Source organism: Silurus meridionalis, chromosome 27 (assembly GCF_014805685.1).
Source record: "Silurus meridionalis isolate SWU-2019-XX chromosome 27, ASM1480568v1, whole genome shotgun sequence".
Lineage (NCBI taxonomy): Eukaryota > Metazoa > Chordata > Actinopteri > Siluriformes > Siluridae > Silurus > Silurus meridionalis.
Genome location: NC_060910.1, coordinates 10855327 through 10970608, shown reverse-complemented (window position 1 = coordinate 10970608; position 115282 = coordinate 10855327). Strand labels below are relative to the sequence as shown.

The following is a 115282-nucleotide window of genomic DNA, read 5'->3' as shown; positions in this document are numbered from 1 at the left end:
ATCATCTGGAGCAGTTCAGAATCAATATTTGTCTAATAACATGACAAAAACATTAAAATGTAAATAAAATACAATCTACTTACCAGAGATGCAGAATCATAATTTGCACGGTTTCTTAGAGGCTGTAAGCCAGTGGTACCGCTCGTATTCACTGGTCTGGAAGCTTCGAGCAAACCTAGCTTTGGGGTTGGCCGACCTCCTCACAATGTCTATTCTTTAAAATGTATTCTTATGTATTTCCGAGACCAAATAAATTTCTCTTCCTCCATAGGCATAAAAAAAAGTCTAACTCGGATGCATTAATGTGTGCAGCACGCTACAGATGTGTTTTGCCAGTTGAACTTGGCTGTATCAGTTTCTCTCTGACCAGCCAATCAGAGGACAGAAAAATGCTGACGCTATTCTGGGCCAGCTAGATGGCCCTGTGAGGCGAATATGAAATCGGATTAGTTAAAGAAACAGATTTATTGATAATATTCTCTATGGTAAAAAGGCCAGCAATACAGACTTTGAAGGCCCTGTGCAGATTAGATTGACATGGCAGCACATAGAGGCTGAAATATGATTGGAAAAAAATCTAACATACATGTACTGGAAGCAGTGCAGCTACGAAATGAAGAGAATAAACTGTTGGGAATAAATTAATACAATTTCATGGAACATATATTAGAATTTAGGTTGTAAATGTATGTCAGTGCTTCTTATAGTGTTTAGGCTTTGCTGGCCCTGACCGCCCGCCACTGACTTATTATTTTGAAATATTATTTAATTATTCTGTTATAATGTGATAATAAATAAATGTAATGTGATTGAGGGTTTGTTAAAGTTCAGTGGACGGGGAAACTATTACTTCATGGTTTAGGTGTAATTTGGCCACATCGGGGCGCTGGCGTACAGGATATAACCAAACTCCATGAAAATATCATAAACCGAAAAATACAGAGTAACCTCAGCTATGACTAGTGAATTCCCTAGTATAAGTTTCATTCTGTTTTTTAGTTTGAGTGACACAGTATGATACTTTTGTGGTAATAATAATATTTGTATATAATCATAACTTTACATACCACCTGTGGACACCTCACCATACAATTCGTATATATGCTTTTTGACCACCCTATTCCAAATTTAGTTCCTATAATAACCTCCACTCTACTGGGAAAATGTTCCACTAGATTTTGGAATGTAGTTGTGGAGATTTGTGCGTATTCCGCCACAAGGGTGTTAGTAAAATCATGTACTGATATAGGGTGAGGAGGCCTGGGGTGCAGTCAGCATTCCAATTCATCCAAAGGGTGTTCAGCAGGGTTAAGATCAGAGCTCTATAGCAGGCCACTCAAGATCCATTTCAAACCGTGTAAAACAAATCTTGTGAAAGTACGCTTTATGCACAAGGGCACGAGCATGCTGGAGCAGATTTGGGTTTTCTAGGAGAGGTAAAGGTAAAATTTAATGCTTCCTCATTGGAAGACATTAAAAACCAAATGCATGACCACAACTTTGTGGTTGGGGAATAATTTAGGGAAGACCCATTTGCATAATATGTGCATAACTTGTATATGTTTGAAATCTTTTCTCTCAATTTTAAGACAATTGATCACTATACATTATTGTATAGGAAAACATAAGGAGGGATACAATGACTTGATGTCTATAATAAGCTTTTTATTGGAACAGGATGAAATCTCATACAATGTAGTGTCAGGAATTAATGCAGAGTTAGAAAACCCTTAGGGCTTAGCCGTTTAGCACAGGGTTTCATAACAGGGTTGAAACAATTACAAATGCATATAGAACAACATTTATGCTTCAAAAATTGTTCCTTAGTGGTTTTAAGAGTACATTCTTATTACACTTAGTTACACCCACTATTTTAACCCCTAAAGACATTATTACCATAATTTCCGGACTATAAAGCGCACCCATATATAAGCCCCCACTGAATTTTACAAATATTTGTATTTTTACCATAAATAAGCCGCACCTGTCTATAAGCCGTCTACACTAATGAACTTTACACAGGCTTTAACGAAAGACACATTACACACGGTGTAACGGGTGAAATATGTTGCGCTTCCTTTAGGAGCAAAGCGGTATTTTGGGAATAGGCTGGCACTGCATTTTTCTGCTATCACTGCATGTGTGGAGACCGAGGATTATGTCCTTATTATTTTCTGATGCTGATTTCTAAGTTTCTTTGACTAACCCGTAACGCTGTTGCCAAGAAAAATAAAAAAGCACGAGTTTTGTAAACCTGTCTGTGCTTATATGATTTCTGTTGTAACGAGTTAGCGAGCTCTCCCTTCACCCAGACTCAACACGTTACAACGGCTTGTATCTAAACAGTAGCCTACCAAGAAAGTCATTGTTCACTGTCTTCCTCCTTCCTTTCACAACTATTTCTCTCGGGAGTTTATCTTTTGGCATCGTCGTGCGTTTAAAAAAAAAAAAAAAATATATTTTTCTCCCGAAGCCGTGCAGCTGAGAACACAGGTGAGGTGCGTTTTTTTTGTTTCCGTTCGGAAATTTCATTGGTCTAATGTTATGGGGTTCAGTTTTTTGGCTTGAAGTTTGTGAAACCAGGAAAAACCCAGGGAAAATTAATAAATTAGCCGATTCATTGTTAAGCCACGGGGTTCAAAACGTGGGAAAAAGTAGCGGCTTATAGTCCGAAAAATACTGTACATCCAAGGTTTCAGCAAAGTGACTTTAAATAGCCACTAGAGGGCATTAAACGGAGCAAAATCACCTGATATAACTGTACAGTCTGGGCTAGAAAAAATTACCCTTAAATTTCTTAACTTTAAAATTTTTGGTTTAGCAACAGTAATACTGCTATACAAGCTGCATATTAGTATTGTCCATTGAGAATATATAATAAAATGGTTGCTGAAATGTGAGGGGTGTGCATAAAATATAAATAATATATATTTTTTTTATTAGATGAAGGTTTAACACTGCTTGGCCATTTATACCAGTTAGCCCTGGCCCTTTTATACTGTGTAGGATGGTACACCTGTCCTTCAGCCTGATCTGAGGAATGTGCCAGAGGCAGATGCTGTGTCAGAATGCTTTGAGGATGACGGGGAGATGTCTTAGGAGTCCTTAACTATTCTTTCAGATGTCTTTGTTTCCAATATCTTGTTTTATTAAAATGTCTCTTTGTAGGCCCACAGTGAGGGAAATGGAATAAGGATCAGCAAAAAGACAGGTGGCCATCCAAACATTTAACACACATGGACAATGTGAATCGACGTTTTTGTCATTTCATACTGTGTTTTTCTAGGCATTTAATAACACAGTTAAGTGTTTAGAGACTGTAAATGCTTTGAATTCATCAATCATGCTACCTTATCACATAATTCTTAACTTGTGCCCTCTATCACACCTTTTTGAGTAATACTTTAACCCCATGCGGACAGCCACTTAATCAAAGAGGTCACAAGCCCTAGCGTGGGAGACCTGCAACCTTTTAGCTAATGGTTGATCACTATTTAGTACATTTCAGGCCCTGTGAAATGTGTGTGTAAGTGAAAATTTGTAAGCGCAGGTAAACCTTGCAGAAATGAATGTAGTCATATTGTAGCACCTGGTCCTGAGAATTTTCACAGAAAGTCGCTTCATCTGTGCGTCATCAATCGAATATGGACCATGTAGTGTACCACATGACCTGAGAACTCTAAATAAATCATTTATACAAAGTTTTGTTTTTGCATAATGCAGAAAAAGTATTTCTTTATTTAATGAGTCAGCTAATGCTTATATTATATAATACTTATTATTTTGCCAAATTGTTCTTTCAAACATGAAGAATCATTCAGCACTAATTTACTACTAGAAAAAAAAAAAAATCAATTTATAATGAATAAAGGCATCTGCGAGCAGATGTGAATTCGTACTTCTGTCCATCTGCCACCACCAGGTTTTATTTGGCATGACACGGCTTTGAATATTTATTTTAGCAGCATTTAACTATATTTGAATATCATTTTTTTAAGAATATATTCCTAATCAACAAAATTATTAACATCTTGGAAGTTTGAGATAAATATGCTTAGTAGTTTGAACATAATCCACAATTAAGGAAATACACAATATGGTCAATAGTTTGTGGAAACCTAACCATAAGATCTTCTGGGAAGATTTTCCACTAGAGTTTGGAGGATGCTTGTGGAGATTTGTGCTCAATCATGTAGGGTGAGGAGGTCTAGGGTGCAGTCAGCGTTCCAATTCATCCCAAAGGTGTTCAGAAGCCTCTATAGCAGGCCATATAAGATCTTTCACTCCAACCCACGTGAACAACCTCTTCATGAGGGTCGCTTTGTGAAAATGGCTGGAACAGATTTGGGTCTCCTATTTTAAGTGAAGGGAATTCTTAATGCTACTACATCCAAAGACACCATCTACAATTGTGGGCCTCTAATTATGTGGTAACAGATAGAGTTGGAAACATCAGGTGCCCCAATACCTTTGGCCATACGGTGTACAATTAATGTTTTAGTGGAACATAATTCTAAGTGATTTAAATTATAATCAGTATATGGCTTGCATTTTTCTCTCTTCTTCTCAGAACATTAAGCAGGAATTATTCAGATGTTAATGGCAGAGGGATCACCTTACATTAACTCAAGCACAAATTTTAACCTCCCCAAGTGTTCTAAAGTCTCTAAAGTATTGTAGAAGCATATACTCTATGATTTCTTGGTTGAAGAATTTTCCATCTTGGATGTAATGCAGGCGACAGAGACTTCAAAAATAAAACAGGTGGATTAGTGATTAAGGTTCTGCGCACATAACTGGATGTTTGTAAGTCTAGATTTCAGGACTGCTAAAGGGACCCCAGGCTAAGCAGCCTGTTACCTGGCTTTTTGATGTCTAGACTAGACTTATGATTTCACAACTCTTAATTCTCTCTAAATAGCTGTTCCTAAAACAAAGCCTTCATTTAATGTGATTGTGGAACCTTCAAACGTTGCTCAAAAAGGACAACCAAAAAAAAGATTGCCTGGTCGGCCATATATTCTTTTTAAGATATCACTGCTGTAGGGAAACTATAGTTGAAATTTACTGGTTGAGACACTGGCTGTCTTTAAACTACACCAAGCACTTGAATTAGCACTCTGTTAATTGAAGATTCAAAAGTTGATTGTCATATTGTACAGGAAACATTTGTTGCACCATACAAGCAAACTCTTACTCCATGGACCCTTTAGCAGCCCATGGCATAAATGATAAGGAAAAATCACAACACATAAATTACAAATTTACAAAGTTACAATAGTGAAAATGCAAGAGAAAAGTGTTTGCATGTATAACAGTGTGAAAGCGCTATAGAATAAAATAAACCTGAAGAGGAATAAGAGGAATAATACTGTAATGTAACGTTATTATTTGCTCATAATTACTGGACTGTTACTGACAATTGTCTTTTCTGTTTGGCTTATTTTTTCCTGATCGCCAGGTAAATGATATATGGCACAGCCAAGACTCTAAAGCACAATGGCACTTATATTTATCAGATTCATGACCCACATCTCCTTATAGCCTGCTGAGGCGCATTGCATCTCTTTATCTCACATTGGCTTATCAGAATCAGAATCAGGTTTATTGGCCAAGTGTGTTGACACACAAGGAATTTGGTTCCTGCTGTAAGTGACTCTCAAAAGTACAGACTTAAATAAATCTATACATTCAGCTTGGACCATACAAGATAAAACAGGCAAGACAAGACAAAAACAGACTATACAAGACAATAAAGACAATATAGACAGTATTAAATAGGGATACAGATTATCTGACAGATCAGTGATGTACATAAAGTGTGAGAGTGCATGGTAGTGCAAATAACAGTATTGTGCGTCAATTACGATAAAGAGTTACTTTAGAACTTTGAACAATATACTGCAGCCATAGTGTGTGATATATATATGGATAATGTGACTGAGGGTTCTGATAGTGCAGTACTTATAGATATGATATGAAGCAGCGAATATATTTATGGTGAGTTGTTAATGAGGGTGATTGCCTTGGGAAAGAAACTGTTCCTGTGTCTGGCAGTTTTGGTGAACAAAGTTCTGTAGCGCCTGCCAGAAGGGATGAGATAAAAGATGTTGTGTCCAGGGTGCGAAGGGTCAGTAGGTTTTTTCCTGCCTGGTTTCTGGTTCTTGTATGGTACAAGTCCTGGAGAGTGGGCAGAGGAGCACCAATGATTTTTTCTGCTGTTTTAAATGTTTTCTGCAGTCTGTTCCTGTCCTGTTTTGTTGTTGCTCCAAACCAGATGGTGATTAATGAGCACAGGACAGATTCAATGAATGCAGTGTAGAACCGCTCCTGTGACAGACCGTACTTCCTTAATTGGCGTAGAAAGTACATCCTCTGCTGGGCCTTTTTAAGAATAGAGTTGGTCATGCCCAGAAACTTGAAGTTCTCCACAGATGACACAGGGCTGTTGGATATCATAAGGGGATTAGTGTTGAAGGGTGTTTCCTAAAGTCCACTATCATCTCCACAGTTTTGAGTGTGTTTAGCTCTGGGTTGTTCTGACCGCACCATAGCACCAGCTTCTTTACCTCCTGCTCATATGCAGACTTGTCGCCATCTTGGATGAGTCCGATGAACGTGGTGTCATCTGCAAATTTCAGGAGTTTAACAGTTGGGCCACTTGATGTGCAGTCGTTCGTATAGAGGGAGAATAGTAGTGGGGAGAGGACACATCCTGAGGAGCACCAGTGCTGACTGTCCGAATACTGAAGGTAATACCTCCCAGTCTCACCTGTTGTTTCCTGCCTGTCAGGAAGCTGGTGATCCACTGACAGATGGCAGGGGTTTAGTGAGGTTTAGGAGTTTGGAGTGGAGAATTCCTGCAAGTATTATAAAGAACATGCACAAAATGTGTTATCATAATGAGTGCCTCACTGAATAAGTCAGCTATTTAAACCTTTTTGTCAGCAATTGGACTGGTTACACAGTGTCCATGAACATTACTTAGATTCTCAAGCTCACAATGCAGATTAATGCATCTTTATTATACCCAGGTAAGTATGCGATTGGAAGTCATTTATGTTGTACTTTGTTTAATTGTTTAAAACTTATAATTGGATGTTACCTTAAATTACATTCATTACTCGTCTCAATCCATTACACCACCCATATTACAGTGAGGAAAATAAGTATTTGAACTATTAAATAAATAGTTAAAAAAATCATACATTGTGATTTCTGGATTTTTTTTTTTTTAGATTATGTCTCTCACAGTGGACATGCACCTACGATGACAATTTCAGACCCCTCCATGATTTCTAAATGGGAGAACTTGCAAAATAGCAGGGTGTTCAAATACTTATTTTCCTCACTGTATATTATATTTATATTCAATCATATTATAGTGTTTACATGCTGTTTTTGCACCTCTCGACTGCTGCTACTGCTGTTTTTCGCACGGCATTGTGTTTATGTTGACAAATACGCTCTTGTTTAAAGTTCTCTTTTGCACATTACTGTATAATCATAATATACAATAGGTTTACTAGTCGGCGCTATTTTGTATTCTGAATTTTGTGTATCTGTCCCACATTGTCTTGTGGTGTCTGTCTGCACTGTTTGCACTCAGTTGCACACAATCCACTATATGTGGCAAGGACACTCACTTTTATTCGTTTACTTTGTGTTCTGTTATGTAGCTCTATGTTGTGTAATGTAACTCTTATGTTGTTTAATGTAACACCAGGATTCTGGAGGAACGTTGTCTCATTTTACTGTGTACTGCGTCAGCTTTATATAGTAGAAATGACAATAAAAGCTTCTTGACTTGATTTGATTTGGAGATCTTGTGTCTCATGCCACTACAAAGTATTTGGTAGAGAACATCAAGTCCTTAAAAACAGTAGTGCCTGGCATTCCTTGTTTCAGTCTCTGACAATGTCCCAAAGCCCAAACCAATATCTAAGATATAAAAGGAAATGATTGCAAAATGCTAACTTTTATCTATTCTATTCCCTCTCTTAAAATAATCTTTTACACTATCTTTCTCAGAATCTCTAATAAATGTCTGTGCATCTAAAAAGAGACATATAGACTCTTATAATAACTGGTGCATCTTAGGCATGTAATGTATTGCAAGTCAGGATAATGTTACTATACGAAATAATTATTCAGGGACCCTACGTTAGTAAATGTGCATCCAAAGTACTTGAATGTAAATTACAACCTTTCATGTCTATATGTGTTTCAGTTAAGGCTATTGTTTGCAGATCTGCATGGCCACTTTCTAATAGTGAAATGGCTTGTCGTGCTATGTAGACCTTGAAAATGCAATTAGATATGGTTGGTCTGATATTAGAGCTACACCTCAAAGAAAATAACCCAGTAGAGAGATATAAGGTTAGGGTTTTTCTATTAAGTACAGAGAGACTGTTCCGTTTTTAAAAAGGAGCTGAGTTTAAGATGAAACACTAGACTAAAGTAGTCTTGGATCAAACGTGCCATGTCAGAATGGACGATGAATGAAAGTCGCAATCCAAATCCACACCCAGAAACTCCACATAAAAGCTCCAGCAGCAAGCCTTTTCAGATTGCTGTTAGGTGATCGAAAGGACAGGGACACATTTAGGGTCATGACAAACTTCATAACATATCCAGAGAATATTAAACAAAACTTATAGCGTTGATCCTGCCCTCTACTGAAGATGAGAATCATTCAAATGCTTTAACTCACCTTTGCTGAAACATTGTTACTACTCTTTGCTGAGATGAGAATCCTTCAAGCGCTTATACAGAACTCTACTGAGGATGAAAATCACTTAATCTCACCACAGATCACATGACCTGCGATCAAGTAACTCTGTTTGTAAATTCTGTCAGTGATGGTCATTCAATGATAGACATGATGGTTGGTGCTTTGTAAAAGTCTAAATGTGTCTTTAAAAGGCTGTCATATCATATCATCATTGAAGGCAGCTCCTATCCTTCATGTTGCAAATTTTTCTTTCACCCAATGGATTAACCATCTTTTCTGTAGACAAGGACCTAAACACAAACAGCTGGTCATTTCCATATTGTGCTTGAGAGTCTGGTCCCAAAGCTGGCCTACAAACACTGCCCAGGCACGACATTATGACATTATAACTGGTGAGTGAATAACACTGATTATCTCTTTATCATGGCACCTGTTAGTGTGTGGGATACAATAGGCAGCAGGTGAACATTTTATGCTTAATGTTGATGTATAAGAAACAGTAAAAATGGCCAAGTGTAAGAATTTGAGTGAGTATAACGAGGGCCAAATTGTGATGGCTAGACGACTGGGTCAGAGCATCTCCAAAACTGCAGTGGTCAGTATCTATCAAAAGTGGTCCAAGGAAGGAACAGTGGTGAACCAGCGACGGGGTCATGGGCAGCCGAGGATCATTGATGCACGTGGGGAGCACAGTCTGGCCCGTTTGGTCCGATCCAACAGCAAAAGGTGGACCAGCACAATATTAGGCAGGTGGTCATAATGTTATACCTGACTGGTGGTCATAATGTTTTATCTGAATTGTGGCCATATGCCTGGTCAGTTTTTTACTCCTCAATAGCTGATAGACTGATATTTTTATCCATATGTTCCAATGTCAATTAACTTTAGCAGTACTGGGTTAAGCCACAGTGTACCAGTTGTTCTCGAGTTCCCGCTGTGTGCTTGGCATTTAATTCGCCAACTAGTTTGCAATTTGTTAACTAGAAACGGATGCAGTATGTGTAAAACACACTGCTTTCAAAAACCTCAATGCCACTCTTCAGAATTTTAGAATTCTTTTGAATTTTTTGACTGCATTGTACTTAAGATCGTTAAAGGTCAGTATGTGGTTTATTTCGACTTGACTGGCAACCACAAATGTGTTAAAGTGTGATGATTCAGCTCAGTTCAAAGGCCAGGTCTAAACTGAACAATACCTAAAATGTCCACCTTGATTAAGTCACTGTGACTAATAGATGTACAAGACATTAATGTTTAACAGTGTCTGGAATCTTGCTTCGGACAAAGAGTTTTTGATGTTTGAGTAAAGAAGAAGAAAATCTTATTGCATGATTTAGTGCAACCTTTATATTTAAATACGAGATGAATAACTGCATAGAATTTTGCATTTTTTTTTTTTTACTAAAAGCAACCTACAATTCAGGATAAAAAATTCATTCATTGCCTCGTTTTCCATCTATTTATTTGACCAATTTAGCAGAATTCGCACTTCCCACAGTTTTTTTTACTTAATATTAAGGTAAAAGTGAAAAAAAATGAAAGGGGGTTGGTTCCCCACTGGGATCTGTGAAGTAAATCTAGGCTTTGAAAATCTCAGTCCAATTCAGTTGAATTCTGTTCAATCCATTCTAATTTCTAAATATCTAATTATTTGTCTGGACACTAATCTTTTTAAACCAAACCTCAATCACTCAAACATTAGAAAGAATATACATAATGTCACCTCATGTGTTCTACTGGTGAAATATAAAGTTATTTCGCTTTATATGTTACTTGTACAGTTTATTAGTGCTTACAGATAACATCAAATTAATTTTTTTGGATACAAAGGATTGTGGAGGGTTTAAAAAATTGTCTGAAATTGTCTTTATATATACAGTACTATGCATACATATATAACTGTTATTGTAAAACAGGAATACTGTAAACCCGTGTACATATATACTGACAGAAAATCATTTAATTTAATTGTGTGCACTGTATGGGCAAAAATATTGGGACACCTGAGTTTTCCAGCCATATTTGGTTCCTCCCAAACTGTTACCACGTAGTTGGAGGAAGACAATTTTAGAGGATGTCTTTACATTACATTTTCTTTTCACTTGAACTAGTAGACACAAACCTGTTTTAGCATTAAATTCCCTGGTGCACAAAGCCAGCTCCATGAAGATACGCTTCACATGGGTTGGAGTGGAAGGATCTTGAGTTTCCTAACTTTACATCAGTACCAGACTTGTATGTACTTAAACACAAATCTCCACATGCACACTTCAAAATCTAGTGGAACATCTTCCTAAAAGAGTGGAACTTATTTTAACAGCGATGAGAAGATCCAAAAGCACACGGTCATCTGTTCACAAACTTTTATCGCTTATCTCCGAAAGGGGTCGCTGTGTCTCATGCATAAACATGAACTGCATTTCACTGTTTGAAGGATTGTGCACTGTGCAGAATACATTAAAACAGCAACCTTGTGACAAATACAGAATTAATGTACAGAACTAATGATATCAATTTATGTAATAATATAATTTTGTGTACATAACTAATTTACTGAGATCAAATACAGAGCTGGATGAACATACTATAAATAGATTAGGTACTAATATATAAGCTAAAATAATATAATAACACACAGCTCATGTACAGAGCTAATGTGGAGGCATGTTGTTTACTTAGTAAGTGAATAGTAAACAATCAGTGATAAACAAACAATGATATGAATAATATGTCAGTGTGAGAATTCTGTGTGGTTCATACAGGTGAATGCACCTTTTCTTTTTTCTTTCCCACTGAACACGAGCCTGGTGTTCAGGATCATCACTCTTCAGGTGAACCCGCTTCGTCAAAAGTTTTTTTTTTTTTTTTTATGACGTCTCACTTCTGGCGTGACGTTTTCGGATGAGTGAGTGACGCTTCAAATATGAGCTGCCGAGGCTTCTTGCGCTCGAGCGAAACCCTGCGCGTTCACATGTCGACCCAAAGCTCTGCACAGGGAACAAACTACGAAAAATAACACGGAAGGTAATAATTATTTATTTATTTATATTATTATTATTATTATTATTATTATTATTATTATTATTATTTTACTTAACGTAGCTGTTGATTCTCCCTCTTCCCTTCTTCACCTCCCTCCCGTTTGTTGTTATCCTCTGTGAACTTTCTTTTCTCCCCGGAATTATACCCTCATATAAAAACCCGTGCGTGTGTTATGTTTGGTTTTCGAGTGATTTCAATCTTAAAGTTATTAAAACATACACATACTATTTTCAATCTATGTAACAATATTAATGACCTGTTTGTTGTAGCAGTGTCTGGAGAGGAACAGCTGGAGTGATTCTTAATTATCGTCCAGTTTCAGAAATGAGCAGCGCAAAGAGCAAGTAAGTGAACGCTGCATTCATTGTGCTGTGTTCAAGAAACGTTGTACTCTGTTCAAGAAACGTTGTAATCTCAGGTTACTGCAGAAGCTTCAGGCCCTTAATGAATACATTCAGTGTTTCATTTTATAAATGAAACCCTAATATGTTGCATGTATACAGGGAGAGAGAAAGAGAGAGAGAGAGAGAGAGAGAGAGAGAGAGAGAGAGAAAACAGACACATAAAGATCGAAGTCCTTTATCAAGTAAATGAACTTGTATTTATGCAGGTCATTCAGTTAGGTGCACAGCAGTGAGTGAACGAACACCTCGATTTCTAAGGAAGAAGTGCACATAAACAAATGTTTAAGCGTTGTGTAAGAGTTCATTCTGTGTTTCTTCACATCAGCACATGTGTAATATTCCAAGTCTTTGGAAAACTCTACAATGTAGGATGACGTACGTGTTGCCTAAGCATGTACTTTCTCACGATTTGATTTTAAGACTTCTAAACATCGTCCAAAAGAAGTTGAGAAATGCATTTCTTGTCCCTTTAAAACAAAGTTCCACATGCTGAAGATGGCCTAAGAATTACTTCACTAGCTTTTATGCAACACTGATTTTAAAGAGCCTAGTACACTAAAGAATGAATGTGAAATCTTTTAAGGGTGACTTCCTTTATTTTTTGCAACAGCCACAAATTTTGCATTAACACTTCACTCCTGAAATGGGCTGATTAAACCTTTTTCAATGGATCTTTCAATGGTGCGAACAGTAAAAAAGCTCAGTTTTGCATTTACAGCTGAACTTTAATGATCCGGAAGATTGAATTTGTTACTGTAGCAGGAAAGTCGAATTAATCCAAGAGCAGAGGTTTACTGAAACAAACGCAGAACTAGAACAGAGACACCTATAAAGAGAGAAAGAGCTCTGTCTATAACAGCGAGTACTCAGGAGTGCAATAACCGTGACGCTTTTGTGCATTCACAATGTGCAATGTAATGTAGATTTTAATCTATGACCGATGACGTTCTTGTTTTTGAAATGGTATGGTTGCGTTTCAGAGATAGGAGCGCAAAGGTTAACGTGAGGCTACATGCCGTATTCAGCAGGATTATGGAATACTGTTATTAGGCATCAGCGTACATGTTGGAGCACATTTGCAGTGGGAAATTTGCTGCTGGCTGTCCTGCAGAATGCTTGTTTTTTCTGGGTTTGTTCCATAGGTGGCAATGGAGATTTGGGGGAGGCAGAATGCTAGAAAGGGCCAGTACAAACATCTGATTATTTATAGCACAGTGGAGGTCTAATCAATACCCATGAACCTTCGTACTAGTGCTTGTATGAATGGACATGGGAAAAGAAACTGTGTAAGAGTCTTTTTTAAAGAATAGAGGAGTATTTGTGATCATGATCATTTTTTGTTTTACGTGATCTAACGTGTCCTTGGTGGTGTTATCTGTGTTTCCTGTGTAGAGCATTATAGATGTATCAGGTGGTTACCTCTAGCTGTTGCTCCCTTCTGATTGGGTAACACTTTGATACGCTATAAGCCTATATATAAGGAGCACTTTATTCTATGTCCTCGTCTTTATTTTGTTTAGTTTCGAAACCGAAGTTTTAAATGTCAAAGAGTCATGTTTTAACCGTATGTTCGGATTCAACGGATAAGTCATAAACGTTTCGAATCAGCCTCACTTTCTAATAATAGTGATAAAATAGTGAGATAATAAGAAAGTACTCACAATGCCTAAATTACCAACCAACAATATTCAATCGCTCCATCTTTTCACGTCATAAGTTTAATATATTGATGTATCTCTATAGTCGAAATCAGTTGAGATGAAAAACATGGCGTTAACTGATTCCATCTGTAAATATCTGATACGTCTTATTTCATCAAAGCAAACCTGTGCAGTATGAAACGGACAAAAGTGTTCATTAATGACGTTTTTGCATTTAACACGTGCATTTGAAGAAATTCAATGGAAAATTGTGTCGTTTTGTGGAAACAGCGATTTTGGAAGATTTTCTGTTTATATGTAAACAGATATTCCATAGTAATAGCCTTTCTCTGCCATTTCGCTGACTCAGGAGAAGTGTGCATGCATGCGGCTTACTCATGCTTTTTTCCCCTCTATCTCACTCTCTCTCTCTCTCTCTCTCTCTCTCTCTCTCTCTCTCTCTCTCTCTCTCTCTCTCTCTCTCTCTCTCTCTCTCACTGTGTCTTGTCCTCTACCTTCTTTTCTTGCATGAACAGTGCTTACAGAAGTATGAGGGAAAGAATGCGGGTCCAGACTGACATTCCTCGCTCGAACAACTACATACAGATTCAGGAATTTGAATGTAGTTACTGAATAATGCTGTTCAGGATGAGCTGTGGGTTTCAGGGGTTAAGTGTTATATAACATTATGAAAGTTAATATGTATTTTATTAACTGAATTAAAATTGCATAATGGAAGTAATGCTTGGATTAGAAGAGACTTTGCACTGTAACATACTTTTTATGAGCTGTAAAATCCAATATTATTGCAGCTTTATAAAAAAAAAGAATCAAAAGATCCTAATTGTTTTCTCTGTTGGTATTATAATTGTGAGTTACAATTTTAGGACTATCAATGCTTTTGGTCACTTGGAATATAAAGTGCCATCTCTCAGGGAGGAAACAGTGATCTGATGATCTTGTTGATAAAAAAAATTTGTTTTGCAATCTTTGGGTAAACGAATTCTTGAGTTTGGCTCGATTGCATTGCAAGATAAGACATGTGGGTCCCCGGGGCCCAAGCACCGCTATCAGATCGATCAGATCCCATCCTTCCTGACTATGGTGATTATTTTCATTTGTACATACGCTGTTGCAAAACATGCGATTTTTTTGTGGGTTTTCTTTTTTTTTTTTCTCTAGCATGTTTTGCTTATGAAGAAGAAAAAGAACCTGTGACTCAAATGCTTACCAGGCCCATACTGACTATTACACTATACGGCTATACGTTTTCAAAACACATGGCATCATAAAATGTTTTCCTAGAATTTTGTTAGTAAGTAAACCTATTGTCTAGGTTTCTTGGTATTGCCGCTGTTTTTTATACCCCTCACTAGTTACCCTGTTGTCTGATTGGATAATGATTTATTTTTTATCTCCTTTGAAGTTCTTGAATAAAGGTACTTATGGTACAAGCTTATTTCATGGATATATCAATATTATATCTATGTATCTAGCCTCAACCTTTTGTGATGACATCCAGTGTTACAATATCCAGTGATATTAAACCTGCATTTGAGAAATTATGAAGGCAGGAAGTGTGAGCATCATTCCTGCGCCCGTGGGCTGGTCTATCCATGACACGACAAGACAACAGCTATCGTTTGATAGAACTTTAAAACCAGTGTTGCAAAGAGGTTGGTTTAAGCCTCTATGGAGTGCATCAACATTCACTTATCTATGAATTATCCTTATTATATCATGGTTATTTGGCACTATTGTTAAAGACTTAACTTAAATATAATTTAAATTACATTGCATACATTTGCTCCAGCCCATTTACCCAAATTGATAGATTCACTTTACAATCAGAATTGAGCATGTAATAATGTTAAATGGCTTACAATTAAACAAATGTTATATACAATTAAAAAGAGCTTGATACTTTTGTCATTATATCTGTTAAACCATTCAGTTTTGAAGCTTTTAGTTTTAAAAAATTTACTATAAATCTTTTTTTTTCTAGCATGATTTAATTATGTAAAAGAGCCTGTAATTGGAATGTTAACTGGGCCTTTGCTGACTCTAACACTCTAATGAGATTTCACAACACATGACATCATAAAATGAATTCCTAGAATTTCGTTAGAAGGTAAACCTATTGTCTAGGATTCTTGGTATTGTCAGTACTTTTATTCCAGTCACCTTGTTGTTACTCACAGTTTAATTGGATAATAATTGATTTAATTTTTTATAAGTTCTTGGGAAACTTTACTTTTGGCACATGCTTGTTACATAATTGCATCAATTCTACGTATCTATGTATGGAGATGCAACCATTTGTGAAGCCATTCAGTGTTGATATACAGTGATATTAAAGCTGCATTTCAGAATTCTGACTTCATACGTTTTTTAATGCACCAAGAAACCAGCAAAAATGAAAGCAAAATGTCTCACAAAATAATTCCAGTTATATAAAAGCATTATGTATTATATAGGTGCATTCTTTACTTTTGTAACTACATCTTTTCAAATGGTACTACTAAGATTTACTGTAAACGTAAACAGGGTTTGGCTAAACAGACGTGGGATTTCATAATACACAGAATAAAAATGTGTAGTATAGTAAAACTAAAACTTTTTATTAAAAAAAAGAATTTTGTTGAAAGATTTGGAAACCATCAAAGGCGGCAAGTGGAAATATATTGTGTAAGTTCACAGTAGCAACTGCTGCAAGAGACACTATAACCAAAAATAACATTTGTGTTGCAACACCCATTATCTGGTTCTCCAAAATGATCTGTAAAAGTGACACTGAAACGCATCTACCCATCTGTACGTCATGAAATATTGTTGGGAATGCCAAAACTATTCTGTTTTATTTAACACTGTATACAGGTCATGACTGTGTTTTGTGGTCTTTGGACTCCTTTTATCTTACACTGTAAGAAAGTTTCACAATTTCACGTGTCATATCCTACAAGGAAGCAGTCAACAGTTGGGTTTTAGTTGTGAAGCGTGAACGGCTTGGTGAAATCCAATGCATGGACATTTATATGCAGATTGAACAGTTAAGCTTAAATAAAGGATCTGTGAATGGCCTCATAAGCACTTCTCAGAAAATGGGTTGAGGACAGGAACATGTTGAGTGAACACCCTTAGAGTAGTTTAAACAAACCAGGGGATTAAGTTTGGAGTTGTTCACGGTATACTGAAATTTTGTGAAGATTCTCAGTCATCCAGGTGCGGGTAACTAAGTACTGAATTACGTCAATCTGTGTTTATCTGTTTAGATTGAAACTAGCTGCTTCTTCAGTCTTATACTGAAATTCATCAGCTATCAGTAAGAGTCCAGTTACGCCAGTCTCTACAGACAAGCACATCTTTTTCATTAATGTGATATTTATTTTAAATCTGCAGTTTTATACTTTTAACTTCAGTCAAAGTAATAGGAAGGATATGTTGTTACATGCATCTGGAACATGTGTGAGTCAAAAGTAAACAAATATCCATTCTGAATGATCTAAAGTCTGAATTTTTGATTCTGATTTATTTTCTACCAAAGCCCAGCTCTGTAATAGCTGTAATGCAAATGATGGATTTATATGACTTGTTTCTATTTTTTCCTATAGCACTTCTTATAGGAACATTTTATTTCAGAACATTAATTGGAACTACAGTTTGTGCCAAGGCATGATGTGTTGTATAAAAATAAATTCACACTGCGGTTATAGTAAATTAATCAACACCTACCTTTTTTTTAGTAACACAGACACAATAGGGTTTTGTTCTTCGCTCAATCCTCCTTCATTTGAATTGAATGAGATATTATTTAGTAAATAATATATATTACATGTCTGCTGTATGTATTATAAGAAGCCTAGAAACAGGATATGACTTTACTTTAGAGCTCTATATTATACCCCCAAAACAAGCTCACCTAATCCTCAATAGAGCAGATGATTGCACTCCAGCCATGCGCCGGCCCACTTGTCTGTTGACTCGGTGTGTATTTGTAGGTGTGCTTATTTGGGTCAAAGGAAGTCTCCACTCTTTTTGCAACATGTAAGTCTAAGCTTGCTTACATGCTTAGTGTGTTTTCGGACCACGTGGAACCTTGTGGCTCATCAAAGTCAATTAGCATCTAACAGGGACACTTGGCCTGCCCCCATCGACTGGATTACCCTCCCATGACCTACCAGCACATTCCCCCTACCTAACTCCCCTTCATCTAGATCCATGTTTGAAGCTAGATAGTAAGTGATAACTGCTAATGTTGGAACATGGCTGGCCTTAGCAGTAACATGTTGCAGGTAAACCAGCCGAGGGGCTACGGCTCCATGCTGTCCTTAGAAGAAAAATGTGAGCAATCTTTTTTCCTCTTCTACTATTACAGGATGGAGGACGAGGCCGTCCTGGACCGAGGGGCGTCCTTTCTCAAACATATGTGCGATGAGGAGGAAGTTGAAGGTAAGCTAACATGCTAACATGATTTTTTTTTTTTTTTGTAAAATGGAGAGAGACAGAAGGAAAGAGATTAATGCACTCGTTTGTACCAGATCGTCTCAACTAATGTTGACATATATCACATATTTGTAACCTTTAGAATTCTTAAATGCAAAACAATAGAATGCAAATCAAACGTACTTGCTCATTGGCACTGTTTTTAGTTTTAAGCATTCATGGTTTTGTGTTTGTAATGTAGACTGATAGCAAAAACCCTGAATCTTAGCTTTGAAAAAATAACCTCTAAAGCTGTATAAAGAATGGACCTAAAATAATGTTAGTGAAATTGAAAAAGGCAGTAAGAACGTTTTGGACTTCTCTCTTTTTGTTGCCATGTTATAGTGTTAAATAAGTTTTGGAGATTTATATGTGTACTAATAGGGAATCTGAAATGTATTAAAATACATTTAATGTGGGTTTAGCAAAGTTTACATTCCATTCAGACATGTTTAGTATTCAGCAATTTGGGGTGAGGGATATATCCCAGGTGTTGCTTGGTTTACATGGTAGTTACTGGAATTAAAATTTAGGAAGTAACAGCAAGAAGAAATTACAATATTTAATTATAAGTTCAATTGATTTTTTTAAAAACTTGTTGAACCATGGACATTTTTAATGTGGTTTTAGATTAGATATACTGTATATGGGAAGTTACGTTAGGACTAGTTAGGACGTTAAAATTCTGATCGGACGATTGTGAGCCCTTGAGCAAGGCCCTTAAACCCCCAACTGCTAAACTGTATGAAAGAGATAAGCGTTGCATTGGATGAGGACGTCTGGAAAACGGCGTAAACGTAAATGATAAATGTCTGATTCATCCTTGTTTAATGTGTGTGTTGGCATGCCAGAGATAGAAAGATGTGTGTAGGTGTGTGTTTGTGTGTGCGTGTGTGTGTGTGTGTGTGTGTGTGTGTGTGTGTGTGTGTGTGTGTCCTTGCATTTATTTGCATATAAGTTGTGGTAACACCCAAAGATACAGCAAAACTTGTACTCTGTCCAATTGTCGCCTTCTTACTAACAAGCTGTTAGCTAACTCTGAAAGCAGAGAATCTTTGTATTTACTATATTTCTTACAAATTATTTGAGTTATACATTATGCTGTAAACTAGAGACCTGCACTCCCACAGGAGTACTGCGGGACCCCACGCAAACCTGTGCGGCGCGGGACAAGATTTGACGGGTGAACGCGGGTGCTGGCTGTAAAATACTCGCGTGTGCATGTTGCGGGAGAATAAAATTCGCAAAATGGTCTTAAAAATATTAATTTTAATAAATTACTAAAAACAAATAAACTCTAATGTATTGACCGCACAAAAGCAACAATGGCAACTAAACTAAAATAAAACGATTTGCAGGCACGAGGTCGGATGCAAACTCTCGCATGGTTGATGCGCGGTAACTACTACAGCACACTGAGGCACAATGTCTGACGTGCAAGACAGAGATGAATCGCTGAGTGCTACAGATATTACTTCATTACAAAAGAAAGGAACGTACAACACAACAAAACCTTGGCCTGTTTTTTTACACAAAAAGTCAAACTTAGATTAAACGAGACGTGATTGTTAATTTTTCCGTTACTTTTTCTATATACTATATTTAGAAGCGCAGCAATTGAAACTAAAAAGCAGTGTAGTGGGAAGAAGCAGTCAGCGTGCCGGTCTCTACAATGATGATGATGTTTCTTAAGCATGCTAATTAATGGCTCTATATTCAAATGTAATAAAGCAAAAAGGTAATGCATAATGTGAACTAAAAAGAAGAGTTTTTACCAAACTCCATGCCATAACTTTAAGGTAGCTAATAGGTTTGGTAGCTGTTAGCTGTCAGCAATCGCATTCTATGGAAATGTCACTCACAGGCATATCTGCTGATGTTTACACGGCATTATCAGACACCGAGGCTACACTGCATGTCAAGTCAGTCTTGATAGCGAAATTTAATTTTACATGGGGGGGAGGATATAAAACTGATGACCTTCTGTTAGAAAGAAAACATTTTGCTTAAGGTTGTCTCGACATTTCAGATCAAACTTATTTTCTTTCAAACACAAACCAGGTTCTTAAGGACATTATTATTTGAGTACAGAATGGGGAAATAAACTGAGATTAGAATGTATATCCAGTCTTCACCATGCTTACATTTTAACGGCTGTGAGATTTCCTTTCACCTCGGAATGAACTCTCAGACAATCCCTCCCTGCTTCCTTTTGCCAGAGGACACTAAGTGTTCCCAGGTTGGGAAACTAAATCATTTTTTGGTGGACACTTCCTATACCACTTAGCTCTCGAGTAGACTGCAGTGCGAGTTCATGTGTTATACAGTCGTGCTAAAAGAATGCGTTACATTAAGCACAATATCAGAGCAAAGAAAAGAAAATACATATTCTCATTCATAAGAATTTGCATTCACAACAAAAAGTACAAATGTTTAGAGACATGGTCTCTTCTTTGTGCTTTTTTATGACCTCAGAAATATGCACCGTCTGTGTGATCTGTGCATGCTCTTCTGAGGCATGTGGATTGGTTGCGCTAAATTCTGTCTGGGTGCGAAAGTTTGCACATGGTGGTTCAGTGATGATTCAGTGAACCGGCTTCCCACCCGTTTCTTTTTAACTATGTCATCACTATGTAATTTTTAAACCTAAAAAAAGGTCATATTGAACTGGTAGTCTAAAACTCCTGTTCTTGGACGACAGAAAGGAATTCACTGATCTCTTCTGTTGACGTCATGCATCTGCTTTAAAGTTTGATGTCTTGTGCGTTTTAAGATGCGTGTTCGTTGACCATTGTTTTTAAAGGCGGTTATTTTCAATTTGGTTCGGTTTACTAGATTTGTAATTACAATGTAGCGCTCTTAACAATGGGCGTTGCCACATAGAAGTTTTGCTGATATCTGCATAAAGATATATATTTAAATACGAGTAAATATACCCTTTCTGGCAGCCCAAGCCTTTGGCATTTCCACCTGCAGAACTGCTGCTTAGTGGATGTTTTTTTATTTGCTGCACCATTCTGTGTAAACTATATGCATTTAAAGGTGCTCCTAGTAAAGTGTCCACGAAGTGTATATGTTGGGATATTTAAATGATATACAGTATATATAAAAAAGAATCAATAGGAATAATGAGGAAAAGGGAATTGATTGGTAAAAGAAAATTAATCCAGTTAACTATTGGTGATTGTTTTAGATGTACTCCTGGCACTATTAGAAGGTTTATTTTGACATATATTATCCTTATATATCCTGATATATAAATATTATATCATCGAATCAGTATTAGCATGCTAGAAACGTTTGCCCGTATTGTTCTTGTGGAACTCCATGTCCTAGCAGCTCTGTTCTTTCGGGAAACAAGAGGTGCTGAGCTCTGGAAGCCCACAGCATTTGGCCAGACTCAGGCTATTAAGTTCCTCTCGCTGACAGTCCTATGTGCGTGTGTGCCACTTTAATTCACACTACTTTAAATGGCTTTGCCCAAAAGGACAGGAAGTCCAGTACAAAGCCTTCGTCCACCCTCCCTGTTTCTTCCGTTACCTTTTTTTCACATTCACTCCCTTTTCCTTATTATACTCACCCGCCATCAATGTGATTTTTCCCCCTCCTCCGTTCCTAATGCTTAATCTTTTCTTTTTTTTTTTTTCACTATCTTTCTTATTCAATGTCTGGCACCTTTACATTTCTACTCAAATCATTTTGCAGATTGGCCATCAAGCATCCAACTAACAGTGGATGCGTTCCTCTTGTTTTTTTATTCCAAATTCATTTAAGCTCCGAACGTAAATGCTTGAATGCATCATTCGGTAAAACTCAAAAACGTTAAACAGAAATATACATGCAGAAAGTACTTCGCTTTCCATAACAATATTCTCATTGGAGGCAAAAGCAAGCGCTAAATGAACTTTTGCTTAATGACAAAAGTAGCAAAGTCGTTTAAAAAAAAACGAAGGACACGTTGATCATTCATTTGCTGACCCTGATTTTGTCATTCTGGTAAATTATTTTGCATTGCTAATTGTTCAGATGAGAATTTCTTTCCCAGCCCAGTTAATATTAGTTATCTAATGAGCAATTTATCAAATCTAATGGATAATCAGTGCCTCAGATCTAATCATTTACCTGTCATAAGTTGAGCAAGACATCCAGTGCTGTTAAGAATGCTTTTGTGATATCTTTACAGAATTTTCCATGAGGTTATTAGACTGTGCCGAATGTCTTTCATTTGCATTGAAATTACATTTTAAAATGTGTAGGTAATTGTCCTCCTGGCTGTTTTTTGAGGGATTTTTTAACATAGTGGTAGGAGTTTATTTTACAACATGGTTAGCATCTAATATTTAATAGGTAAGTGAAGGGTAATAAAAAGGCATTTCTGTTAGTTATGTATGTATAATGGACTTTAGTACATCGTAACAAAGGCTTGTACAGCTCTAATTGTTGGCGCAATTCAGGAAGAACACTGAATTTTACAGGTTAACATATATCATATAATAAGTGGGACTTGGTTGAATATTTTGCATGTTAAACATGAAAATACTTATCAACAAAAGTCAAAACTATCTGAAAAAAACCCAGAATTTTGTAATAATTAATAAGTAAATACATTATATGAACAAAAGTAGGATTTGTATGTGCTTTTTGAACATTTTGTTGAGGTCAGATTTCTATAGCAGGCCACTTAATTTTTTCCTCCCTAACCCATGCAAGATATATCTTCAGAAATCTGGCATTGTGCTCAAGGGCTTTGTCATGCTGGGACAGGTTTGCGTCTCCTAGTTCAAGTAAAGGAAAACTTTAACGCTACTACTTAAAAAGACATCCAATAAAACTGTGTGCGTCCAACTTAGCAGTAACATAACAGTTTAACAGTAACAGTTTGCAAAATCAGGTATACCAATAGTTTCTTCTATATACTGCATGTACATATCTGAATAAAAAGTGTAATAATCTTCGTACAATTATATTGTGTAATTATATTAAAATGAAGCAATGAGTGATTGTCACGTTTAAACGTCTTGTTTCTTTTATTTAAAATAGTTATACATTTTTAACTAGCACTAGTATTACTTGAAAACAAAATTACATCTTTACCTAATCAAATCATTGCATTTTATCTCCAAGTACACATACATGCAAATGTTCTCGATAGTTACTTTTCAATATGAAGCTAAAAATAATTGCTATGTAAGTCTATGGCTTACATTTATTTCTATCATCAACATTTCAAAAAATAATAATCATACGGCCTGACAGAAGTATCAATTTACTTTGAATTTTTGTATGCCTTCAAAGCCCAACATTGAAAAGCAGTGACGCAATAAAACCACTTCTCTTTGCATGACTTACAGTTGTGTTCAAAATTATTCAACCCCCAATGCTGTAAATGGTTTTAGGGAATTTAGTGTACATTTGTAATTGTATTCAGAATGAAATCCTACAAGGACTTCTTAAAGAACCATAAACAACTAAAATGACATCAATTAGTTTTGTAATACAGTAGTAAATGTTTCTTTTGTGAATTCTTCATTGACATAATTATTCAACCCCTTAAAGACTACCACTCTGAAGAACAGAGGTTCAATGAAGTGTTTTCAATCAGGTATTGAAAACACCTGTGGATATCAGGGAGCAGCAATAAAGCCTAATAAGCACCAATTAGGCAGCTTTAAAATGACTGTGATACTCAGCTCCTTCTAGACATTTACTGGTGTGGTTACAAACATGGTGAGGTCAAGAGAACAGGTGATTACTCTTCACAGGAAGGGCAATGGCTATAAGAAGATTGCAAAGATGTTAAACATACCAAGAGACACCATAGGAAGCATCATTCGCAAATTCAAGGCAAAGGGCACTGTTGAAACGCTACCTGGTCGTGGCAGAAAGAAGATGCTGACTTCGACTGCTGTGCGCTACCTGAAGCGTAGAGTGGAGAAAAGTCCCCGTGTGACTGCTGAGGAACTGAGAAAAGATTTGTCAGATGTGGGTACTGAAGTTTCTGCTCAGACAATACGGCGCACCCTGCGTAATGAAGGCCTCCATGCCAGAACTCCCAGGCGCACCCCCTTGCTGTCCCCAAAGAATAAGAAGAGTCGACTGCAGTATGCCAAAAGTCATGTGGACAAACCACAGAAGTTTTGGGATAGTGTTCTGTGGACTGATGAAACAAAATTAGAACTGTTTGGGCCCATGGATCAACGCTATGTTTGGAGGAGGAAGAACAAGGCCTATGAAGAAAAGAACACCTTGCCTACTGTGAAGCATGGCGGAAGCTTCAGCTTCAGCGTGTGCAAGGTACCATGAATTTTCTTCAGTACCAGGAGATATTGGATGACAATGTGATGCAGTCCGTCACAAACCTGAGGCTTGGAAGACGTTGGACCTTTCAACAGGACAATGATCCCAAGCATACCTCCAAGTCCACTAGAGCATGGTTGCAGATTAAAGGCTGGAACATTTTGAAGTGGCCATCGCAGTCACCAGACTTAAATCCGATTGAGAACCTCTGGTGGGACTTAAAGAAAGCAGTTGCAGTGCGCAAGCCTAAGAATGTGACTGAACTGGAGGCTTTTGCCCATGATGAATGGGCGAAGATACCCGTAGATCGCTGCAAGACACTTGTGTCAAGCTATGCTTCACGTTTAAAAGCTGTTTTAACTGTAAAAGGATGTTGTACTAAGTACTAAGATTGAATGTCACTTGGGGGTTGAATAAAACTGATAATGATGTGAGCTCAGAAAAGACATTTGTGGTTATTTCATTATAAATGTTATGTTATATTTGTCTGACCTACACGTGCCTCTTTGATTTAATTGTAAGCAGGATGACTGAATGATCATAATCAATGTCAAACCGACCAAAACAATCAATTTCAGTGGGGGTTGAATAATTTTGAACACAACTGTATCAGTTATGGTTTCACATACTGTACTGTATTGTGTAAATCTGTAGTGAATGTGAAAACTACCTGGCAAAATTCAACAGTTCGTGTTAATTGCGTAACATATTTGCGCTACCAAGTAATACCGAGCTGATTCGGCAAATACAGGCATATTTGATTGAGGACCTAAGTACAAAAAAAGGTATTGATGCTTGTAAATGTAGAAAGATATTTGATATGCTATTGATGCAGGCACAATTTCTTTGCAGCATGTAATACATGCTTTTTCATATCAGTTAAACATTTTGAACAAAATATTACTTATAAGGATTATGTAGCTAATAATTCTGAATGCTGGTAATGTTTAACACAAATGCTCCCTTAACTAACATTATTAATACTAGAAGTTTAAAATAATCATTCAAATACACTGAACATGCATCAACCACTATATTATGCCATTCAGGATTGGGCCAAAATAAACAAATGCCCTAATCAATAGTATTTGGACAGCTGACTTTTCCAGCAACACGTATTTCTTTCCCAACTGGCTACCACAAAGTTGGAGGCACACAATTGTGCACACAATATAGATTCCATTCACTTGAACTAAGAGACCAAAACCTGTTCAAGCATGACAATGGCCCTGTATGCAAAGCTAGCTCTATGAAGATATGGATTACATGGTTAGAATGGAAGATATTCAATGGCCTTCTATAGATATCTGACCTCAACCCAATCCAAACACAAATTTCTACAACTACACTCTAAAATCTAGTTAACATCTTCCCAGTAGAGTGAATAGAAAATGAGCTCTGAATGTGGAAGAATAGCAGCAGAGCAAATGAGGACCAAATGTGGAATTGGATGTTCAAAAAGCATATACAAATATTATAGTCATGTGTCCACAAACTTTTGTCCATATTGTGTCCTACATTAAAGTTAATGTACATCAACTGTAGTGTAACTTTGTGTTGTTACATTATTAACAATGTTAATAACTGGGAAGACTTCATTCTTGTATAATTACTTTGAGTTTCATACTATTGTAAATTTTGCACTTTGATTTCAGTTCAGTGTTTCTTATGTCCGTTTTACTTTGGAACATGTTTCAATTGGAATTTTCATTTCCAAGGACCAATAAATCTTATCTTATCGAAATGTTATCTTCCGCTTTTTGTTAGAGTGAGTAATTCATAAATGAGGCTGAAGGTTCAATTAGTTCAAGTCAGTTGATCAGCAGCATTTAGTGACTTAAAGTCAGATTTACACTTGCTAATGGCTTTGGACCTTTATATGGTCATCATCTGATAAACATTGATTTCATTGAAACAAACATCAAGTTTCTTTTTTACTTGTTTCATTTGTTAACAATATGAAAGTGTAAATTAATGGTTTGTTTTTAGCAAAAAGCATTGCTTCAAATCTTTCTTTATTATATATTCATTTCTTCATCCCTAAATGATGGTACAAACTGCTCAGTAAACACTAATAAAGCTTTGACTCACAAGCTTTATTTCTCATTTTGGCCTGGTTTATTTACACTCTGGCATTAAATGATTACTGTATTACACGACAAAACACATGACAATGCACTGCAGCTACTTTATATAATATAGAAGTAAGTTTTGATTTAGATTTTGTTGATTAGTTGATTTGGAACAGAAAAACAAACAAGAAATTTGTTCTGTCACTGAAGATAAAGTCTTAGTTTAGCATAGCCTGGGGAATAATATTTGCTTATGTGCGTAATAAATGTATCCAGAGTTTGGAGGCCGATATGATAAATAATCTGTTGCGTGCGTGATGACAAGAAATCTCCTGAAGGAGTATGTTTATACAAAAAAGAATCAGTGCGTTCTGGCTTTCCTAAGGTCAAATTGTCATCTCATCATCTTGTCCTGATCCGTCAGTCTCAAGTGTGTCCTAAGTGCGTGACCTAAATGATGGACCTAAAACATGCCTCGATGAGAATACCCTAAACACTGAAAGTTCATTACCTTCTAAACCTGGTTTTCGCTCTGCAGACAAAATGTTTGCTTAGACGTTCGGACGAAGGCACTTATTTAGCGAGGAGCAGTTCATTTTTCTTTTCCAGGATGTTTCTCGAATGACGAAAGCCATTTCCTGTATACATTAGGTGAAGGAAGTAGTTGGCATTTATTTACATCCTCGCTTTGGTCAGAACACCAAATGGCTCTCTGAGCGGACCACGAGGAAACGTTTGACACCCAGCTGCTGACACCAAGGACTCATACGTCACTTCCTGTTTTAGAGTTGGTTATGTTAGTTATAATAGGCTGTTAAGACTATTTTAAAATTATACAGTGTTAGATTGTGTTTGATGCTGGGGAGCTGTGCACATCATTGGGGAGCATTTTATATTTGAAATTTTCAATATGTGGTGGGATTTTTTCAACTCAGAGCCCTTAGTATTAGAAATGTTCATTCTGGCTTTTTATCCTATTTGGATTCGAACGAAGCATTAGTTTTTCCTCCCAAAAATACTTTCTTTACAGGAGACTTTTAGATTACACGGATTATATTTCAGTCCTTGCGATCCCAATTGCATGATTTCTACCACTTGCTTACATGTATAGTTGTCAAGTTTATTTCTATAGCGCTTTTCACAACACACATTGTCTCAAAGCAGCTTTACAGTTGTGTATTTTATATCAACGATACAGCAAACAAATAAGTGTGAAAAATGTAATAGCTGAATATAAGATATGTATATATAACCTCTGTTTAAAGTTGTACTGCTTGGGCAAATAGTACATTTTGTGCATGGGTAGAGTAAATGTATGTGAAATTGTATTATACATTTTTTTTATAAAATTCTTATGTTCCCGTTTTATTTAAATTTAGCTCCAATTTTTGTCTTACTGGAAGGTGGAAGCTCAGTGGTTAAGGCATTGGACTCTGGAACAGAAGGTCACGGGCGCCTGCAAAATACCATAAATATAAATGTCTGTTGTCCTCGCTTTTATCTGTCACAGGCCACCACACCATCTACATTGGCGTGCATGTACCTAAGAGCTACAGACGACGGAGACGCCATCGTCGGCGCACCAGCCACAAGGAGAGGAAGGAAAAGGTGCTGGAGCACACAGAGGAGATGAGCAGCAGCATCCTCAAACCTGTCGGTAAGTACTGCTCACATTAGCACTTTTCAAGTACACACAACACACACACTCACACTCACACATGCACAGTCTCATACCACAATAAATCACCCATCACGTTAAATCCCGTAGTCATTTGAAAGAGAAAACATTTGTGATTCTTCTGTCACATTATTCCCCATTTTCGATACAATTCTAATATGAAAAAACTCTAATATCAACAATTAAAAAAAATAAAAAATCTTCACGGGAACTCGAAAAATCTCTCGACAAGCTTAAAACTGACACATAGTCCTTTTTATTGCAGGTACATTTGGTCACTATAACAAGATATATGCCTATATAAGTGTGCGCACACAAACACACACTCACACACACACACACACCCTATGACACAAATCATCTTCAAATTGCACAGTAAGCACTGTCAGCTCACATGAGTGCTCAGGACTCCGAGAGTTAAGTGGTCTCTCCTTTAAAACACACACACACACACACACACACACACACACACACACACACACACACACACACACACACACACACACACACAAAGCACTCAGTAGGAGCTGTCAGCTCACATCAGGACAGACTTCTCTTACACTGAAGAGATCTCCTGCTTTTAAACACACACACGCACACGCACACGCACGCACACACACGCACAGAACCAAAGGACATTGCAGACTGTTGTTCTGAGCTAATATCCAGTCTGTGTATGAATGTGTTTGGACAAACAGAAATGAAGGCTCATTCTAACTAGGCTCTAATTGCCTGATGTCACACATGGTACACGGTAATGATGACTCTGGGGGATAAGCGATCAGGATGAGAGAATAGTTGAGAGGGGAAGAGAGAAAGAGAATAAACATAATAGAAATAGAGGAAGAAAGAGTATCGTTCAAATAGCTGAAAGTTACCATCAGTCTAATAACGGACAATTAATAAAACGTATGTTCTGTTACACAATGTCATGCTTATTTATCTAAGGGACTTGCTTGAGATACAGTGCTACTCAGGGTCAGAAGTGTAAAGAGTCAAAAATCACTGCACAATATTCTCCATTACATGTTAAAAGTCTCCGATTCCAATTTGTCTTGAGTAAAAGTCATAAAGTATATGATTTGAACAGTCCTTGTCGATTTTACTCATATTGAACATAGGCTTGAATATGTGCTGTACTTCAACACCAAGACACATGTTAGTGAATAGCAAAAAACCTGTGGATTCGTGAGGCTTTATTTCTTACAGGGCGGAAAAGATTCCTCGAGTAACTTAAGTAATTCGAATACAAAAAAATCCAAAGGCCAAAGAAAATTTCCAAAGTTTGGGATCATTTCAAACTAAAACATAAAGAAAACACCATACAACTGTTTTATTTTCTCTTGTATATTTAGTATTGCGCTTTAATAAATGATCGATGGAATAATCCATAGCTGCAGCCATACAAATACTAATTGTACACCTCAACACTGCATTAACCAAGACAAGTCAAAAATAAGTCAGTCCAAATAAAAAAGACAAAGCAATGAGGCAATCTTTCAAAAAAGCTATGTTCAATTAACAAATAAAACTACAGTATCATGTCACAAAAAACATTAGTATTTAATGGACAAATTAAATGGCGATATAATAAATACATAAAATAAATGAAGGCTGCCATGCAAAATGTAATGGGTAACGGCCATTGTCAATTCAAATATAGTGGAGTAAAAAGTACATATTTTGAATCATAAATATAGTTTTCCCACAACACAGCCAACAGTAGTTCTGCATAAAAAAACACAAAAAAAAATATCCTGATTTAGCATTCAGCATTAGCATTCATTGAATGTCATTTATTTCATTTATTTAATAAAAAACAATACAATGCAAATATTTATTTTTATTAAGAAATAAATTCATATTGAAAGAAAATGCAATACAATATTTTATCCTTTAAGAAAAACACTTTTAAAAACATCATTAAATATTTAATACAATTACAAATTTAAGGTCAAACGCTTTCTCATTTTTCTTTTACTATTTATTAAATTAGAAAGATAAAAACAAAAAAACTTTGACATATAATCATTTTAATAAATGCAAAATTATAACAGATACATAGAAAAAAAATTCATATTGTTCATATTGTTAAATTGCCCAAAAAAAAAAAAAAAATCAAAACCTCCACAAATATAAATATGTTATAAATAATAGCACAATATCTGCAATAGTATAGGATAATATAAGAACATAGTTAAAAAAAAAGGTGACATTGCGCAGTCACAAAATGCATATTCGATCAAGTTATCAGCCAGATACGTGCTTGTATGTTTCTGAGTTCAGCAGAACTCAAAGGGTTTCCATGTGAGTGATTTTTGCTAAGAAACCGATATTTTTACGAGAGAAAAGATCAGCGCACACAGAGCAGGACACAATGCACTGGATTCCTTCCACTGAAGCCTCTGTGCTCTTCAGCCTCTGTGTACACAGTTAATCTTTTGTCTTTAGATGGATTGCTTCCTGATTGTTATCTCTGATGTTGATGCTTGTTTGTGGATTATCCATCATTCCCTATTAAAAGCCACGACAAAAGAAGTAGTAAATCTACCGAAAATGGAAATAGTTTATGCTGATGCTGCCTTAAAAAGAACTGTAGGGTATAGGAGAGTTGAAAAGATGTTTGTGTTTCAAGCTCATGCCAGACCCCAGGAGAAATGTAACTACAGGTTTTTTTGTTTATTTTTATAATTAGTTAGTTAGTTCGTTAGTTAGGAATTTAGGTGTGATGTTTTATCCTGTATGTATTGTTATCACATAGCTACATTGCTAGTTCACTACTGTTAGGCTAACCTGCATTTGTCACAAGCAGATATTTCAACTTTTTCCTTTCTTCAACTTTACATCTATGATTTTGAAATGTGTATAAGCTCTGCATACACATTAAATGAACCAAAGACAAGCTTCCATTTGGGTGGTCCTGAGTCTAATGTTCTTAGGTCATGGGGGAAAACCTCTTACCTTCATTCCTTTTCTTACCTTTACATAAAAGGCTTCTATTGTAACCGAGTCCGGGTAGAGGATTAAAATGTATCCTATAACATTAGCAGGTATCATTGAAAGCTGCTCATTGTGTGGTTACAAAAAAGCTCTGGATTCGAATAGATGTGAATAAGATTCATGTGGAATTTTTTTTCTACTTATTTTAGCTTTATCACAGAATAGCATTGTTGGTTCTTAAATAGTTCATGAGCATGCCAAAATCACATTGACATGGCCATTTTAAAATAAACCATGTCTGCTCTAGGAATGAAGCTCAGGGGAAACATTCTACCCAGAAGGCACCATCATCTATGCCTGCCACGTTCATTACATATGCTCCCAATCAGACTTATAAGTAAATAGTCCTTATCAGGATTATCTAATGGAATAATGATGATTTATATTTCTCAAATATTTATATTTTATAAAATATATTTCTATTTTGATATACAGTTCCTGTCAAAAGTTTGAAAACACTGTCTTTTAGCGTTTTTGAGAAACATGCATGTTCCCTTGTGTATATGCAACAATCTAAAGGCAAAAACACGCAAGGATTGGATAGTGAATGCCGGGAACGTTCTGTGTGCAGAATGATGAGTCTAAATTTGACATTTTAACAGAAGAACTTACGTAAGAGAACAGGAGAGAAGATGTTAGCAGACTGCCTCACAATTACAGTTAAACATGGAAGTGGAAGCTTAATGGTTTAGGGTTGTTTTGGAGCAGGGAAGGTTGTAGGCTTTTTTTGGGGTGAAAGAAATACCAAACCAACATGGCTATTATTCTATACTTCAACACCATGCAATTCCAACAAGAAGACAGTGACCCAAAGCAAATTCTGTAAAGATTATTTGGAGAGCAATCAGTTGGCTGGAGCGTTATTCATCATGTAATAGCCTGCACAGGTGCCGCACCTAAATCCTATTGAACTGCTCTGAGATGAGCTGTATCTTGAGGTTCCAAATAGTAATGGCATGGCAAGATGTTTGGAGAAATGAACTGTCCAGATGCCATACATGGGTAAAGATGTTATTCATGCTAAGTGACAAACTTTCAGTGCTTTAACCTATATTTTCTCTCACTGTTTATTTTTCATTGAAAATAAAGTTCAACATCTGTACATTTCTTTATTAGTTTGGACAAAATAAATGTTTATATTGTTAAGTTGCATAGTTTGTTGCATATAATCTAAAGGAACATGCATGTGTCTCTTAAAAACTATAAAAGACTATGTGTTTACATTTACATTTCAGTTTGCTTTTGAATAGAACCAAACAGCTTGACTTCATAGTTTTTGCTATAATTCATTGTTCATTGATATTCCTGATTAGAACCACAGGACTATTTGGACAGACCTAATCTAACCTAATTGATTAGACATCAAAACCAGGAGATTTACTGTGTGAGGATATAATTCTTAGCTAGTGAGATTTTAGCCATTTCTAGGTAGATGGACTGATTTTTGTCTCCTTGGTTAACAAAACAGTATATATTTTGCCCACACCATTTTTTAAAATCTTGGCTTTGACATAGCCAAAGCAATTTGATTCTTCTTGGTGAGGAACCACAGTCTTCTTCTTCATCTTTCAGCTGCTTCCATTAGGAAAATCCCACAGTGATTTTTTCCAAAAAAGTTAATGGTTCTATGTAGTAATGACTAAATGGCATTTCATGCATTTGAAATGTTGAGTTGGATTTAATGTTACAGAACGGACACAAGATGAGACATTTCCTGTACAACTTACATTATAACAGCTTCAAGCAGCTGTTCACTCTTTTCTCTTTTTTCCAAGTTACGAAGGAAAAAGAAAATAATAATAAAAAACAGCTTGTGTTACAGAGGATTATGAATTAGCTCATGTTTCATCTCCGTTCTAAAAACTTTCAAAGCTTTATTGTGAAAAAAGGTGTTCTTATGCTGTATTGTAAAAAAGTACAAACATAACATGGATATGCTTTAAATAGGGCAACTTACACAATACCAAACAAAATAACAACAAACTAGTAAAAATAGATGATCTAAGTTGTGATATTGTATTTATAGTGCTGGTGCACAGTGTAGTTTGAGGCTGTTATTTCATTGCATTTAAGCATAATTATGGCTCTGTGCTTGTAACATTAATCTAAATTAACCATTAACAAGCATCCCTCAATAATCACAGGATGAAGTCCGACACCGACGAGGCTCTGGTTTATATGTGAATAAAGATTAACCAGGCAGTGTGATGTACAACTGTGTATTATCACAGAATGTTTTGAAAGATATTTAGACAATTTAACATTATAACACTGGGCAATAAACCTCTGCTTTACTGCAACATTGCTCAAGACTCTCATGAACTAAATCCAGCTACAGAATGGAGTGACAGCCGAGATCCCTGTGAGAGCTGATAACAACATTAGGGAAACCCGAAAAAAAGAAGAAAAAAAACAAACAAAACAGAATGACAAAAGTGGTGTGGTTTTCATTTGCTTTAGTCATTTTGTTGCTTTTCCGCTTTGATCCATTGAACAGAAAATGTAATAGTTATTACCATAATAGCTGCTGGATCACGTTGCCTCGTATGTTCCCAAGTTGTTTTTGTTCCACAAGGTTTGTCATGTTTAAAGTGTGTCACTGGCATTCAGCCCCGTGTTAATCCTCTTTAATGCAGTCCCTCCAGTCTAACCACAGGTTGTAATTAGTTAATCTCACCTTCTTTCCTGCTCCAAAGTGTCTCGCTAGATATGACTGAATGATTCATTAGCTCATACCCTAGCTATATTTGGAAGTACAGTATTTACTCTTTATTGAAAATGGTTCAGAACAATAAGATTAACCAGGTCCGGAGTGTCATTTAGTCACAGCCTCTACTAAACCATATGCTTTTGGAACCCAACCTTTTACTAGGGTGGTGTCTGATAGCTAATAGTTTGTGCCTATTAGTAATATTAAACCTACTTTAATATTCTTTTATTTAAAAGAGAATTTAGATAAAAGATCAACATTTCTAGAGCTGTTGATTGTACTTGCTGCACAGGCTGCACACAAAACATTTTTGTATTTATTAACAAATGGCACTCTTAGTCGAAGCTGTGTATAGTTCAGAGGTGGCAAAAGTACACTCAATCGTCACTTAAGTTGGAATACTGACTATAATTTAGTTTTTTTCAAGATAAAGTAAAGAGGTTTGGGTTCTGACATGTACTTCAATAAGAAATAGCCATTACTACTACCTGTTTTAGTGTCACGCTGGAAACTGAACCTCACATTATATTAATATAAGAGCTATTAATCGAAGAAAATATTTAATCATGATTAATCGCACGTTTGTCATGAGTTAACTCACGGTTAATTTACTTAATCGCACGTTCTGTTCTAAATGTACCTTAAAGTAATCCTTTTCTAGTTTTTAATACTCTAATCAACATGAACAAATATTTAGGCAAGTATTCAGGTTGTTTTTTTTTATGTGTCTGTGAAGAGACGGCAGCGAGCACCCTCTGTTTTTTTTCTGTCCGATCTAAAAAGACAGAGTAATTTAAGTTTGTTTCGGTGTTATGAGGAAAGAAATGCCACAAAATGCACCGGCGTGTTTTTGACCCCAGAGGGTTAATTGTGTGCATAATGGCGGATTTTGGTGCCGATTTGTGATTTGCCGCATCAGTAAAAAACAAATGTTTACTGACAAAAATCTTTTTCGGTGGAGTTTATTTATTCTTTTATATCTGCGTCAAAAAAAAAAAGACTTTTAAAAGGTTTTAATTTCGCCTTTTTATTTTTATATTTTTAATGGAATTGGTTAAAAAATGGTTAAAGAAATGTGCGCTACATAAATCGAGCGTTAATAAAATGAATGGCGTTAAAATTACTTTACGTTAACACGTTCATTTTGACACCCCTAGTTAATAAATTAATACAAAACGAATATCACATTTTGTTACCTAATGAATATGAACATTCACCATATAGAACACAAGCAGAGAAAATACAATGATGATCAGGTGATCAGGATTGTCTCTGTTCTCAGTCACTGACTCCCTCTGTGTCATTTACGGTAGCCCCAGACGTCTTGTATCCTTCTGTCTTGCTTATTGTTATCTTTGTAAACTAGTCTACGTCTGTGATGTGTGTTCGCCAGGAAATGATACACCAGCGGTAGATTATAAAGCCACACAATAACAGGAGATAGGCTGAAAATGGTGCGCAGTGAGAAGAAAAAATATTGACATTTCACCAAATATATTAAAACTCAAGTCTGGTTTGAAAATGTAAAAGTAGAAATTACAGATATTTGTGTAAAAATGTAATAAATGGAAGTATTTCATTACTTCCGACCTCTGGTATAGTTACATTTGTATTTAGGGAACAATTCATATTATGGGACATCTAAAGATTTTCCATCAGTTAATGCAGACAGTTTAAACGATGTCATTTCACTTGTTATAATCGAATGAATACTTTTATTTTGTCTAAATGTATAGGTTTGAGTTGGCTCCCTTTTTTTTCCCAAAAATAATCTTGACAGAATAGTAATATAAAATGACACAAACATAAAAGAAAAAAATCTTCTTGATGGTACTATCACTGGCCTAGAATGAGGTGTTTTTTTAAGAAAGACTCCAAAGCACTTCTGAATAAAGGGTGGATGCTAAATGTCAGGCTTATCCACAGTGATGAGTCAGTGTGAGTGCAGGTTTTCATTCCAATCAAACCTCACCTTATTGCACTTGTTTAATCAGTTAGTCTTGCTAACAATTGACTATAAGGTGCGGCCTTTGCTTGTTTGAAACGAAAAACTGCACCCACACTTTCCTTTCCTGGATAAAATACTGCAAACGATCCCCTGCCATGAAAGTAATATTCAAATCAAATCAACTTTTATAGCACTTTTAATAATGGATATAGTAACCAAGCAACTTTACAGAAATAATTAGATAAAAATATATACATTTTAAAATTATATAACTTTACCAAAATATCAAATAATAAACACATAACAATGTCGCAACAATGTAATACACATTTAAAATCCAAACATTAGTGTTTATTGGGAAATCTTTTCCATAAATACCAAATTTATCTTTATGAAAATACTGTTATATAACAAGCAACACAAACAATTATGTATAACAATGTGCACTGATATGAGGTGGGTTTTAATGATTTACCCAGTTATTTGATTACAATTTGATTCATCATTCTTTAACATTATTGTTTATTATCTTGCTAGTTTAAAGGTATGGTATATGATACAGGAATGCTGAGTGTGGTTATGTGGAGTGCCTTTGGTGTATTATTTTCATCACCTCGGCTCCATGCAATGTTTGTTTTACCGCTGAAGATGAATTTAGGTTCTTGTCCTATAGTGAAAGGCTGTTCAAAATGAAGTGGCCAAAATCACTATTAATAAGAGGAATATATTTGGATACGCCAAAAAAGTCTTGGGGGGTAAATATATGAATGACCTATCAACATATTTTGGTCCATTAGTAGAGTAAGGCCCCACATTATCACCATAGCATATGGTGAGTTTTATTGCACTAGTTTATGCAGACTTTGAGAATCTACCATTGTTAGTAAGCAATAAGCAGTAGCCGGGTGGGCATGAGCTGAAAGAACAAACACCAGTCTCAATGCAGTACCATTGTGCTGCAAACAAAAGACAAGAGCCACTGATCGTAGGCATGTGACACCTCAAATGCATTTTCTGTTCTTTCCCTGTTCCATCTTACTCGATGACAGATCTAAGAGTAAAAATAACAGGGTTGTTGGTGGAAAATTATCTGGATATATTATATAATAGTCTGATTTTAAAGGCATTATATATTAATTATACTGTAGAGTCTGGTGGAATAAAAGTGCTGAAATATCTCTCTCTCTCTTTCTCTCTCTCTCTCTCTCTCTCTCTCTCTCTCTCTCTCTCTCTCTCTCTCTCTCTCTCTCTATATATATATATATATATATATACATACAGTATCTCATAAAAGTGAGTACACACCACACATTTCAGCAACCATTTTATTATGTTCTCAAGGGATCAGACTACAGAAATAAAACTTGGATATATTTTAGAGTGGTCAGTGTGCTGATTGTATAGCAGTACAGTTTTACTGTCCTTTAAAAATAACTCAACATACAGCCATTAGTGTCTAAATATCTGGCAACAAAAGTGAACATGTCCAAAGTGACAATATTTTGTGTGAGCACCACTTGTTATCTCGCACTACCTTATTCCTCCCGGGCATGGAATTCACCAGTGCTGCACAGGTTGTTGCTGGGATCCTCTTCCACTCCTCCATAATGAGATCACAGAGCTGCTGGATATTAGATACATGATGCTTCTCCACCTTCCGCTTGTGATTATGCCCCACAGGTGCTCAATAGGGGTCCGGTCTGGAGACATTCTTGGCCACTCTATCACCTTCACCTTCGGCTTTCTCAGCAAGGCAGAGGTCATCTAAGCAGTGTGTTTGGGGTTGTTTTCATGTTGGAAAACTAGAGTTCGGTCCAGTTTCTGAAGGGAGGGAATCATGTTCTGCTTCAGAATGTCACAGAACTTGTTGGAATCTATGTTTTTCTCAAGAACTGCAGCTCTCCAGTACCAGCAGCACTCATGCAGCCCCAGACCATGATGCGACCACCACCATGCTTGACCAGCTTATCCTCACCAGGGCGTCACCACACATGCTGGGCACCATCTGAACCAATCAAGTTTATTTTAGTCTCATCAGACCACAGGGAATGGTTCAAGTAATTCATGCTGCTTGACTGGTTGTCTTCAGCAATCTGTTTATAGGCTTTCTTGTAAGCCAGCTTCAAAAGAGGCTTTCTTCTGGAATGATGGCCATGCAAACCGACTTGTTGCAGTGTGTGGCATATGGTCTGAACACTGACAAGCAGTCAATTTCATTTCTATAGTATTGTCCCTTGACTTACAACAGTGTAACAATGTTTTAGTCAGGTATTAGTAATAATTTTTTTTTATAACAATTTTTTGTCACAGTTCTACAATCTGTGCCCATGTGCCATTACTGTTTTCTTTTTTTCTTTCCTTTTTTGTTATTTCTACTTTGTCACAAGAAAAACTGTGAATGCGGACCACAGAATTGAATCCGGAACTGAATTGTAAAGTCGTCTTTGTGTCATGATATGTAGCTAATCGGATGCTTCCAGGCAGAGTGTGTTGCCAGGACAAGATACAATGCCAGTGTCCTTGTCCTATTTACTTCCAGCAGGAGATGTACAGTGTTTTAACAGACAACTGGAACAGGGCTTTCAACAGGGAGATTATTTGAAAACACCTAGACTTCCTGTTATCTTTTATTTGCAGCGCCTGCCTGTTTATTTATGTCAGGTTTGTCTATGGTTAGTCCACATCAGGATTATAATTGTTTCTCTCAATGGTGAATTAGGCACATAATTACATAAAAAGACTAATAATCAACAGATTAAAATGTTCTAGTACTAATCAAAGAGAAAAAGGTTGAATCACTGATATGGCTTTGATATCAATTCCATTGTAATAGTAAGAAGTGTGAATAGTTTTTTAAAGACCTTTCAGTTTTTAGTTCCTAAGTAACACAACAAGCTGCATTTCTGGGTTATATTACATGTGGGGGAAAAAAGAGAATTTAGCGAAGGCATGAGTGTGTATTGCTAAAATACTTTAAGTAGTAATAGGAAACAACTGGTTTATGGGTGTTTCACAACATTATATGTAACTTTAGACAAATGAAAAAGACATGAGTACATAGAATCCATAATTGTTATATGAAGTGTGGATTGAAGATAGGGGCCAGTACACCATGTTCATACTAACACATTATCACTCACATCAAAACCTATAATCTGGCTTTCACCACTTTTGTCATAATTCTAATCTAATAGTGATGACGTGCTGCATTTATCAGCCCTGCAGTAACGTTTGGGAACTCAGATATAAGCATGTTACATTTCCTGAATAATCCATTCTTAGTATTAAATCGGTGCACATTATACAAAGGTTTCACTTTGAATCATGTAAAAATTAAGATCTGACATGTCCATGTAAATATCAGTGGATATTTCCTGCCATTTTTACCTGCTGTTGCAGTACCTGAAGAATGCAGCCACATTTACTGTATAGGTGATATTGTATGGAAGGTTTAGTGAGATCAAGACTGTCCAACTGGAGTGGCAGCTCCACTAAGCCCTACTTTGGGCTGTGGGCATTCTCTCCCTCCCCTTGTTTTTCCCATGAGCCCTTGGTTTCACGGACAAAGTCCTCTTTGTGCAGGCCTGTGGCTCTTGGCGACAAAGCCTGCAGCATTGAAATGCATTTGAACGATGCGATTTTCATTCCCATCTCTTGCTTAGTCTCCCATATTGAACTACTCACTCGTCTCTGTTTTGCTCCCTCCCTTCAACCCATCTCTATTGGAGGCTTGCTTAGCAACTTCTGTCCAAAGGCTCAGTCCATGGCATCCATAGTGATATAGTCTGTATGCAGCTCAGGGAAACAGTGTTTGGGGACTTGGTAGTGGAACAACTAAGTGACCTAAATGAGTCTTGTTGTAACAGACTCTGGCTTCTGCTCGGTTGTTGTGCTCAGGAAATCAATGAGTCTCAATGTGAGATGCTTCGAAAAATGCTTATATTGATTTCTGGAAAAGGATAAAACGTTCTTTTGAGCGCTTTTAGCCCAGCTTCAGCTTTCGCATTGCAGTCAGTCTATGAAGTAAAGATTGTATTACATTACAAACCCATAAATGATCAAAAGCTGAATAACTCATGTTTTAATTTGTCCTGTGATTCATTTGTCCAAAAACGATTTCTTAAAAGTAGTCTGATAAGGACCAGCAAACTAATGTGGATGGTTTTAGCATTAGCATGCAACTATATGACCAAGATTCTCTTGTATCTAATTGTATCTGTATGCTTGTATCACATGACTGAACATGTCACATCAGCACCAGGGGATGCAGATAAAGTGGAGAGATAAGGGGTGTGACAAAATTTGTCGAGTGGGAAGCAAATGATTTGACACACATTACTGCAGTTCATGCAGTACATCATAGTGTTCACATTGAAGTGTTCATAGATGAGCTGAACAAAAATCCTTGAATAAAAAAAAAAAATAGACATAGATTTAATTTCATTTCATTAACGGGATTTGACCGAAAAAGATCAGGTATTTTATCAGGTGATCTTACACTTTTGATCTTGTCATTTGATCCCACTTGATCTTGATCTTTTTTTTATATGTACCACAGTTTACTACCATGTGCCTGGGAATCACATAGGGGATAAAACAGAGATAGAAATGCTAGTGTCTTTGTTTGTTGAATGAGCGTCCTACCTAATTCGCTCACGCTTGCATGAAAGTAAAAACCTCCTGTTTGCAAAACTTTTTGGTCACATCCCTTGTGGGATCTTCCAGTTTCAGTAAGATGCCCTGTGAACCTTCTGGCAAGCATTATAAAAACACTAACAAAGAAACACCATAATGCATGTCCTATTTACATGTTCAATTCTATTTGAAAAGAACACTTTATCTGTTCAGCCTGGATAATGTATTCATTCTGGGTCACATCCCTAGTTCAAGTGTACCACAAAAAAACTTTCTTAATCCTATTGTATGAAGTGTTTGAAGTCTTAAATATGGCTCATATTAGAGTTAACAAAAACATTTGGAAATATGACTGAATGCATTAAAATTTGGGTAATTTGATGCCATTTTTAACATGAAGCTTACTTTTTGTCAGTGTTGGCTTATCTGGCTGTGAAAAATAACCTAATTGTTGTCTTTATAATTATTCCCATTTCTTCCTCTTGCTCTTGCTTTCACTTTTTTTTTCTTTGTCACTGTATTGAATGTTGTGATACATTTTTAGTGGGCACTGATGCCTGATTAATATTCAAATTAGAAGACAAAAGTGAATGAAAGCAAAGCCTTTCTGTACAGACTGAACCTTTCTGGAAACATTTCCTAATTGTTGATGAGGAGCTGAGGGGAGGGTGCCAGAACTTTGGGCCAATGCGAAAGGGGGTACTGATGGAGCAGCAGAGGGGTGGGCTATTGCAGTCAGGAGACGAGGGACCCCGATTTTGAACTACCCAGGTGTCAGTGCACTACAGAGGACTGAAGACAGCAAACAAGACAGAAGACTCTAATGAAGGTCCAGGTGCACTTTGCTTAGGGATTGGAGGATTGATAGTTGAACCTCCATCCCTCTTTAACCGATCTTCAGATCAGCCCAAGCTGTCACTTGTAGGAAAAAACTTTTTTCCAGGGTTTTGAGAGATGGAGACTACTGAGAATGAGCCGGAGAACACATCGGACAATAATAACGTGGAGAAAAGCGAGGTAGAGGAGGAAAAGAAAATGCTTGATCAGAATGGTAGTGCAGAGCAGAATGTGTCTGAAGTGAAGATTCCTCTTCCACCTGAGAAGGAGGTGGTTAAAGTCCAGCCCGATGGTTTAGTGGCTAAAGGTGAGCCACGGGGCCATGGACATCCTTATCAACCTCTGATCAAAAGTATTTTCTCCCTCACAGTTTCTCCAGCAGCCGAACGAATTCGCTTCATGCTGGGTGAGGACGATGATGGGCCAGCACCTCCGCAGCTTTTCACCGAGCTGGATGAACTCCTCTCTGAGGATGGCCAGGAGATGGAATGGAAGGAAACAGCCAGGTAGGAGTCTCTAAACAGCATAAAAGATTGGAACGATAGAAATGAAGGGAAGTAATACAATTCTTAACAACACTGTGTTAAAGAATGAAACATTTCTCATAAATCATAGACTTTTTTTTTTATCACTGTAACTTTTGTGAAGATATTGAGGTTTTAAATGGATATTTTTTATTAGTAATGTCAGCGTTTGCCATATAAGCATTAAGAATTTGGTTAGAGAAAAAAAAAACAAGGGTATCATTTACTCATGGATTACTCATGAAACAACACAGATTAAATATTCCCCTTGAAGCTTTTTTAAACTTTCTATTCCGGGAGTTTTGTGTAGAAATATTTGTGAAATTTCAAGGTTTTAAACAGATATAATTATATATTAGCAATAGCAGATTTTAGCAGAAAACTACCGGTAATTACCCATTACAAAATGATGGATGGACAGTGTACAGCGTCACATTTAAAGCTTTAAACTCATGAATAAAACTTTTTTTGTCTGTGGCATGTTGCCAGTACCAGTTTGGTGCCAATATGCTAAGTTGTACCACTCAGGCTGACCAACACATTTTGGCTTTGTTGTTTTTAAGAACAGTTTTTTTTTTTTATGCTAGTTGACTACATCTTAAATGCATTAATCATTATACTTGCACAAAAGGAGCAGCAGTTCCCACATATTTCTTCTTGACATAGTATATAGTCCTATACACAGGTCTTTGGTCTCAGATGAAAGAGAAGTCTCATAGCACACACATCAATTATGGAGTCATGTTGTCCTCTTAGATGTGCCTCGCATGTTCCAGTGGGTATTTCTTTTTTGAGTACTCACGGTGCTTTGCAACTCAACAGCTCCTGTAGGATACAAAGTCCTGGATCACTACGAGATTATTTCCCTTAAATTGTTTTCCAAAAAAATGCAATTTTTTTCTTAGCTAATCCTTATCTTTCAAAAAGCTGGGACGGATGAATGTTAGAGCTACAATTCTTGATGATGTTGACATTTGAAGATTTTTGGTTTGCATATTTATTCTAATGATAACATGTATTCATAGTAGTAAATTGTGTAATTAAAGAGGCCACCCAATATTATGGAAGCAAATAAAAATATAATATCATTATACAGAGTTTGGTATTAAACATACCTGTAAACCTGCTCATTTCTGCAATTAAAACAGCCTGCCTATTATGTGGCAGGAGCACAAAGCATACAATTATTCATATACAGATGAAGAGCTGTAGTTAATATTCACATCAGAATGGAGGATGGGCTGGTTTGAGTATTTTGAAAAACTGCTGATCTCTTGTGATTTTTACCTTCTAAAGTTGATAAAGTTGATACATAGTGGTCTGAAAACGCACAAAAAACATTACTGAGCAGTAATTTGATTATTAAAAAAAACAGGTCGGAGTAGAAGCAGGATTGGCTTGAATTTAATAGAAAGACTTAAGTAACTTATATAACCACTCTTTACAAATGTGGTGAACAGAAAAGCATCTCAGTCTTGCCACAAAAGAGAATCTGAGATTCTAATTCTCCTGGTCTTTAATTGTGCATTTTCAGTAAACATGTTTAATTAATACATGATATGTTTGGGAAAATAATTTTTTTAACTGCCACACATGAGCGGGAGACAATAGATAAAAATATTTAAAAAAATGTTTTGTGTGTGTAGTAAGCAGTGTTTACGATTGCATATAAGCAAGATACTGTTTATACTGTGAGATTCAAGCCATTCTTGCAAAACACATAATAAGCTACAAGGCTTGATCTTACTTGAAGACGCTAATTCTGTTTTGTATCTTTGGTTGCCAGGTTGATATTTAACAAATATTTACCTGAATGTTGGATATCCACAATGACATGTGTTGAGCCACAACAGCTTTAATGTCATTGCCCAAAATGAGCTAAAGTGAGAATTTGTATTTGTATATGCTTATTGATTTTATATGTATATATATATATATATATATATATATATATATATATATATATATATATATATATATATATATATATATATATATATATAAGCTTTTCATGGCAAGAGTAATTTAGATTCAAGGGTTGTTCTTTTAAATACATGACTAATTATACACTAGCAAAAGTACAAATGCTTGCTTTTCAACTCAGCTTCAGCTGTCAGACATCAGATCTGCACAAGATGTAGAGTTATTGAGGAGGTAGGAGTTGGAAAGTGGGGGATATATTTCAGTGTTTGATTTCCATGTGTGAATGCATCTTTTATTATTTCTCTGTTCTTGAATATTTTCAGGTGGATCAAGTTTGAGGAAAAGGTTGAAAAGGGTGGCGAGCGCTGGAGCAAACCTCATGTGGCGACGCTCTCCTTGCACAGTCTGTTTGAGCTCAGGACGTGTATAGAGAAAGGCACCATCATGCTGGATCTGGAAGCTTCCACTCTGCCTCAGGTTGTGGGTGGGTAAAGCATTTTTATCCAATTCATTTATCAGGAATCAGAAGGTCTATGGGACATATATATTGGCTTCGAAATGAGTCAATTGTGAAGTATAACCATATAAGATGGCATTCTGGTTCTTTTTTCTCTCGTCCAGTTCCCATCTAACCAGTTAGGCACACCAGCTACCAACCATGGAGTGAGAACACTATGATGTGCTTCTTCACTTTTTCTAAAAAGTTTTAAGTGAGGTCCAATGGCACTCCACAGACCAATGCCTCATATTGGGCTTTGGCAAGAGATCTATTTTGGATAGAAGCCAAATTTTGAGTAGAAGCCCTGTATTAGGATGAAACCCCTAGGTGGTATGGGGCCCCATGTCAAGCAGAATTCTCTGGCTTTGCAAAGCCTTATTTTGGCAGAAGCCCCTTGTTGGGCCGAATCTCTTGGTTGGAAAAGGCCCCTGCTGGCCTAAATCTTCTGTTTGGGGATTGTGCAAAGCTCATGTAGGACAGAACCCTTTGCTTAAAAAGAAGTACCATCTTTGCAGAATCCCCTGCCTGACAAAGTTTGTAAATCTGTTTATGAAATCATGAATCTTTTAATTATTTTTTATTAATTTCAGTAGTGGCTTTATGTAGATAACAGACTCAGTCCTTTAATTAATTTGTGTTTAAACATTTTAGTTTATTGACCCTATTAGCCATAACGCACATTTTAACGCATTTATTTTAATTTTTAACTTTGTAAAAATGCAACATTTTTATGTAATGTAAAAAGACAATATGCTGTATATATTTCACACTATAAATTCACACTACGCACAATACTTACTTCTTAGTTCCTTGTAAAAGCTGCCTAGATCCAGTCTAAAGCATGCCTGTGGTCCATTTCATTTGTGCAAGACACAATTTTTTTAGGATTTTTAAAAGTGTAACACTGTTCAGATTACCTATTTATAAACTCTGAATATGAATTGAATAAGGCAAGCTGTATCAACTTTCTCGGTTTCCTTTGTAGAGATGATTACAGACAATCAGATCGATTCTGGCCTTCTGAAGCCAGACCTGAAGGATAAAGTCACCTATACCCTGCTAAGGAAACATCGTCACCAAACCAAGAAATCCAACCTGCGCTCCCTGGCCGACATTGGCAAGACGGTCTCCAGTGCAAGTAGGATGTTTTCCAACATGGATAATGGTAATACAGGTGCCAGTTTGGTGCAGAACCTTTTTTTTTTTTTTTTTTTTAAACTACATTTTTTTGTTTCTCTTTCTTCCTTTTTTATAAGCTGATTTTCCTTCAAAAACAATTATAAAACAATTTGATAAACAAGAAAAAACAAATTTTTCCTATGTGAAGCACAAGCTTTATTATCCTTAATATACTAATCACCATAAATTAAACAATCATTTATGTTTTCAATGAATCATGCTAATGTAATTTAATACGAGCAAAATACATTTTGGCAGAATTGATTTGACTACTCAGTTAAATGATGTCTTTAGTACATTATAGAAACAAATCACACTGTCCTATTTTAATATTGTTTAAAGGAATACTCTACTCTTGAAATCTCTATCCGCTGCCTGTTCTGTATAAATAAAAATGGAAAAAAGGAAACGTATTTACTTGAAATTAGGAAATAGAATGATTAAATATTGTTCCACTGTTGAAACCTTGGCTAAGAACAATTTTACAAGTTTACAAATTATAAATTATGTATTTTTACTCAAAGAATTTTACTGTAAGTTTATGACAGCTGTATTACTTAATAGAATTGAGCTGTCCCTAGTTATCCATTAAAGGTGGCTTTTTTATTTTAATGAAAAAATCCCCAGTGGAACTATCGTTCAATATACACTAAACACTATACATGCGGCTGATGGATATTAGACTAAATAAGTCTGGAGTATACCTTTAATGAAATTCTCTCTGTGTGTGCATCAATGTTTTACATGCTGCGAGCAGTAAGACGGTTTATAATGTTGTTGAGAATGTAGCTTGTTACGTATGGGTTAATCTCAATCATTTATTACCTTTAGATTAGTAATATTAATCACAAGGCAATGGCCTGGTCAAAGTTCTTGTACCTATAAAGCATTTTTCTTAGTGCTGTATAAAACTTTATGATTTAAAATAGCAGTACATATGAGTACTTATGAGGTGCATATGGTATATATTGCTGTCTGTCTTAAAAGGGTCTCATACAGATTAGTATATACAGATAAAAGGAAATTAATAGTTTAGGACCACTTTTCAATTTAAAGCTGACCTTTTAATACTTTTAGCTTATGATGGTGTTATGGATTTTGTTGGATTAACCTGACCCTAGCTACTGTAAATTTAATGGTAAAAATTTTTTATGAAAAAATCATATGCACTAGAACTCAGCTCAGCTTAGTGGCTATGGGAGGTTTTGGAATAAAATGTAAGTAACCAGCTAGATGCCACATCTTCAAAACACCAACCCAGGGTGTATATATATATAAATACAGTACAGACCAAAAGTTTGGACACACCTGCTCATTCAAAGAGTTTTCTTTATTTTCATGACTATGAAAATTGTAGATTCTCACTGAAGGCATCAAAACAATGAATTAACACATGTGGAATTATATACATAACAAAAAAGTGAACTGAAAATATGTCATATTGTATGTTCTTCAAAGTAGGCATCAAGAGAATGCCAAGAGTGTGCAAAGCAGTAATCTAAGCAAAAGGTGGCTACTTTGAAGAACCTACAATATGACATATTTTCAGTTGTTTCACGCTTTTTTGTTATGTATATAATTCCATATATAATTCCACATGTGTTAATTCATAGTTTTGATGCCTTCAGTGTGACTCTACAATTTTTATAGTCATGAAAATAAAGAAAACTCTCTGAATGAGAAGGTGTGTCCAAACATTTGGTCTGTACTGTATATATATATATTAGGAAGAGTTCATTGCTGTAATACAGTTCTAAAGATGTTGGCTTGTGGTGGCATCGCCTTCCTAAGACACTTCTAATTTGCTTATATATTGTAACATTGCTCTCAAACACTTTTCTCAGTACTGAAAGCTTATATAATGACTAGCCCAATAAACAAGCTCCTTTCTCAACATCTGACAAAATGCATCTCAACTTTAGTCAACTTTTCCCCCCAAACTTGACTCTTAACACCCCTGCTTTGGCTTTTTCACAATGCCATTCTTCACTTTCTCCCTGTTCCCTGCTGCTAAAAAGCTCGTAGTTCATTTGAGAGCCCGGTGCCTTGTCTAACAGTTTATGCCTCTGAGGAAGATCTGAGAGCCCCGGGAAGTCCGAACACCGGGTGGCCTCGTAAGTGTAGTGACTGCTCTAGAATTCCCCATTAAACTACATGTCATTTACCTTTGCATGGTTTGGTTTATTACACTGTGGTGTGATCTGAGTGTTTAATAACTCATCTATTTGTCTACTAAATGTCCTGATTTGTGTTTGTGCAATTTGCATCCAGCCACTCAACCCCATTGTTGGCGGTACAGTTTCCTGCCAAGTTGTCATAAAATGAGGCTTTGTTGTCAGTGGACATCATGATTATCTTCTCCAATAATCAGTTGTATAACAGTAGGTCATATTGCAGTTTGTTCTTTGATCTTTAGACCAGTCATTCAATAACAGAATTATTCCATCGCGCCATCCTATTATGTACATAGATGTCAATCAGCGATTATCAGCAATACTGCATTGGCAAAGTAAAGTACAAAGAGCTGACTTTGTACTGAATAAATGCGTACTGAATAAATTTCTTTTTTTTTATTATCCAGGGTCTAAGGCCAGGGTTTGTTTTGTCTGCATCAAACTGACACCCATGCCATTGTTGTGTTACTTATTTATATATTTATTTATTATTAGTCACTGTAAAATGTATAATTATTCTCACAGTGGTATCAGAACTACTGTATTTTTCCCCTGATTTTTTTGTTCCCTCAGCATAGCAGACTAGTCTTGGGTTCATATAGCTTAATGGTCCGTCTCACGAGTAAGTATTCCCAATCTTCAAAACACTGAATTAAGTCCAAGAAGTGAAAAGTGAGAAGTGTCACGTATTGAGTCAAGGGTGTGGAACAGTGTGTCATTTCTCACTAAGTAAAGTAACGCATGTACTTGCACACCTGTATTCACCTTTAAAGAAGGCACTTTGGCCCTTTGGAGTTGCATGGTTCAGCTTGTGAGGTATTCATGGTTCCTCATAGCATGCCTTTGCTCTCAAGCTTGTGATTTTGCTTTCTGGTTTTCTCTTTAGCTATTCATGCAGAATGGAAATGGTCCATTCTGTTCTGTTTGTTCTGAACTCGCCGTCTCGTTGATTTGCTCCCAGTTCATATTGATTGTGTGAGCTGAGATGACTGAGCTAACCATATCTGGGCTGAACATTTTTTCTCAGGTAGTCCTGCCACTGCACATCGAAATCTGAAGTCAAGCAGCATGAATGATATATCTGATAAACCAGAAAAGGATCAGGTATTTGCTTTTTTAAATAATCTCCTGTCCACATATTCCTATGTTGCAATTAATAATTAAAACGAATGCCACATTAGCAGAGTTATGACGAACGAACTCGTTGGTAAATAGCAAATCCAAAATACACCGTATAGGGCTGCAAAATCCTCAGATCATGTGTTTTAATAGATTCCAGGAAACATTTTGTAAAAAATGGTACATTACATTTCAATCCATTAGTGTAGCAGACAATGTGTAGGCGATATTTAGTGCCAAATTTCGCACAGGATGCCAGTATTGTCAATCAGTCCATAAAAATCGTATTGTGAAAATGTTTTGTGCATATACTGGACACAGACTGGTTATTTCCACAACAAAGCAACACAAGTAACAGTTAATATCCATTGTAATCTGCTTATTACCTTCTGTGCACTCATAGTTGTATAGTAATTATTGCTCTTTGATCATTCTTTGATCCATTTACATTGAAAAATAATATGTTAGCTATTATAATATGTATGCAGTTCTAGCACCAATAATCATGTTTCCTATTTTCAAAATGGTATTTGTCCATGTTTTAGGTACTCAAAACATTGACATTTTTCCTTCTGTTGTTTAAACGGCACTGTAAGCTCTGTTAGTGTGATGGTGATATTCTGAATGTGATTTTTAAAGCACACTGATATCACCATTTATGTGTATGAAAAGTATTTTCTTGCAGATGTGGATATGGCCTTTGTGAGATGTGCATGGATAGTTTTTCATACATGGATACTTTATGTTTAATATAATTATGTGTAGAGGAATTTAATCTTACTGTCAGTCTGGTTAGTGCTGTTTATAAATACACTATTTGCACTCCCATTCAGAGCTGTTAAGCTTTTTATCTTGACAAAGTATCTGTAATTTAATGCTCTTCAGTTTCTGTAATGTCATTGGTTACAACCCCCTTTAAATGTTGAACGTGATCTATGGTCCAGTATGCGCTTTGTTTCAGTAAAGTGAACAGTAAATCTCACTGTCTTGTATAAGATGTCGCTTTACCGTTGCGACGCTTCTGCTGCCCCATGGTACAAAAAGCAGATTAGTGACTTTCTTAGATAGACAGAAAAGTTGTTTTGTGCTTTGCATAATGTTTTTTTTTATTGAACTGTCTAGGGTCAGTGAATGACGAAGCAGACATTTAATTTCAATCTAGATTTATGGTTTTATACGTATTAATACAGTCATTAATACTCCATGGAAAATGAATGACTGTTATTAATATGGAGTGGTAATAAGAGACCAATGTATGACAGTTATGTAACCGAAGAGAAAGTGTTAAAGAAAGGTTTTTTTTTTTTAATCACGCTGTTTTATGCAAAATTAACAGCTCACAGAAATGTCGAGAGCAGTGATGACCTTGGAGCTAGAAATGAGAGATAAGCTGTCTGAAAGCACATTGTGTTACAGGAGTGGACAGGGTTAGAGCTGTGGGGTGATAATTATCTTTAGTCCGTCAATTTTAAGCTCTGGCACTACTTCAGTGGCAAAAGGAATGAGCTTTGAAGTTGTCCTCCAGTACGGCAGCAGTAGTGGGAGCAAGACATTATAAGAATGGCATCATTTCCTTTAATTGTTGACGTTACCAATGGTTTTTGCGGGAAAAAGAAATGGTATGCAGCACTAGGGATAGGCACTTGCTAAACAGCAGCCTTATTTGGACAAATGGAGACTTGTTGCCATTCCCTGGAATACATCTGCCAGAATGAATGTCTTGCTTTGGCATATAAAACAATAGAGTGCACACTTACGCAGTCTTCTTTTTTTGTATTTGTCAGCTCCATTAAATTGCTACAATATATGTCCTTTCAGCTGAAGAACAAGTTTATGAAGAAATTGCCCAGGGATGCCGAAGCCTCAAATGTGCTAGTGGGTGAAGTGGACTTCCTAGATGCACCATTTGTGGCCTTTGTGAGGTTACAGCAGGCTGTCATGCTGGGAGCACTAACAGAAGTGCCAGTTCCAACCAGGTATGACCTAACCCATACTTTATAATTCTGAGGTCACTAAACATTTTGCTATCTAAAAACCCTTGGCTGCTCATGAAGACAAAACTTAAATAAGCTCAAGTGTCAGGCCATGAACAATCTGATTAGCTGCATAACAATTAGAATGAAGAAAACCTTGCTGGTCGCCATGAGCAGCAAATTTTTTTATTCATTTCAATAGTTTCACCTCAGCTTCCATTTCAAATGATTGTCATATGTACACTAAAAAGGTGCATTTTTCCATACAGGTTCCTGTTTATTCTTTTAGGCCCCAAAGGCAAAGCCAAGTCATATCATGAAATTGGTAGAGCCATCGCCACCCTTATGTCTGACGAGGTATGAGAAATAAGTAATGTTCCACTGTATATGCTGTATTTATTTTGTTTTCATTTTTATATGAATCCTGACCAACATGTTCACAATGAAGGTTTTCCATGATATTGCGTACAAAGCCAAGGACAGACAAGATCTGCTTGCTGGTATCGATGAGTTCTTGGATGAGGTCATAGTTCTGCCTCCAGGTGAATGGGATCCTGCTATCAGAATAGAACCTCCAAAGTCTCTCCCATCTTCAGACAAAAGGTTGGGATTCCTTTAAGATCTGTGTGGCATCTGCTCGCACACACACACACACACCACACACACCAAACACACACACACACACACACACACACACACACACACACACACGTGTATATATGTATATATGTACATTTCTAATATTCTAATTAACATAGGCAGGGACAAATATGGATGCTTAATGGAAATGTATGTTTACTATTAGCAAAACCTAACTCAACATAGAGCATGAATACTAAATATTCTTGTAAATTTTTTAAAGTAATTATGGCATTTCAAATCATGTAAACCAAAAAAATTAACTATGCTATGTTTCTACACGTTTCGCTTAAAAAGCCGGATGTGTACATTGGCAGAGTTTATATATATATTTATATATATATATATATATATATATATATATATATATATATATATATATATATATATATATATATATATATACATACATACACACACCCACACATACACGTGCATATTAAGAAATTAATATGTCTGTATATGTAAATATATATATATATATAAAAACTTTCAAACAGTGGCATTGACTGAATGCCATTTCAAATGATTATTTAAAAAGGTTTTGGCAGGCTTTGAGCTTGTTAATAGTTCCAAACATGAACAATAGTTGTTGCATTGATGAGTAGGTTATTTATATATAGAAGAGTGCAGATTTGCAAAAAACATATCTGTATACAGTTATTAATCAAATAAATTCTTCTCATCCAACACATTTATTCACTGGAAAAAAATTGCAAATGGTATGAAACAAAATGTATAAAACATCCAGAGTGATCTCATTTATACAGCTGAGCAGTTGAGGGTTAAGGCCTTGCGCAACAGGGGCAGCTTGGTGATGCTTGGATTTTAAACTCATGACCTTACAATAAGTTCTTAACCTCTGAGCTATAATTTTCCAAAGAAAGTTTTTCTTTAGTGTTTCTTTTTTTCCTGTCATGCTCAAGCTGAGTCAAATAACTTTTTTGGTTTATTTGTTATTTAGCTTTTTTTTTGTTTCATACTGGTTGGTTTCATTTATTGCTCAGGAAGAAGATGATGGAAAAGGGACAGAAAATAAAAAAATCTTTGTTAGACGTATCTATAAAGCACAAAGATCTAACTCAAGGACAGAGCTAAATAAATAATTAAAAAAAATATATATTGATTATAATATCATTTGCATTAACATATACTATAAAATGTGTACTGTACTGCATTCAAATTTACTGATTAATTGATTTATTGACTGATTGATTTGGTTGTTGGTTGAATATCCAGAACACAGGGATGAACACATTGCAGCATTGTCCTGCAGTTAATTCAGATTCAAAATCAAACTGTTCATATGGAATTGGACGGAGAAAAAAAACCAAATTGTTGTTTTGTTAGATGCAAAATTCTCTTAAAGCATTAAAGTGGAACACTGTCTACCCTCACTGTCCTATTCATTAATCTCCTGTCACTGTTTAATCAGGAAGAACATGTACGCCGGAGGGGACAATGCACAGATGAATGGAGGCATGCCTCATGACGGAGGTCATAGTGGTGGAGGGCACACCATTGGTGACGAGCTAAAAAAGACAGGCCGGTGAGTTATTAAGTGCCTCTAGTTTTGGAGTGTTCCTTTCTTTAAAATGATGTCCCCCTCAGGTCAGCAGTTCTAAAAATAGCAGCTCAAAAGGAAAATGCTAACTTCTTTTGAGGTTAAGAGATGTGAAGAACAGGAAGACTCCATGCTGATTCTTCATGCACACGTTAAAGGAGCTAAGCTGAAATGGTTATTGAATAATACTGTGGATTTTATTGTAAAAGACATTTTAATTTAACATTCTTGTCTTTATTGATACAAAATAATAACACACTGTTAAAAACGTACATAATATTTATGGGAAAACGCTACTCATATTGAGATCCAGTTACACATTTCTATAAATCGCCTTTCCTTCCTTTTTAGCTTGCTTAAATTACTTGCATGAGGTTGCCAGATCTTTTCCAGAATGGAAAAAAGACACTTTTAAGAAACACAGAGACAACAGCACCGACAATGTGCACTGAAGAAGCAGATTAAGTTTTCAATTGTTTTTATTTGTTTGCAATATGATGTAATATACAAGGAAGCTACTTAAAAAAGAAATATAAGGAGAAAGATTTACTTTATATACTGCAGGTATGCAGTATCTTCAATTAAAATGCTTTCCTTTTTTGTGTGAACCCTCAGTAATCAATTCAAAGTGCCACAATTTTGGACTAAATTTTGGACTAAATTTTGGACTGCTTTTAAAGGTATTCATTTGTCGGTCACAAGTATTTTGTTCATATCGTATTAAAGAAGTCTTTATTTCAGAGGGTCAGAGTTGTCAATAAATGTCCTATATTACAGCAGTGGAGATGCATGTGCAGGTACTGATTTTGAATATACAAACATAAAGCACAAACGCAGTAAACAAAACTCAAAATAACTAAAAACAGGAACAAAAAATAAATGTAACTGAATGTGAGTGATAAAAACAATGTGGCTAGAAAAAAGGAGATGTAGTGAAATGCAATGTGATGTGATGCAAATGTAAAAGAGTGCAATGAAAAGGGAGGCTATATAAAAACACTCGCTACTGGTGAATGAGAATAAGGCACAAAATCCAACAGAGAATTAGTGCAGTTGTTTTTGTAGGAGATTAGCTCATTGTCAAAATTCTATAACAAATGAAACACCCTAGATTTCCACCAAACACCTTATGTACACTATATGGACAAAAGTATTGGGAGAAATGATTTTTCGGCTATATGTTTCTTCCCCAAACTGGTTCAACAAAGTTGAAGGCACACACTTGTACAGGTTGTATTTGAACATCCCAAACCTGTCTCAACATCGCAATACCCCTGTGTGCAAAGCCAGCTCAATGAACTTGTGGTTAACATGAGTTGGCCTTCTATGGAGCAACCTTTGCTATGAGTTGGAATGCTGAGTGCACCCCAAGCCTCCTCACCTTACATCAGTACACCTGACTTTACTAAAACCCCTGTGATTGAGTGAGCACAAATCTCCACAACCACATGGCAAAAGAGGGGTTATTATATTGGCAAATGGGAACTCAATGTGGATTGGAATGTTTAAAAAGCACATACAAATCTTATTCTCAGGTATCCTCAAACTTTGGTTTTGTGGTTACGCCTGAGGACTTAATGGTTATGTGGGCGATTTTTTTTCTATTAACTCTTCACTAACCATGCAATTATGCCACTCAGCTCTGAATATTGCCCTGTGGTTATATTTTTCTCTCGGTTACAAGTGTAACACTGTCTAATTTTTATATTCAATTTATTGTCTTTGGGCTGCGTGTTTTTAGAGTTTTGATTAAACTGCAAATTAATTGTGTTACTGTTTCATATTCTTTTCCTTCAGTTTTTGCGGAGGCCTTGTACTTGATGTTAAAAGAAAAGCCCCATTCTTTGGCAGCGATTTCTATGATGCGCTGCACATCCAGTCGCTGTCTACCATCCTGTTCATCTATTTAGGAACAGTTACTAATGCTATCACATTCGGAGGCCTTCTGGGAGATGCCACAGAAAATATGCAGGTAAAACAATTACTGCTTTTGTTTTTTTTGTACTATTTATTATGATACTTTCTCATTCTAGTTATATAGTCCAGTAGTATCTGAAAAGGGCCAGTTTGAGTGCACCATCCATACAGCAGCTGCACCTGATTCCACCTGTTTAATTACTTGATCTTGTTTTTTAATAGACTTTCAGGTGTGGCCTCTGCCTTGTTTATATGAAAACCTGGATAAGAGTGATATAGACTGTGGTGTCATCAGAGTGTAACAGAATATATTAAAACACTATAATGATATATGAGCAGTATTATACAAATGTAAGCCTTTTATAGTTTTAGATTAGGGGTTACAATTTATGATCCTGCCTGTGTATTCAATCTAAATGAGATGAAATGATCAAAACTAAACTTTAACGAGCAACCGCCAGCAAAGACATTCACCACTGGTAAATGTAACAGGCCTGCATTCGTCACTCTTTGGACCACACATTTTACACCCACACATACCAGATAACACCACACATAATGACCTCATGTCAGGACAGATTCTCACTAGTCTCACTGTTGCTGTTTTTTAACCCTGACAAGCACACACACACCTACACACAGCAGCATTCCTCACTGGGTCATGGTGAGCTGGTGTGCAATGGAAATTAGCTTAGCCTCTGATACCTGGCTTTTGCATGTGTAACCCTCACCTCACTGACTCTGTGCAGGGAGTTCTGGAGAGTTTTCTTGGCACAGCAATATCCGGTGCTGTCTTCTGCCTTTTAGCTGGACAACCCCTTACCATCCTCAGCAGTACAGGGCCCGTACTCGTGTTTGAGAGACTCCTCTTCAACTTCAGCAGGTTTTTAATCTTCTTTAATACACACATGGCAGTACACACACACACACACACACACACACACACACACACACACACACACACACACACACACACACACACACATATATATATATATATATATATATATATATATATATATACATACACACACACACACACACACACACACTACTCGAAGGTTATTTGTAATTTGTATTAAAAAGCATTTAATAATAAAAAATTAACCGTAATAAAAAAAAAAAAACGTAATACACCACTTACTAGTTTTATATTTTGAAAGTAATATCTCTCTCTCTCTCTCTCTCTCTCTCTCTCTCTCTCTCTCTCTCTTTCTTTATATATATATATATATATATATATATATATATATATATATATATATATATATATATATATATATAGGTATATATAGGAAATAACAAGAGAAAATGTTTTGTATTTAAAATTTAATTTAATATATTTTTCAGAACAGTATTATTGATGAATTCATATTTTAAATATGAATCCTGATATTTAGCATTATTTCTGATGAATTAATTTTTAGAACATAAAAGAACAGTATTTCTAATGAATTTATGTCACACAGGATGTTTTAAAAGTAAAAATATTACATGCATTTTGTTTTAGAAATAAAATTACACATGGGCTTTCACTTCACTATTCAGCTTTAAGAATTGTATTTTGCGACTATTACAATTAGATTTTTTTTGCTACTGCATTTTTTTAATGTGGTAAAATAGATAAATAAGATAAAATAGCATATGCCCTAGGCTAAGTGTACAGGTAGTGGATAGGGAGTGAATACCTAAAAACATTCTGCATGAAGACCAATTGGCCTAATGGAATATAAAGGTGTTTAGCTGAGGGATAGAAATAACATACATTCACAAGTTTACTCTAAATTATATTGTATATAAATGCATTACAATGTCATTGTGATATCCATATTTGCAGCTAAAATTGTATGTCTCAAATGATTTGATTTTATTCACAGACAGTTAAATACATCAATTCGCCCCGCTGATTATGGTGGTTAAAGAAAATGTTGTAATATATTCACATGCAGAATATATATATACAGTATCTCACAAAAGTTAGTACACCCCTCACATTTCAGCAACCATTTTATTATATTTCTTCAAGGACAATACTAAAGAAAAGAAACTTGGATATATTTTAGAGTGGTCAATGTGCAGATTGTATATGAGTACAGATTTACTGTCCTCTGAAAAATAACTCAACATACAGCCATTGTTCTAAAAATAACTGGCAACAAAAGTGAGTACACCCTTAGTGAATGTGTCAAAACTGTGTCCAAAGTGTCAATATTTTGTGTAAGCACCATTGTTATCTAGCACTGCTTTAATCCTCCTGAACATGGAATTCACAAGAGCTGCACAGGTTGTTGCTGGGATCCTCTTCGACTCCTCCATATTGACATCACAGAGCTGCTGGAGGTTAGACACATGGTACTTCTCCACCTTCTGCTTGAGGATGTTCCACAGGTGCTCAATAGGGTTCAGGTCTGGGGACATTCTTTGCCATTCCAACACCTTCAGCTTCCTCAGCAAGGCAGTTGTCATCTTGGCGGTGTGTTGGAGGTTGTTATTATGTTGGAAAACTGCAGTTCTAAAGAGAAACTTCTGCAACCTCTAAAGCAATGCTGCAGCAGTCATGCGTCTGTTTTTTGAAGCCAGTTTCTGCACAGCACGAGGACTCAACTTGTTTGATCGACTATTGCGAGGCCTTTTTCGAGTGGAACCCATCTTGGAAAACCTCCATGATGAACAGGACATATGGCCTGGTTACATGACATACAGCTGGTATCAATTTGGGTTGGCAGCTATTTTGACAATAAATGGCTGTGTGCTAAGTTATTTTCAGAGGACAGTAAATTTGTACTGCTATACATGCTGCACATTAACTACTCTAAAATATATCCAAGTTTCATTTCTATAGTATTGTCCCAAAGAAATACTACAATGGTTGCTTAAATGTGTATATTGTACTCTATATATGTTTTATAAGCTTCTATTAAATACTATTAAATTATGTTGTTATACATTGTCATTTTTCTTTAAGTCACATAAACAACACTGTTTAACGTTATGCACGATCTGATGTTGCAGAGATAACAATTTTGATTACCTGGAGTTCCGCTTGTGGATTGGTCTGTGGTCAGCCTTCTTCCTCCTGGTGTTGGTAGCCACAGACGCCAGTTTCCTGGTACAATACTTCACACGCTTCACAGAAGAGGGCTTTTCCTCGCTCATCAGCTTCATCTTCATCTACGATGCCATCAAGAAGATGCTGAAGCTTGCCCACTATTACCCCATCAACTCTGACTACAAAGTCGACCATGTCATGCAGTATGATTGCATGTGTATGGCACCCACTATAGGTAGGAATTAGTACTTCTAGATTAAATGTTATCCAAAAGCAGGGCTATTTCGAATGACTGATTGCGAGAATAACTGCTGTGTCATTCTAGCATTCAGTTCTTGTCTGTCTTGTGCATACTGCTCACTACTGGTGTTATAGGAATTCATTGACGAATTCATTGACCGTATGATGTTGTGATATAAAATGGTATGATGACAATGCAACATCATTATAATGCTAGAATTAGCCATAAGAGTACCAGAGCGCTCCAGCTGGTGGAAGGTTTATTTCAAAGACAAATGACAACTTCAAGTATAAGCACAGGAATTATAGTACAAATAAATCTTTGCAAAAGGGTAATCTATTCAAACTAAGCAGAGGTTTACCCGAAGTTACCCGATGCACCATATGAGCAAAACGTCCATAGACATTGTGAAGAAGAAATTTGTGGAATCTCCGACATGTTCCATGATACATGAGGAATGGATGGGGATAAGGAGAAGTACAGTGTGTCATCAGTGTTGCAGTGAAATGTGATATTAGTAATACGATCACGGGCCTCAAGTAACTTCGAATACAGAGAGAACATAGAGAGTACTTGTCCCAGATGGAATCCAGTAGTGAGGTTATGAAACTGTACCCCTATGAGCCAAAAGAGCATAGGTGAGGCCATGCACTAATGTCAGGTATAGAGGCCTGGGGTGCAGTCATGTTCCAATTCATTGGGACTCTATGCAAACCACTTGAGTTCTTCCAATCCAAGCTTAGCAAACCATGTTTTTATGAAGTGACCCTTAGTTCCGGAAAAGGAAAATTATAATGCTACAGCATACAAAGACTTTCTGTACCTTTGTCTGCTTCTAACTGCTTCTAGCTTCTAACGTCTAACACCTGTTTGGGAAAGGCCCTTTTATGGGTATGACGCTCAGGTGTCCAAATACTTTTGTTCTCATATATATACAGTATATATATTTATATGTGGTAGGATCTATCCACTAGTTATGATGAGAGCTAGATTATAAAATAGAGTCCAATCCCACATTTCTAAGGAAAATAAAAGGCTACAGACTAATTTAAAAAAGACAATGCATGGCAATTAGACTGATGGGTATTATGTAGTTGACAGGTATAAGGTTTCTGAGAAGTGCACATTCCTGGGTCTTGAATAGAAATGGAAGGAAGGGAAGAGATCTTTAGACAGTAACATTCAGCCATTTGAGTCTGGCTTTCTTGAACAGATGTATGAATTGAAGATGGAACCAGAAAACTGGAAGTATATAGATCATATAACAGTCACGTTTGCCCAGAGATTCATGTATGAGTTGTAAAATAAAAATCTTCATTTGTAGGTTAATAGACTCCAGTAAGTGTTTGTTAGTTTTTGTTTTTATAATTCTGTTCTGACTTGCTATTGCCAGTCTACACATGATGCAATTAGCGATAGAGGCTGAGAAATTAAGCTTAAATGTTTGTTCCATTTTAAATATTTAGAATCCTTTATGTAGCACTACATGCTACTCTATTTAAAAATCTCTCACACGTCGGTGGGTTGCTATGGGGTTAGCGTACCTATCTGCCACCTACAAGGTTCTTCCTATGAGTTGTATCCTCCCTCCCCCTCAGCCCATTGCAAATGCTATGGGAGAAACAACAACATGGTGGAAATTAGCTGAGACTACTAATAAAAGATTAATCCTGGGGGAGGGGTGGCAAGCATTTTCCTGGGTGCACAATGCAATGGCTCAGATGTACTGTGATGCTCATCCCCAGCTTGATATAGTACAGTTGTAGTGACAGTCATTGCATTTGTGATATTCTTCATACATACTAAAACCAACCAGCAATAAGTTATTGTGTCATGGGTAAAGATTGGCCTCTGTTAATTTCACTCAATATAAATGGTCTCATTTACACCACGTTGTTGTCTAAACCTTTACAGAAAATACATCAGGAACTCCTGTGATGGGATATATTCTACAGCCTAACAATACCTGAAGAGTCCCTTTAAAATCGTCAGTTTGTTCTTTTGTATGGATCAATAATTTATTAGTCGTTTTAATGTTTTATTTCTTATAGTAAACACCTCAGACGTGTTACCAGATACAGCAGAAGAGACCTCTGAGTGGTTCCACAACTACACTGATCTAGTAAGTTGACCAATTTCCAAACATCAGCTTCATTTCTGTGAAGGGGAATAGTTCCCTAAGGATTTGTTGGCTTCCTTTTGATAGTCTGAACAATCTGTGCCTTTTTGAGGAAGACTAATGCACGGCCACGACCTTTTTATCTCACTGAAATCACACACCGCTGTTTCAATATTGCCCCGCATTCAACTGAAATTTGATTCCTTATTGTCGCTCCCTTCTTAGCCATAATTAACTACCACTGTCACATTATCTCTTAGTAATAATGATGAAAATGGCCACAATGGGTTCTTTTGAGCCTGTGCTCTGAGTCAGAGGTCACTGAAACATAATGACCGAACGTAGTCCCTGGCATCATTTTGAAATCTCATTGTTGAGCTCATTTCTTTGTTGACTAGGCGACAAATGTGTTCCTACGGCTATGAAATCAGAATGCATTTTGTATTCAGATTTAATTATATTATACCACTTTGAAATGTTCCAAACACCCACAAGTAACAGCACTTCATTAAAATCAAAGATTTGAACTCCAACAGGTTCCATTCCAAACAAAACCACACAACAATGGAGTTTGCTACTGTGGATTCTTGTAGTCCAAGAAAACCGCATGTAACTAAAGCTTCTTTTTTCTTTCCAAAGCCCTTAAATGCTACTTGGTCCTCTTTGACAAAGAAGGAATGCCTGAAGTATGGTGGAGAGTTGGTGGGAAATGCCTGCGAGTATGTGCCTGACATAACCCTCATGTCCTTCATCCTGTTTTTTGGCACCTACACCTGCTCTATGTGTCTGAAGAAGTTTAAGACCAGTCCCTTTTTTCCCACCACGGTACGCAACCATCTTTTTGTTTCTCCCTCTTCAACCTAGAGCAGTTCAGTTGCTGTTTACGGTGTAACAATGAATGTTTTGTTGACTTAGTATATTGCTATACAGTTACAGTTGTATAATATAGACAGTATTCATGTGGTGGAAATCCTGTAGGCCAGTAGAGGTAGCTTAAGTGATATATTTTGTTCTATATGTTCTAATATTACTCTTAATGTAAAACTACCTGAAAATACTGTACATTTAGTGTAAATATTAATCTTTCTCAATTATTTTGATGCACATATTTTTTAGGAACAATCATTATGATATGAACCAAGTTGATTCTTTTTTTTTTCCAGGTGAGGAAACTGATCAGTGACTTCGCCATCATCTTGGCCATTCTGATTTTCTGCTGTGTGGATGCTTTGGTGGGAGTTGACACACCAAAGCTAATTGTGCCAAGCGAATTTAAGGTGAGTCTTTGTCTCAGGTATTTGCCAAAAATGCATATTGCTTAATGGTCATAAAAAGAATATCCTAACACCTTTCTACCACTAAACAACCACTGAAGCTGAAGAAACTCAAGGAAAAGGTGTCGTAATGTGGTCTAAATGTCCCTGATGTTATAATAGATTAACATGTATTACAATTAATATAAACATGTGATTTACATCTCTACTATCAGCGCTGATTGTAAAAACAAATCTGACCAATCAGAATTGAGCATTAGTTCTCATTTGTACAGTAATTACGTTTTTGTTGTAATCCAAAAATAAATGCACAGTACGACTACAAATAAGTCCAACATACAACCGCCAATCAGCTTTCTGTTATTGGTGCAAATCTTTGTTGGATTGTGGCACAGCTATTGGGAAATGCAAGTTTAATAATACTTTAATAATAAAAAAAAATAATGAATTTAGGGCTTGTTGAAGGCCAGTTGCTAACAACGAATTTGTGTGTTTTTGTCGTGATATAGGTCTTAAATTTCATTCTTAAATTTCATTATTTTTTTGTTTTTTAAGTAAGCAATCCAGAGCAGGGGTCTCCAAACCGTAATACACCACTTACTAGTTTTATATTTTGAAAGTAATCTCTCTCTCTCTCTCTCTCTCTCTCTCTCTTTATATATATATATATATATATATATATATATATATATATATATATATATATATATATATAAAATCAAATAATTTATATAATTTATTTTGTTCAGAGCTGTGTGGTAACATGATGCCTGATTAATGCTAGACAGATCTCCTCTTTCCTGTTGTGATACTATGGTGAAAATAAATGGAAAATCCAGCAGTGAGGATATGTGATCTCTGCAACCATTCACCTAGGAGTGCAGCAGTTTTAAACAAAAAAAAAACATATCAGTTGCCTATTATAGTTGGGTCTCATTTTGGTAAGTGGTACAGAAAAAGTAAAACTCTACCAGTTGTTTCATTCGTACAACTGGATGGAATGACAAAATGTTCCTTGACCTTAATCTTAGTCATGGCTACCTCTCTGATCCTCCCAAACTTTTTCATTCCTCAGCCAACAAGCCCTCATCGTGGCTGGTTTGTGGCACCGTTTGGAGGCAACCCCTGGTGGGTTTACCTGGCATCAGCCCTGCCTGCCCTGCTGGTCACCATTCTGCTATTTATGGACCAGCAGATCACAGCTGTCATCATCAACCGGAAGGAGCATAAGCTGAAGGTATCACATGCCGAGAAATGGATTAGCACGCTCGCTTTGAGCACGCCGGGAGCTCAGGAAAGACCTTCAGCACAGCTAAGATTGCACTCTGTGCCAGTTCTGCTATTTATCTCTTGTGAACATAGTGCTATTTTTTTTGGCTATGGTATTATTTTTAGAAAGTAAATAAAGAAGTAAAAGAAAACGTCCTTAGAGCAAGGCAGGTTAGTCGATTAAGTTGATTGCATGAAAAAATGGGCCCATTTATTCACTGCTTTTAAATTTAGAACAAAGGACCACATTTTCTATTGCATGTTACCTTCATTTATGATATGACACCCAAAAAAAATTTCTCCATTTACAGCAGCTTTTGCTCTCAGGGTGAATAGCTTATGAAGAGCCCAACAAGGAAGCGATTGTGAGGTGGTTAAAAACAATCCACCCATTTACCTTTGGTCAACATAACATGAACTGTGTTCTCTGTGCAATATGAAAGCTAAGGAAGTGGTTTATTGTTGTTTTCAGATTGTGGAGGATGTGAATCAGGTTGCAAAAGTGTAGGATTGAGTGTGGATTACCATCCAGGCTTTGAATTCATTTTTATGAAACCTGTAATTGCATCAGGACCTCTTTTCACAAATGAACGATGGCATGCTTACCTGTGTATGATACTGCAGGGCATTCACAAGCAGTAATCCTCATGACATCGCTATATGTAACCTTGTTTCTCTATTGTAGAAAGGTGCAGGCTACCATTTGGACCTGTTCTGGGTGGGTGTATTGATTGTGCTGTGCTCCTTCATGGGTCTGCCTTGGTATGTGGCCGCTACCGTCATCTCTATTGCCCACATAGACAGTCTTAAGATGGAGACGGAGACCGCAGCCCCGGGGGAGCAACCCAAATTTTTGGGGGTCAGGTATGTTCCAACGACTAAATTGTTGAAGTAAGATTGTGGTATATCTGTTTATTTCAGATTGCACTATGGTTGGAAAATTCAATATACAGTGGTCCCCCAGAACTTGCGGGGGTTACGTTCTAAGACGAGTTCTTAAAATCCGCTAATTTTTTACGCACCCCTGCACCCCCTATGGTACCTTAGTGAATTCATCTAGACATTATGTCACTTTAATACAATAATGTGTTTTTAAAAGAAATGATGAAATTTGTTAGTAAAAACAGTTATTCCCAATGTTCCTGAACATTCAGTCCCGGATTCCTGAAAATGTTAAAATAATCCGCAACTTGCTGTTCCAAGGTTCCAAATGAGAACCATGTAAATTTTCAGAGCTGTGAGTTCCGAACAGCAAATTATCAGGGGTTGACTGTACAGGGTTATTCAAAAATAATGAAACGATTTCATTACGCAATATTATATTAGTAAAGTAATACAAAGAAAAAATCCAGCCAAGTCACACGTATTATACTCACAATCAACTTAGATAACTGCTCTTTCAAAGTCACTGACTCATTCCATGACGATGCTTGAGAACTGAAGCAATGCGTCATGATATCGGTTCATTTTTTTAAATAACCCTGTATATTTTATACAGGACAAATTGTACAATCAGCGCCTGCTCTCTGTGGGCAAGCAAAGCTGTGGTTGTTTACCATGAGGTTAATGGTAAAGTACATGTGGAGATAACAACAGGGTGATTTAGTTTGCCACAACACTCTGGAGTTAAGCTCAGTGGGACACTTGTTTTGACAGACCTGCTTATTTGGTTAAACTTCAGGGAGGCTGTATTGTTGCAGCTGCAAGCTGCACAATCAAAAAGTGTTTGTTAAAAACCCATAAGAAGCTCAAGTATCGGAAATGCAATAATAAATTAAACACCATTTTACTGTTTATATTGTTGCAGTGGAGATGAAGCGTGTTTTTATATTCGTAAGAGCATAAAGTTGAGTTGTGTGATTCATTTGCAGGGAGCAGAGAGTAACTGGGGTGTGTGTGTTCCTTCTCACTGGAGTCTCTGTCTTCATGTCTCCCATACTTAAGGTAATCCTTCTTCTGTCACAAGAGCTGTTAATACATTTTGTTTGCACATTATATGAACAAATGTTTGTTTTTCTAAACATTCCATTCCATATTTAGTCCCTATTTGCTCTTATAATAACCCCCACTCTTCTGGAAAGATGTTCCACTAGATTTCGGAATGTAGTTGGGGAGGCCTGGGGGGCAGTCAGTGTTCCAATTCATACAAAATAAAGGTTTCAGTGGGGGTCAGAGATCTATAGCAGGCCACTCAAAGCATTATTCCACATGCTGGAACAGGTTGGGTCTCCTAGCTTAAGCAAAGGAAAAATGTAATGCTTGATTTAATTTGTGGTAAGAGTTTTGGGAAGAACCAAATATGGCTGGAAAAAGTCAGGTGTTCCAATACTTTTGCCCATATAGTATATATTGTATTCATATTGTAGACCCTCTGAATAAGAAGGTGAACTTTAATAGTCGTCATTACTTGACCATATGTTATTGGTTCCTGCTCTATGCTATGCATATAGAAGTTAGTAAAATGTCTAGTGATTTTATTACTAGTGAGTTGATTTTAGTCTAGTGAGTTGATTTTAAATCCTTACTAGATCAGATCAGTCTATGTTGCACATCATGCATGTGTATAACAATTTCTAGGGCAATTGTTTTAGTTCACTAAACTGTATTGCTAGGTTCCTTTGCTCAGACGAATTGCCCAAACATTACCAGTGTCAGACAAATACAGTCGTGAAAAAATTAGAGATTCAAGTAATATAACTAAATTACAACTACAGATAATAGTTTTTAAAACTTTCTGTAAAATGTACTTAAAAAAAATTCTGGTGAGGACATCCCCACATGTATTCCTACTTAAAATGGCTAAAATTACACACAGGTGAATTACATCAGGTGCACATGATTAGAACATCGTTACTCGTTAGCTTTTTGAAGGGGTCTTGCCCTTCAAAAACCTCAGACATTTAGTTTGGTGTGTTCCTGATTGTTTGAGTGAGAGTGAACACCATGGGGAGATCGAAAGAGCTGTTTGAGGCCTTCAGAAAGAAGATTGTAGAAGCTTATAAGTCTGGTAAGGGATTTAAAATCTCAAAAGAATTTGACTTCGCAAACAGACCGCAAAATGCTAAAAGTAATCACCAAAAACCCTCAAATGTCATCTGGGGTCCTACAGCAGGCTCTTGCTACTGTTGATGTGAAAGTGCATGCCTCTACAAATAGAAAGAGACTACACAAGTTTATTAATGGGAGTTGAGCAAGGAGGAAACCTTTTCTCTCTAAGAAAAACATGAAGACTAGACTGAAGTTTGGCAGAGAGAACGTATACAAAGTCCAGGACTTCTGGAATAATGTTCTTTGGACACATGAGTCTAAAATCTAATTATTTGGACACTGGAACAGAGGACATGTTGGTGTGAACCAAATACCATATTCTAGAAAAAGAACCTCATATCAACTGTGAAACATGGAGGGAAAAGTGTCCTGATTTGGGGATGCTTTACTGCAGCAGGACCTAGCCAGCTTACCGTCACAGAATCCACCATGAATTCTACCGTGCATCAGAGGGTGCTTGAGAAACATGTGAGATCTGTAAAAAAAAAAAAATGAAAGCAAAAGTGGACCTGGACCCTGCAACATGACAATGACCAAAAACATACCAGTAAAACCAACAAGGACTGGCTGAAAACTAAGAAATGGAGAGTCTTGGAATGGCAGAGTCAAAGCCCAGATCTGGAGAAGTGGGGCAAACCTTTCTCAGACCAATCTCAGAGACTGGTAGATGGCTACAAGAAGCATCTCACTGAAGATCTTTTAGCCAAAGGGCTGTTAGGCAGTAGAGAGTCCTAAATTTTTCCTCAGTCAGAATACGCATTTTTGTAGATATCTATTGTTGTTTACCTGCAATTGAATCACTTTCTTTTTTCCAGAAAAAACTAAAAACAAGATTAGACATCAATATCAAAATCAAAGAGCTTTATTGCCAAGTATGGTTGCCCTGACAGAAGCACCCAGTTTTACATTTATGTGAATATTTCTTAATAAAGAACTGAATATATAATTAAATATTTCATTTTTTTTTAGTAGACAGAAGCACCCAGTTTTACATTTATGTGAATATTTCTTAATAAAGAACTGAATATATAATTAAATATTTCATTTTTTTTTACTTGGTTTTGTCATAAAACAAATCAGATATTCGACATTAGTACAAAGTTTAAGGCAAATTGGTGTCAATGTCTGATTAATTAACTTTTGGGCATCACATTTCTGTTTTGCCACATTTCAAGTCTATTACCTGGTTAAACACAGTAAAGATGCATGTGACTTACTGAAGATGACACTGAACATATATATACCTGCTATGTCAAACCAGAATATATAGTGGGAAAGGATTTAGATCTTTGGCTCAGTTTTCACTATTTAGCTTAAGTGTTATAATAATCTTAGTGTGGTATTAGAATCTGAACTCAAGACCCCCAATCAACCTTTGATTGCTGTAAATTCTGGACCAACAATTTCTCAAAGTATAAACAGTCATAATAGTCTGGGAATACCTGTAAAAATTAATTTTTTTTCCCTTTACTAATTACTCTTTTTCTGCAGTTTATCCCCATGCCAGTCCTCTATGGAGTCTTCCTCTATATGGGTGTGGCTTCACTCAATGGAGTACAGGTAAATGCAGCCTCCACCTTCCTGGTGTTTTCTACAATCTCTTTTTTACGTTTTCTTGAATGCATTATTTTCTTGCTCATTTAGTTCATGGACCGCCTGAAGCTGCTTTTGATGCCTGCCAAGCACCAGCCAGACCTGATCTATCTGCGGCATGTGCCACTGCGCAAAGTTCACCTCTTCACCTTTATCCAGCTGCTGTGCCTGGCTCTGCTTTGGATTCTCAAGTCCACCGTGGCTGCCATCATCTTCCCTGTCATGGTGAGCACGTGGTCGTTTTAGAATGGCACAAAACGTTAGAGGCGATTTTCAATGCAAATTAAGCCAAGTAGTAGAATATAAAAGAGAAGGAACCAAGTACCAACAATACTGCAGACAGAGGTTCACTTGTGTTTGGGAAGGTGACCCAAATCTACCATCAATTTCTTAGTGAAAAAATTCTGCCAAGTCATTTGCAACAGATCGTTTTGCAAAAGCTAATCAATATGCAGTCTTACAGGCATGTGCAAATGTGATAGTCTCGTATGCTCTGTTACTGCTGTGTGTCCTTCCATTCTTATTTTCAACGATGACTGTTAGAAAAATCTATTAGTGGTAAAGCAGTGTACGTGGTTTATCTCAAAAATGTAATCTTAGTGCACTCACTAACTACTCTATAGTCCTGTGGCACTAATTTAAATGCCACTGAATACGCTTTATTCGGCATATGTAAATACGGTGCTTGAGAATAACCTCATGTCATTGCATATGGACACTTCATTAAAGTAACTTATTATGGACTATTTGACTTCCTGGCCACAAATGTATATACAGTCTCTCTGGCTTTTGAGAGCATTTAGTAATGTGTACACTAGTATTGTGGAATGCTTGGTTAAATCTTGTGGGTAGATTTATCAGAACCCTTCATTTCTACCTGTGTGTTGAAGCTGAGGTTTGGCCTGCAAACTAAGGGCATTTGTTGCCAGCTGGATAAACAAGACTAGCTTGAAGTGTACTGGGTGTGGAACCTAATTCTCTGTTGGAAACTGCACCTAAAAATAGCCGCAAAGCACAATTAGGGACAAGAAAAAAAAAAGTGCTTAATATGATTATATTTTTGTCATTACACAAAGAGAGGACAGTGAAGGAGGACAAAAAGACCCAGAAGATCTTGATTTGTCAGGTTTTTAAATTTACAATTAGACACTAGACACATATCAACTGGCTGTAGCTCCTGGACTACAATTTAGACAAGAAATAAAAACATGTTTGACAAGGTAAAAGACCGCCTACATGGGGAACGCCTGATGCAGAGTTATTATGACAGTGATTACTGACACTGTAGCACTGTTTTCACATCTTGTGGTTCAGGGGCATACACACCAACATATTCAATTCAATTTATTATATTCATATAGTAATTTTAAGAATGGACTGATTGGTATGGAGATTGGTATAATGATACTGAAGCCCAAAATCTTTTTGCCTCTGCCAGGAGGTGAAGAACTGGCCTTAGATGAACCGTTTAACATGATAAATCCTTGAGCCCATTAGCCTTCTCCTACTTTGTCAGAGCATAATCACACTCTAACTCATTAATCACACTCAGTTGGTGATAACTCTAATGTTGATGACCACCTTTTTTCCAACAGTGATTATTATGTCAGGGTTTGACATTTAACCCTGAATTGGTTCTGTAATTTAAATGATCTCTTAAATTCTGTAATAAACGTATGTAAAAGAAAAGAAGAGCACTATGCTATCTGCACAGTGCACATGGCCATGTCGATTTGATGTCACTCCAAAAAATGAGGAAGGAACTGGCAGTCAAGGAGACTTTTTCAAGTTGACAAGCTGACGATTTGCAGTCTAATAACACCTAAAACAAAACATAAACCACACAGCGGGAAGTCCACATGCACAAACCTAAGAATACCCAAAAGCTTATACTTCTCTGCATGGTGAAGTGCACTAAGAGGCCACGTCTTACTTCTATATCATGTTCATTAAGTGCAACCGCTCCAGAAAAAGACATAGTCCAGTTACTACCTGATAATATACAACAAAATAATGCACCATTTGAAATAATGTAGTGTAAAAAACAGAAAATGATACACTATTCTGATTCAAGCCATTCATTCTAGAGTTGAGTGTACGCACTGAAAGCAGTAATGCATGTCTGCTTTTTTTCACTGTGATTGCACAGATCTTAGCTTTAGTGGCTGTGAGGAAGGGTATGGACTACTTCTTCTCTCAGCATGAACTTAGCTTCCTGGATGATGTCATCCCAGAGAAGGACAAAAAGAAGAAGGAAGATGAGAAGAAAAAGAAGAAGAAGGCAAGAGACAGCATAGACAGTGATGTGGATGAGGTAATATTATTACTTAATTAACAGTATTGTATTTTGATACATACCTTATTGTATTCTCTGTATCAATAGACTAGTGACTAGTTAAAGAGTTTGTGCAATACATGACATATATACAGTATTTTAGAACGGTAAGTACACCCCTCACATTTCAGCAACCATTTGATCATATCTTCTCGATAATATAGAAATGAAACTTGGATATATTTTAAAGTAGTCAATGTGCAGCTTGTATAGCAATATGGATTTACTGTCCTTTGAAAATAATCAACATACAGCCAATATTCAAAAGTGTTTTGTGTGAGCACCATTGGTATCTTGCACTGCCTTAATCCTCCTGGGCATGGAATTCACCATTTGCACAGGTTGTTGCTAGGAACCTCTTCCACTCATCCATAATGACATCACGGAGCTGATGGATGTTAGACACATGATGCTTCTCCACCTTAAACAGGGTTCAGGTCTGGAGACACACTTGGCTACTCCATTCATTTCAGTTTCAGCTTCCTCAGCAAGGCAGTTGTCATCTTGGTGGTTTGTTTGGGGTTGTTTTCATGTTGGAAAACTGCAGTTCTGCCCAGTTTCTGAAGTGAGTGCATTATGTTCTGCTTCAGAATGTCACAGTACATGTGGGAATCCATGTTTCCCTCAATGAACCACAACTTCCCAGTACCAGCAGCACTCATTCAGCACCACACCATGATGCTACCATCACTATGCATGACTTTAGGCAAGAAACAATTTTCTTGGTACTCCTCAACTGGGCTTTGCCACACATGCTGAACACTGACAAGCGGATCTTCCGCTTCTGCAACCTCTGAAGCAATGCTGCAGCACTCATGCTTCTGTTTTTTAAAGCCAGCTTCTGCACCTGATGCACAGCACGAGGACTCAACTTTTTGATAGACCCCTGCGAGGCCTGATCGGAGTGGAACCTGTTTTGGAAAACGTCTGTATGACCCTGGCCACTGTACTGTAACTCAGTTTCAGGGTTTTAATGAACTGTTTATGGCCTAGGCAATCTTTGTGAAAAGCAACAATTCTAATTCTCAAATCCTCAGAGAGTCTTTGCCACGAGATGCCATGTTGAACATTTATTGGTCAGAATGAGAGAATTAAACTAAAAGCACCAAATTTTAACTGCTCTAATACAAGAGACACAAATTTGTATGGTTCTGTCAAGCAGACAAAAACATGAACATAATTTATAAGACATGTGGCCTTGCATGGTTACATGATGTATAGGTGTTATTAGTTATAGTGCACTTACTTTTGTTGCCAGTTGACTACTCTACTAAAAACGTTGAATAGTTGATATGGTAATTTGAGGTGTTCAGAGTGTCGGAAAAACGTACCCAATACAAAAGCCTTTGCATTTTCTCAGGAACAAGCTACATTTTCCTTTTTATGTAAATGGATTTTTATAGCAGCCAGAAAGAGTAGTAGTAACAGGAACTATCACTGGTCATTCCAGAACATTAAATACAATGTAATTGTAAAAATATTGTGCATCATTAATAAATAATGAAATAAAATTGCTGTATTATAAAAGGAATAAAATACTTTGGGACATGTAACATTTCACATCATTTAATTGTTAATTATTTTCCCAGAATGTTGTGATCCCATCGTATTTTATTCCTAACTCCACGTGTGTTAAAGGCATTCTTGGTACACAATATATTGCCAAAAGTATTCGCTCACCCATCCAAATCATTGAATTCAGTTGTTCCAACCACCATGGTTACAGATGTATAAAATCAAGCACCTGGACATGCAGATCGTTTCTTCAAACATTTTTGAAAGAATGGGTCGCTCTCAGGAGCTCAGTGAATTCCAGCGTGGTACCGTGACAGGATTCCACCTGTGCAACAAGTCCAGTCATGAAATCTCTTTGCTACTAAATATTCCACAGTCAACTGTTAGTGGTATTATAATAAAGTGGAAGCGATTCGGAACGACAGCAACTCAGCCAAGAAGTGTTAGTCCGCGTAAAATCACAGAGCGGGTTAGTGGATTCTGAGGCATAGTGCACAGAGGTCGCCAAATTTCTGCAGAGTCAATAACTACAGACCTCCAAACTTCATGTGGCCTTTAGATTAGCTCAAGAACAGTGCGTAGAGAGCTTCATGGAGTGGATTTCCATGGTCGAGCATCTGCATCCAATCCTTATAATCACCAAGTGCAATGCAAAGTACCTGATGCAGGGGTTGTTTTTCAGGAGTTGGGCTTCGGCCCCTTAGTTCCAGTGCAAGGAACTCTTAATGTTTCAGCATACCAAGACATTTTGGACAGTTTCATGCTCCCAAATTTGTGGAAACAGTTTGGGGACGGCCCAGTCCTTTACCAACATGACTTCGCACCAGTGCACAAAGCAAGATCCATAAACACATGGATGAGTGAGTTTGATGTGAAAGAACTTAACTGGCCTGCACTGGCCTGAGTCCTGACCGCCGAAGACACCTTATGGATGAATTACAGCGGAGACTGCGGTCTCGTCCAACATCAGTGTCTGACCTCGCTTCTGGAAGAATAATCAACAATTCCCATCAACACACTCTTAAACCTTGTGGAAAGCCTTCCCAGAAGAGTTAAAGTTGTTATAGCTGCAGAGGGTGGACCCGCATCATATTAAACATTATGCAAATGAACTTGAGTAACATTTGATTTTTAATCAATTAAGTCTAGATGAGCGAATACTTTTGGCAATAAAGTGTATATCCCCTACCCTAAATTCTTAGTGAACCCCTTCCCCTTCCTACAGTCTGATTACCCATTCAGCGAGACCGTGCCCAGCATCAAAATCCCCATGGATATGATGGAGCAGGAGCCTTTTTTAGGGGATAAGGCCTCTGAGAGTGAGTAAAAGCAGAGCTTCTCAGCTAAGCTACAGCCTTTTTAACGTTCATGCTTTCCCATGCCTTCTTATGATTTCAGTGCATGCTGTTACTAACATCTTGTCTCTTACCAGCAATAATCCCTATAATCATTTTCTCATCATAACTCGAATCTCTTGCTTGATTTTGATCCCCATTCTCTTTTGAGTTACTGATCCTCACTCTTATGATCTTTCTTTCAAAAATCGAAACATTTCTCATGTTTTTGTGCCTGAATGATCAGGATTTGTCGGTGGAATGTTGGTGAGAGAAGGTCTCATGCAATATTCTGCTTGTGTTTCCATATGCATGTAAATGGTTCGAAGTTTATATGCATGCATGAACTTCTAGAACAATTGTTTCATTGATTTGATATTTCTTGTTTAGGTGCAACTAACCACTGATGCTTTGTTCATGCTTGGGATCAGTTACGTCTAATCTGCTGAAGTGATATTGCTACATGTTATCTCTGTGTCATGTTTACACTATGGTAAATGTGTGTTTGTAACCCTGCCCTTTTTTTTCCCTCCAGGAGAAAAGCCATTTCTTGACCGATACACGTCATGTTAATAGAAAGCGCTACTATGAGGACAGTCCCATATCAAGGTGAGTCAGAATGAGAGTGGAACATCTGTGTCTATGTGTAGGGGAAGATCGATTTGAATATGGTCAATTGAAATTTGTGGGTGTGGGTCTTGGTGAGTGGTGTGTGTAGACATGGGGGAGGGGGTACTTATCACATGGTTCTAGCGGTAGTCAGCCATGCATATCCAGTGGGCTTCCGGATAGACAAAGGTTGTAGGTGGGGAGCAGATGATCCTGAGCAGGCGTTAACGTACGCACCAAGTAAACACAGACCTCGATGTTCAAGGCCGGAGTTTATGACCATAGGCTTTTGCACAGAAATAAATGAGTAAAACGTGAAGGAAAATTATAATGTGAGTTGCTGATTCACTTGGATTTCTTTATTAACATTGTATTCATTTGTGATTTATTTCCAGTCCAGAGAACATACCACTAAACGTGCCTCAAATTAGAATAGACTACGGTTCAGACAATGAAGATAGTGACTACTTCTGGAGGAGTCGAGGGTCCGAGGCATAATTTTAGCTCCACTCTAAAATTATGAAATTTTAAATCTACTCGGATGGAAATCCGTCAAATCAAGGGAAGGAACTTCTGCTTGCCTGCCTGGACTCTCAACATCTGGACTCTCACCTTCATGGGTGCCATTTTTAAACCTTCATTTTGTTTCACACGATAAAGCTCATTCATTATTGCTTACTTCTTTGAAGAACACTGGCTGACATAATAATTCCTACTACTATGCAATTCATATGCAATTCATTCTTGTGTTGATCAACTGAAAATGCTGTACCTGGTTTGGAGAGAAACACTTGGAGAGAAAACACTCCTCCATTTCTAGGGGTGGGAAACTTTTTTTTTCTTTTGTATAAGGAATTACCATTTTCCTGTAGCAGGAAAATTAATATTTTGATTTTCTCTCTTTTTTATTATTTTGTAGCTCTACCTCTGTAGACAGAAGGAAATGTGTAAGAAAAAAGAAATACTGAAAAAAAGACAGTGTTGATTTTTTTTATTCATTCAGCATGAGTTGTATTGTTAATATCCTGCCTATTGTACCTTCTGAACACAAATTCGAACAGAATAATTGAAGAGTTACACCGTATTACTAGAATGGAGAAGAGTAATACCCACATGAAGTTTTAATCTTTAATCGTATTGATTTCTGCTTAGCCGTATGATCTTCCAGTATTATGAAATACTTTGTTTCCCCTTTAAGAGTAATGTATAATACAGGTTTATCTCAGATCTGAGCTAATCAATTCATAACCAAATATCATTCTAAATTTCATGCTTATTCATACATTGCACTATGGTTGTATTTACTCATGCACCACATCTGGTTATTACAGCTATTCATGTCTTCCTACTTTTCAACCTTTTCTCTGACTTTCTAAAGTGACCTAAAGAAAAATGCACAAACAGGTATTTCTGTAAAGGTCATATATATGATGCGCTATAAACACGTTCATGTCGTCCCATAATGTAAAGCAATAGAATTCATAGTCACATTTTTGAATACCTCATGCATTATGAATTGTTAACTAGGTGCACAGAGAGTGGAGCTGACACAAAGCAGTTTTTTTGACACCGATTCTGAATAACAGCTTATCAATACACATCTGATATTGATTTCTTTAGAAACGACCAAGCTTAAAGTAATACATAGCTAAAAGCACAACTTACACAAAAATCTTTGACACAATGGTTTCTTACAGTGCAATCATAACATATAAAATGAATTCAAAATAATAAAATCAGGCCTGTAGTATGTAAACAAATTAAAAAAATCTTTTTCCCCCTTTGCTAATGATGTATATAATGCCTGTAATGCTCTGAGCAGTATACAGTATTTCTGCATTACAGCCACATCCATAAACAATAATAACATTTCAGAAGCAATTCTGACAATAGTGTGTATTGGATATAAATGCATTAAAATATGTCACGAATGTATGCATAGTTTAATTATATACAAGACCTTTACAGAAACTGGTGTCAACTTTACCTTCTGTGAAGCCTGTATTCCTAAATTTCAAAATGATTGCTCGTTGTGCACTATTTTATATATAATGCCAGTAGTGGTTGGGTCACATTAGTCATTTCATAAATGCAGAAGAACATTCATAGTGTATCTTTTCATTTTCCAAGTGTGTGCTATGCTGAGCAGCAGTTTGAAAAATATTTAATTGGCTGGCTTTGTTAGCTTTCACCCTCCTTGATGGGAATCAGTATGGGAAAGCAGACTTTCTGGTGGCTGGTAATTGGTTAAGCCACTGATTAGGATGTTTGTATACTACTATGACTAATCAAGTAAAACAAAGTGACAACTCTACTATTGTAAACCCAAATTTTCCTTGTTTGTGTCAGTATGCAAGTTGGAAAAGGTTTATGCCCAGGGTGTTCACATTATGATCACAAATATGTTATACCTACTTCAGAAAAGATTTGCCATTGTCTTGTCCTAAAACTATCCTATAAAAATATTTAAATGTATAAATAATACTAAATTACAGTTCAAAGAATAAATGGAACATACATTTGTTATGAATACAGGCTGCATAGAAAGTGTAATCAAGCCTCTTGACTGAATTTTATATCGCTTTCTACATTATTCACTTTTTTGTAGTCAGTATCAGTTGTAGAGCTGGAATTTCTAAAATGTGATTGCCACATTTGATTATGTCTGTATCGAGAAAAAATTTCACTGTATGTGTATGTGTGAAAGTGTGTGCGCGCATGTGTGTGTGGGTTTAATTCTCCAGCCTTGTCCATGTGTCCTCTACATTCCGTGTATTTTTTTTAAAGTCTTTTTTCACAAAACAAAAAACCAACAAAAAAATAAAACAATAATTCTCGGTAAATGATGTCATACCGAATCACCAAGTTTTAACAATGTACTGTATATCAATGCATTTTTAACTTATATTTTTGGGGGGTTGTGTAATGAAACAGTGCTCGGTAAATTCCGCATATTTAGAACGAATCTTTATGAATAGAGGCTTGTTTTCAAACTACAGTAACATTTTAATTTTTTGATAACATTTTAGAGCGCACAGCTGAAGTGATCATTTTAGAATGTATATTTTTGAAAGAAATGAATATTATAATAAACTGATTTTAATAAACAGTCCTGGCATTTTATTTATTTATTCGTACCTTTCTGTGTTTAACTTGTTCTGTATGTTCACATTATACAAAAGGTTATAAATACTTACACCATATATCTTTTCCACTAGTGATATTAAAACCATGAACATTAGCTGATAACGATACCATGTTTTTTTTCAGTCATAAAAAAAGAAAAATTCTTGCACATGTACCTACTGTATAACCAGTGACAGTTTTAACATGCTAATGTCATTTCCAGGATATTGTAGATGTTTTAAATTGCATATATATTATATTGTCAATACAGATATACAATGAACAAGAATTGTTACCAAGGCACTTTTACAAAATTAAGAATTATAAGCTATGACCTTTGAACCTCAGGTTCATAGCCTTTATGTGTTACTGTATTATTTCCATTACTTTATTATCCATTATCAAAGTAGAGTGTTCCAAAGGAATGATTGTTACATTTTGATTTAAAAAAAAAAAAGCTTTGTTGCAAGCATCAGTGGTACTATTCATCACAGGAATAGAATTGAAGCATGGATCATGATCCTTTTTTATTTCATGTTCATTTATTATGGACATAATCAGGATTTGTAACCAGCATATATACTGAATGGCAAAAAAACATTCATTTATTTAGCACTTCTGTTAAAACTACTGTTATTAGCCAGTAGTTTCGAGTGTGGCATGATTGTTAGTGACTGACAGACTGGACTGTGTGTTTCTTTATCTGATGATCTGTGATTTTCACACACAGAATAGGGCAATAAAGAAACACACAGTCCAGTCTGTCAGTCACTAACAATCATGCCACACTCGAAACTACTGGCTAATAACATGGATAACATGTTATATAATTAGATAATATATTTATATGTTAAATAATTAGATCATTGCAGAACTGTAGGTGAACAGTATGTGTAGGTGTATAACTGAGGCTAATGAAGTGCTAAATAAATGAATGTTTTTTTGCCATTCAGTATATATGCTGGTTACAAATCCTGATTATGTCCATAATAAATGAACATGAAATAAAAAAGGATCATGATCCATGCTTCAATTCTATTCCTGTGATGAATAGTACCACTGATGCTTGCAACAAAGCTTTTTTTTTTTTTTTAAATCAAAATGTAACAATCATTCCTTTGGAACACTCTACTTTGATAATGGATAAAAAAGCCGCGTATATATACACCATGTTGTATATATATATATATATATATATATTCAACGTTTGTAATGTTTCAGGTCACACCATTCATTTAGTAGTAGTAGTAGTAGTAGTAGAAGTAGTAGTAGTAGTAGTTGTAGGAGTAGTAATAGTAGTAGTAGTAGTAACAACCACAATAACAACAATATTAATGTAATAACGTTTTTATTTAAACTTGACACTTGTCATTTCGTTTCTAAAACCGTTGCCTTTAGTTTTCAAAATAGTAAAAGGGCGCCATCTAGTCTTTAACTATCAGTCTTGCACAAACTCAACATCTTGCTTTATTAAAATGCATTATAAACATCATTGGCAAAGGAGGAAAAAAATGGAAATGGGAAGATCTTTTTTTTTTGTTTACATACTACAGGCCTGATTTTATTATATTATACCGCTTCGAGTTTTACGAAGCAGTATTGTTCTAGAAACAAATTTACTTTAAATATACATTTTATAGAATCTAAACAACCATATTTTATATTGTTCAAATATTGCACACAGATTAAAGCAGCAACCTTTAATTATTTACACATTTTAATATTTGGTCTAATCTTTCCCAGAAAACTGCAAACTACAAAAGAGAATCATTCCAACCATTACTGTACATATTATGACACAAAATGGGATTGAAAATATGGCAAGGAAACAGTTGCACTGTATTTATGATTAAAAATTAAATGCTTATTAAAATATAATGAGTGTAATAAACATACTTTATAATATAATATTGTAACACATGAAGCACACAGAATTGTTAATGTGGATCAGAACTCCACACTGCTTCCCTAGTTTGTCTTTTTAGAAAAGTTCATCCCTCCAGACTGAGTGCATAAACTTCCCTAACATGCCATTCTGTTGTTTATATTAATTTCATGAATGTAATTGTAAAAAAAAAAAAAAAATTTTTTTTGGACAATTTCATTTTGCCTAATTGTTATTAAAAAAGTAACATTGTTAATATTGTTATAATTTTGAAACAAGTCTTAAATGTATGTGTAAACTATTCTATTAAGCTTTATTTGTTTAGCTTTATAATGTTTAAGTTCACCTATTCAACCAACATTCTGATGTGCATCTGTTTGTGTGTGTGTGTGTGTGTGTGTGTGTGTGTGTGTGTGTGTGTTGGGGGTCTAATAATAGAACAGTGTTCGCACTTACGTCATAAACCTTGTGGGGACAGGAGGAAAACAAATGCCGTATAATTAAACGTTTTCTATTCAGAATATGCAATCGATTAAGCTCAGGATCTGTCATGGAAACCCTGCAGTAAGCGCTAAAGCTGCACTGCCGTGTTCGTACTTAATGACCGCTTCTGTCATGTTAAAGGCAAACAGAAATTTAAATTAATTAACAGCAACATGTGGCCCTAGCTATTACTTCTGATCGTTTTGGTGCTCTTGACATTTCTGTAATTGCTGCTGAAATGATGAGAAGCAGAAGGTAAGCTGATCTTACATGCAGTTAATAGCCATGCTTGCAAAAAAATTAAACAATAATAATCCCTTTAATAGCTACATTTGGTCATTTTTTTAATCTGGTTCCTAATTCACAGATTTATTAAAGTATCCCTCTGTGGTGTAACATCTACCCTTCATTTCTACATGCTGGGTGCATTACAAAATTAATTCACAAAATTCCATGAAATATCTGGTAAACACATAAAAGCCATTGTTTAACCCTTCCTTAGTCTGTGACCAACCCTTAGTTAAGCCCTGTTTGGATGGATTCAATTCCATCATGTCTGGGTTCTGTGCTCAGAATTTTTATTTCTGCCAGACCGGCTGTCTGTTTTTCCTCTTTCCTCCCCTGAGAAAATTAGTTGTTTGACCAACTCTCTCTTTGACTGAAATCTTTCGCTTTGAAGACGAATACTTTTTAATTGCTGTTAGTCTCTGTATGTGGTCATCTAGTACACATTTACACTTCTCGAAGTGCAAAAAGAAAAATCTCTCAGGATTACAGAGGATTTTCTGAACAAAACTGGGTTCTTACAACCGTGTCTTCATACTGTGTGCTGTCTCTAATGGGAGCTCATTAGGAGAAAGACAATAAAATCAAAGAACACAATCGTTAAGGCTAATTAAAATGGACTGTTAAAATATCAGATACACATTTGCCACAATACAATGCATAGTTAAAAAAATTAATGCATGAAAAGTTTTAGAATATAAAACTTAAATAGATTAATGTGACCAAATATCTATAATCAAATTGTAAAACAACAAATAGAGCAGATGTGTGAATAATGATTCTTTTTTCTTTTAAAAAATAGCACCCAGTTAATTTCTACATATTTCTAGAAGTAATAAACACGTTTCTGTTCCATTGTGCATTCCTGTGATAAAGCAGGAGCATGCTCACCAGTTTTTGGCAGAACTGTGCAGATCAATGCTGGAAGCAGCAACTGGTAGTCAGATCTATCCATGCCTGGCTCTTGGGCTCATTTCCCTGGAACTCAAGATGATTTCTGGAAACACAGAATTATATCACATAATAGATGTATTTTTTTTAATAGAACATGTAACAAGAAACAGACTAATAAAATCGCTATCTAGTGAGTCTAAATTAGCTATTGTTATTAAATAGTTTGCTGTGGGGGGGCCTTTTAATCTTATTTTCTGAAATGGATTAATGTTGCACCTGCAGTGTAATTTACATGAACCTCAAAAGTTAATGAGAATGCTGAGCAATTTAATATAATCAAAAGCAAATGTGTTAAAAAAAACCTTCAATTGCTATTTGAATAATAATAATAATAATAATAAAAAACAAAAATCATTTACTAAGTATTAGCATTAACAAAATTTTTTAGAATATGATTCCTTTATAAATTAATAAAAAATAAAAATATTCTGACAAAATAAAAAATCATGAAAGTTTCTATAGGATCTGCCTGGTACACAACTTTGATGCCAACTGCATTTAAAGAGAATCTGTAAAAAGGTATGACTTAACATATGCCTTCTAAACAGATCACACACACACACACACACACACACACACACACACACACACACACATTTTTTCTACCTTCATGTTGCACAGTTTTTCACATATACTCTCTGAAGTTATGGGGATGGTTTCTCGCAGTTGGAAAGTCGTAATTAAAATAATTCCCATACAGTGTAACTGGATAGTTAGATCTCTTCATAACTAAATAAACATTTATTTTTAGAAACATTTTATTCAGAATAAACGGCTAATTTCCTACTATAAACCCCTATGGAGGGCAGAAACCATATGTTCAATGACAAGTGGCTGATGCTAGACTTTTCATTTGTTGAAAAAAAAATGGTGTTAGAGTTTATAATAATATAGAAGAGGAAAGTATGTGGGTGGAAATAGACTTGTCCATATTGCACAGTACAGAAAATAAGTTATTTAAGTCTCACTTTGTTTTGAATGCAGGCAACTCCATTTTAAAGTACTGTGAGCAGAAGTTGTCAACCACAGCCGCTGCTTTCTCCAATTTGCTTTCCTGCAAAAAAAGACATGTTTAGAGAACTAGTATTTTTTGGTCAGTGTGATAAGCAGGCTCCTGGGATGACAAAAAATAAATAAATGCAATCAGACCTGGCTGTTGAATGCTAATAAAGAGATCATGCCATCTGTACTGTTACATTTGACAGTTGTTGACACCTGGTCATGAATTTCTGAGTGGAAATGTTCGCTAAAAAACAATAAAAAAAAGAAAAAGAAAATACCTCAGCATACTCAATGGGGCACAAGAGCACCCTATATACATGCTAATCATGCATGTTTACCCTCTGCCATTAAGACTCAGATTTAATTAAATGTGCGTGCTAATGATTCCCAGAGCTGTCTCTCCATCTGGCACAGTGCTTGTAATTGGAGAAATTTCAGGAGGAAAAATGAACCTGTAATCACAATCAATGTGGTGACATTTTCGAGAGAGAGGTGGAAGTTCAGAGGCTACTGTGTTGTGTCACGTAGTCTTTAGCATGCTAAACAGGCCTGACTGTATGATGCGTGTTAATTTTCCATGACCGCTGATTAACAGCTAATCACCGGGGTTTGGTAAATGTCTGAAGTGAAACTGAAGTCAATGTGAAGGTTCTAAAAGGCAACAGCACTAATCAATATGTTAATTCACTCTGTTGTTAGCAGAATATTAGTCATTATTACTGAAATGACAGAACAGGAGGCATTCAAGAATGTCTATATGAATCATCATTTCCCAATGTAATCCTGGTGAAATATAAGACCATTTATCATTCATTCATCCAGAGTAACTGCTTTGTTCTTGTCAGGGTTAAGGTGAATACAGAGCCTGTCTCATAAATACTGGGGCATGATCCTGAAATACATCCTGGATGGATGTCAAAGGATCTCACAGCACTGCGCATACATATACACATGAAAATTCCACACAGAGAGTAACACGAGTTTATAATTGTATCAGGGACACTTGTTGTACACTGATCAGATATTATATTACAGAGAAACCATGGACAATTTAATACAATTTTCTAATTTCTCATTACAATAGCACCTGGGATACGTTAAGCAGCAAGAGAAATGTCAGTTAAATTTGGAAGCAGGAAAAATGGGCAAATGTAAGCATGCAAATGCCAAATTGTGATGGCCAGATCTTGTGGGGTGTTGCAGTGTTTGGCTGAATACCTACGGTGCTCTTTTGGAGGCCATACTTCAATGAGTTATTGCTGTTTTTTTCCCAAAACATGAGGAACCTACACAATATTAGGAGGTATTAATGTATGTCTGATCATTGTGTACACTCTCAGAACCTGTACACTGTCATACATACTAAATAAAATAGATCGCAATCGTATTGTCTGGATATTTAAAGTTCCCTTATAACCCTTACTTCTGTTAATAGTCTCTCCCAGATGTGGTAATTTTGTGTTCATTCCCTGAGTCATTTACACTCTGCTTATTCTGAACATACTTCTTAAAACACTTTTATATTGACTTCTTTCTATAGAGTTGTAATCATTGATATTCATGATATCTGCCGCCTAGTTCTTCTCAAGTCTTTCCACTGTCTTGCTCGATGGTAAATCTAAATCTACATCCCAATTTCTGTACACAGGCTTTGAAAGAGTGCAGTACAAACAACTATACAAGTGCAATTGTATCTTTGTTTTAAACGTCAAAACAAAGAGTGAAATCTGAGAGGAATCCAGTCTCTAGCATAAATCTGTGCTCTATCACAGCTCCTGTGCATTTTTGACAAGTTTCCTACCTCTGACTTGCCTAGTGTATGCTCTAATGCACCAGTAATCAGTGACAGTATAGTAGAAAAATAAGGATATCATAATTGAAATCAGCTTTTTCAAATGTGCAGGGGTTTAAGGCACTATATCAATGTCTTATTTTTATTAATATTTTTTTTATATCTGTATACAAATTCCAGAAAGTAATTTTTTTTATACTTTATCACTATGCCAACCAAAATATCAGAAAACACTGAAAGAAAAAAATAACATAAGGAAAATGCCAGCACTGTCATGTTGTCAGAGTTCTGCCTCTGACAGTTTTTAACTTCTCTATTATGTGGGCTGGATTTGTACCTGCATGCAGCATTTTTCTAATGAAGCAAACTGGTTCTATTTGACAAAATATAAAGCTACTGGACTAATTTAAAGCCCCATGGTTTTGATCAAGCAGCTACTAAAGATGAAGGACTGCATGCTGTAAATGCATCCGGTTAACGATCACGATCTTCGTATGTCCTGCAGGCTTCATATCTGACTGCTCCCTAATATGCGCATGAATGTGAAAATCTCCCAATTCATGCTCCTTCAGGTGAAATTCAGAGACATCTCTAGTCTGACACAGAGTTTCCCCACCATTTTCCTCCTAATTTGGTATCATATGACAGTTATCAACTGAGTACAAGTGAAACCAGACAATTTTTTTAACCTGCTGTTAATGATGCTGGTGATGAAAACCTACAAACAAAAGCAGAACAAATAGGCAACAGTTGCAATGAGTGCCATTTCTCAGCCTGAGGCCCATTTAAAAAAAAAAAAAAAATAAAAAAATAAATACATTTCAGGATTTGGAGTGTTTCATCAAGAGCTATTACAATTGATTCTATAGATTAATGCACTGAAAGCTTGCATTATTTAATTAATTTATTTTCCATACTTCTCATCCTGTAGTATGTCTTCAAATGCATACTCCTTTATCTAAATGGAATACCAATGCAAACCTGAATGCTGAGGCTCACTATTATGGCATACACAAACAGATTTGCTCTGCTGGACTCCTGGCATTACATGAACATCATATCATCACACTCTACTAAAAAAGGATGAACACTTTATTTGTTGTTGTTGGTATGTGACTCAGGAGTCCCATTAATGTCCCTTAATTCACTGGCAATTTCCGCTCCTCGTTTTCAACGCTTCCACACATTTTCACTGCTGTTGTTGTTGATGCTGTTGAGGTCGACTGCTTAGACCTACCTTTAAACATGCTGCAGTGTCATTAATGCCTGAGCGGCAGGCTGCCACTGTGCTTCTCATCTGATCCTGAATAGTTGTCAGCACTGGCAATGAAACTGACACATGTTTCACCCCAATCTGGAACAAATATCTATAAACAGACAGACATCACATCACAAGTTCATATTGAACCGTACAAAAATGAAGCAACATTTGACCATACAACCTCTTTTCATCTTTTTTTAATCATTATTTATAGTGATTCCAGGCTTTACGTGCATTAACACCTATGTAGAAATATATAATACATCAAATAAACCAATATAATAAGCACTATATTGCTGAACCCCTTTCGCTTCTTGCTGGTAGATATAATCAGATAAAATGGCAAAGGTCAAAACATCATAATAGGCAAGCTACTGACCTTATTATGCAATTGGTCAACAGCATTATTATATCATGTATCTTTGCCAGAAAACATGCCAAACCTGGAGGCATTTAAGTCGTTTAAAAGGCATTTGTTCTTTAATAATATTGGCACTCTTAGTAAATATGTGCAAAGAACGCTGACAATCCCTAATAAATATATTTGCGAATATTTAATATTTATATATATCAATATATATCATGGATATTAAGCAATTAGAGACACAAAACATTGAGATCAATTTATTAAATATTCGCAAATATATTAATTAGGCATTGTCAGCGTTCTTTGCACATATTTACTAAGAGTGCCAATATTATTAAAAAAACACTGTACATATCATTACATGATGCAGAACAAATTATTTACGACTTAAATGCCTATATATTATTAGCTTGTTTTTATTGCAGTTTTAGCTAATGGGTGATAAGTCCATAATCACGTGAAGCCTATTTTTTTTCCACTTCAAATAATGCAACTGTTTGCTTATACAGCTATGATATGTGCAATTGTCTAGAATCAGGTGTCACTGGGGTTGAACAATATCCCAAATAGTACAGCCTTTGCACAAATACGTTCTTCCTGTCTATATCGTACCTTAACCCCCTCGACAAATCTATATTTTTTTAATGGTGTACTATGTTGATTATTATTACTTTATAATGTATCTATTTGCAAAAGGGATTCAGTGTAATTTCCCCACACAATCAATATCACAATTTGATCGAGGTGTTTATATATAGCTATATGTTGTAGCAGAATAAAAAATTAGATGTCGGTTGCCAAAATTGTTGTCAGGTATGCACTTCATCAGCACACTATCATCAATGGGGAGAACATAGTGGGTGCTTACACACCCTGTTTAGATGGAAGAAAAGTTAAATATAAAGTTTGATTGACTTAATGAATGAATGGGAAATTTAGCCAAAAGAACAGAATGCACTGAATTATTTAGTGACCATTTCAGCACTAGTGAAAGAAATGAAAGTGTTTTGAGTGAAAGGATGAATAAATATGTAAAGTGAATGAGTTTGTAAATTTGTATATGTATGTGTGTGTGTCTGAACAGTGTTCTGAGATTGACTGCCAAATTCCGGCACTGGTGTATTGTACCGCACCCAGTGTTTCCAAGATCTCTTCCGAAAAACGAATGAATGACTAAATGAATGAATAAGGCTCAAAGTAACCCGTCTCTATCTTATTCTCTAGTTTGTGCAATTACACAAATTCTTACAATTCTAATAATAGTTTAGAGAAGACAATACAATTATGATCTCTGCCATACTTTAGAAATCTTTCAGTACTGTATATATTTTTTTAGTTTGTCTAGCAAAAATACAGAAGTCTAATAACGCTTAGACAAAATGATAGGCTCAGGATGTTTCTTCTTTTTCCACTATTGAAGGTAAGCCATTTAGAGAGGACCATTTAATTACAGCTTGGGATAAATTAATCATGGCTTCTCTGGGAAGCTGACAGTTTCTCAGCATGGACTCTTCCTTTCTTGTCCACCCATGCACGCAAGTCCTTTTTTTCAGCTGCACGCAGCACGTCATCTCCTACTGTGCGTATTTGTGCTAAATATCAGTTGTCAGTTGTGCAAGGTGAAAAACTTGAACAGAGAAGTTCAAACACAGGATCACCTCTGACAATAAATAATTAGAAAGACACTCCAAAACTTATTCCCTTTGCATTGATGCAAGGATTTAGGTTAAAGGCATTTATGTATTATTATTAATAACATTTTGATAAGGAATTTACATTATACAAGTTGACATTTAAAGTGCATGATGAAATCTGCTGGCAATATATATACCGTAATTTCCGGACTATTAAGCACACCCAAATATAAGCCGCACCCACTGAATTTTACAAAGATTTTTATTTTGAACATAAATAAGCCGCACCTGTGTCTACACTGAAACTAATGAACTTTACAAAGACTTTAACGAAAGACAGTGTCTGCTACACGGTGTAACAGGTGATATATGTTGTGGCTCCTTTAGAAGCAGAGCGGCATTTTGGGAATAGCATGCCGCCGCATTTTTCCGCTATTACTGCATGTGTGCAAGACTGAGGATTATGTCCTTATTATTTTCTGATGCTCATTTCTAAGTTTCTTTGACTAACCCTTAATTCTGTTGCCAAGAAAAATAAAAAAGCACGAGTTTTGGAAACCTGTCTGTGCTTATATGATTTCTGTTGCAACTGGAGTTAGCGAGCTCTCCCATGACCCTGACTTAACAGCGGCTTGTATCTAAACAGTAGCCGACCAAGAAAGTCATTGTTCACTGTCTTCCTCCTTCCTTTCACAACAATTTCTCTCAGGAGTTTTTCTTTTGGCATCGTCGTGCGTTTAAAAATCACAATCGGTGAAGCTTTTCTCCCGATGCCGTGCAGCTCAGAACACAGGTGAAGTGCGTTTTTTCATGCCCGGTTGTTTTCAGCATGATGAATGATTCGCATTTCCTGTAGAAAGTGCGAGTGAGATGCAGGTCAAACGTCAGAGGAACATCATCCATATTTATGATGTGCTGCGGCCCGATTCAGTGGGAGCGCGATTTAATATAAAGAGTTTCATTGGTTTACCTGAACCCGTTCGCAATTTCATTAGTCTAATGTTTTGGTGCTGATTTTTTATCTTGATGTTTGTGAAACCGGGAAAAACCAAGGAAAAATCCATAAACTAGCCGCTTCGTTGTTTAAGCCGCAGGGTTCGAAGCGTGGGAAAAAAGTAGCGGCTTATAGTCCGGAAAATACGGTGTGTGTGTGTATGTGTCTATATATATATATATATATATATATATATATAGTACAGTGCAAAAGTTTTAAGGCAGCTGAAAAATGCTGTAATGTGATGCTTTAAAAAATAAAAATGTTAAATAATTTTAATCAATTAAAAAATTACAAAATAAATAAACAGAAGAAAAATCTAAATTAAATCACTGTTTGGTGTGACCAAAAAACTGTCTTTCTTTTTTTTTTTTTTTTACACACTTTGTACACTTGCACAAAGTCATGAATTTTGTAGGATCAGAGTCAGGTGTCTGATTAACCAATTATACCAAGCAGTTGCTAATGATCATTAATTTCATATGTAGGTTGGATCACAGTCATTAACTGAAAAGATCTAGCTGTGTAGGAACATAAACTGGGTGAGTAACAGCCAGACTCTGCTACTAAGGTGAGGTTGTGGAATACAGTTTCATGTCACAGGTCATACACAGTCGCACAGCAACAAGAAACAGGGTAGTTATACAGTATCAGCAAGGTCTGACTAGGGTTTCAAGATGTGCTGTTCAAGCTACTTTGAAAAAACACAAAAAGAAACAGGCAGTGTTAAAGATCGTAGATGCAGTGGTCGGCCAAAGAAACTTAAATTAGTTGATGAAAGATACATCAAGCTTATTTTTCTTTTGATTTCCAACAGTGCCATCAGCAAAATACTGGCAGAAACCAGTGGGACACATGTACACCGATCTACTGCCTGGAGAAGTCTGGCCAGACGTGATCTTCATGGAAGAACTGCAGCCAAAAAAAGCCATAATGAACATGGAAGCAAGGCTAAGTGACTCAACTATGCATGAAAACATAGGAACTGAGGCGCAGAAAAATGTCAGCAGGTGCTCTGGACTGATGAGTCAGAATTTAAAATATTTGGCTATAGCAGGAGTCCAGTCCTTGCCAAAGTCCTGATTTCAATGCCATCAAGTCTAACTGGGATTGCATGAAAAGACAGAAGGATTTGAAGTAGCCTAGATCCACAGAAGATATGTGTTTAGTTCTCCAACATGTTGGAACAACCTACCTGGCGAGTTCCTTCAAAAACTGTGTGCAAGTGTACCTAGAATAATTGATGCTGTGTTACATGCAAAGGGTGGTCACACCAAATACTGATTGGATTTTGGTTTATTTACTTTCCATTTTGTTAATTGATGAAAATAACACTTCTAGTATACTTTTAATTGTTTTTGAAAGCATTCATATATTACAGCATTTTTACACTTATCATACACAGTACTGTATGATTAAAGATGGGCCTGAGAAAATATCAGTCTGGAGTGGTGACATTTGTTAATAGATGGCTTCAAGTACACATAAAAGTCAAACATATTCTATCATGTCTAAATAAAGCATCAAGTTTCCGATTTGATTTATTTAATGCTCATTACATTTCACAATTGTTTCCATAATGCAGGTAAGACCATTAGTAAAGATTTACATGATAGCGATGTTTATAGGGCAACATGACACTTCAGGAGCTTCCGTGTCAACTGAAATAAACCTATTTGAATATACATTTTCAATAACAGTCATATGTCTTGAAGTCTGCTACTGTCAATTCTGATGCCAAGTTGACATAACAATTGAGTCAAATGGCACATTGATGTATTACTACACTTCATCCCATCGATTCTCCTTAATACAACCGCAGTTCTTCATTTTCTTTGACTTACCTTAAACTCTACAGAAACCCAGGACTTTTCCAAAGACTTCCCAACCAAAGTGTCTGTGAAAGTTAATCATTGTTCTCGATGACCAACTTATTCATCACTCTGATGCTTGCCTTGTTTAATGATTATAACTTTACATTGCTATTCTGCCCATGTTTGCTGTGACCCTTTGTGTATCGACCCCTGCCAGTTTGTTTTTGGAAAAAATTATTTAAGAAAATTCACACACATGAATTCTAATTGCCTCTCTGAGTCATCTATGTTATCATAATAGCACACTGGAAGTTCGGCTGGTACAGCTGCTAATTTAGAATAGCATCATGGTGGGCAAGTGTTTAAAAAAACCTAGCCAGGAAACACACGGTTATGTGTGCAGTTTAAAATATAAAGAATGAATCCTGCTTTTCGTAAAAGCAGAAAAGACAGGCCAATGTAAACAAAACAAAACAAAAACTTTTTAAGTGTTGACAATTAATAAAGAAATTAATTATAAACACTTAGTTATGTAATAAATATCAATTAGATAATCAAGCAAAAATAACGGAGAAACGCTATGACTATATGACACTACATGACCAGACTTTTGTGGACACCTGACCATAAGATTCACATGTGCTTTTTGAACATCGCATTCCACATTTATTACCCATTTCCTGTTATATTAATCATAGGTAGAAATATCAGGTGTCACAATATTTTTGTCCATTTTTTAGTCCATAAAGTGTATTAATAGACAGGAAAGTGTTTAGTGGTAGTGGTAAGCATTGTTATCTCAGTGGTGTTGGATGTTGGATGTTGGACTTCTACGAGAAGTCGATCTGAATAAGGGTATCTGCCAAGTGATTTAAATGCAAAATATAAATATCATGAATCTATATGAGCATATTTATGACCTGATATATGAGTAAAACAACCCAGGAAAAATGCAGATGGGGTATTTGCTATACTTCCTACACATTTCTGATTACACAGTAACGATCTGTAAGCCACTTTATTAATCTTAATTATCTGCCATATAATAAAAAATTAACATTCATTTTGAATAATGGAAATCTACATATATAAATTTCTCCAATTATTTGTATTAAAACCAGAAATGGGTGGGGCCTAAATCCAGAACTGGTTACTTTTTAAAGTAATTATTTTTGTTTTGTTGTTTTATTGCTGCTACAATATTTCAAAATATATACAAAATAATCCTTTAAGGCACCTCTACCATGACCAGGAATTTAATAAGGATTTATGAATAAATAAGTTGTTTATCTCACAAATCTTTAACTGAATAAAAGGAAACCTTCACATTTGTGCACTGTTTTGCTGTTTCTTGATGCACACCTCTAGTCCAAGCAGATGGATATTCAATTTGAATAAAATATTCATATTCAGTTATATTCCTAATACATCCATATGAAAAGAAGAGTTTATATGCATATGTGAAAAGATTCAAGTTTTTCCTCTGGCAGATAAAACTTGCATAGTTTAATAAATGTTAAACTGCCCACCTGTCACTGCTGTCTGGTTGGGATTCATTTCAGAGCTTTGCCAAGGGGACCTAAGAAACAGCTGAAGATTGCACAGGATTTCATTTTGCGCTATCAATGCAGGTGATGGCATCTAGAGTGGCTTTGTTGTTGCATCTTTGCAGTTTCTCAGAAGCTTTGCCAGGGTCTTTGCAGAAGACCTTTTGAAAGCTCATAAACTATCATAGATGTTGAAAAAAAAATCAGTCTGGCTATACTGTTACAGGTCGTGACATGTTTAAGTAAATACTTTTCATTTTGCAAAAAAATTGCACAGAATCCATAGCAAAGACATAGCATGATTACAATTTCTGTATTTCTATATGGAAAAAGATGCATACATTGTGATAATATAATGTGCTGTTGCTATCACAATTCAACCCCTTGTTCATATAAGTGAGATCTTTAGAAAAAAATGCCAGCAAATCTCAAAACATCAAAAAAAATTATGGAATAGCAAAGTTAAAGTATCTGGGTGGTGATTGTACACCTTTTCCCCTTGCCTCTTCAGTGACACATTAAGGCTGTGTGTCTAAACAGCTTTTTGCAAGCCCAGACTGAAAATGTTTTGAAAAAGCAAGGGCTTCTTCAAATGGTGCTCTCAAGAGTCTTCCAAAGTAAGCAGTAAGTCTAAAATGATAGGACACGTGAGATTTTTTTTACTCACAGTGCCAAACTGATAACTACTTCCTACTACACTGATTAAACATGACCCTACAATCTGTGAGGATGAGTGCTTCCTTGAAGACATGTAAAACCAGCCACTGCATCAGAACTGATGATTCAGGGACTGATGCTCTTGATACGTCACAGAACAGCTGAATGCACTAACTGCCAACTTCTGTATGCTTGAGCTCACCCCCTAAATTAGCTAGCAGCACTTTGATTGACACCCATAGAGTGGGCCAGATGCACTTTTGTGTACTTCCGGTGACAGATGGCATGATAGCATTCAGATTTGTCATGTCCTGGATAAAGGGTGAACACTTATAGTTTATGTCAATTGTTAGCTTTATAACATAATTAAAAATAATAATAATTGGTCAAAATCTTCAAAATTTAGTCAGCTTTGTGCCTAGGTGCCTCAGGTCACACTGCAACTGATTACTTTCTTGTTAGTCATGTTGCATTCATTACCTTTATATAGCATTATTAAGTATTTTCTACTGAATTTTAGAGATAGTAAAACATTTCATACTAATAATAGCAATAAACCAGATGTGTATAAAATTATGAATTCTTATTTATATTGCTATAATGGAATTAAACAAGAAATTCAATGATATTCTGTTATCAATTACTCATCAATTACATCAATAACTACTTTTCTTTTGTTCTAAAGGTATGATTAAGCAAATCTACAGTTTTTGAAAGATTTTAATAAATAATAAATGTTGCCATTAGTTTTTAGATACACAAATTGGATAAACTATTGGGACACCTGACATTTCCAGCTGTTTGTGATTCTTCTTTAAACTGTTAACACATAGCTGGAGGCACACAAGTGTATATGATGTCTTTAAAGGGGTTGTAAAGTAAATTTTTCCTATACTTGAACTAGGAGATCCAAACCTGCTCCATTAAAACATTGTTTACATGGCTCTTTGTATGGCCTACTGTAAAGCTTTGACCTTTTGAACACCTTTGGGATGAATTCTAACCTACGTCATTACCTATTTTTAACTAATGTCAAAAATCACCACAACACACTCATAAACTTTGTTAAATGTCTTCCTAGAACAGTGGATATTATAATAACAGTAAATGGAGAATAAATGTGGAATTAAATGTTCAAAAAACATAAAAATCTTTTGGTCAGGTGTCCACAAACATTTGTTCATATAGTGTAAATATTCTAATAAAAAAAATATAATATGAGCCATTATTGATTTTGAATGACATAAAGAGAGAGGAGTGCACTAGTGGCTCAGAGACTTTCCATTATTAACCTAAAAGTTGCATTTACCCAGTTCTGTGAGATTTCAGATTCACTTCATTATTGCACATGTTGGAGAGAAACCTCAGGTAATTGGCTAATCTCCTCCCCTGGTACCTCTGCAAACAGAGGAATATTTGTAATTTTGTATTGCTAATTTTTCATCACCAGTACTGTTGTGACTCCAGTAACTGTCACAGCATGTCTCATCATCATTATCAACATCATCACTATGTCATGTCTACACCTGAGTGCACCACAAAATACAAACATTGATTTCTTGGAATACAACACCCACATGTCCTGCTCACTGTCAGAGTTCATGTTTACCAGCTTGGTGATTGCACACACCTGGATGATGCTATAACCCCACACCACTATATAAGTACACACGAAACTTACACTCAGATTTATCCACCACTGACCTCCAAAGCCTCCACTCTGATTCCTGTTTTGATTCTGGATTATTTATCTAATTTTTCGCCTGGATCTCGGATATCCTGTTTGTTCAGTATCTGACCTTAAATACACTTAGACTTTGGTTTATTCACTGCCCCTATGCTGCCTCTGCCGTCTGACACACTGCTATCACCATGTTCTCTCTTAAGCAGGGTTAATTATTTCTATTTTGATCTACAGATATGAATCAGTGTTAGTGTTCGGTGTATAATCACATATCAGCTGTTGCAGATTGCTTGCCTTTGGTTGCATTAACATATGACAACTTGAATTTTACAAGTAGTACAATTTTATTTTAAATTCGAGATACAGAAAGAAAGTCATAGAAAAGTATATTTTCCACCAGCAGAACACTGGTATTTATGTATTTCAGATAAAAAGAGTTTCTCTTCCTAGTAAAAGTGAGACTATATTAATTTATCATATTTTTGTTCCATTTATACTTTTTTATTTTATTTATTATTTATTGTGCCTAATTAAGTGGCAGACTGAGAAACATAAGGAAAAAGTATGTATTGCAGGTAGTATTGCACACAGGTGGTATTGCACGTATTGCAGGTAATATTGCACATATAACATCTTATACATGAATTTGGGCAAGCAGCCAAAACAAAATTAATCAAATATTTTATTCTGTTATTAAAATGCTTTGGTAATGCTACTTTAATAAAAGAAATGGCACCAAAACAAGGCAGAATATTTTTGTTTATTTTCTAACCCTGCCTATGCTTCTGTTTGCTAAGTTCATATTAGGTAAGTAAAGAACATAAAAATGACTATAAAAACCTATACACAAAGTAAAAAATAATACACAGCACTGTAGACATGGCAAAATACACCCCCCACACACAAATTAACAAGCGAGAAAAATCAAACAGGAAATTCAACCATCATACAGAGTGCTGAGTTAAAATTACGCATTTAAGTGGAGGATGTGAAGAATAAGACTGAATTCTGATGGGAGACTTTCTATAAGATGCTCTGGGTAAAGGCATCTGGCCCATGTTGAATGTGTGAACAGAAAACATGAAATGATAAAAAGATTAGGAGAGTTGTTCCACGATAGCACACAGTGATCAGAGACTGCATTCAAATTGTAAAAAATTGAATGGGAAAGAAATAGTAGCGGCCTCCATTATTTCTGTTTAGAAGGCAGGAGAATGCAATCAACCTTTTTCTTTTATTATGTACAGTATTACAAAATTAAATCAGTCAAGGGGATCAAAACTTCTTGTGCTGTTGTTGCTACTGCTTTGTCAAAGGGTGCTTTTTAAATTTTTAGACACTTAAATGAGACATGATAAAAATCTGTATTGGTGCTAGTATAAAGACATGCAAGGTCACAGGGGGAAAAAAAACTTTTGAAAACGGCACTAATAGTTTAGCTCTCATAACTGCAGTAAATAAAGTGCCTGTATGAAGGGTTTTGTTCACTTATCTTTCAGATTCAATAAAGCAAGCTGGAGCATGTAAGTGGTAAAGGCTTCTAATTATTGATTGTTACCTCAAACTGGCTAACCGTGGTAAAATAGCAACCTTAGGTTGATGTCAATGATAGTGTGTTGAATCAAACTTTCATAAATTATGCCAGAAATGATGGCTCATCCAAGAAACATTTGATTTAACAGCATTAACTTTTTTTTTAGTCATTTGAGCTACAGTTGCTCGTCTGTTGGATTGGACCACATGGACCAGCCTTCACACCCCACGTGCATCGGTGAGTCTTGGCTGTCCATAACTCTGTCGCCGGTTCACCACTGTTCCTTCTTTGAGCCACTTTTGATAGACACTGACCACTGCAAACCGGGAACATCCCACAAGAGCTGCAGTTTTGGAGATGCTCTCACCCAGTCGTCTAGACATTACAATTTGGCCCTTGTCAAAATCGCTGAAATACTTACGCTTGCCCATTTTTCCCCATATTTGTAACACATCAACATTAAAGGGGAAAATGTTCACTTGCTACCTAATATATCCCACCCACTAACAGGCCCCATGATGAAGAGATAATCAGTGTTATTATTGTCACACACTGGTATTGATTTATACCATTATACTAGGCTTGGTTAGTTTAAACTGTATATATGTTACACAGAAGTTTAACACTACATCAAAATAATCCACAAAACTCCACACCCAAGCTAAATAACCCAAGCTAAATATACATATATAAATAAATAACAAAAGGAAAGCACAACAGTAATGATAATTAAAAAAATTTTTTTTTAAATAAAATATCAAACTAATTAAAATGTATCTTGTAATGACTAAAATAGTGTTGTATTGTAAAAAATAAAATAAAAACAACAACAAAGTAAAACCATTTCCTTTTGAGTATTTTCTAGAAACGAATTATGCAAAGATAAGAAAGTAAAATGTTTAACTTTCACAGTACCTCTTTGAAAAAGCAGGACTTTGATACAACAATGTTCAACAATTCTCTGCCATCCTTTTGGGATTTTGGGTCAAATTGATAATAAAACCTACCGGGATACTCCTGTGTCCAAGAAAACTCAGACACATACCTACCAAACAAAGTCATAACCTGATTATTTACTGAAAAATTATAAAATATGTAAAGCAAGAAAAAACTAAATGTAAATGCAAATTTATGTAAATCTTAATATTGTTGTATTGTTGTGTTTCCATTTATATTTTTCTTTATTTATTTTTGTCAGCTAATATTTTACAATTGCTTTTCAGTTAAATCTAAACAAACAAACAAACAAATAAATAAATAAATAAATAAATAAATAAATAAATAAATAAAAGGAGAAAGCTTTTTTGTGTTAAAGTTGAAGTTTTGATACACAGCCAGATTTGTATATAATAATTGTATATACTTACTCAATGAATACAAGTATGCCAAAAAACAAACCAGTGTGTCTGGCAAGTATAAAGAGATTGTTTCCAGATATTCACCGCCACAGATAATTGCTCTTTGACTTTATTTACATTTTTATATTGTATGTATGTGTGTATGTATGTATGTATGTATGTATGTATGTATGTATGTATGTATGTGTGTAAACCTGTTTACATGCTGTTTTTGCACATCTTTCCTAAACTGCTGCTATATTGCTCTTTTGCACAACATTTTGTTTACATTTTGGCTACTGTTCACTTTGTCTTGTTACAACAGGTTTACTGGCATAGCTATTTTGTGTTTTGTGTTTTGTCCTGCACTGTCCTGTGTTGTCTTGCACTGTCTTGTGTTGTCTTTGCACTGTCTTGTGTTGTCTTGAACTGTCTTGTGTTGTCTTTGCACTGTTTGCACCAGGTTGCACACATGAATTTATCTGGTAAGGACACTTCCTAGTCCTTAGTCCTGTGTTTTCTGTTTCTGTGATTGTTGTTTGATGTAGCATCGGGGTTCTGGAGGAACGTTTTTTCGTTTCGCTGCATCAGATATATATGATTGAAATGAAAATGAAAGCTTCTTGATTAGACTTGAATTGTGTGTATGTATTTGTTCTGTTACAAAAAACGTATGCTGCCTGAAACATCATTCATATATACATATACATATATATATATATATATATATATATATATATATATATATATATATATATATATATATACAGTGTTGTGCTCGTTACTAAAAAATAGTAACTAGTTACAGTTACTCGTTACTTCATTTAAAAAGTAACTCCGTTACTTTGTTGATTACTTACACCAAAAAGTAATGTGGTACTGTTAAAAATAATTTTTTAGTTACTTTTTTAAGGACCTTCTTTAATGTTCCCATTAATCCCCTTTTATGCGTTATGGTTTATACAAACATAAAACTGACTTTAACACAAAGTAATTTTTAAACACTATTTTATTGAAGTCAGGGCAACACAAACTGAATATATCAAGGATTTCTGAAATAAATAACAAAACAAGCTGAATAATATATTCACAATCAAAAAATAAAGTGGCTTCTGCTGTTGTGTTGACCTCTTAAAAATGTTCCTTTCACAGCTGAAGTATTAAAACTATCAACAATGTTAAACAGAACACCGGGTTAGCTTCTAGCTACTAGCTCCTCAGGCATGGGGGTCCTGGAGGTGTTTCAACAGATTGGAGTTGCTGTTTATCGCAGTAGATACGAGCTCCGAACCAGAAAGACACAGCTTACATTTGACCTAAAAGTACTAGTAACGCGTTACTGCCCAACACTATATATATATATATATATATATATATATATATATATATATATATATATATATATATATAATTTGTTTAATATTGGTGTTTTTTCTTTTTTATTCAGTCCTCAAATAGTTGATTATTTGATTTCTCTAAACATTTTTTGGAATTTCCCCACCCACTTCACATGCCTGGGCAAGCTGCCACTGAAAACAATTCAGTATTATTAACATTAAAAACATTGTCTTTATAGCATACATGTTGTGAGCTATTTTGCTTTTAATTGTGAAATGATTGCTCTGCCCAGTTTGTGGCTGTAATACCTACACGTGCCATGCTAATCAGCTAGCTTTTCAAACGTCTTTTCAAAAGACTGACAAACCAGCAGCTGCTCTACACCTTTTGTTCAGTGAAAATGGGTAATTATATGATTATATTTATTTTAATTGTCTCAGAATTCTGTTGGGGAGCTGATAAAACTCTGGTAGGTCTACCAAGCAATGTTGCTGTAGTAAAAGGACAACATTCTATGCAGCATATTACAGGTGATGAACTTAATTTCTAAGTGACTTTGTAATTCACTGTGTGTTATAGCCATTTGGAACAGTTATTAAAGTAATTATTAAGTTATTAAACCAGTATTAGTTCCTGAATGCAAACAAATAGCTTTAATTTCTGTCCTACAGCTTCATTTAAAGCTAATAGGGTTCCTTTTGTGAATTTCACTCTCTGTGGCCTAAAGTGTTATAGTAAGCTTTTTACAAAAAAAGCATCCTGTAACAATGGTGGTTCTTTGTCCCTTTACCACTGTGTGAATTAATCTGTTGGATGTGAGAGACATTCAATAACATTAATAACAATAGACATTCAGTAATCCACATTCAATGAGAATTCAGGGCTGTGTCCCAAAGTCCACACAACACAATAAATAAAATGTACTACCGTATAGTAGTGGTATGCAGCTAGGATAAAGCCTATGCATTTACAATGCAATGCGATTATTTCCTACTGTCCTTATTATTATGTCCTCAGTGTTATGGAAGTGTCGAAGGGAATGTAAATAAAAACTTTTTATGGATTCAATGTGATTATTACAGTTACTAACAGTAAATAACAAAATATCCATGAATGTGTCTGTAATGTAAAAACAACTGAACATTTTAAAGACTAACAAGGAAAACCTCTCGAAGCTTGCCTTTTAACTCGCATGTGCAAAGTGGCATGCGGAGTGGGCTTCCATAGTCTCTGAGGGACTGCAGGTGTTTTGAGACAGCTGGCTCATATTTAAAATGGCATGTAACATTAATTAATATTAATTAGTTGAATAATGGCCAGCTAATCAACAAGCTGTAATACACATCACACACAGGTTATTAGCACAATAAGCAATTTGTTTTTGTGGGAAGAAAACATTATATGTTATAAGCTGTAGATTGCGGTAGATCTCAGGCTTCTTATAACCTTATAGATCTATGTTCTTCTTATACGGACCGTAGCAGACAAACAGCTGGTCTGACTTTCTACACAAGGCAGTTCTGTGGATGTATGGATGGGGGCCTAAAAAGGAGGATGGAATTCCTGGAGCACGACTGTTCATGGGGCAACTGAGAGCACCTTGGGGACATACCCCAGCCTGGGGTAGAGGAAGGCACTGTTTAAGAGTATAAGTCTCTCGAGACTGACCTCTGGTATACCTAGAGCAGTTTGAGCTGTCCCTCAAAGCTGTTCTAGTAGCCTCCAGGGAGGTGGCGAGACCCCCAAATCTGATATGTTTCCGGGCGGAAGCTGAGACAGGCACTTTCTGGAGACCGCTATGCCCTGAAGCACCAGAGGTGGCAGGGTTAACAACCCGATCTCCCGAGGTCACTGTGGAGAGGCGGTTGTGCTAAGGCATACCTTTTCGTCAAAGCCCTCTTTTTAAAGATAATGATCCTCAGATCCGTCACTTTCCTGTGTTTCGATCATTGAACTCGTACTGGGCTAGGGCTGTGCCTGCCGAGCAGTCCCATGACAGTGGCGAGGAAGGAAGCGCTGAAATTTTTTTTTTATCTTTTTGCCTCCTGAAACCTGTCGACAACCGTATAAATTGCGTTGCTGAACGACCGGGGCCTCCAGGAGAATGGCTCTGTCTCTGTCAGAGAGATCAGAAAGTTTCCTCTCAGTGGCCACCAGGACCGCCATAGACTGGCCAATGTAGCCCTGATGGCCAGGTCTGTAACATGATGCAGCTCTAAAATACTGTAATTTCTCCTTTTATCACCCTCATCTATTGCCTGGTAGGCTTACAGACTGCCATGGTGTGCAAACAGCCTCCAGCCTGACCCGTTGCCATTTAAGCTTTGCGAACCAAAGCCAAGGAGGTCCGGAAAAGCTTGGTGGGCAGCGCCGGGGCTTTCAGGGACAATGCAGCACCAGGGGAGAGATAGCCATTGTCTCTTAAACCTGGGGAACTGAAATATAGCTGCACTGAAGAGGTGGGACAAATAAGGACTGCCCCAGGATCTGGAAACATCAGGGTGCAGATCTGGAAAGAAGGGCAGGCCCCAGCACAGAGGCAGTGACCTCGGTCTCAGGTACTCATCTAATTTATTAAGAGGATGCTCAGCTGGCCTAGCAATGTTAAGCTTGAAAACAGCACAAGTCACTACCTCCAAGAGCTTCTGGCTGCGGTGGCATGTCCATGGGTTCGTCTAATATGGCACTATCATCAGAGAAAGAGAGGTGGAGCACCGCACCCTCTCCACAGGGGGAAGAAACCGCGGGGGCGGGCTTCCGAGCCCTGGGAAAAAGGCGCCACATCTGGCAGGTAAGGAGCGATTAAGGGACAAGCCCATTTTCATTCCCTCTTGCTTTTTTGCTAGTTTGATTTTCCGATTTCTTGATTGTTTTTTTTTTTCCTTTTTACCGACTTACCAATACTTACCTGCAGTGTTGGGCAGTAATGCGTTACTAGTACTAGTACGCGTTACTGTAACACAGTTACTTTTGACAGTAACTAATACTGTAACGCATTACTTTTTAAATAAAGTAACTCCGTTACCGTTACCGTATGGTGCGTTGTCCGTTACTTTTTTAAATGAATTAATTTTGGCTGAAGTGTAGCCTACAGCCTGACCTGTTTACAGCAGCGACGCATTGTAGGATTGGTGGATGAACCACTGTAAACACAAAGAAGACGCACTGTGGACGTGTTTCCGTTTATTCAAGTCTGTGCGGCAGTAATGGCAAGTCAAGGCTAGAGCAAGACGAGTTTCTCAAAGTGGAAATATGGTCATTATTTCACTTTAGTTGAGCATAAAGACAAAAATTTTTTGGCAAATGTAAGCTGTGTCTTTCTGGTTTGAAGGTCGTATCTACTGCGATAAACAGCAACTCCAATCTGTCGAAGCTCCTCCAGAAACTCCATGCCTCGACGAAGCTAGAAGCTAACCTGGTGTTATGTTGTACATTGTTGATAGTTTTCATACTTAAGCTGTGAAAGGAACATTTTTTAGGGCTCAACACAACAGCTTTTATTATGCAGAAGCCACTTTAGTTTTTGATTCTGAATATATTATTCAGCTTGTTTTGTTACTTATTTCAGAAATCCTTGTGATATATTCAGTTTGTGCTGGTCTGACTTAAATAAAATAGTGTTTAAAAATTACTTTGTGTTTTTAAGTCAGTTTTGTGTTTGTACAGACCATAGAGCATAAAAGGGCATTAATGTGAACATTAAAGAACGTTCTTTAAAAAAGTAACTAAAAAGTTACTTTTAACAGTAACACATTACTTTTTGGTGTAAGTAATCAACAAAGTAATTGAGTTACTTTTTTAATGAAGTAACTAGTAACAGTAACAAGTTACTATTTCTTAGTAACTAGCACAACACTGCTTACCTGTGGCAAGAACAGACACACACAGAGCACTTCTGATTACACACATGGTTCAGAGGGTGGTCATGCAGGGGGTGTTTCCAAAGCGTTGTTGATGAAGCTAGAGTTCAATAATGTTCACTACGATAATGTTCACCTTAAACAACAAAATGGGGAAATGTGATCTCTGTGACTTTATCAGTTGCATGGTTGTTAGTTCCAGACAGGCTGGTCTAAGTATTTCAGAAACTGCTGAGCAGGAAAGCTATGGTAACTTTACACAAAGCAGAAAAACATTGAAAAAATCACAACATGGGATATAATGAGTGTGAGAGCACAGTGCAGTTCATTGATGTCTGGAAACAAACATAAACTGAAACTATTGGATGATCTGATGAATCTTACATTTTGCTACAACATGTAGAGAGTAGGAATATGACAGAATATGGCATAAACAACATTAATTCATAGACCCAAGCCACCCTTTATTAACAATTTAGGCATGGGTGGTGCAATAGTATAGGGGATGTTTTCTTGGCACACAGTTTTGTATTAATTGATTGCACAATCTATCTGAGTAATTATCTAAGTAATGCAATCATATGAACTTCACCAGAAACAACTTGTGTAATCCATGTCATGGAAAAATGTGTCTGTTCCAAAAGGCTGGTCCTGCCCATTGTTATTAAGGATATTTTAACTGTAATATTTATGCATATAATGCACAGTTCACTTGGGTTAATAGATACATTATGTGACCAAAAATGTGTGGACACAAGACCAATATGTGCTTGATGAAAATTCTGAAATTTTGCCTCCACCATTGCATTTAAAATAACCTCCATTTTCCTGAGAAGGAATTTCACTAGATTTTGCTGTCTATATTCTAATTCAAAGGTGTTGAGTGTTTGGGTCTCTTATTTTAGTGAATGAAAATATTAAAGCTACAGTTTACAAAGACTTTCTGAACAATTGTATGCTTTTGACTATGACAACCGTTTGGGCATGATGGATGGTCAAGTGTCCACATACTTTTGCTCTAATTTGTTTAATCTTTTCAGTAAATCAATCTCTTGTTTTCCTAGAAATGTATGATTAAAATACAAGCAGCAAAATTGCACAATTTATCCTGTAATGTTTTTTTTTTTGCAATTTGTGAACTAAAACAAGCATTAAACATTCTCTGAAGGATGTAGTAGCTTGTTGTTTTTTATGCAATATCTAATACATCAGTGCAATTCACTGAAAAAATGCCCTACTAGTCTGAATAACACATTTGATAGAGATCTTACATATTATAAGAGAAACCCAGATGCAATTTTTACCCGTATCTGTTTTGTGAGTAGCCGTCTCTTTTTGGAAAAAAAAGAGCATGTCTGGTAGTGTATATTACAATGGAGTGTTTTTTTTTTTAAATGAAAGAGCCATTACACACTACAGCAAGGTTGTAAACATATTTTAAAGTAATTAAAGTTTTTTTTTTGCATTAAATATGAAAAAACATCTCTTCACATACGTGAAACATTGTTTATAATAAGACATAAAGAATACATTTGCTTAGAACGAATGCAAAAGGAAAAAAGCATTTTGTCTTATCATATACTATATTCATGTATAAACCCAACAAATTATACTTAAAATATATATATACTTAGAGTATCTGTAAATAAAACTAAAGTCACAAAATTTTAAATCTGTTTTTGAACAAATTGAATCAAAGCAATTTAAACAATTCAACTCAGTTCAAATCAGAATTCATATACTGACAGTGTGGATCCAGAGCCCATCCAAGGGAACATTGGGCAAGAGGCTGCTAATTAGATTCCAGTCCATTGCATGGTGCCAAGCATGCACACATTTTGCATTGACAGTTTGCCTACTGGCAGGTTTTTGGGTGGATGGTGAACGGTAACCAGAGTATTTAAAAGAAACCCATATGAACAAGGGAGAGCTCAAGGTTTGAACCAGGGATTGATAAAGCTTTGAAGCAGCAATGATACCACAATGTACAGCATACATACTGTCTGTATACAGAAAGGCTAGATGTACTAAGACCATTCATTTTTTTCGACTCCAAACAAATTTCATTTTGAGGACAGTTTTGTTCGTATCCATGAGAGTTCGTAAAGTGAATGTTTGTGAAGTGGGGAGCGTCTGTATGAGTATTTCATTGCACTGCTAATGATATAAAACATTTTTTTTTTAATGGAAATTAATTTACTATAGTACATGACATTACATTACATGTGGGTAAATGGTATGCACATTTAGCCAGTGTGTTGTGGTTGACTTTCCGAAGTAATTGTGTACAAAACGTGTTGCACACTTAAACGTAAATACAAGTACACATTTTTGTGTGTACTAATTTTTCTCTGTCAGGAAAAGTAACAACTACATCAGCCACTGCACATTATGGCACCATGTCACACGTTTGTTTACGCACCTGGATCACATTCTTGATTAATAGCCTAGAACTTAGCACTTGGTCAGCACATATTTATATAGTTCATGTATGCCCTTAAAATAAATATTTTTACACTTGCATTTATTTCCCTTTACCTTACATTTTTGTCTGCCACATACAGTCGAAGATAGATTTTAAATCAGTTACAGTAGAAATATTTATTTATCCTTAATATACACTCTCTAATATATTTTTGTTTTAAATAAATAAGTAGACCATAAGAAGTGGAAACATGCAATGTTCATCAAATTCTTTAAACAGCTTTACAATATTTTTCTTTGACAGAAATTCAATTAAATGAACAAAAGAGAAGCCATAATGCATTGAGTTATGTCTCTGTGTAATTGTAAAGCTATTCATGGCTGAATGTTGGCACTACAGCAAGAACAAACACATTCATTTGAATCTGGCACTCAGGATGTATCCCTGCATATATTACTGTCAAATGTAAATCATCTGTGATAGTTTACAAGAGGTTGGAAATGCATTCTGATCCATTTCAAAGTACAAACAAATACACAAATAATTAATAAAAAAAATGTTTTTAAGTTCAACAAATATGCTAGTTCCTAACATGAAAGTGAAAACATGTAAGAGGCATTGCATCTAAATATTGCCTAAATTAACTTAAATGTAGGCCATGTCAGACCATGAGACCTCATGAGACCTCATATTCCACTCATGTTGTACTCTTTGAACAGTGGTGAAATTAATAGTGATGTGAACTGGTGGTTTTGAAATACTTCCTAGCAGTTTTTTCCTTAATAAATGGTGCCATTTTATGTTGATTTACCAGCAGTCTTATTTGGAAAACCTTTTAAAATTGATTTAAGGCAAACACTATTCTTCTCTGTTCTTCACGTGCCCCTCCAAATAATCAAAAAAGGTCTTGGTTGAGCTCTCCCTAGGATGTTTCCGGCACCATTTCAGAGTTCATACTCTGTGTTTGTACAGAAAATCATTGTTTATTCTATTCTTGTTTTCAGAACAAAAATTCTGAAATGCCAGGACATATGAGATTAAACTTTTGGGTCTCCTATGAGTATATCAGTATATCAAACTATTTTCTGGTGAGGCAGCAGATTGTCACTGCTTTTTCAGCCTCATTGTGGTCACACTGCACCTGCATCTCAAACTGATACATTTTGTCTACTATTAAATAAAGAGTGAAATAAACCTAAAATACACTGGATGGAGTGCTTCGATTATTAATAAAAAAAAAACATTTATGCTTAAACTTAAATGTGTGTCAATTTGAGACTTTTATTAAGTTTGGAGCATTAGAAAGAAAAATGAAAGAGAGAATGTCCAGTCTCGACAGCAATGAAGAGAAGTAATCGTGGTCCCCAACCTTTTTTTGCACCACGGACCGGCTTTTAATGTGTGGGGGATAAATACAACAAAATAAAATGATACAACCGGCATAAAAACTGGTATTTTCTAAATATAATAATAAACCTGAATCCACTGTGTTGTTTTTTGTTCATTTTGCTCGCTTGGGGGGTTGAATTTAGTGGTAATGTATTATGTGTTACCGGCCGGAGCAGCCCCTTTAAGAGGGTAGCAGATGTAGGTAAGACATGTGACAGAAGCAAACATCATGACATGCATCAAGAGTGAGTCATGGACAGATGTGGTGGAGTGGAGGGTAATTTTCCAAAATAAAACATCGTTCAGAATCAGATAATAAATAAAACGGAAATAATGTAAGTTATGTATTCTTTCTGTTTGGCTCGGTACCAATTGGCCCACGGACCGGTGCCGGTCCACGGCCTGGGGGTTGGGGACCACTGCTCTACAGTATATGCTCCAGAATTAGACTCCAGTTTGATGTGACACTGCTAAGCCAGCAAACAACACCTCAAACTCGAGCTACAGTGATAGGATCAATATGCTTTCATTCCTATATGCTGTAGTTAGAAACATGGTCAACGAGTAAGTACAACACATTCATAAATATGAATATAAATGTATTTAACTTCCATTTCCACTATACTCCTCCAGCTAATGGACAGGAACTCAGACATGTTGACATGCATACATCAGGTATCCATTCAGGCAAAGCTGCATTTTGTTTCAGTAAGCAAAGGTAGGTGTCAATTAAAATATTTTAGTCTTGAAATAGACAAGGATACTCCAGTACAATTCCCCTTTCTGGGATTCAGAGGGTATGTACATTTCATTTAAATGCAATCTTAACCTGGCCTTACCTCTAGCATTATTTGGTGGTTATTTCTACTTTTATTATACACTGTACAAAGGCTTCTGTATGTTTTTATGATTCAGCAACTGAGCCACTGAAGTGTAGGTATATTTTCTAAATAAATACATGCTCATGTTAAATATTTTTTAGCAAAACATCTTCTTACATTAAGCTAAACCAATAGGACTCTGTTAGGAGGGACAAAGAGGGAAATTGTGTGAGAAAGTTTGTCTTCAGCTGTCGTCAGCATTCAACACAATACTCCCACAAAGACACACAAGAAGGTTCAGTGTCTCCTTAAAAAATAAAGTTAACTCTGGCACCCTGCAGAGCTGCTGCTGTTCACACTTCTGCTGATGAATCACATTAAACAAGTTTTCAAATGACACAAGAGTGGTGCGGATCATCACCACTTATCACGTTATAATGAGTCAGCATACTGAGAAGCGGTAAAGCAGCTTGGGCGTTGATGTAGAAACAAATATCTGTCTAGTAATATGCAAAAAAATTGCATTTGGTCAGAGTGTCTTGGTGCATAGTAGAGGTATGACAATTAATGAGATCTAATTAATACTAGTGAACCAGTGTAGATTTATTCATTAATAGAGACTCACTCTGGACAAAGGCTTCTGCTAAATGCCGTAATTGTAAATGTAAATGTAAATACGTACAATTCTGCTAACATTTTGTCATGAACAGAAATGTTAATGACTTGCTCATTAGGAATAAACCTATAGGGATAAATTAATATAGAGTAATTTATTTACATTTTATATTTGACCTATTAATTTCTGTAACACTGCTTTGTGACAATGACCATTGTTAGCAGCACTATACAAATAAGTTTGAACTGAACTGAATTGACATAGTACCATTATCTATATTTGTATATTTCAATATTAGTCTCAACTAGCTTGAGCAGTTAACATGTTCTTTTATACATGCTTGAGACATTTTCAAACATATATAATAAATTAAAATTCCAAAAACAAAAAACCTACTGGCCTAATTTATACCACAATGCCCCTGACTAGGCATTTATTTTGAACCAGTAAAGGAATGCAATAAATGCATACTGCTGTGGTTTTTGTTTGTTTCATGGTCATGTCTGACCTCCTAGATGCATTTAGGGCTTTTAATATATTCATTGTAAATTATTATACATATACAAGTGTGTTCAATGGAGATAAGCTCACCTCGGTTTATTAAACCTCCCAAGCCAAAAACAACTCAAACCAACAACAGGATCTGCAGCAGTGGCATCACTTCAGCACATTCAGCATCTCAAAAAACAACTGCAGCATTATGTATTGTAGACAAGAGCATTTCTTTCCCTTCCACTAAGTACATTTGCCAAAAACACTGCATCAGCAAACCTCCTTTCAGAGAGCCACCAATCACGCCTCCCTCCAACCCTCTCACACTGTCACTCAGCCGCTCCCTCCGACTAATCACCTACACCTGTCCTTCATTTACCCGTCCCCTTTATAAGGCCCCTCTTTCCTTGCACTCACCATCCAATCTACAGTTTACGGCTATAGAGCATCCGGACTGCCACCTGTGTTTCCCACGCGCTACGCTTCGGGTGAAGTTGATTCTGTTAAGTTTGTAATTTCCTGCAGGTTTGTGTCTGACTCTTTTGTGTTTGTTTATTGAAGAGCAATAAAAGACAACCTTGATTTACTCCCAGTTCCTAAAGCCTGGTCAATCCGTGATACCTCCCAGCACTAGAGATGCCTTCACTCACCTTTATAATCTATTTGCTAACCTCATCTGGTATAGCTTCCAATCCCACAGATTGACCTACTTGATTCCAAAAATTTTCATTTACAACTTTTTGGTTTATGTATGCTTCAGTATTTCTAGATGATTCTCCTGCATTATGCTATATATATATATATATATATATATATATATATATATATATATATATATATATATATATATATATATATATATATATATATGTATGTATGTACACCAGTCCCTATTTCACCAAAACACCTCCACAATGTGAAGATGCCACCCCCAAGTTTCACAGTTCAAATGGTGTTCTTTGCATTAAATCCTCTGTTTTATGAATAGTATGTTATCATTACTGGTTCAACAGTTCGGTTATTGACTATATAATGTTTGTCTTTGTACAGACTATTGCCTGCAAACTTCATTCTTGGGTGTATCTCAGCGCTTTGCACATTGTGATTCTTGGATTATATTCTGCAATATATATTTGATGGAGAATGTTGTGGCATATAGAATAGGAAATTTTTTTTTTTTTTAAATGCAAATATCTGTTTACTGCTTTTCTCCAACAGTTGGCTCCCTTGCCAATATGTTGTCAATCAGTTCATTCTGATAAAAAGCAACCACCAAGGATGATATTACCATCAGTGTGCTTGTTTAAGGTAAATTGGTTGTATGTGCTAAGCTATATTTGGTTTATGCCAAGTATTTTTTTTTTTTTTCTTTAGTTTTAGTTGAAATTAATAATCTTGATCTAAACACAAATGACTTCCTTCTGGGAGAATTAACTTTGTGGACTTCTGATTGGAAGGTCGTGAGTTTAAATCCCAGAACCTGCCACTGCTGGGTCTTTGTGCAAGGTCCTATAAACTTTTTAACTGCTATGTTGTATAAGATTTAGATCATTGTCACTCTGGATAAGGTCATCTGCCACATGTCATAAATGTCAAATTAAATGGTCATTATCCCATTGGGCCAGGATCTGCAAGGAGCTCCTACTACTATTGAAACATACACAGATTCTCCTATTTCAGCAGGTAAGCCTTTTAACACCTTCAATGTTTCAGCTGGACTCTTGAACAGTTCTTTATCCATTTTGTCCAAGTGTTAAGTTTGGGTTATTACTCACTTTGCTATAATAGATTTCACAGTGCTTTTTAAGAAAGATAAAAGCTTTGGCAAAGCTGTAATAAACTTCATTTTTTAAACTCAGTCAAATCTTCTTGGCCTCATTCTTCTCTGTCTTTAAAGATATGAGCTGCCATATTAGTTGTAAGACCCACCAAATTTAAACACATTTATTGTTCCAGCCCATGATTTAAATCTTAAATACCTATAATTGTTTTAAATATTGATGGAAAGTGCACCAGTAGACTATTGATTTAGTGACGGTTGTCAAGTAAAGTCAAGAAGCTTTCATTGTCATTTTAATCATTGTCGTTCCTTCTAAACCCTGGTGCTACATACAACAATCACAGAAAACACAGGGCTAAGGACTAGTAAGTGTCAACAGTGTAAGACAAATACACAAAACACAAAATAGCGCTGCCAGGTTTTGCAAGTCCCATAGCGTTATGAAACGCAGCATCAAGTGTAGCTTTTGATAGGGATTACATGAGTGTACTCTAAAAAAGCAGCACCTCATTGCTGCACTGTGGGCATGTTAGGACAACACTTCAGACAAAGTTATAACCTGAAGGTGTGTCCGTGTTATGTCTATTTATAAAGTGCCAAGGTTATTTAAGCCAAATATTTGGGTTGTTTGACACACATGCTTCACAACCGGTCGAACAAAGGATGTTCCCCATAGCGTTATGACACACAACATCCACACAGCATCTCGTTTCCGCTTTTTCAGGGAACAGGGTTACACACCTGAGATGTTTTCATTTATATAATTTGTTTAATGTAACAAATAGCTAGCTACTTAACAAATAACCACTGCCAAACTGACATTAGAAATGTTAGTTGGTATTCTCAGTCAACAAAATTCTCTGGGTTTATTGGTAAGTCTAATAGTAAGCAGATTCCTTTACAAGACAAGCCATCATGTGAAAGATTGAACCTCTATAACTTGATTTCTTTTTTGTCTTGTCATAAAACTGACAGAAAGCGCTGAAAGAAAGTCAGTCACTAAATAACTCCATCTATTTTTTTAAAATATGGCAGCCTTGACTTAAAAAAAAAAAAAAGTGTGATTGATGTGAATGTGTATTGTCTCTATTGTCAGATAGAGTATTGTCAAGTACACCCTCAGGGAAAAAGCCCTTATAAAAGTTCTTGTATGAAATATACTTAGGCATTAAGCCTATTGGCTTTTATTTTATTATCACTGCTATGTCTGTGCTATTCTTTCTCTAACTATCCTGAGGCATCCTGAGGTTGTGCCAGCTTCACTTTTATTCAACCTCCTGAAGGTTATGGACCTTCATAAAGAGTAAATGCCAACCCCGCAAACATCCTGAACCATCTAGAGATGACCAGTGCCCTTTGGATTCCACTTCATGTAGAGTTTTGACATTGGATTTCTTTGAACATTTAAAATTCTGTCATGGAGGAGTTGGTGTTTTATCTATAATGATCTTAGATGTTGAGCTGTTTTATGAGTTGCTATGTAGCTCCTGGTTCCACAACATCAACTGACTGTATAAGACTGTAGAAAGGACATTACTCATAATCACACACTCTGGTGCTTATGGTAGTTCTCACTCTCCAGTGTTTTGTATAGTTTAAGATTTATAATCACACTCTTAATAGTACATAAATGAGGATGGGTTCCTCTTTTGAGTCTGGTTCCTCTGAAGGTTTCTTCCGCATACCATCTAATGGATTTTTTCCTTGCAACAGTCGTCCCAAGCTTGCTCAACATGGATAAACACACATAATTCGCTCATATTAAAAATAAAATTGTTCTATAGTACACTTTGTAAAGCTGCTTTGAGACAATGTCAATTGTGAAAAGCGCTATATAAATAAATTTGATCTTGAACTTGTTTATTAAGGCCATACCAACCAAAGTTATGATTTGCCCAAAGGTTGCAAGTTGCTTTGTTTTTGTTTGTACAGGTTTTATTACAGTTGGTTACATAAAGTAGAAAAGCAGTTGATTTTGTAATCAAATAAGTCTAGTATAGACAGTTAGTAAAGTTGGAATTTGTATTTCTATAATATCATTTACAATAGAAAATAAATTAACAAATGGTACACAAACAAATGAATGGTCACTGAGACTACAATCTATTTCTGATGTTCATACCTTATTAGCTAGTCCTTTGAGTGACACAAAATCATCTAAATAACCAAACAATGATGATTCAATATTTCCAATACTTAGAGTCTATTTTCCCTAAAAATCAGAAAACGCTTCAATGGTCAGGCTAGATATAACCTACTTTTATGAACAGACACAAGGCATGGTTACCTTAAATAAATGCAAAATACCAACTGAATACTGCAAAATATAACTAGAGAAGTAGTTGTTAATAGTATTTAAAGAAGTGCAAATTTGGTGATTTGGTCTTGATTGTTCTCTTTCTAAAGCTGCTAATTTAATAGCCATTAAGGAAGGGCAGGTCATAGCAAAAATTTTCGGTAGTCTGAATTATGATTGAAGTATGCAGTGTGGGCCTTCCAGCCAGAAATACATGTCTGAAGATGGAGTTGCAATTATGTAGAATTATAGGGTACTCTTCTGATGTTCATAATTATCTATACAGTTTTGCGCCCAGCTGTTAAAAATCATACCAGACACAGTTGCTTATATTTCCCTGTCTGAGCTATTTTAAAGGAACATGAATTTTGCAGGTCTTAGTAGAATTTTATCATGCAGCCTCAGAAGAAAACCACATGTACATTTGAGAAAAAAATTGCAAAGCTCCTCATGTACATGTCCTATTAAACCACAGATTAAACCTCAAGCGAGAATTTCAGCACATTATACGTGGTGTACATCAGCATACTCATAGATCCAATATTTCAGTGAACAACTATAAAAACAAAACAAACAATGCTTCCAATGACATTTGTATACTGCTGAAGGAGGATTTCATTTCAAACAGGGCATCATCAGGCCCACATGAAACTAGACACATACCAGTTATGACTGCAAGGAGCAGACCTAAAAAAAAAAAACACGTGCAGTTGTATCACTCTAAATGTGCATGAATATATTTTGTCTAAAAAAACCTGTTGCTACTAACTATAAAGTGATTTCAAGGATGAGTCAAGGACTTCCTCCTCATTACTACCAAAGTACAATCCAACTGTGTATCACTAACTCATCTTGGCTTGGACTGTCTGTATTTTCTCCTGTGCTGTTTTAAATTTGGCTAGTTTAGTTTCAACATGACTTTTTATTTATTGTATTTATTTAAACTTGCTCACTATTATCCCAGTTTGTAGTTGTTCTGTTGGTAATCTCAAGAAATTCACTGTGATAAAAGAAGAGTATTCCACAAGCTTTGTTCTGTTTGTAGAGAAAATACATGACCTGTTTATTATTTTATGCAAAATGCATGAGCTTTCTAAATCCTACCTTAGAACATAGTTGCTGTGGTTATTAGTATACTGAGTGCAGATCTCCTCAGGAGTAGGCTCCACCAGGGGGGAATTCATCTGTTGAACACAGCATGGCCAAACACAGTTTCCTCTTGTCCCCTTGGACAGCGCAACACTGTTTAATGCCTGGTTGCTTGGAGAATGATGAGTCCTTCCAACAAGACTTGAGATTTCTATAGCCTAAAATTGATGGACATATTAAATATTAGTTTCCTTTAACTTTGGATTATGATCATTATGACATACACCTTGGCAAGGACCTGTAAAATATCACAAATACATGACACACAATTTTTCCCCAGAAACTAACTGCAAGCCATACTGACTGATGTGATAAATTATTCATTAAGGCCGAATATTATTCTTCTCTGTCCAATAGCTTATTATTTTTATGTGCTTAATTCTTTAATAGAAAGTCATCATTAATCACATTTGTTGGCTGATTAATTTTTTAAGTCCTCCATGTATAAAACACAAAAAATGTAAAACTAATTTTTTTTCCTTTAACCTAAAGTGCACAAATGACCGGTAACCCTGAAGCAGCTGCACAGCTACACAAACTTTTCTCTAGTTGCTTGATGACAGGAATAGTACAGAATGACAATTAAAAAAACCACACCATTTACACTTGCATTACTTGTTATTTCTCATTGCTAACTTTTAGCTATGTTAATGGAAACAGAAATTCAATGTGTCACATTTATTGATGAACCTAAAGATCTTCTTTAAGGAGCAATTTTATCACAGTTATTATAAATATATAATGACAAAATATCATGCACGCCATTAGTCAGTTTTCATTTTTGGTAGAGATAGTAACTAATTATATTGATTTCTCCCCTTAACAATAATTTAAAAAAATTATCTGTTCTTGGCTGTTTTACTTACTAATTGATTCCAAACAAACTAATTAATATTTTGTTTCTTCTCTGAAGTAGGAGACTGGCTTCAGTCATATCACATGCAGCTACAGTCTCACCTAAGATTGCTTTCCTTGGTAAAGTGTGTGTGTAAGAAAAGCTTTTTATTTTCTTTAGTGGTGTTTGTAACTTTGTTTTCTTTTGGCAACATCAATGTTCTTTTTTCTTAGACTGTGAAAATTGATTGTTAGCTGTTAATTCTTCAGGGCTTTGGTTAACCCTGTAGCTAACATGAAAGTGTTGAACTGTGCATCTCATATTGTACATGGCAGAGCAGGATCACCCAGTGACAGCAAAAATGGTTGCATCAGAACATAAGGTTTATACAGTGGCACAAGTAAAGCCTAAACCCGCATGTAAACTTTTACTGAACTGTAGTGTTTGGTGAGATGAGGTTGGATGCAAGTGTTCAAACTCAGTGTGAGGATTATTAGGGAAAGCCATATTCAAAGTTGGCTCAGTTTTGGGCTTAGTGACATTCACAATTGATTGAATAACTTAATAAAGAAACATCAGAGAAAAAGCAATCAGGGATTAAACATATAACTGGCATGCCCATTTGAAAACAATCCAAAGGCAACACTGGGGAATTGAGACAAAATGAAAAAAAAAAAAAAAAAAAACTAAAACAAACTTAGCACTATTAACACATTATGAAATCGATGTTTAAATGAATGGCTTGTTGTTGCAACTGAAATCATTTTTTGCTAATGTTATATATCAGTCAGTAAATATCAATTGGTTAGTCATTAGTTATTCATAGTTGCTTGTACAATTTGTATACAATAAGATAAAAAATATATTTAATTGTGTAGTGGATCAATTTTATTTTATTTATTTATTTTTTTTAATTTTGGGTTTTTTTGTTCTTTCTTCAATCAAGGCAACAACAAAAAAGACAGGCTTTTGAGTCCCAGCTCCCCAAAAACCCCACCCTCTGCACCTTCCCCAGGGTCTATAAAAAACATTGAAGGTAATGCATATTTAACAGAAGCAACTGTCCTAAATCATTCAGTGTTGGTATTTCTCATAGTTTTTATACACAGGACTCTTCAAAACAGATTGATGCATCCTCCAGCAGCGATTGTCTTGCTAATAACGAACAATTACTTTCCACAGTAGCTTTTTAATTGGTGTAGTACTGTGTGAAATTGGCACATTCGACATCTGACATTTTATTTGGAGAAGACGGAGTAGGAGAGTTTCACAATTCACACTTGCATTTAAGAATAGATTGAGGTTGAATTACACCAGTTCCATTTACTTGTACTGTGTGTGATTTCTGAATTCATAATGAAATGTATGCAACAATTTAGCTGTAACAGTTTACCTTGATCTCAAAGTAGCTGTGAAAATAAATCAAGGCATCAGTAGCTTGTGTATGCCATGAATTGAAAGTATTTTTGAATGAATGAATTAATTGTATGCCATAGGATTATATGAATATGTTCAGCTGATGAAAGCAGTTAAAGTATGCATTACTGTCAAAACGTCTCATGCTTTCTCTTCCAGGCTTTTAAATGGAAAACATCGACTTTACAGGAATGATTTTAAAGAAAAACCCAGACAGTTGCAAATATCGTTTGGCTTACCCCTTCGACATAACAGTCAAGACTTGCATCAACTTGACATCAGTGTTCTGCAAGTTTAGCTATTTCGTCAGCCACATGGTTTACTTCCTCAAACGTACCATTTGGGAATGTCTGGCTTTAGAGAGCTGTCACTCTGAAACATGACAAAACACTTTCAGTACAGAAAAATACTCTAAACTTATAATACATTTTTAGTTAATAATTCGTTTAAATGGAAAAGGAAATGTTACCAATTAAGTTGGTTTATATATATATATATATATATATATATATATATATATATATATATATATATATATATATATATATATATATATATATATATATATATATATATATATATATATATATATATATAATGATTTGTTATATAAGATTTGTTTTGTGTGTGTATGAAAACACTAAAGAATCAATAGCGCTAACCAGGAAGTGGCTAGAGGCTAATGCTAGAGATATGGATTCTTTAACGTTTTATGTACAGCTTCAAGAATGTCTACTGATAATATATAAACTATATAAATATATATAACATTTAACTTTACCTTTCAAATCTTATGCCCATCCTTTGATTCCCTAAGTTGAGTTCAATACATATTATGATAGTTTCCCTAATTAGATTTATTTAATCAGGGAAAAAAAAAAAACATATATACGTCAAACTTCATTAATCTGAATGGTATTTTAAGGGCGGCCTTTCTTTTTATGTTTTTTTATTATTTTTCTATTTTTACTGTATGTTCCTAAGACTTTTTGCCCTTGAGAACCGACCGAGCCCACAAAAGGTTTGGAGCCGGAAAAAGGGTCATTCTCGGCCGGCCCCATCAGCCCCAAGGCCGCGGTCTATTCCAATGTCATGGGGCTTAGGGATCATCACTATGGAGTCATGCTATGTGT

General features: G+C 36.0%; 2 protein-coding genes across 7 annotated transcripts; one reads left to right on the top strand and one right to left on the bottom strand.

Annotated features, from left to right (window-relative positions):
* The first annotated feature begins 11645 nt into the window (after positions 1 to 11645).
* On the top strand, positions 11646 to 76485 carry slc4a4a (solute carrier family 4 member 4a). 6 transcript variants are annotated; one of them, XM_046841911.1, is made up of 28 exons: positions 11646 to 11758; positions 12046 to 12120; positions 18196 to 18269; positions 28182 to 28328; positions 41850 to 41985; positions 44250 to 44410; positions 45411 to 45590; positions 47623 to 47718; positions 48806 to 48882; positions 50716 to 50873; positions 51140 to 51227; positions 51319 to 51473; positions 52945 to 53058; positions 54871 to 55045; positions 55740 to 55873; positions 58003 to 58274; positions 60332 to 60402; positions 61039 to 61224; positions 61563 to 61676; positions 62749 to 62910; positions 63628 to 63806; positions 64814 to 64886; positions 67482 to 67550; positions 67635 to 67808; positions 69733 to 69897; positions 72659 to 72752; positions 73303 to 73376; positions 73772 to 76485. In XM_046841911.1, the coding sequence occupies exons 2-27, from the start codon at positions 12101 to 12103 to the stop codon at positions 73338 to 73340; spliced, it is 3312 nt and encodes a 1103-aa protein (XP_046697867.1). In that variant the 5' UTR covers positions 11646 to 11758; positions 12046 to 12100; the 3' UTR covers positions 73341 to 73376; positions 73772 to 76485. The 6 variants fall into 6 exon arrangements, with proteins under 6 accessions (XP_046697867.1, XP_046697866.1, XP_046697865.1 ...); XM_046841910.1 differs by lacking the exon at positions 47623 to 47718 and having other exon boundaries at positions 45411 to 45563; XM_046841909.1 differs by lacking the exon at positions 47623 to 47718.
* A 2256-nt stretch (positions 76486 to 78741) lies between these two features.
* On the bottom strand, positions 78742 to 114516 carry gc (GC vitamin D binding protein). The gene is made up of 5 exons (XM_046842055.1): positions 114389 to 114516; positions 111854 to 112056; positions 84141 to 84270; positions 81078 to 81163; positions 78742 to 80152 (listed from the first exon to the last, which is right to left on the bottom strand). Exons 2-5 carry the CDS (start codon positions 111931 to 111933, stop codon positions 80071 to 80073), a joined length of 378 nt encoding a protein of 125 aa, XP_046698011.1. The 5' UTR covers positions 111934 to 112056; positions 114389 to 114516; the 3' UTR covers positions 78742 to 80070.
* Positions 114517 to 115282: the final 766 nt, after the last annotated feature.

Coding starts and splice junctions, on each gene's coding strand:
- slc4a4a (XM_046841911.1), top strand. CDS start 12,101: ATGAGCAGCGCAAAGAGCAA. Junction 45,591..47,622: donor GTTTTCCAACATGGATAATG/GTAATACAGGTG, acceptor GCTGCTAAAAAG/CTCGTAGTTCATTTGAGAGC. Junction 67,809..69,732: donor CCATCATCTTCCCTGTCATG/GTGAGCACGTGG, acceptor GTGATTGCACAG/ATCTTAGCTTTAGTGGCTGT.
- gc (XM_046842055.1), bottom strand. CDS start 111,933: ATGAATTCCCCCCTGGTGGAGCCTACTCCTGAGGAGATCTGCACTCAG. Junction 84,271..111,853: donor CACAGCAACTATGTTCTAAG/GTAGGATTTAGA, acceptor GTCTGTTTATAG/ATATTTGTTCCAGATTGGGG. Junction 80,153..81,077: donor TTGCCTGCATTCAAAACAAA/GTGAGACTTAAA, acceptor CTGTGTTTCCAG/AAATCATCTTGAGTTCCAGG.